Source organism: Tetrao urogallus (genome assembly GCF_951394365.1).
Source record: "Tetrao urogallus genome assembly, chromosome: 5".
Classification (NCBI taxonomy): domain Eukaryota; kingdom Metazoa; phylum Chordata; class Aves; order Galliformes; family Phasianidae; genus Tetrao; species Tetrao urogallus.
The window spans coordinates 29,479,382-29,623,560 of record NC_136818.1 but is presented as its reverse complement, the minus strand read 5'-3'; the positions used below and the strand labels follow the sequence as shown (position 1 = coordinate 29,623,560).

General features: G+C 42.6%; 3 protein-coding genes across 3 annotated transcripts; 1 reads left to right on the top strand and 2 right to left on the bottom strand.

The window, feature by feature from the left end:
* Positions 1 to 64,951: 64,951 nt before the first annotated feature.
* TRMT1L (tRNA methyltransferase 1L) lies at positions 64,952 to 83,201 on the bottom strand (the record flags this gene model as incomplete). The annotated part of the gene is made up of 16 exons (XM_079535628.1): positions 64,952 to 65,267; positions 65,376 to 65,502; positions 65,856 to 65,915; positions 66,534 to 66,700; positions 67,461 to 67,539; positions 68,850 to 69,040; positions 70,392 to 70,604; positions 71,987 to 72,233; positions 73,190 to 73,269; positions 74,396 to 74,519; positions 76,341 to 76,470; positions 76,973 to 77,037; positions 77,689 to 77,802; positions 79,715 to 79,825; positions 80,875 to 81,024; positions 83,084 to 83,201. The coding sequence occupies 16 exons, from the start codon at positions 83,199 to 83,201 to the stop codon at positions 64,952 to 64,954; spliced, it is 2,292 nt and encodes a 763-aa protein (XP_079391754.1).
* A 1,226-nt stretch (positions 83,202 to 84,427) lies between these two features.
* On the top strand, positions 84,428 to 118,504 carry SWT1 (SWT1 RNA endoribonuclease homolog; the record flags this gene model as incomplete). Its single annotated transcript, XM_079536135.1, has 17 exons — positions 84,428 to 84,493; positions 86,841 to 86,899; positions 88,109 to 88,853; positions 89,279 to 89,353; positions 89,995 to 90,124; positions 90,252 to 90,350; positions 95,628 to 95,816; positions 96,373 to 96,466; positions 98,006 to 98,142; positions 98,950 to 99,137; positions 100,303 to 100,441; positions 101,184 to 101,336; positions 102,731 to 102,932; positions 104,661 to 104,783; positions 115,340 to 115,406; positions 116,280 to 116,344; positions 118,399 to 118,504. 17 exons carry the CDS (start codon positions 84,428 to 84,430, stop codon positions 118,502 to 118,504), a joined length of 2,637 nt encoding a protein of 878 aa, XP_079392261.1.
* Positions 118,505 to 121,783: 3,279 nt separating this feature from the next.
* On the bottom strand, positions 121,784 to 136,454 carry IVNS1ABP (influenza virus NS1A binding protein; the record flags this gene model as incomplete). The annotated part of the gene is made up of 14 exons (XM_079535225.1): positions 121,784 to 122,037; positions 122,456 to 122,629; positions 122,943 to 123,074; positions 123,161 to 123,287; positions 123,460 to 123,581; positions 123,720 to 123,944; positions 124,424 to 124,550; positions 126,100 to 126,207; positions 127,601 to 127,726; positions 128,130 to 128,303; positions 128,993 to 129,068; positions 129,148 to 129,317; positions 130,109 to 130,231; positions 136,422 to 136,454. 14 exons carry the CDS (start codon positions 136,452 to 136,454, stop codon positions 121,784 to 121,786), a joined length of 1,971 nt encoding a protein of 656 aa, XP_079391351.1.
* Between the last annotated feature and the right edge of the window lie 7,725 nt (positions 136,455 to 144,179).

Below are 144,179 nucleotides of genomic sequence, written 5' to 3'. Positions count from 1 at the left end.
CTTATATCCCATTAGAAAGCACTGTCATTACATTCTTTTGCCATGTGACTTTGTTTAAAATATTTTCTTAAGGTGACAGCCTCTTCTCAGTTCTGTTGCTTTATTTGTCAATGCTGCTCTGCAAACCTTGCTGTGACTCTGGGCTGGGCCTGGCCACTCCTCAGGGTAGAGCTGCTGCCATGATAGATACAGCTGTAGGGGGTGCAAGTTGAGTTGGGATACATGTAGCATGTGGGTTACAGGTTGTGTATGCCTGAGTATCTAATTCACACTGAAATGTCTTGGCTGTATGCATGGGGTGGCTGGAATCCCTTTGCACTGTAGAAGTGAAGTTCAGAGCCAACCTCCAAAGTAAGGGAACGCAAAATTATGAAAAAAAGAAGAAATGATCTATGGAAAATTAATTGTTATAGATGTTATTTGATCCTTGAAAATCATAAAAATAGTCTTGGGGAAAAAAAGAGAAAAGCAGGTAACTGTCAAAATGTTAGCTAAATACACTAAACACTAATACACTAATATTCTTCTGATATTAACTGTTATTTATGATGATATTTGTGTATTTGAAAATTTCTGGAAGCTAATGGACAAAGAATTAAAAAAGATTAGTTCTCTTAGAAGTTTATATTTTGTTGATCGCAATGGATATTGTTTTGCTTCAAAAGATTAAATATAAATGGTAAGCCTGTGGGTAAGTTATAATCTATTATTCCAATACAATATAGACTAAAGCATGAGTCATTCTTCTCCAAATCCTTGCTAGGTAAGGACTGAACAGTTTGACATTTAACCCTTCAACTTCCAGTGTCTTTAGGGTAATACACCTGAGTGCTACTTAGTGTTTTGATTTTTTTTGTGGGTTTTTTGTTGTTTTTTTAGAGTAAACACTTAATCAATTTGGTCATGATGGCAAAGTGGAATAACATCTGTAACTGTGAAGTGATGAACTGCATCTTACAAGCCTCCAGTGTTCTGGGTGCAGCAATGTCAAGCAGGATGGATAAACAATGGATAAGTATAGACACCTAGCATGTATGTTTGCAAAGCCAATCTGAATTATCCTCCCAGATTCAGAAATAGGAAAGATCTGAGAATACTCACATAAATTTTAATCTGGTGTTACAAACAAACAAACAAAAAAGCACAAAGTACAGTAAGTAAAAGTACTAAAATAACAATCTCTCAAAGAATACAGTACATATTTTATTTTGCATAATAAATAGGTGTGCAAGGAAATATATATACAAATGTAGAGTACATGTCCAACAAGTTCTGTATGCAGCAGATGCCTTGTCTGCATGTTGTGCGTAAATTACATTAGGATTTTTGAGTGGGTAACAGCATGTAGATGCACTCCTGGATGTTTGAGCCAATGCTTCATATTAAGGAGTTTTAACAAGGAGAAGGACATCATCTTCTCCAATTTTTACATAGGAGAAGGGAAGCCCTGAAGCCACGTTAGCCTTACTTCTCAGTAAATACAAGCCTAATTATTCGTTATGTGATTGAAAAACTTTGCACAAACTTTTCAACACTAGACTTTATTGATTCAGCTTCCTGTGATATCTACAAAACTTAGCTAGTAGCAGTATCCGAATATTCAAGAAGGCCTGTTAAGGCCTGTCTATGCTGGTCCAACATTGCTGCCTGGTTATAATGTTGAAATTATTCTTCTGAAGCCCTACTTTAGGAGTATTGACAGTAGTCTCCAAGCTGTGTTCTGGACAATGTAGTCTGATAATTTTGTTTTTGTAGGTCACTACGTACGTATGGCAATCTTCAGAGTTCCTTTTTCTGACCAAGCAAACATTGTCATCTTTGTAGAAAGACAAATTGGTTCAAAAATCTTTTTCAGAGTTAGGAATTCTAGTGGTTAACAGTTCAGGAAAGCTTCTCTTATGAGAAGCTGCGGAGGGGACAAAGGTTTTGTTGTGGGTTGTTTTTTCTTTTTTTTTTTTTTTTTTAATTTGGAGAAAATGAAGTTCAGGGGAGACCTTATAGCTCAATACAACAAAGGAGGTTGTGGTGAGGTAGGTGCTGGCCTCCTCTCCCAGGTAACTCTCAATAGCATGAGAGGAAATGACCACAATGACAGGGGAGGTTCAGACTGTATATTAGGAAAAACTTCTCGAAAAGAGTGGTCAGGCACTGGAGCAGGCTGTCGAGGAAGGAGGTAGAGTCATCTGGAGTCATCCCTGGAAGCGTTCAAGAAATACGTAGCTGTGGTACTAAGGAACGTGGTTCTGAAGGCAATATTGATGGTAGGTGCACATTTGGACTAGATGATCTTGGAGGTCTTTTCCAACCCTGAAGGTTCTGTGATTTTATCTGAACTCCTTAAATTATGTAAATCTCATCTTCACAATCAATTTTTAAAAAAACTTATATGGAAGTAAGAAAATACCTTGAAATTCTTTACTGCTAATCTGTCGAGCATCTACTCAATGTGTGCTGTAAATCTTAAGTACAGCCACTTCTAATTATCCCTGCAAAAAACAATGTGTTGGGAAGGAAGTACTGAATTTTTAACACAAATCTGAATGTCTGGATTTGTCTAGACTCGCAGTGTGATAACTCTCACTGTCGAGGTCAATTTGTTGGGAGCGTCAGTGAAACAGTAGGATTTTTTTGCTTTTATACACAGTTTCAACTGCACAGTTATTCAACGCCAATTTCCTGTCTCAACCCTTGCCTGCCAGAACATGATATACACCTAGAGCTAATCCCATCTTTTTTTTTCTTCAGCGTAAATAAAAATAAAAGGGGGGGAGGAGGGAAGACAAAAAAAAAAAAAAAAAAAAAAGAATTCTTTCGCTATGGAAACGTTGTTATTGTGGGAGTGATGGCTTGTCACAGCAGACAGAAAGATCTTTCATACATGTATGACATTCTTATCCAAACAGTTGTGCACATCCTATGGTTTATCTCTGTGAATGCTGAGAGACTGATATTTAAAAACCACAAGCTTTTCTTCCTATCGTAACCCTTGCTTGGGTGCAGTCCTATGAAGAGTTAAATCAGTTTGTGATACTGTGTCTTATCACAGTAGTTAATTGCTTCATTTTGGTGAAGTCAGAATAATGTTTATCATATGAAAGCTTGGAAAGCTTGTCTTCAGAAACCTCTTAATACTGACAAAATTTTTGCATGAAGTATAACCAACTAGCAAGAGATATTTTGATATTTTTAATTCTTAATTTGTTTTTCCTTTAATCCTTTAATTTGTTCAGCACAGCTTTCTGGTAGCTGCTGATACTATTACATGGTTTTGTATGAGAGAATATAAGCAAAATGTTTCCTTTTAAATTGATTTAGTCCCTTCTCTCCTAAAGATAAGAACTTGGCACTGAGGTGTGCATTTCTTCTAGATCTCAGAACAGCACCTGTAAGGACTGCATTAGCCTGAAATGGGTTAATGCTACCTTTGAAACACCTTGGTTGCAGAAATATCTGCCTTTAATCTGCACAGTACAGAGACTTTCTCACATAACTGTCCTATTCTGGGGTCAAGACTGTTGAAAACTGAAATGTCATCTAATTGCCTTGCTAGTTCATCAGACGGCTCATCCTATGTTTTCAGTAATGTTTTTTCATTACTCCTATGTCTAGATCTAGGCAGTGTCAATCACATAAATCATGATTTCTAGACTTTCACTTAATATGTACATAGTCTGAATAATTTGATGTACTACAGGTTAAAAGTTTTTTTCTTCCTGTATTAGTTATTTTATGCACTGTGTGTACCAAGATTGATAGTGGAACCCACTTTAATCTTAGATCCCCAAAGAAGCTGCTTCTTGACATAAAATACTTTCTTTTTAATTTAATAGATTGCATCTTAGAAAATTCAGTGGAAGTGGAACAAGGATGATTACAGATCACTTCTCAATCTAGTTACTAAAACATGTCTAAGACAAAGCATTCACTGCTGTTAGAGAAAATAGATTTATTGTTCACAAAGAGCTACTGCTGAGGAATGTTAAAGTCACCTTTAAATCAGTAGTATTAGAGAAATGTAAATTAAAATCTTGTGGCAAAAGTTATTCCAGGTAATCATAATAAAATAAATTAGCTATCAATTCCAAATAATGTGTTCTATCTTTTCACTAGTAAAACACTTCTGATTGTTTACACACTGAATAGAAATGAAATATCATCCTTTAAAAACAAACAAAACAAAACAAACAAACAAAAAAACAACACCAACAATCTTTCCAATAATGACCTAGTTCAAGGAAAAGGAAAAAGCTGGACACTGCTCTGAAACGTGGACCCTCACAACTCCTTGGTGCCAGATGGATTGCATCCTGGAGTGCTAAGGGAGTTGGTGGGTGTGGTTGCCAAACCACACTCCATCATCCTTCAACAGTCCTGGCTAACTGGGAATGTCCGGGTGGACTGGAGACTGGCAGATATGAAGACCATCTTCAGAAAGGGCCAGGAAGATGATTCTGGTAGCTACAGACCTATCAGTCTCACCTTGGTGCCACGGAAGGTCGTGAAGCGGATAATCTTGGGAGCCACCATGGATCAATTAAAGGTCAGCCATGGGATCAGGCCCAGACAGTATGGGTCTATGAATGGAAGATCCTGTCTGACAAACCTGATTTCGTTCTATGACAGGGTGACCTGCTTAGTGGATGAAGGTGAGGCTGGTCCTCAGTGATGTGGTCTTCAGTAAAGTCTTTGACACTGAAAGAAAAGAATACTGCAGTAAAACATCTGTTTGTCTTTTAAAGAATGTACAACGGTCACATTAAAATCTTCCACACTGAAAAAGATGGCATGGCTAAAGACTGAATCCTTCAAAGATGTATTCATGTGAACAATACCACTTTAATACATGGAAACACTTATGTGAGTAAAACTCTCAGCAAATGTTTTAGGAGAACTTTGTGTCTTCTAACTTCACATTTTCTCTTACATCTCTTCATTTACCTCCATCAGCATTAGCAGCAGTACTAATACTGGTTGGTGTGCTGTAGTATCATTCACTCACAATTTTCATGTACTTCTATGGATAGCAGAGGAGTTACTGAACTCACGTAGTCCCTACAGCGAATGCTCAGATCTTTCAGGAAGACCTGGCTGTGGATGCCCCATCCCCTGGAGGTGTCCAAGGTTGTCCAGGTTGGATGGGGCCCTGGGCAGCCTGGGCTGCTATGAAATGTGGAGGTTGGTGGCCCTGCCTGTGGTGGGGGGTTGGAGCTTCGTGATCCTTGAGGCCCCCTTCCAACCCGGGCCATTCTATGATTCCATGATTCTGTGACTCCGGGCCATGGTAGCACAAGCTGCTTTTAGGGACAACTGGAAGGCCATATTCTCTCTTTTTGAGATCTCCTTTGAATTTCAGAATCGCATGCCTTGTGTGCATTTTATCCTTCACAAAGGTCTGCTGTCTGTTTGAGCTGTGTTCACCTGTCACTGACCTGGTAGGAAGTTCCTACATGTGAAGCCTGAAAAACGCTGAAAAATAGATCTTGGGGAATACCACTATCACTCACTTTTCAAATAGAAATATGTTATTGCTACAACTGGATCATTATCATCTTCAATAAATAAAAAAAATAACATTTTAAAAACTCTTTCCTCTCTGCCAAATTTGACTGAAAGGGGCCTAGAATTTCAAGGAGATATGATGCAAAGTGGACAATGAGGGTCATTGCAAAAATTGCCCTTCTTTAGGGAATAAAACTTGCCTCCTTTTGAGTTTAATGACAGTCCTGCTATTGATTTGTGCGTGCCCTCTCTATGCATTTTTCTGCTCCCCTGATTTTTTTTTTTTCCACTTCTGCTCAGATTAATGACTTGCTTCATTCCTTAACTTTATCCTCTCTTCCCAAAAAGTGTTGTCACTTAAAAATGGCTTAGCATATCTACTCTATTTATTCTATAACACCCTTGAGTTTTACATTTTAGTTGAAAAATTCACTATCACTATAGTCACCAGGAAGAAGAAATAGTTGCTTTAAACTTCTAAAGAAGTAAGATCTCAATCCTATCAGTCCTACAACTGAGAGCATGACGAATGGATGTCACAAAAGGAGAAAAAACACAATCATCTAGCAAATGTAAGGGTTAATGAAAGGTAACATGTCGCTTCATGGCAACAGTAACACTTTTCTGATCATACAAAACAGGGCATGACAGTCAGCAGTATGCTAGGGTTGCATGTAAATTGGAGAAGTATGAAAAGGCAACTGCAAATTGCACTATTTGTTACTAAAAGTTGTAAGGAGCAAGATTATCTGTTTTGTACCTTCCTCAAGGCAGTCTAATTTTTCTATAGAGGAAGGTAGGGAAGGAGGAGGTTTCTTTCACTATTTCTGCTATTTTAATGTCCTTATCTGATTGAACCTTATCTCCTTCTTTTCCTGTTCACAGTATGTTGTGCATTTCTGTATCACAAGGCTTTTAACTTTTTATAACCACCATAAACATAATATAACAAGTTGTTTTTTTCTTTTGTTCGTTTTGGTTTGGTTTGGTTTTTATTGGGTACGGCTAAAAACCAATTCTACTAAGATTCTAGGCTTGTCCTACCTGAAACCCACAGGACACACGCAGCCCAGCTCAGCTCACACTTCCACCTGCTCACCCTGCCACATCATCTGCCTCCTGGAGCAGCCCAGCCTGGCCAAGGGGCACAAGGAGGGTGTAGTGCAGTGCAGACAAATAGCATGGCCTCATGCTGAATGCTTTGCAAGAAAATGGTGTCAGCTTTCAAAGATCACAATCTGAAAATATATGAATTTGGAAAGGGTCGAGAGGCCCAACAGGAGAATGATCCTGGGATGGAACAAAGTATTCTGACAGTTTTAAAGGCAGTAGATGCAAATATATGTTCCTTTCATCTTATTTTATTCATTAGGGAGAAACCTTGCTAACGTATCTTGTTTTGCAAGCATTTGTTTTGCAAGCAGGTGTTCCACTTGGGCTCTGGATCATGTGTTGGCCGCACGGATACAGCATGCAGGTGGAAAAAAATGCTGCAGACTTGGAAGAGAGTAAAAGCAGGAGGGAGGCTCAGTGGAGGAGAGAGGAAAGATGCACTTGGAAGCAGGGAATGCCCTGCTGATATGCTTTGAAAGCACTGCAGGCAGACTCCTTCCCAGAATTCCATCCCTCTCTCAAGGTCAGGAAGTAATATTGTGCTTGCTTAGAGAGATTCTGGCTTCGCTTACTAGTGCTCCTATTGCACTTGCTTAGGGAGTTTCTGCTTGCCATCTTCTGGGGCTATCAAAAATGGATACCTGTGTGTGTGCATATGCCAAATAAAACTCATAACTCTGTGCTGCTCTGACTGTGTAGTTCGCTCGCCCCTGCTCCTGAGACACCCCGTCTCTCCGATGCAAACATATCCTGAAACAATATTATAGGCAGAAACACACTGCAAAATGTGCTGCACATCAAGAAATGCTTTGTAAGAACAAAACAGCAGAACTGGAAATAGCCTGTCACCTTAACAAATTGTTTTCAACCAAGTTAAAACTCAAAGGGAATCCTTAATTAAACTTGATAATGTGGCAGCAAATCTGATTGCAAAAAAGTCAAAACCATTTTCCGATTGTGAGTTTGTCTCACAAGACTGTAGCCAGCTGAACACAGAAAATAGGCAGTTATAGAAATTCAAACAACAAAATGTTCCCTCGTGTTACATAAGAAGACTGGAGAAACCAGCAGACCATCTAGCAAAAATAAAAGTGTACTCACTGTACTGAATGTGAACTTGTGGAGGCTTTTTTCTTAGCGTAAAACCAGCCAGCATTCCTTCACCCATCAACTATTTTGAACATGCACTGGAAATCAAGGGTTGGCAATGAAGATAAACACGTCCTTTTTCTACAAGGGAGGCATTACAAAGAAGTTGTTCTTACATGGTAAATAATAGAAACTCACTGAAGAGTGGGATGAAATAATGCAGTTCTTCCAGTACTTTGCTGCGTGGGTGAATATGGACATGAATCTGCCAATCTTATTTCTAACTTCTGAAGAAAACACAATGGCTCAGCTGTGAAAAATTTCCTGGACTGTCAAGTAACTGGAAGGAAAGAAAAAAAAAGAACAACAATGAAGACTGATAATGCTCTGCTTTACCTAACATTGTAATTATAACCTCATGTGCTGTTTTATCCCCTCACAATTACTTGACCCTGTGCAATTGTTTCAATATATTGATATTACAATGAAAAACAAGTAGGTAAAACCACGCTTTTGTCAACATGCCTCTTTCAGAAGCCCTATTTATTAGGATGCCAGTTTCAAATTTAGCGTTAACATATATTAAGCTAGGAAGAGAGCCACTATCACGTTAATATCTATTAGTCATTGTAATTATGAAAAAACAATTAGATATGAGTTGCATCACCTTGATTGAATATCCCTGTGATGCATCTCTAGTTTACATCTACTGACCTCCTGATCCTCCAGGAGATTAGCAAAAATGAACCAAATAAAATAAGACTTCTCACCTGTGGTTTGGTTTCCAAATGAGATTCAACACCCAGCGTGTACATCTTCTGTTATCCTGGTCTATATTTGTGCTGTCTATTTTCATGTCACATCACCAAAATCTTTTCTCCTTAGGCTTGTTTTGAAGTGTTCAAGATGACGCCTCAGCCAGATGGAGAGCCAGCTCCAGGTACAAGAGGTGTACCAGCAGAACCAGGAGTTACTAGGGTAGGAAAGTACAGCATGGCATCCCTTTTTGGTGCTGTCTGCCACACTGCGGTGTCAGCTTACAGCTCCCCAGGGAGAAATGCACGACATCTCCTCGCACAGCAATTAAAGACCGCTGTGACATTATTTTAGGATTTGGCGTCCTCAGTGGGTGAACCCAGCACCTGCCTGTATGGCACCATGAGGCCTTTTGGCTCAAACATCAATCCCAAATCCCACAGAAACAGGGAGGCTGCAGCGTGTGTCCTTCGTGCAGCCCCTGTGCTTGAGTCAGAGATCGCTGACGTACAGCAGTGCCCCATTTCTGCTGCGGTACGACACGGGATTGCTGAAGTCGCTGCAGATTTGGAGAAAAGACAGATCATCTCCAGAAAGCACTCCCCATACAACTTGCCCACATGCGTGGGGCACAAGCCCCATTTTGGGGACAATGACTCACACCCCCCCGTCACAGCCATGCGCCGAGGGCACCATCACCCCCCTGTGCACAGCCATCAACTTGTCCCGGGACTCCACGCACCCCACAGGCATCCCTGCCCCCATCCTCAATCCCATGGTGACATCAGCGTGGACTGAATTGGGGCAGGGGATGTGGGGGGACACAGGGACATGTGAGGACATGGGGGGATACGAGGTGGAGGTGTGGGGTCAGAACTGCAGAGGTGAGATGAGGTGACACGTAGAGGTGACACCGGGAGGTGGCAGGCCGTGCCAGGAGGTGCCGGTGCCATTTGAGCAGCACTGCAGGGCAGATGAGCAGCACCAGCCCAACCTGGGGGTGATGGTGACACTCCACGATGTGGAGATGCTATTGGTTTTCAAGCAGGAGTTTGTTATCTATACATAATACTGTACTTTTTTTTTTTTTTTTTTTTTTTTTTATGTCAGTGATAGCATGCAGCCTGATCCCATGTCTTTGGAAAGTGCAGTTTAAGGATCGTCAGCTGAGAACAGCAGCAGAACATGGGGTCGTCACAGGCGGAAGGCACAGGGAAGGAAGTGAGGAAAGAAAGGAGAAAGCCTGAAAAAGGAATGGGGAAGGCACAGGGCGAAGGAAAGGGCAAGACATAGGGGAATGAGGGGGAAAAGGACAGAATAGCTGTAGAGCAGCCTAAAAAGCAGCAAGAAGCTCTGGGAGGACTGTCAAGTGCCAGATTCTGTATCAGGTGTGTACCTGTGTGCATATGTTGCCATTACCTGCTTTGGTCAGGGTTCTTGTCAGTTCTGAGCTCCTGCAGTGGGAAGAGCTCGAGCAACTGGTGCAGTCACTGCAGACCTGTGGGATGGGGGAGTGCTTGATAAGGACAGCCCTGCAGCCCTCAGCTGGACAAACTTGCTCCTTGTGCCCAGGCTGTGAGCTGTACAGTGCCCGGCCGCACTGCTTCAGCTCAGAGCCCGCTGCCTGCAGCTGCATCTTTGCTTCCTTCCCTCCTGCCCAGAGCCTTGAGGGTGCTCCCACAGTCCCCTGCCCACCCCCAAAATGTCAGAGAAGACAGCTGGCAGCGAGCTGCAGGAATCCCAGCACCCTGTTTTCCTTCTGCCTGCAGCTCTCTCTTCCTCTGCCACACAGGGCTCCAGCCTGCGGAATGGGAATGGTCGGGGGGAAAGGGAGTGCTGGCAGGAGCAACTGCTGCAGCTGGCCGGGGAGGGTTTGCGTACCCCGTGCCCTTCTGGGCTATCTGTCCAGCTGCAGGAAGACCAGGGTAGGGCAGCTGAGAAGCTGCCCCCATCAGAGGGGGGAACAAGCTGTCCTTCCATAGAGACATTCCTCTCACAGCCAGATGCACCCACACAACTCTCGGGCCATCTTGCCAACGGCAGCTGTGACACATCAATTCTTTCTAGGCAGGTGAATTAATTTTTTCCATCTGTAAACTGAGGGGGAGAACTGCAGCTTTTGTTAATCTTTGTAGGAACACTGTAATGGTCTACACAGAACTCAAAACTGCAGCTTTGTGCTAGATCTGGCTGCTTAGACTTGCTAGGACCTAAAACTTCCCATTTTATGGCATGAAAAGAACAGAAAGCCAAAAATGAAACCCGCAGTGAAAAAAAGGCTTTTGAAGAAAAATACGTGGAAGTATAAACAAGACAGAGGCTGAGTGAACATTAATATGGCCCTGCACTTTCTGCCAATGGGCTCTAATCCCATTATCATTAGATTTGCTGGGCAGTTGCATTTTGGTATTTGAACATTTAGAAACAATGCAAGAGACGTTGGCAAAAAGAAAGAAGAAAAAAAGAAAAAAAAACTCTTTTTTTTTTTTTTTTTTTAAAGCTATTTATATGCACTTGGCACAGCCCTCCTGGGTTTGGAGTAGGTTCCCTCTTTCTTCTTCGTCTTTCCCCCCACAACCCCTCCTCTTCTAACTTCGTGCCCCTCTCCCGTCCTCACAGCACACAGACCGGATCGCCAGGCGCTGCGCCGCTGCTCCCCGCCAATCCCGTCGGAAAAGTTCTTTCCGCGGTCTCTGCTGCCACCTCCTGGCCAATGCGCGGAACGGCCGCTGCGTCCCGCAAGCAGCACAACGCATGCGCGTACGAAATGCGGAAGTGCCGTTCTAACCGCTCTACTCAGCTAATCCGCCGCCTCTCTATGGTCATCAGTCCTCCAGGTAATAGCAAACATAGCGGTGAACAGCCCCGGCCCGGCCCGGCCCAGCAGCGCGGCGTGCGCCAGCCCCGGCCCGGCAGGTTATTTCCCATGACTAGTTTCGAGTACCCACCTACGCGTGCGTTGTTTTCGACTCCTCATTACGCGTGCGAGGGGTGCAGGGGCCGCTGGGAGCCAGAATAGGCTGTTCCCGAGGCAGGCTCGAGTGTCAAACCGTCCGAGGAAATGGACAAGGAGCACGGCAGATTGGAAGAGCCAGTGCTCCAGGAATCGACTGCTCGCCTGCGCCTCGAGGCTTTGTAGATTTGAATGCTAGTTATGAGTGTCCTGGCGCATGCGCTCTGTTGCCTCGAGGACTAACCATAACAAAGCTCGGCGGATTTGCTGCGCAGAACGAGGAATGCACCGTGAGTACATCACCGCCGCGTGCCTGTGCGCATGCGCCCTGCTGCCTGCGGCGCCAAACACGGCCGCAATTCCACCTATTGGCCACGAGGGGGCACCGGAGACCGCGGAAACAACAACGACTGGCTCGACGCGCAGCCGCGCCGCAGCTTCTGGCGCTCTTCTCCCTGCCGTGATGGCAGAGGAAAAAATGGGGGTTGAGGGACGAGAAAATTACGTCAATTGGAAAAAGACGAAGAAAACCAAGGAAAACTTCTCTACACCCAGCAAACCTCTGCTAAGCACGTAAGAATATCTGTAAATCAATAAATAAATAATCAAATTGATTTTGTCATGCTTTTTTTTTTTTTTTTTGCAAGCCTCTGAGGTGATGAAAAAGCTGGTATCAATTGGACAGGTGTGCGCAGCAAAGCCAAGGATAGCTAGGAGTGATTAACAATCGTTAACGTTGCAAAACAATTGCAATGCAAAACAGACATTTAACTTCAAGAATTAAAGCATAGTAGTTTTCTATTTCTAACTTCCGTACCTGGCCACGCGACTCTGGGGATCCCATTGTGAGAATCAAGTGTTGTTTCTGCATTAGAATTGTATAATATCATTTTTATTTTATGATTTCCGCTATCATAGTTCTTTCTGGGAGTCCCAGTAGATTAACTTGGGGAAGATCTCTGATAAGTTTACATCACTTATCATGTAGACGAACCTTCCCAGGAACGCATACTCTGTATATAGGTGTATATATGTATATTTTGTCATACACACTGCAAGAATATCCTGCTCGAGAGCAAACCAGAGAACAAGCCATGGCATGCCCGAGGAAGCGCCTGAAGAGACATTGGGAAGGCCTGACATCATCCCCCAGTGCTCTTTGTTTAACGATAAGGACTTTAAAGAAAATCACCATATCAATAGGACAAGGAGAGCACCGAGACATCTTGGAAACAACAGGATGACTACTGACTGGCACCAGATAACAAATAAATGAACAAGTAAATAGTAAATGTAAACCTTCTGATAAGATTGTGAACCTGGAGTACCCAGCCAGTGGGGAAACAGGGGAGGGGGAGGCAAGGGGGAGAAAACAGGGTATAAAGGCTGTCATGTTGTGTCCATAGGCGCGCTCCTACTTGCGGGACGCCCGCCATTGCAATCGCGAATAAATTCTGCTTTTATCAGAGATACCGTCCTGACAAAAATTACTTGGATTATTTCCAACAATTTGGGGGCTCGTCCGGGATTATTGTCGCCCCTTTGAGAGTTTCCCTACTGCCCTGCACAGGATAGGTGCACCCCGCTGATTTCAGCGGTCCTGTCTGGGTGGTGAGGTGACTCCTTGGTACGGCCGATAAAAAACCGAGACTGTTACAAAAAGGACGGGCTCTGTGAAAGCCAAGGGGCAGGTAGGCACGGGTGTTGGCCATGGCGACCCGGTAACTTCGTGCACGGACCAAGGTAAGGGGATTTAACTCTTTCCTTGGGGGTTGATTGAGACTCTTGAGTGTGTGTGACTGAGACGCGCTGTCAGTGCGAAGCGAGTGCTGAGTCCCGACCTGCGGTTCCGCCCTCCCGCGAGGGGCACGGCCAGGGACGGACAAAGCGGCTGTGTTGGTGAAAGGAAGAGTCTCGGGAGGGAACTGTTGGTGTGCGGTACCCTGTGCACTTGACAAAGTGCCAGCAGTACACCCCTATTAATCCGAGATAGGAGTATAGTACTCCTGAGGGATTGGGCCCAAAATCCGAGAATCAGAGTGTGGTAACCTGTGAGCTGGGGAGTTCACAGTAGCATTCTGGAGGGATGGGTAATAGGAGTTCCCGAGAGCAGGGGAAAAAGGTCCCCGGAATGGTGCCTAGAGAGAGCCAGCCCCTTGGGAGAAGTGCTTCAAAATTGGAAAATAATCCCAAAACTAGGAAAAGAACAGGGAAAAGATATTTAAATACTGTATACAGTAGGGAGCCACTACAGGGAAAATCATTATTTTGACCGAAATAGGAGTCTGACGAAAATTGGGCCTATCAGACTTTGTATTTATATGTAAACAGTAAGACTCCTTTTCTGAAACAGAATTGGCTTAGGTCGCTTAATGAATGCAAGAAGTAAAGAAATGTGCCTCGTGAGGAGTCCAAGTTCAAAGGAAATAGGAAAGAGAAGCAGAAAGATCATAAATGGGATCTCTTAGATAACTTCCCCCCCTTTAATTTCTAAAGCAGTGCAATTTCTAAAGCGGTGGTGACCTCTCCAGAGGAGGAAAGTGGGTGCTGCTGATCTGTGCAGGGTCCTGGAGAGAGGATGCGCTCTCAATTACTGAGGGAGTTGGAGTCATGCGAATGGAACCTGGATAGTTTTCCTTTCTCTAATACTAACCTTACTAATACTTCACTTTATCCTCTTAAGGCAGTCTTAGGTCAAAGGGAAAAAAAGGTGCGGTAATGCCTGCTGTTTTTTTTTTACTAGAAGAGAAGTTAGGAGTTTCAAGAAGAATTCCTTAACTGAGGATCCTATAAATGTAGCAGAACAATTAGATCATTTCTAGGGCCTAATTTGTACTCATGGATGGAAATTATATTTATCATTGATATGTTGCTTATTGGAGAAGGAGGTTGGCAGCTATGCAAGTGTGGGAAATGAACACAGAGGGAAGGTTGGGCTTTGGAGGAAGGCAGAGAGAGAAGGATCCTGAGGATAAATTGTACTGATTATTGTCACTTGTCTATGTGATTGTTAAATGTTTATGTCCTGAAAGTGTTATGTCGTGTACGAGGCTGTTATGGAACAAGGGTTGTCTAAAGTGATACGAGAAGACCCCTTGGGTTGTATTTTGGCTCACTGGAGAAACATTGGTGAGCCAGGGGAATATTGAATAAGAAGCCAGGAACGTAAATGGAGTAATGGGACTAGTTTTATAATTGAGTATCCTAATCATGAGACCAAGTGTTGGGTGTTTGTGGAAGTTGAGGAATTGTGTTGTTTGATTTGTGGATTTTGAAGGCACTGGGAGAAACTGTCTTAATGGTATGTGGAAATTATGTGGAAATGCAGTTTTAATGGTATACGGAAATGCAGAAATGCAATTTTAATGGTATGTGGAAATTATGTGGAAATGCAAATTTTAATGGTATGTGGAAATGCAGAAATGCAATTTTAATGGTATGTGGAAATTGTGTGGAAATGCAATTTTTAATGGTATGGGGAAATGCAGTTGTTAACGGTATGTGGAAATGCAGTTGTTAATGGTATGTGGAAATTATGTGGAAATGCAGTTTTTAACGGGATGTGGAAATTATGTGGAAATGCAGTTTTTAACGGGATGTGGAAATTATGTGGAAATGCAGTTTTTAATGGTATGTGGAATTGCAGTTGAGGGTACAAATAGTGGAATTGTGGAAAAACAAACAAACAAACAAAAAAAAAAAATGGCAAAAAGGTTAAGGAAAACAGTGAGTTTGGGATATTAGAGTTGGGCCGGCACAAGAACACATCCCCGCACACCCCGCACTGCGGCTTGTAAGAACAACTTGGAGTGGGAGCAAGAGCTGGGGGCCGGAGCCTCCCACTGTGATGTGAAGGGTGCAGTGCTTGTGAATGGGGATGGGACGAGACATTGGAAGTGAGAATAGCTAGCATCTACAGAGCTGGGGAAACCCGATATCCAGTGTGAGCACTGGAAGCCTGGGGAGAGAAGGGGGTGAAATTGAAATATAATGTTAGTAATGTCTGTGATGATGAGAGTTTGGAAAGTGAAAAGGGTTTGGGAAAAACAAACTGAGGAAGGCAAAGTTGAGCAAGGTTAACAGGGATGTCCTTACCTAGAAGAAGAGGTAAGGGGAGCCTGGAAGGGCTCAGGGAGAGTTCCACCCTGCCAGGACCGAAAGCAGCAGGGGAAGCAGGGTGAAGAGGTTTATTTTCTGGTACCTCTTGGTGCCTCTTATCTGTGCTACATCAAGAATTATTACCCATAGATGATTTTCGTAATAGTTGTAGCAGCTACTGGAAAGAGAAGTTTACTTTTTTTGGACCAATTAAATACAGGCTAGGAGAACAAGTAGGAATATATAAATTCTTGTACATGCCAGGTTCTCCAAAACCATTATTTGGGCATGACATGTTAGAATAGTTGAATGTAGAGATTAAATTCAGTAGAGACAATTGGAGCTACTTGTCAAGCAAGACCAGTGGACTGCAAATTTTAAGTCTGGCTTTAACACGAACTGGGAAAAGCAATGTCGTACTCCCAGATGGTACGTAAATCCTAAATTGGGTATACACAGGATTGCAGGCATCAGGGATGCCTGGCAGAATCTAAAATGCAGCCCAATGCAAGTTAAGTTAAAGATGGGAGCCAGCCCAACCAGGATAAAGCAATGCCCTTTAAGGATACAAGATTGTAGGAGGATAAAAGAAATAAAAACAACTTTTTGGATTTTGGATTACTAATTGGATAAAAATCCAAATACAACACCCGATCTTGCAAACAAAAAAAAATTTGGATGGCAAGAGCTATAGTTTGGTACAAGGTTTGAGGGCAATTAATAGAAAAGTTGAATATACACAACTCATGGTGTATATCTTTATTAACCAAGTTAAGGAATAAGTAGGTGGGGTTTACCGTTCTGGATTTGAAGTGCACCTTTTTCTGCCTGGTTTTGCCAAAGAAAGTCCAAAATTATTTGCCTTTGAATAGGAAAACTCAAATATGGAGAGAAGAAAAAAAAATATATATATATATAATTAAAAGTAATAATAATAATAATTCAGTTAACCTGCACAGTGATACCCAGGGTTGTGAGAACAGCCCAGTGATTTTTGAGAACTGGTCAACTCGTGAGCCTGAGGTTTGGGTTCACCATCTCACAGTGGAACTTTACTGCAGTACATGGATGCTACCGTAACAAAGGACTGTGTGCAATGGACTGTGAGCTTGCTGAATTTCTTGATGGCTATCAAGTTTCTCAACAGAAAGCACAACTGATCAAAGAGAAGGAAGCAACTTGCTGAACACCCAGAACACAGAGCTGCCTCCAAGCCAGCAGTGTGCGACTGCATGGAGACGGTCTGTGCCAACTGGTCAGACCTACAGGAGGAACCGTTGGGAGATGCTGAGGAGTCCTGGATTCATCGATGGAAGCAGTTTTGTGAAGACAAGGAAACCGTAAAGCAGGACATGCAGTAACTGCTACTGACAAGGTAATTGAAGCAAAACCATTACCTGTGGGGACTTCCACTCAGAAGGCTGAAATAACTGCCTTGACAAGAACCTTAAATATATGGATGGATGCTAAATATGCTTTTGGGGTGGTACCCACTCGTGGTACCATCTGGAAAGAGCAAGGATTGCTTACACACAAGGAAAATAAATTCAGCATGATGTAAATTTACCGAAGAACATCATGGCTGTTATACATTGTAAAGGACATCAGAAGAGTGACACTGTACAGGAAACTGGGAATATGATGATGGATCAGGTGGCAAAACAGGCAGCTGAAGGAAAAGAAATTGGAGAACGGCTATAATTCCAGATGGCAAACTTGAAATACCTGAACCTTAGTCAGAACCTATAAGGTAATCTAGAAAGGATAGGAATCTAATTAATGAAGGGAAGAGAGCAAGCTTGACAGATACTGTTGTGCCCATTAGTATTTTATAGAATTTGGTTCTAAGGGAACATAATAAAACATGGGGGGTACAGGAACCAGAAAGTAACTGTACAATCCTAGTACCAGGAACAGGGTACAAGTGGGGCATGTTGGAAAGGGAACCTTCCAGGACAGCAATTGCAAATTGATTTTTTTAACTGCCAGGAAAAATGAGGGTTTTGATATATGCTAGTTCTAACCAATGCCCTTTCAGGGTGACCAGAAGCATTCCCTTGCAGGACCAATAGAGCCAAGAAAGTAACCAAGGTACTTTTGCAGGAGATTATTCCAAAGTTTGGGTGTCCTGCAACAATACCCTTCAACCAGGGAACTCATTTTATTGCAGAGATTGTCTAACAGGTCAGCAAGCATTGGGAATAAATTGGCAATTGCACACAGCACACAGACCACAGGCGAGTGGTCAGGGGGAAAAGATGAACTGTCTAATTAAATCACAGGTTGTAAAACTGGGACAGGAAGCTGGACTATCCTGATCACAGTTGTTGCCTTTGGCTCTCCTTAGTACCAGAACAAAACCTAGAGCCAAAGAGGGGTTAAGTCCTTTCACAATACTGTACAGAAGGCCTTATGTTGTACAAAAGGGAATTTCTACCCAAGTAGGGAGCAAAATACTAACTGAGCATGTGATAAGTCTACAGGAATAGCTCTGAGGAAAAAGAGAAACTGGTTCTAGGAACTAGAGCCTAAGGCCTTGATACGGCTCGATAATATGTATGTAACAAATCTCTTTAAGATTTGCCCCTGGAACCAAGGTGGGTAGGTCTGTTCCAGGTGCTGCTAACATCCCACACAAGAGCATTGTGGATACATCATACTAGAGTTAAGAAGGTCCATCGAACACAATGAGAACTGAAATCAGCTGGACCCTTAAAATTGTGAATCTAAGGACAGAAATGTGGGCTCTTGTAACTGTTAGAAATGTTGATTTGATGAGTGCAGCATTTGATGTAAATACTTATGTATCTCTTGTGAAAAACATTATTACATATCAATATTGTTTGGTATGCGGGCAAGCTAAGGATTTAAACTTTTCTCTTCTTGTTGTTCCTGATGATTTTAAGGCAAGAAATCAAACTGTTGCAGGGTTTGAGTCACTGTCCTGGTGGGTGATGATCAACAAGAATGTAGATTGGGTTAACTACATCTGTTATAATCAATGGAGATTTACAAATTATACAAAGAGTGCAATAAAGAGAATTGCAGGACAGTTATATGCCACAAGTAGGGTGGCCTGAGAAAATAGGATCTGCTAAGATATGATAAAGGAATGTATATGTAACACTGGGTACCCGTTGTTGCACCTTCATCCCAATAATGCTCCACAGCTCCACAGCTCTGGACAACATAATAATGAAGGCATTGCAAGGGCTTGGTGCCACCCTTGTCAATGAAGTGGCAGAAAAAAAAATCAGGAATAGATACTTCTGTCACTGGATGGTTGGAGTTCTGGTTTGGTAAATGGAAAGGGGTGACTGTATCCACATTTACTTCGTTGATAGTAGCAGCAGGAGCCTTGATGGCCACTGGTTGCTGTGTTATCTATCCCCTTTGTGAGGGGACTAGTAGAGTGATTGATAGAGAAAGCACTATTGAAGCAAGCACTAATGGAGCCATTACATTTGGATAAAATTATGGTATTAGAGGAGATGGGAGATAAAGAAAGTGAAGACGAGGGCGATGTCTATAAAAGTGAACCTTAAAAAAGAATTGCAGAAATCAACAGTGTATAAAAAAAGAAAAAGGGGGGAATTGTGAGAATCAAGTGTTGTTTCTGCATTAGAATTGTATAATATTATTTTTATTTTATGATCTCCGCTATCATAGTTCTTTCTGGGAGTCCCAGTAGATTAACTTGGGGAAGATCTCTGATAAGTTTACATCACTTATCATGTAGACGAACCTTCCCAGGAACGCATACTCTGTATATAGGTGTATATATGTATATTTTGTCATACACACTGCAAGAATATCCTGCTCGAGAGCAAACCAGAGAACAAGCCATGGCATGCCCGAGGAAGCGCCTGAAGAGACATTGGGAAGGCCTGACATCATCCCCCAGTGCTCTTTGTTTAACGATAAGGACTTTAAAGAAAATCACCATATCAATAGGACAAGGAGAGCACCGAGACATCTTGGAAACAACAGGATGACTACTGACTGGCACCAGATAACAAATAAATGAACAAGTAAATAGTATTTACTTACACACATAACAGATACTGCTCTAATCCAGTTCAGGATATGCAAAAAATGGCAGAGCTCACAGCCCTGAAATTAAGAAGAAATCACTTACCCCTTCCTGAGGACCAATACTCACCCACACTCCCTGGAAGGCATTCTGCAGGTAGAGATGGCTGCCAGCCCTTAAACGTGGCCAGGAAATGCCCCCCCCCCCCCCCCAAAAAAAAAAAAGAGAGTTCACAGCCCTGAAATAAAGAAGGGACCACTCATTCCATTTCAAAGACAAACACTCACCCCACACAATAAAGAAAATAACCACCAGGTACAGATGCTGCCCTTATGGTTGCCAGACCTTAAATGTGGTCACAACCCCCCCTCCCCCCCAAAAAATGTGATCTCACAGCTGTGAAATAAAGAAGGAATCAATTACCCCCATTCCAAGGGCCAGAGCTTACTGTGTACACCACAGGAATCAGGTTCTGAGAAGAAACACTGCCCTTACAGCTGCTAGACCTTAAAACCTTAAATGTGGTCAGAATCCCTCCCAAAAAGAAGAGAGATCACAGCCCCAAAATAAAATAAAAAAATCACTCACCCCAATTCCAAGGACTAGAGCTCATCCCACACTCCTAAGGAAGCAGTCTTCAAGTAAAGATGTTGCCCTTACAACTGCCAGCCCTTCAACATGGACAGGATACCCCCCCCAAAAAAAGAGTGCATTGCTGCCCTGAGATAAAGAAGTAATCCCTCACCCCATTCCAAGGACCAACACTCACTCATGCTCCAAAGAAAACAGCCTCCAGGTAGACATGCTGCCCTTCAACATGGTCAGGAATCTCCCCCTCCTCAAAAAACAAACAAACACGCACGCACGCACGCACGCACGCACGCACGCACGCCACAAACAGGGAGAAGCTCACAGCCCTAACATAAAGAAAGGATCCCCCACCCCAAAAGAGACAGTCTCCAAGAAGAGATGCTGCCACAATGCTTTCCAGCCCTTAAATGTGGTCAGGGAGGGGTGGAGCCAGGCTGAGCCCCATCCCATCCTAGGTGAACTGCTCCCACCAGTGCTTGCAGGGCTACACCCCTCACCAAGTGCTCAATCACTGTTTTAGGTTGTGACTTCGCAGTTCCCATACAGCCATGAAACAACAGAAAAAAGAATACATCACCCCATGGTCACTGTGCATCACCCCATGTTGCATTGCGGGTGCTTTCAATGTCCCCCCACCCACCCCAATGTCCCAGTGCTCCATCTCCACTCCCACCCCCACGTCCCCATGCCCACCTCTGTGCCCCCAGTGTCCCCATTCCCTTCATGCCATCCCCAGTGCCCCCACAGTCACCTCCCCAGTGTCCCCAAACCCACACCATGACCTCATGCCCTCCTCCCAGTGCCTCCCAGTGTTCATCCACCCACCCCCCACATCCCCATGGTCCTTTCTGTGCCCCCAATGTCGCCACGCCTTCCTCGCCATCCCTAGTGCTCCCCACGTCCACACTATCCCCACGTCCACTCCCAATATCCCCATGGTCCTCTTTGTGTTCCTAGTGTCCCCACACCCACCTCTACACTCTTCCTGTCCCCATTGCCCCCTGCCCACCCCTACCCTTCAAGGGCAGGGGGGTCTGGCAGGGAGTACATCTTCAGGGCAGAGAATGATTCCCATCCTGAGACACGCTGCATCCTCATCATCGTCACTGACTGCAATGCCACCCACAGCAGCACTGTGCGCACAGTCAAGGAGTGTGGCATCGTGCGCTACATCATTGGGGTACAGCCCACACTGCACCATGGGGCCATGCAGGGACCATCGTGTCCCTGACCCCCATCTCCACCCCACAGGTGGGGAACAACTTCCGCAATACACACAACCAGAACCTCTGTCACCTTTGTCACCATCCTTGACAGCTTCTGGCACCTGTGTGGGACATTATTTAGGGCCTTTGGGGCCATTTGGGGCCATTATATGGAGCTGTTTGAGGATATTTGGGCCCTTTGGGGCCTTTATTTGGGTACATTTAGGACATTTGGGGATGTTATTTGGGGACTTTTGAGGCATTTGGGGACATTACTTGGGGACAGTGGTGTAATTTGGGGCCATTTGGGGCCCTGTGTGGGGTAGGAGGGTGTATGGGGATGTGTGTGGCAGGAAGGGATGTGGGAACGTGGGATTTGGGAAGGGATTGGGATTAGAGATAGGAATTGGACATGAGATTGGGATTGGGATTGGGGTTGGGATGGAAGGGGATTGGTGATCATCTGAGGTGAGCAATGAGTCAGCCACAGGAACCGTGGTGAAGGCACAGGTGAAGGCAATTCAGCTGTGCTGCCGGAAGGGATGGAGCCTGGCTCCACCTCTCCTAGGCCCATTTAAGAGCTGACTGCCAGTGGGGAAAGATCTCTTTTGGAGATCCATTCTACTGGAGTTTCATAAGCAAGCCCAGGATATAGGTAAGACTTCTATCTTTTCTGCTTTGGTGTAATAACTGCATAGCCAAGCTCTTTGGTACATTTCATAGCTATAACACCTGTACTTTCATTGATTGTACATACATAAATTTGTGAAAAATTATTGTCAAAGGTGAGGCACAGGAAGAGTAATATTTCATCAAAAATTGCTGATGAACACCTTGAGAACTCACTAGGAGTGGCAGCTGCTGCTATTGAACAAACCTGATGTATCAATTTCACAAAAGCAAGGTCTAACATCCCACTAGTTTTTGTTGCTCCCTATTTTTCATGTTTTTACAAAAATACGTAAAACATGCATTTTATTATTTATATATATTAAGTTTATTATAGATTTTATATGCAGTCTATGGCAATTCCTGTTACTCTGTGCAGCCCAGGTCTAGATTAATAAAGGACAATGAGAAAAACCCTGATCTTAGAATGATCAAATATTGTTGTAAACTATGGAAACTGTACATGCATATTCTTTTTTTAACATGGACGTGGGAGCTCATCTAAAACATGAAAAGAACTTCCCAGAGAATAAACTAGTGAAGAAAAAAAAAATTATCTTTTGCAAAGGAAAAAAGCATGAGAAGTCTCTGTCCTACATATAGTAAATGCGCTGTCTACCTATGTCACCGTTTTTGCACATAAGGTAACCTCTAGCTTTAACTTTGAATCCTGTGTATTCTGAACTACAGTCAAAGTCTCAACCAGTTGTAGAGCAAACGAAAGTAATGACAGAGCCTTTATTTGAGAAATAGGTGCCCTAGGAAAAGATATCCAAGAGGAATTAACTCACCCCTCCTGGTAACAGTTTAGAGAAAAGGATGAGCAGAGGAATGTGACCCTATCTCGTTCGTACCATCAGGCTGCAGCAGAGAATGGCAGGGGGAACAGGGACCTGTGCAGACTCAGATGGGACCTGAAATATCATGGAGACAGAGGGGTGGCTCTAACCCCCCCTGCTCACTCCAGGCACTCATGTGAAGCTCACCCATTGGTTCAGGCTGAGACCTTGAAATTCCACTGCAACAGTTAAATATGAAAACACTGGCAGTGTTCTTGAACAGAAAAATTACAAAGATTTCTTTATTTAATTTCAGTACAGGAACTGTTCTTATAGTTCAAAGGCATGATCCTTTGTCATTTGCTTGTGGCAAAACAGAACTTCTTAAAGAGATGGTAGGCTTGTTGGATTCAGAATATGAGAATATAACCCCCAGAGCCTAGCCCTGTCTGCACTCCCATAGATATGGGCACTCTTCATGCATATTTGTGATGAGCCAGAACTCACCTTCTCTCCTGCACTGCTGAGCTAATTGTAATCTTAATTGAGTGATGTATGTTGCAAAACACTAGGCAAATGTAACGTACCAAGCACCAGAAGAGAGCTAGACGAGTTTCTGTCCCCTTCAAAACTCCTTCGGCATGAACATATTGTCATAACATATAACATGTGTTATAACATATGGTATGGAATATTGCTTTGGCCAGTTTAATTATGATTACACGCTGCACTGAATTTGTGATTTCAACTCTGTTATATTGGTATCTCCAGAGCCCTTTTCTTGTGGTGTCTTTTTAATTTTCTTCAAGAATCATTGTTTGTGTATATATGCTGTAGTGAACTAGGGCATCAACTAGGATCAGCAGCACTAGATATTGAAATTCGTTGTCGAAATTTCCTTGCATTGTAACTTCAAATACTCAGGTAATTGTAATGCTATCTCGGTAAGTGTTGGAAATATCCAAATAATTTTCTGGGACAGTATCTCTGATAAAGCAGATTTTATTTGCAATTGCAATGGTGGGCCTCCAGCAGGCAGGGGAGTTGCTAAGTTGGGATAAAACGCTAAGAAGATGTTATGATTTGCCAAATGAAATGAAATCATTGATGGAATCAAAAAGAAATATTGTTCCAACCAGGCTGAACCTTGCGCTGTATATAATGCATGCCTCTGGGGCCAGGACCACGTCCATCAGCCCAGGAAACAGAGCTGCTCTCCTCACCAGTAATAGCAGCTGGAGGAATCACAGAATCACAGAATGGCCAGGGTTGGAAGGGACCTCAAGCTTCATGAATCTCCAAACCCCCTGCCACATGCAGGGCCACTAACCACCACATTTAATACCAGACCAGGCTGCCCAGGGCCCCATCCAACCTGGCCTTGAACACCTCCAGGGACGGGGCATCCACAGCCTCTCTGGAAGAAAGTGGCTTATTATTCTACATTTATGCACACTTAGTAGATAAGATGAAATACTTAATAAGTACTAAAATTGTATCTTTTGTGTTATAGACTATTCTGTTTTGCCAAGAGGCCCTCAGCAAAAGAACAACTTAAGGGGCCTCTGACATGAGGTCAAACTGTCCCTCTTTTGGATTTGGAGGAATGCAAGTGATGCTCCCCTGCATTTTTCCTTCCAACTTACCTCTATCCCAGGACAGCAGGTGTCCAGGAATAATGGCCTAGTGCTGAATGAGCAAATGTGAGAAGTTAATTAGCAGTATACGCTTAGCTAGCAACACCCTTCCCACAATGTAATCTGCCAGTTAGTGGTGGTTTTTAGAGGTTGTAGCTCAGATACGATCAGTAAGAAACTTTATTTTCAGATTGGCAGGCTTTTCAGGAGCTCCTACCTCCTTAGTTCACTTGACAACTGGTGTCTTTAAATAACTGGAAACAGCACTTATGTACTATACTGTTGCAGGGACTTCAGAAGCTCGCTTCCTGTGACAAACCTAACTGCAGCTTTTCCATATTTGATTATGTACTGGGGATTATTCCAAGCCTTGTAGGGGTATGAGAGAACAACAAAGGAATAAATGTTCCAAGAATTGTTATGGGCTGTGGATATACCCAATTCTGCTTACTAATTAAAAAAAAAAAAAAAAAAAATCTATGCTTTGTGGAAAGCAGCATTTTCTCTTGCAATCTTATCTGTCTTAGGAAAAAACACCTTTGTTTTTCAGCTTTGGTGCTGTCTTGTTCTTGATATGCTTTGTGAATTCACATGACAATTTTCTAATGACAGTTCTTTCCCACGATCGCTGCAGTACACATCTCCTGCATGCAACACAGGAATCTTCCTGAATTTCATTTCTGTATGTGCAGATTTCCAGAAGAGTGCAATGGAACCAGCAACAGGTTTTGCAAGAATGGGACTTATTTATTTCTTTGATCCATATTCCAATAATATTATTGTGTAAATAAGTATGAAGCTTGAATTTTGCCAAGTTTTGAACTTTGAATGGACTTTGGCCTGTGTAAAGAAAGAATGTTCCTGAGCCTTTTCAGCATCACCAATCATCCGGCTTGCCTGGGTGGCATTAGCTGAAGAGTCATTGTCTTGGGCTGAAGATAACATGTATAACGTCCTTACTATATATGAGTAACAAAGCTTCTTTGTAATATATGACTAACACATAAAATGAGAAAGCATAACACTAGTGGGAATGTGGACCTTGCTTTTGTGAAACGAATGCCTCGGTGTCTGATTCCAGGGAAGCGGTTGTAATTTTGAAGGAGTTCTCAAGGTGTCTGTGGTTCATCTTTGAAAACAGGTTGTTCACATATGTACCTACTGCCAAAAAGGTAATGAGGCTAACTAGGTAAGCCATGTCTCATCGGAACAGCACTGCTTCGCTCTCAGCGGCACTTGCGGCAAACCGCTCTGGAGCGTTTGCCGTTGCTGCCCGAGAAATCGCGCTTCTCCCCGGATGCTGCTTTCAGCCTCCAGCTGCGGTCTCGTGTTCTCTATAGCTGAGGAAGGGCGACTGTTAGCCGGCAGACTTTTCCCCGAGTTGCAGGCTCTTCTCCACACATCGGAAAGCAGCGGTTTGGACTTCACCGTGTGTACGAAGCTATATGTGTACGATTCTATATGATGAACGTGATTTACTTTTCTGAAGGAAGGTGGCTAAGTTGGGATAAAATGCTAAGAAGATGTTATGATTTGCGAAATGAAATCAAGTCATTTATGGAATCAAAAAGAAATATTGTTCCTAAAGGTGAAGATGAGACATGGCTTTCATAGCTAGTTTTATTGGTGGATTTGACAGCTCATTTAAATGATTTAAACATGCATCTTCAAGATGAGAAATCACCTGATCTGTGCTATGCTTTAAAACATAACAAAATGAAAAAACAAAGGTAATGAAACTCAAATTATGGCAAACTCAACTTATGGAAAATGATTTCATGTGTTTTGCTGGCTAAATAAAGTCTTTTAAGCAGTGAAAAATATAAACCCTTGCTTTCATTACTGATAAACAAATTTGAGAATGGTCTTCAATGATGGAGACCAGCTCAAGACGCCTGGAACAAATGGAACAAATGAAAAATAAACCACCACCACCCCTGGCCTAATAAAATAGAAAAGGGTGGAATGAGGAAGACTGTTAAGCAAAACAGACCTGGCTGGCCTGAAAGGGTCAAACAGGGAACATGCGGCCCCTCCTGAAAGGGAAGGGCAAGCATAAGTTACAGCTTCTTCGTTCCGTGACCAAGAGCAGAACATGTTCTGTGAAGAGAACGCCTTTTGATCACAACACACAAAAGAGTTAATTAAATAATGATGTATTGCTGTCAGCTGCATGAATGTTATCTGATTTAGGTATTGTATACTCCTGTAGCAAAAAGATATAAAATGCTTGTAACAACAATAAACTTTGCTTATGTGCCACCAGAGCCTAAGCCCGTCTGTCCCAGGCGTCTTGAGCTGGTCTCCGTCATTTGGTGCCGAAACCCGGGAACTCTCCGTCTCCAAACGACAAAGGCGTCGCTTCCTCCCATAAGCCACGGTTGGTAAGTTGATTTAGGGAGGTAAGGACTAGGGAATCGGACAGATTGATAAATCATAGCATTATGGGGCAAGCTGCAAGTACAGAAAGAGGTATTTTTGCTGCAATGTTAAAATCGTTATTAGTTGCCTGAGAAATAAAAGTGACTCGGAGTCAGATAAGTTGTTTTTTAGATTTTATAGAGGAAGTATGCCCCTGGTTTCCCAGGGATGGAACTAGTAATATTGAAACTTAAAACAAAGTAGGTGAAAGACTCCAGGGCTATTATGCTGTGCATGGTCCTGAGAAGGTACCTATTGATACCTTTACGCTTTGGACTCTAATAAAAGAATGTCTCAGAGGAGACACAGGAGATGAGAAGTGGCAGCGGACCACTCAACAGAAGTTATATCCTGCCTTGTCGCGATCAAAATCTCTTGATCATATCCCTTCGTCTATGCCATCGGCACCCCCATCCTCCCCAGTATGAGCAACCTTTGATTTGTAAATTAGCAAACGACTTGCTGCCTTGTAAACCTCCTGGCACTAACATAACAAAGGATATTTTACCCCCTGATGATTGGGGAGAATTAGAAAAAGAGGCTGCTGAATATCACCATAAGGACTTAGCGGCTGTATTCCCAGCGTTACAGGCTGCTGATGCCACTGTGCAGACACAACAGATAGTCGATCAGGCTCAATCAGATCCCCTTGCTGTTTTACCTGCCTTTCGAGCAGGGCGAATGCCTCCCCCGCCTGGAGTAGATGCTTTGCTTATGCAACAATCTCCTATGCAATTGGCTTTGAAAGAAGCTAGGAAAGCTGGGGAAACAATTGATGAATTTTCTGGGCAACTTTTCCCATCTCAAGTTTTCCCTGTCATACAGCGTCAACTTGCAAACGGTGGCATTCTGAATGATTATGAGCCTATTCCCTTTAAACAATTAAAAAAACTTAAAACTGCTAGTTCCCAATATGGGCCGACAGCTCCATTTACCATGGCGATATTAGAAACGGTGGCTTCCAATCCACTCCCTCCTGCTGACTGGCGTAGCTTAGCTAAAGCAGTTTTAACAGGAGGTGAATATCTTTTGTGGACGGCTGAATACTCTGATCAATGTGGCCAGTATGCTCAGACTCAACAGTGTATGCAACTTGGTATTACTTATGATCAATTGGCAGGGGCTGGTAACTTTGCACAAGTGTTTAATCAGTTGAACTTTTGGCCAGAAGTATACGATTACATCAGACAAATTGGTCTTTCCTCCTGGAAAAAATTGCCAAAATCAGGAGTAAAGAAGGAGGAATTGACAAAGTCTGGCAAGGACCTGATGAGCCGTATGAGGAGTTTGTCTCTCGATTACTCCAAGTGTCTGCAAGGCTTATCGAGGATTCTGACGCTGCTCTTATTTTAGTAAAAGAATTAGCTTTTGAGAATGCAAATTCCATTTGTCAGGCCACGTTGCGACCTTGGAAGGGGAAAGCAACCCTTAACGATTATGTTCGTTTATGTGCAGAAATAGGACCGGGCTATGTGCAGGGAGTTACCTTGGCGGCCGCCCTTAAAGGGCAATCAATTGAACAAGCAATGGCCATTTTGAAAATGGGAAACAAGCGGTGAATACCTGGTCCTCCAGGTAGTTGTTATACATGTGGAAAAATGGGACATGTGGCGAGAGAGTGCAGAGAGAAATCGGCCCCTTTTAAACAGCCCGGCAGTAAAGATCCAGGTCTTTGTCCTAAATGTAAACGGGGAAAACATTGGGCAAATGAATGTCACTTGCGCCGTGATAAAGATGGCATTTATTATTATATTTTTATATTATTTATATTTATTTATATATTTATATTATATATATATTATTTATATTTATATTATTATATTTATTATAATTTATTAACCACTACCTCTGGACTGCAGGGAAATGCGAAAATGGGCCAGCCCCGGGCCCAGAAAATAAAAGGGAATTTATCCGGTCAGTGAAATGGAAAGCAGCACAAATCCGTTTCAGACCTCATTAGTGCAACCTCCAACAGTGCCGGACTGGACCTCTGTACCACCTCCCACTTTGTACTAACTCCAGAAATGGGAGTTCAAGCATACAATTTATTGGGTTACTGGATACTGGTGCTGACGTTTCTGTAATGGCACAGAGCCAATGGCCGATTAACTGGGCTCTTACTGACTCTATTACTCATTTAAAAGTTATTGGAGCTGCAGACACTTCAAAGCAAAGTGCAAAGATATTAACATGGACAGACGCTGAGGGACATACTGGCACAATTCAACCATATGTCTTGCCAGATTTGCCTTTAAATTTATGGGGCTGGGATGTATTGACTCAAATGGGAGCTTACCTGTATAGTCCCAGTCCCGCAGTAACAAACATGATGTGTCAATAGAATTACTATCCAGGGCAAGGCATGGGAAAGAATTCCAAAGGAATTGTTGAACCACTTCAGTCTAAAAAGAACCCTATGCGAAGAGGGTTGGGTTTTTCCTTGCAGTGACTGATACTCCTGTCCCCCATGCTGATAAAATCGTCTGGAAATCCAATGAACCGGTATGGGTGGATCAATGGCCACTGACTAAAGAAAAGTTGATGGCAGCTAGGGAATTGGTACAGGAGCAATTATCCCTGGGACATATAGAACCATCAACTTCCCCATGGAATTCCCCCATTTTTGTAATAAAAAAGAAATCAGGAAAATGGCGATTGCTACAGGATTTGCGAGCTGTTAATAAAACAATGTATCCTATGGGAGCTCTTCAACCAGGTCTACCAAATCCCATGACAATCCCATCTGAATATGTAAAAATTTTAATTGATTTGAAAGATTGTTTCTATACCATACAGCTGCATCCTGCAGATTGCCCTAGATTTGCTTTCAGTGTGCCATCCATCAATTTCAGTGAACCAATGGATCGATATCAATGGAAAGTTTTACCACAAGGTATGGCAAATAGCCCTACTCTTTGCCAGAAATTTGTGCATAATAGCATTAAGGACATGAGGAATCTGTATCCAACTGTCATTTGTATACACTACATGGATGATATTTTGCTCGCTGCAGAAATGTCTTCCTTACTAGAGGAAGCTTTTGGACACATGCAGATCCAGCTAGCAAAGAATGGTTTGAAAATAGCTGTGGAAAAGATTCAGCGAGACTATCCTTTTAGATATTTAGGATTTCAACTGTATCCCAAGCATTTCCTACCACAAAAGGTAGCAATTTCAACAAATAAACTAAAAACATTGAATGATTTTCAGAAACTATTAGGAGATATTAATTGGATGCGACCCAGTTTGAAGTTAACTACTCATGATTTGAGCCCATTGTTTCAGACGCTGGAAGGGAACACAGACCCTAATTCTCCACGTCAATTGACTCCATCAGCAAGAGATGCTTTAAGGAAAGTCGAACAAGCTATTGAAACAGCTCAGGTTACTTATGCCTCTCTTGATGACCCCTGGAAATTAATAATACTTCCCACATCACTGACTCCTACAGGGGTCCTGTACCAAAATGGGGTATTGTATTGGATTCATGGCCGACACAGCCAACCTGGCACGCTGCACTCATATCCCTTATTGGTAGCTGAGCGAATTCGAAATGGCCGTCAACTTAGTGTTATGTATTTGGGAAGAGAGCCCCACGTAATTGTATTGCCATATAAACCTGATCAAATTACCTGGCTTCTTAATGTACTTGATGATTTTGCCTTAGCCTTAGCAGGTTATACAGGAGAAGTTTCTAATGAATATCCAAAAGATAAAATTCTTTGCATTGTTAGCTTTGCACATGTTAGCTTTGCAACCTATCATTTAATCACTTTCCCAACGGTTGTTAAGCAACAGCCAATTCCAGCATGTCGCCTTTGTTTCGGCGACCCTGATTGAAGTCTCCTTGTGAAAGTGTTCCGACAGCCCCGGTCAGTTTCGCACGCTTCTCATGACACCAATATGGTGAGCAGCAAAATGGCCTTAATTGCAAGGAGCACACCCTTCTTAAAACTTTCCCCATGCCTTAGGGCTACTACCCTTGTCTCTGACCAATGGACATGTGGCATGTCCTGTTTCCTCCTTATTTGGTCTATCCTGTTCTTCTCTCTTATCTACAGGTCATTTGTTGCCATGGTTTCCCAGGGGCCAAGGGGCCCCTGTCGACCCTGGCGACTGCCCCAGACCATTCAGTTAACTACACCAGCAGCAATTACAATTTTCACTGACGGCTCCTCTAATGGTCGTGCTGTATTAGTAACATCAGACAATACTTATACTTGGAATCTATCAAATGTATCAGCACAAATGGCAGAACTTTATGCTGTATATCAAGCCCTTTTGAAGTTCCCACAAAAACTCAGTATCATTACTGACAGTGTATATGTAGTAAATGCCTTGCAGATGCTCGAGACTGTTCCGCGACTTAATTCTAAAGTAACTTTTATTCAACAACATCTTAGTTTGATCCAGTCCCTCTTGTCTGCGCGGAACTACCCTATGTTGGTCACATACGCAGCCACACTGGCCTTCCAGGGCCTCTAGCTGAAGGTAATAGCAAAGCCGACCATTATACTTGAATTTACATGGCTAATCTTCAAAAAGCTGAGCAATTGCATAAGCTACACCATGTTTCTGCTCGCACCCTTCAACACTTGTGTCACCTTACAAGAGATCAAGCTCGACAGATAGTAAAAAATTGCTCTGCCTTTGCGCCTCTGTTACCTGTCCCACATTTGGGAGTAAATCCGCGTGGTCTACGACCTAATGATTTATGGCAGATGGACGTCACGCATATACCATCATTTGGGAAACTATCTTATGTACATGTCACCATTGACACCTATTCACACTTCGTAGTGGCCACCCCATTGTCGGGAGAGCGCGCATCTCAGGTCTGTACATATTTGTTTCACTGCTTTTCGACACTCGGCATTCCTAAAACCATCAAAACTGATAATGGCCCTGCGTATACTAGTTCCACTTTTAAACGTTTTTGTGCACAATTTTCTATACATCACAAAATGGGCATTCCATACAACCTGCAAGGTCAAGGAATCATTGAGAAATGTAATCATTTGCTTAAACAACAATTACAAAAAATAGAAAGGGGGATATGGGGATTTAAGGACACACCTACCTCCCTGTTAAATCATGCTCTATTTATCTTAAATTTTTTGCAAGTTGACAATGATGGAATGTCTGCAGCTGACAGGCATTGGAACCCCACAGACAAACCCAAACTGTTAGTATACTGGCGGGATCCGTTAGATGGGAAATTACGTGGGCCAGACCCAGTACTAATGTGGGGACGAGGGTATGCTTGTGTCTTCCCTACAGATGAGCTATCGCCATGGTGGATCCCTGAACGACTCGTTCGACATGCCGAAAACCAAAATGGGAAAACTGCGAAGGAAGATGCAGAGACTGACTCTAGCCCAGAAGTGGGAAAGAAAGATGCAAGAGAGAATACGACTTGTGGCCTTGATCCTTAGTACCTTGTGGATTCTACAGCACAGCTGTAAAGCAGAAGCATATTGGGCATTTGTACCCAATCCTCCTATCATTCATCCAGTAACATGGGATGAACCTGTGGACATTCTGGTTTACAACAATCAAACAGTGTTTATGGGGCAATATTCAGATGGACACATAATAGAGTTCTCTGCACGCTTTAATTATTCTGGAAAGGTTGATGGTATGCCTGTATGTTTTCAGATGAATCAAACACAATCCCTGTGTGAGAAAGTGGTAGTGCAGCAAGATTGGGATACCAATGTTTCAACAGGAATTCAATGGGCTCTGAATTTTCTCTATATAGATTTAGCTAATGGGACAAGAGGTTCTGGAATGCCTCCCTTAAATTTTCCTTTATGTCAAAGCACAATCACTCCAAAAACAGAATTTGCACCTTTATGGAGAGCATGTCGAGCTAACGAAATGGTGTGTATTAATTCCACTATATGTGATTGGAATATGATAGGAAATCAAGGGCGACCAATTAATTTGGTCTCAGGAATTTGGACAAAAAACAATCATACGTTCTATTCTAATTTATGGAAAGCAGTCGCAGCCATGGAAAAAAATCAAAGCAAAATGATTAAACTTGACATGGATTCAGATAAACAATAAATGGGCAATGACTGCAGAGAGTTATACAACTGAATTTTATATGCAAGCTTGTGTTCCAGAACCTTATGCCTTTTTAAGCGGACCGCTAAATATTGTAAATAACATAGTAAACTGTACTGATTGTATAATCTCTAATTGTCTTAATAGTAGCAGTAGTTCCTTCTTGTTAATAAAGCAACCTGATTACGTCTATCTTCCTGTAAATTTGACACATTATTGGTATGCTGACAAGGGAATGGAAATTCTCCAAGAAACTTCTTTGCAATTAATACAGAGATCTAAGCGAATGGTCGGATTAATAATTGCCGGAATAGCTGCGCTCATTGCTGCCATAGCAGTAACTACAGTTGCTTCTATTTCTTTAACAACTAGTATTCAGACAGCAGCTTATGTTAATGAATTATCAATTAATGTATCTAAAGCGTTACAAAATCAAGCTACTTTTGGGATGAAAAGATTGAACTGCGTCTCAATTCCTTAAAGGATACAGTAGACATCCTGGGAAGACAGTTACAAATTATAGCTTCTCGTGAATCTCTCTTGTGTCATGCAGAATACGGAGCTATCTGTGTGACTCCTGTTGAATACAGTAATACCAAATTCTCTTGGAACAAAATACAAGATCATCTTCAAGGCATATAGAATAATGCGAACACGTCATTAGATCTTAGGGAATTGAGACAGCACATTCACGATATGATACAGTCGCACCATATAGATCTTTAGTAGCAACTCAAATTACTACATTTATAAGCACTCTAAAATCTGCATTTCCGTCCTTCAAATCATTTAGAAATGGAATTTATGGGCTGATAGTCATTGCCATAATGATAATAATAGGAATTCTTACTTGTCCATGCTTGATGAAAATGATAACAAATAGATTCCAAAATTTGCGTATAAATCTTAAAAAATTGGAAATGAAAAACACAAAAAACAAACCACCACCACCCCTGGCCTAATAAAATAGAAAAGGGTGGAATGAGGAAGACTGTTAAGCAAAACAGACCTGGCTGGCCTGAAAGGGTCAAACAGGGAACATGCGGCCCCTCCTGAAAGGGAAGGGCAAGCATAAGTTACAGCTTCTTCGTTCCGTGACCAAGAGCAGAACATGTTCTGTGAAGAGAACGCCTTTTGATCACAACACACAAAAGAGTTAATTAAATAATGATGTATTGCTGTCAGCTGCATGAATGTTATCTGATTTAGGTATTGTATACTCCTGTAGCAAAAAGATATAAAATGCTTGTAACAACAATAAACTTTGCTTATGTGCCACCAGAGCCTAAGCCCGTCTGTCCCAGGCGTCTTGAGCTGGTCTCCGTCACTTCAAGACTTAAAACACTTAAAAAGAGTCTCGCTTTTATTTTAAGTCAACATGAGTACATTAAGTGCAAATTTTCAAATTGAATATATAGCGTCACAATTAGACATTCAACAAAAATAAATATTCAATTATGTCTCCTTACCAGACTTATATCACACCAGTGTTATAATAGAAAAATATCCCTTGCTTCACAGTCATTATTGCCATTATTGCTTTATTGCTGTCATTACTTTTAGTCAGTAGAAGAATATGTGAACACTGTTTGCAAAGATGAATCACAGAAAGAGCAATATTTCATCAAAAACCTCTGACAAACACCTTGAGAACTCCTTCAAAATTGCAGCTGCTTCCCTGGAATCAGACACTGAGGCATTCGTTTCACAAAAGCTTGATAGCAATACTGCCACTTAGATTCAGTTCACAAACTTTTTTTAAATCATAGAATTTTGTTCTTTTTCTTCTAATCTTTACAGCTGTCTGTTTACAAGAAAACTGCTCCAAGAGGTTGCAGTGGCTTCTTTGAGCTATTAGACCCAACTGGGTGGTGCAGGGATTTCTCTATGGGCTAGGCTCAGTAACAATTCCTCCTCAGGTCATAAGCATGATTTGTCTTTTTTTCATGTAGCAGGGGTTGACTGCAGGCCATCTTCTGTTCTCTGTCATACTGGTGTTAAGCCCAGGGCACCTCTCCCTAAACTGTGTCTACCATATATATGTCTATAGAGATGATTCCTAGGGTTATAGTGTGAACTGCTCTTCCTTCTGTAAGGGTAGCAGTGCAGATTTTGTATTAGACTTCTGAGGTCAGTGTAACATGGGCTTCTCTTGTTGCAACTGGCTTCAGCCATTGCTCCCTTGCAGCTCCGTGAGAGCACAGCACACTAGAATATTATCAAAGCAGCAGCTGCTTTGCTTTAATGGAGAAGTAAGTTCTGTCACATAGCCTCCTCCAGTGTCATTGGTGTCCCAGCTGACTTTGCTTTGTCTCTTCATAGTGACTTGGGAAGAAAAATTTTGACCAATTTGCTGCAAAAAAAATTGGAAGTGGTGCTCAAAGTGTCACGTACAGGTATTAAGCAGCATTTCTCGATGCCCAGAACTGTTCTGATAGGAGCAGATAAAATCAATATCAAGGTCGAACCTATCTGTGTCTTTTTAAATGTCTTTTTATTGTTTTTTCTTCAGAATGCTCCCAATGTGGAGTTTTGTCAAATGTTTATGCAGCTTCTTCCAAAAAGCAGAGTGCGTTCTTTCCTCTTCATGATGGTGTGAGTTTGGTATGAGCCCAGAAAAGGTGGGAGGAAGGGTTCTGCAAGATAAGGTGTCTAGCATCTAACCTGCAAGGAAGAGCAGAGTGAGCTCCTGCTCTGCTACTGGAGAGATGCTCCCAAAGAGAATGGATACACAAAATCTCACTTGGTCTGTGATAAAGTGCAATGGGACAACCTCCAGTTCCAAAGCTGAAAATGTCTGGTGCTGCTGGGGGCTTGATAGCTCTGTGAAATAGATGTCATTACTATAAATGAGTGCCTGTAATAGTTCTTCCACAGGACAGATGATATTTAGGGATTCAAGACTGAAATAAATGAGGGATTGAACAAGACAGCTAGACAATATTTGAGAATTGACTTATGTTCTATTATTCCACTATATATGGAACTACCTGGTAACACTCCGCTCAATGTTTTTTTTTCCTTTTTCTGTCTCAAACAAGTTCAGTCCATGTTGTCTCAGAAATTCAAAATGTGACCAGTCTCGCTGTAAATTTTCCTAACCGATAATGAATAATGTAAAACTTTTAAGATATGAAGTTATTCTCATTTAAAAGTTAGATGCATCCTGAGAAATTTACACTGATGAACTATACACTATAGAAGAGCTTGAAGAAAAGGTTAATATCTACGGTAAGATGTGATGGCAATCCTAACAGAGCCTTTTACCCTCAGAGCTGCCAGTGCATACTGTGTCCCTATGTTTTACAAGATGAAGTGTGTGAAGTTAGCCTGAACAGAGAGAAATACATTCCAAGAACTGAATTCTGTGGTTCTCGGAAGCTGTAATGACACCAGAGGGGAAATACAAAGCTTAATTGTCCTTCCCTGATGTTCCTGAACCATCCAGAAGCCACTTTGGATACTGGCGTGAGATGCAGCAACTTGGGACTAGTTTAGTTATGCCTGCAGATACGGCCTCTGCAGGCATTTCAGTTGAGTTAGCCACTGTGAAGCATTAAGTGCATTTCTTCTCTCCAAACACTGCTATCCAGGTGAGAGATTGTTCCTCTCTGCTCAGCATTAGTGCAGCCTCACCTCAAGCACTGTGGGAGCCACAAAATAAGAAAGACAAAAAGCTATTGGACAGGATCCAAAAATGGTGAAGTATCTGTAAGGCAAGACGTATGAGGAGCAGATGAGATCCCTTGGTTTGTTCAGCCTAATGAAGAGGAGAACAAAGGGAGGCATCATGGCAGCCACAGCCCATGTGGGAGGAGAGCAGAGGGTCAGGTGCTGATCTCTTCTCTGTGATGACAGTGTCAGGACCTGAAGGAACAGTATGTAGCTGCATTGCGAAGGTAGGCAAGATTGGGTATTAGGGAAAGATTCTTCACTGAGAGAGTGATTGGGCACTGGAATAGTCTCCCCACAGCAGTGGTCATGACCCCAAGCCTGTCAGATTTCCAGAAGCATTTGGACAACTCTCAGACACAGTTTGAATTTTGAATTCTGTGTGGAACCAGAGTTTAACTTGATCTTTGTAGGACTCTTCCAACTCAAGATATTCTATGATTTTAACACATTTCCTCTGCTGTAGAATGAGTAACTAATGGCTTAAAGAGAAGTAGGTCAGTGTCCTGCAAAGGCAAGCGACTATACAACTCATGAGAAAAGGACACTGCTTCCTTCTTGTTCGTTTCCATCAAGGAAACTTTTACTGATTTAATGTGCCAATCCTGATGTCTTTTCTGTGGGTGGAGAACTGTAGAGAGCATTTGCTCTTCTGCTGGTCATCAGATTTCAGAACCCACGTGGGGATAAATACTATATACTATATGCTATACTCTTCTGTATGGGAGAAAGGGAGGCCACATTCCTCCCTGTAAATGAGACTTTACAGTTTTATTTTTCTCATGCAACTTTAAAAATATTGAACAAAAATGTATATTAAAGTGTTGGACTGACAATCTGGGAACTTGCTGAGGCTTAGTCATAGAATCATGGAATGGTTTGGGTTTGAAGGGACCCTTAAGATCATTTAGTTTCAACCCCTCTGCTATAGGCAGAGACACCTCCCTCCAAACCAGGTTGCTCAAAGTCCCATCCAGCCTGGCTTTGAATGCTTCCCAAGAGGGGGCATTCACAACCTCGCTGGGTAACCTGTTGAAACGTCGTACCACCCTCACAGTAACAAATTTATTCCTAGTATCTAGTATAAATCTACTGTTTTCCAGTTTAAAACCACTTCCCCTTGCTGTACTCTGCTGGGTTTTATTGAGACATACTGGAAAATCTCTGTTGGGTTTAATGGTGATACAGCTCTGCCTGGTTTAACGGTGAAAGAGCTCTGCTGGGTTCAACGGTGGCATACTTGCACAGCTCTGCTGGGTTTAGTAGTGGCACATAGCACAGCTATTTCTCCCAGAAATACCAAAAATGTCATACAATTTGGAGAAAATCTCTTATATTTGGGAGAAAAGTGGTATTCCTGTGAGAAAATGTCCTATTCTTGGTTGCAAGTGTCATATTTGGTATTGTCATCTAGTACTTTTGAGAGAAAACGTGTGGCAGTTCTAAGAAACTGGGTATTTCTGGGAGAAAATATCAGATTTTTGGAAGAAAAGGTCAGGTTTCCAACTGAAATGTGGTATTTCTGGGAAAAAATGACATACTTGTGGGAGAAAACAGGGAAATTCTGGGAAAGAATGTCTTCTATTGGAGAGCAACTGTCGTATTTTTTGTGTGAAAACTGGACCTTTGTGGAGAAAATGTCCTATTGGGGAGTGTAAAGTAGTATTTTTGAGAGATTGTGAAGGTTTTGAGTTTTCTTTGGTGTATAAGTTGCTCAACTGTGCATCTATCCTTCTCACTGTCAGCAACCCTAGCACTGAGTTATGAGATGTTTTTATGTAGCGAGATAAGTGGCCGGAAACATTTCCTTAAATTCCTCATAGCTTTGCTTGGAAATAAAGTAATTAAGAAACAGACATCTGTAACATGAAACCTGAGCAGGATTGGTGCTATCTGGCATGACTTGGAAGAAGAATTCCACCAGCAGTGCATCTGGCAAGCAGCTGTTTTGAGATGCTGGATGCCTCAGTTTGGAAGGATTAACGTTAGGAAAGGGTCACGTTTTGCCATGTTGCTTCTCGTACAGGATCCTCCTTGGGGATGGAGGAGCAATGCCTAATTGAATGGACATAGGACTGGGAATTGATTTCTCAGTAGCTGGAGATAAGGCTTTCTGCAGTGCTTTTCTCTTTGGTAGAATCAATTGCCCACACACAAGTCACTGTCTGCTTCTGTTCTGTAGCACTAATTGACCAAAGCATTGGACTGCTCTGACAAAACATACCTCTAATGCTGGACACAAGCTGGACTGTAAACCTACGATATGCTTTCTGTCACTTTGATTTGGCTCTTTAATTGCTGACTATATCTCTGGGGACTTACTGACAGGCAGGAATGTGTTCAGGATGGCTTTTGGTACGCACCCTGCAGGCCACTTCTGCACTGAAGGCATTCGCTGTTGGGTCAGTTTGTGCATCTGACAGTACCAGCTAGGAATTGCCCACAATACTGTTGCCTTCCGTGTATGGTGTCATGCTTGGTGAGATGCACTCCACATCAGAAGGATGGTACTAGGTCCTTTGTAGGTGCAGCCAATGCCACACCATTCCTAGTTCCACCTGAGTTGTGCACCATGTGCCCAGAACCAACACAGTTATTCCATTGTTCTCATGGTTGCATATGAAGCCCTCAGAAGCCACAAGTTACCAGTCTACTTTGTTCCGCCCCAACTTATGTGGAGCCATTTCAATGCCCTTTGCTTTTGCAGGTCCCTTACGGCCCTTCCTGGCAGCCTGCAGTAACCAGTTCTTTCTCCATCATTGCTCTGCCTCACTTCACAACTCCAGGCTGGACACTCCAAACATGGAGAAGCTCCTGGGTGTATAGCAGCACCTCTCTGCTATAAGGTAATCCCTTCTTGCCATTATTCTGTTGGTTACTGTAGAGATCAGTACACGTGGGAACCTTTCTCTTTCTCCTTCTTCAAAACCTCTGCTTTGCTGTTTGCTTGCTCCAGTGTGCGGACAATGCTGGATGTTCTTTGTTAGCAGTTACGTGTCTGTGACAAACATTTTACTTGATAAAAACCTCTGGGCTTTTGCTCTTGCATATTGTGACAGTGGAGATGGACAATACTGACATTTTCCAGATAAAACACAATTTGCAGCCACGAGGCAGTTCAGGCTTTTGGGGGATTGTTAAACCTTAGAACAGAGGTTTTCATTGCTTATTGGTAATTGGTTGATTTTAACAGAGATCTTTATTACGTCCGTGGAAACGTGCTGCTGGGTTTCAGGAGCACGTTATCTAATGGGATTGTTTTGTTTCCCAAAGCAGGTACATGAGCTCAGCTGTTGTTTCCCTGTATAATCAATAGATATCAAGATGTTATAATCACAATATAATCAAGAGAGTTAGGCAAAGTAGACAACGATAACAAAAAGACAATAAGTGGAAGAGCTTACCCTTCGGCTGGGCTCACCACAAAACACCAAGAGAGGTGATCTCCAGAAGAGATCCTTCCCCTCTGGTAGCCAGCTCTTAAATAGGTCTAGGAGGGGTGGAGCCTGGCTCCACCCCTTCTGGCAGCACAGGTGAATTGCCTTCACCTATGCTCCTCTGGCTGACTCATGGCTCGCCTCAGGTGATCAATCGGAGGTTCAGGCTGTGACTCAGCAGTTCCCATACACTCCACCCCTTCACGGCGTGAACCAATGATCAGGTTAACTAAAGGGTAAGCTTTCCCTAATACAGAGATCTGGTATATCGCGATGCTTATACAATTTTATCACAGCGTGTGTTGGTACAATTCAAGACGAGTGATGACTAGTGGATGTCTATATTCTTCTATGGGCCAGTGCTCGATGATGTGACTGGAGGCATGAGGTCCTGAGGTGCAGGTCCGTTCTATGTTCCATCAGTCCCATGCAGACCATCACCGGGTGTTGTACGTGATCTGACAGCAACACTGGAACACTTGATGGCATTTTGTTCCTTCCGGTGGTCCTGAAGGCTCACAGACTCACGGGGAGTAATACAGATGTTTCAGAGGTACCAGGAGGAGAAGGTCTGCCCTCCAGGGCAAGATACAGGCCGTATTTCTATCCTGGGTCAACACTTCCGCTTATACTGGGGCACGTCCTGGCCGCCTGTACCACACCCTTTGGCCAGATATCTGCGGCTGCATAACGATATCAGGCACCAAAGGAGGTATCCTGATCTGCCACAGGGACACGATGGGGGTCCCTTTAGCAATAAAGATCGGAGTGTTGACCACAATATTAGTAGGCCATGTACCTATTACTGGAGGGACTACTGAGCCTCCCACTTCCAATAGTCTCCCCCAAGGTGCAAGTAGGCCACACCACTTGGGTCCTACCTGCACCTTCCAGGGCCATTTTAGTTTATAAGTACCCGGCTCTAAATTCTCAGGGGCAGGGAGCAGAAGATTATTTTCGTTACCAATCTGGGGTCTTACCTGATGATCAGTGCCCGTAATTTGGATCCTAAGCGGGGTGGCCCATGTCGTCTGCAACATTCTCAGGGCACTGGGTCTGCCGTCTCGAGGTTTTTCATTCAGGCCCCGCAGGGTTTCATACAGTCTTTTCGTCCGCCCCTGCAAGGACTGGGAGTCTGTCTTCAGGGCAGCCTTAAGAATACCGTTATAACGTTCGATGAGGCCTGCCCCCGTTGGATTATATGGCAGGTGGAATCACCATTCGATGTTATTTTCTTCTGCCCAGCGCTGTATCGTTGCACCAGTAAAATGAGTCCCTTGGTCGCTCTCAATGACTTGAGGTGTCCCGTAGGCAGACATCAGTTTAGTGAGTGCCTTGATGGTGTATGCCTGGTTTGCTTTCGGTACTGGATAGGCCTGCAGTAGCCCACTTGCAGTGTCGACACAGGTCAGGGCGTATCTTGCCCCTTCAGAACGAGCCCAATGTAATCGACCTGCCATCACTGGAGAGGATTGTATCCCCTAGCAAGATGGGCTGTTGTTTTGGGCAATGATCTCGGTCTCATCTTGGACCAAGCGTCGCAATCCTGGCATGCCTGGACGATATCAGATAGTTGTATGGGCAGTCCCCATGCTTTAGCAGCTGCCCACATTGTCTTTTGTCCAGCATGCCGTAGCTTCTGATGTAACCAGCGGGCGATGTTCTCAGATGGTGAATTCTCAATCCATCAAACTCGGGCCAGTGTGTCGGCTTCATCGTTTCCCGGTGACTGTAGGGGCTGATGACCAAAAACATGGTAGACACGTACAGTCCTGTGTTTGACCGTATTCCATATATCTAACCACATGTCTTTGCCCCAGATCGGTCGGGCGCGGATAGTCCATTCCTGGGTGGCCCACTGTGCAATCCAAAGAGTGAGCCCCCGATACACAGCCCAACTTTCTGTGCAGATATTCAGAATACCATCACCGGGTTCCTTGGTTATAACCATCCACACGGCTCGCAGTTCTGCCCATTGGCTGCTCTGACCATCCCCCTCATCGAACCAGATTGTCTCAGTGGAAGGATGGTATGCCATTGCTCTCCACTTGCTCGGGTTGCCCTTGCTGGACCCATGTGTGTACCAGGCATCTTCAGGGATAGGATATTTTCCCTCCTGAACGGGACTCTTCTCTGGTGGAGCAACCAGTATTTCTTTTGGTGCATCACTGTGATACGTTACTGGGCCTAGGATCTTCTGGAGTTCTTTCAAGGGTGATGAAGACAGACTGCTCCTTTGGCTGAGATAGGCGATCCATCGTGCCACTGTTTGTGCTTGGGCCACCCCTGTCTTAGGAAGGTGGGTCAGATCTTTCATCCACCCCTGAATTAGCAGAGTGGTCTTGACTATAACTGCAGCTGTTTGAGTTATTGGCTCTACTCCCTGTAATGCCGAATAGGCAGCCAATAACGGTTTTTCAATCATACTGTATCTTTCTTCTGCTCCGTGCCAAACCTGAGACCAGAATTCAATGGGGGTCCGAACAGAGCTCTGGAGTTGCCACAGGCCCCAACCAAAGCCGTCTTGAGTAACATGAACGTCCAACTCGGCTGGGAGGGTAGGATGGAATATACTCAATGCCTGAGCTTGTTTAACTGCCAGTTTTGCTTGTTGGAAAGCATCCTGTTCAGTTTTCCCCCAGTCCCATAGCTGCCCCTTTTTTGTGAGTCTGTATAGTGGCCTTAGCAGCTGCGCTAGGTGAGGTATAAAGGAACGCCAATAACCCAATATACCTAGAAACTCTTGCAGCTGCTTTGATGTTGTAGGGACTGGGAATGCCTGAACCTTATCTATAACAGCACTGGGTAGCACTTTGGTCTTTCCTGACCAAACCACCCCCAGGAATTTTACGGACAGGCCTGGACCTTGCACCTTTTGGGGATTTATAGCCCATCCCCTCTGTTGTAAATAGGCGGTTAATGAATCTGCTGCCTGTCCTACTGCCTCCAGTGAGTCGGACGTCAACAGGAGATCATCAATATAATGATATAGGTTAACATCATCAAGTTTTCTCCAATCAGCCAGGTCACGCGCCACTAGATTGTGACAATACATTGGTGAATGCACGTACCCCTGTGGCAGGACCTGAAAGGTCTACTGCCTGCCTCCCCACGTAAACGCAAACTGATCTTGTGATTCCTCAGCAACTGGAATACTGAAGAATGCATTTACTAGATCTAGGACACAATGATAGGTTTTTATCTCCCTACTCAATGTGTCCATTAGGGAGGCAATATTGGGTACGGCCGCATGAATAGGCGGCATGACCTTATTTAATTCTCTGTAATCTACTGTCATCCTCCATGTGCCATCCGACTTTCGCACTGGCCATATGGGGGAGTTATATGGGCTGTGTGCAGGTCTTATAATACCCACTTTTTCTAATTCCTGCACCGTTCTCGATATTTCATCTTGCCCACCCGGGAGTCTATACTGTCTAATGTTAGTAATCTGGTGCGGTTTCGGCAGGCAAACAGGCCCATGTTTCGCATGGCCTCTTAATATTGCCTGCACCGCCCGGATACTGATACATCTTTGTCGAAGTCTGAACTCTCCCACAGTTGTTTGGAGAGCCAGACCCCATAGAATATCTATGCCCAGGATGTATTCTTGGACTGGGGCAATAGACACCTTGTACTCCTGGGGTGGGAGATGCCCAACCCCCAATTTTAACCATGTTTGTGTGACAGGAATAGTCTGTCCCCCAAAACCACCAATCATCACTCTGTCGCCATCAAATTTTCCCGGATCTCCATAGATAATTGATGTTTCTGCTCCTGTGTCTACCAATGCCATAACTCTCTGAATATTTTTTTGGGACCAATAAATCGTTAATTCTACATAGGGCCTCCGGTCCCGTCTGGAGGCCCTACTAACATCCCTTGTCACTCCATGAATTGTGCTAGTGCCAATTCTTTTGCTTCCGACGGCTCAGGCATTGTGGCCTGAGACACCTGAGGTGGCTTTTTTTTCCTATTTGAAACAATAAAATCTTCTAGGTTCCATGTTGTTGTTGGAACCCTCTCTATAGCTCTTACCCTTGATTTCTTAGGGTAGCTCTGGAATTTTTGATTGTCCTTTAGTTGTCTCCAGAGCTGAAGGACATGGTTGGGCTAGTGGTCGATCTTAGCAAATTGGACCCCAGCCCAAATTAAATCATTAAACATTTGTTTTCGGGATACCCTTATGGGTCCTGATGGAGGAGCTCGAGTAGCCAGCATTTTGGTTTTATTTACCGGCAGGACCTCTGCTTCCTCCAAAAACCAAATACTGCGCCTAGTCCACAGGCGTTCTGTTTCTCCCAAGTTGGCAACTAACTGGGCAGCCTGCTGGACTACGGCTTCTGACGCTACAAGGGGATTTAATATGGAGACTAGGGTGCCGTACAGATGGGAGGGAGCTTGCTGTAAAATTAAATCTCTCATCCCTGCTGAAAATGTAACCATATCAGGGCCATCAAATGTATCTTCATAGATAGCCTCTCTTACACCCAGTTTGCGGATATAATTTTGAAGGTCCTCCATGGAGGACCACATGTATGTAAAGGTATGTCCGATTTATTCGGCCATACCATACGGCAGGCCGCCATTAACCATTCTAGTATAGAATGGTTTTCATCACGATATTGATTACCCACGTATAACCTCTGTCTGAGAGCAGGATGGACAGTCAGGGTGGCCAACTTAGCTATTTCTGGGCCATTCACCAAGACACTTTCTGCCCCAGAATCCCATAGTCTCAATAACCAAGCCAGCACACTTTCTCTAGGCTTCTGCCGAAATCGCTGTACCAAGTCCATCAATTCTGTTGCCATGTATGGCCGAGCCGTTAGGTGTAAATGAGTCTGGGCAGGGGGCCATTGATCAGGCGGCACCCCTGCTGGTCTGTCCTGTACTTTTTTTGTTTTCTGGGTTATGACAGGACAGACTTCCAGTGGATCGGTCAGAATTGGACATTCAAGGTCTGATTTGGATTTCTTGTTCTCCTGATCAACGAAGTCTGTTGATTCAGGAGTCTGGTCATCATTTATTGAAACGTTACGAATTTGGCCTATGGGAAGATGTAGAATTGGCTTCTTCCCTGTTAAAACGCCAATTTCATGCTCCAGCTTTTCAATGCGGTCTTTCAAAAGCTGATTTTCCGTTTCTAAAGTATTATTTCTTATATCCGCATGATTTAAGGCACTTAATAATGGCCATGCCACCATGGAGGCAGCCAGTTGTCTTTCTTTAGTAATGAGGACATCCTTGCCAAGTCCTTGAAAATAGTCCGCCATGCGATATGGGGAGATATTGCCATTGTTGTACACCATTTTCTGTATTATTCTGCTAAAACTAATCACTGAATGAAATAGCTGCAGATGCTGCCACGGACAAATGACACAACTGTACACAAGGTGTACAGCATACAAAAACTAAAAGAACTTTTCTAATAGCTGCTGACTGACTGATTTTAAGCAGAAGGGATCCAATTTCTGCCAAGTTCTGCGTGGAGAAGAAAAAAAGAATCAGCAGTTTTCTTCACTCTCAGCTTAGCCCTTACCTTCTTTTGAGAAGAAATGCATTTCCTTCTTAGCCTCAAAGCAGCAACAAGGACATGAATAATGAATATAGTAGAACTTATATTAAGATTCCACTTCAGCATAACATAACTTGAAGAGAAGTGAGCTTCCAAACAGGGGTTGCAGGGAAGGAAACAGTGACAGCACAGTGTTACCCGATGTGAAATACTGTCTCTTTCCAATTCATGTTCTAAACTAGGTATTGACTTTTGCACAGTTAAAATACTGAGCTCTTACTTTATGGAAAAAGTAAATCAGACCATGTAATGAAAGCCTGCAGCTGTGCATCAATACTTAAAGGGCATCATATCCACTGGAACACTTGAGAATCTGAAAGAATTCTGGATCTCTGACTTACAAAATAAGCTGTTTTCCAACCAGTAAGAAGATGAGTTCATACGGACCAATTTCAGCTTCCTTTAAAATGCCCTCCTTAGTATACACTGACTTATGAAGTTCAAAATAAAAGCTTAGTAAATAAAATAAAAGATTAAAAAAAAAAAGTCTAAGGACCCTGTGTTCCTGTTAGTGCTTCATGCCTGCAGCTACCACGAGAGGTCAGGAAGCAAAGTAGTCACAGGATGAAGGTCTCTTCTCTACAGAAAAATCAGACAAGCAAAGCACATGTGATAACAAGGGAACTTCAGAAGCACATTTCACTTTTAAGAAGGAAAACAGACATACTTTCATCCATTTGCCATGAAATGTCCCTTCATTGCATATCTATAAAGCAAAAAGTAAACAGAAGTCAGTATCTGTTGATATACAAAGTAGTAGCGCATGCACATAAATAAATATTTCACCATCGTTACTGAACTTTTTCATCAGCCCTCCAGGGAAATAATCTGTATGAAAATTCAAGGTGCTTATTTCTCTCATCCTTCTGCCTGCAGCCTGCAGCCTTTTTTAAAAAGAGACTATGCTTTCTTTTTTTGCAGCAGAATGTGATTAGCTATTGGACATTTTCTGTTCCTCGATACAATAATGCTAAAACCTGTATTTATGAGTACCTTCATCTCAGCAACCACTGAGAAATTCACAGTGTTAGGATCATAAGAAAAATAATCACCGTTGAAAGTACAATTAGCAGATAATGTGCACATGGTGACGTATGGGGGAAAAGAGAGTAAGGGGAAAAAAAAAAAAAAAGCAGCATGAATTGAAATCCAGTTCCTTCTCAGACTTTTGCATTTCTACATCAATCAGGAGAGGGGGAGGGGAGGAGGGGGAAAGAGAGGAGAGCACCGTCTTCGGAATGCAAGTGTAAATTTCTTTCACGAATCTGCAGACACCAACCATGATATCTTACGTGCAGCCTCAGCACAGCCACAGAGCACACACAGCACATCTCAGCGAAGGGAGCACGGAGGACACGCTGCTGCAGCATCAGTGGCACAAGAACCCCGCACAGCCCCCAGCCGCCGGCTGCCCATCAGCTCCAACCTCCCCCTGGAGGACGCGTAACGTGGCACGGAATTCGGCCAGGGAAAGGAGAGAGAAATCAGGCTGAGGACAAGAACTGCGAAACAGAACGCCGTTCGGAGGATGCTCGCTCCCCCCTCCCACTCCCAGCTCTCGCCACTCCCACCCCCGAGAGCTCTCCCTCCCCGCCCATGCCCACCGGCCCCGCTCACCCCGCTGCTGCCGATCCTGGCCCTCCGTCACTATCCCGTACGTAAGCTGCACCGACCCCGGGAGGCCCCGGACCCCACGAACACATGACACGGCCAGGAGGGGCGGACAAACCCGGCACCGCGCCGCCCTCGCGGCCCGCCGCCGATCACGTGACCGCGCGACCCGCACTGTGCAGGCTTTATGCCTATTGCCCAGTTCTCTGCCTGCGCTGCTGATTTGTGGCTCTGGGATGAAGAATTAGGTGCAACATGTTTGTGCCCAGCTCTGGAAGCTACAGCTTTTCTTGAGTAACTGCTAAGACCGTGAGTGTACCTGATTTAGTGGAAACAAACAGAGTTGCAACAGGAAGAAAGTTTCCTCTGCTTGCTAGGTGAATAAGTGTGAAGACCACAAGCAATTATTATTCCACTATTTGCACTAAATTTGTTCCATCTGCTTTGATACCCCAACCTTCCAATGAGATTTGCAGTCACTGCAGTTATTGCCACTGGTGGAGTATAGATAGCTGCTTTTCCAGAATATTTGCTGCTTCCCATTTTATACAACCATTGCTCTTCTTTGGATAGCACAGTTGTAAGTGCAGCTTTTGTTCCTACTGAAAGGCAGTTTTTATGTCAGCAGGATGCAGGGGTTAGCTTGGCTGAACAGGAGCAGCCCACAGCAGGCTGAGCTCTGCCAGGCATAGATCAACATGCAAAGCGCCTGGGCCAAACGATGATCCAGGCTGTAGAATGGAGCATATCACCTTGGCTAGCTGTTTAATGATTCAGACGTTCACATCGTCTGCTTCCCCTCAAGCAGGAGGGTCAGGGAATGTCACAGAGAATCAGCTAAGCGTGGCAATACTGCTCTGGCAAGGCAGCCCCTCTGACCACACAAAGGACAAATAGGGACAGTTCTTAGAGCAGACTCCTCGTGCTCACCTGCACTGCTCTACACTGAGAGGCTTCAGAGATCCTAGCAGCTGGCACCGTCAGCTACTTTGGTAGAAATCTAAATGTTTGTCTCCAAAAACAAGCACAGGCTGAAAGCAGGCTGAGAGCAAGACACAGCTAGATTCAGTTCTCTGTGTCCACCTGCACGCTGGGTTGTAGCTGCTGCAGTCATGTGCAGTGTTTCCTGTTGCTGAATCCTGGGAGTGACCAAACCCAGACCTCTTAAGAAGAAAGCTCTCACTACCATCACAATACCGTGCATGAAGATGAAGCTTGATACAAGTATGGCAGTGAAGGTTTCTGACTGACCTGTCTCCACTAGTTAGGAGTTTTATTTACTTGCTTAAATACAGTAAGCTGCTCTCACTTATGAGTATGTCTGTCCTTTGCCATAAACATACCTGTGACAAAACGGTTGTTTTGACATCATCTTCCAGTGGCTAGGATAGCCAAAACTTAGAAAAATAGAGCACCTCCCTCAGATCTGTGATGACTGTGTACTGCTTGCTAATCGTCCCTCTTATCTGTGCTTTTCCTTTACAGGATGCAGTTCTTTATTATGGTCCAAGACCCTGTGGGTGTCTTCTCCTCCCACAAAGCTACTCACCCTGGAGGAGGCACAGGCATGGACACGAGGCCACAGCAGCTCTCCCGTTGTGTCAGACAGCAGAGACATTGAAGTGGAAGAAGGCCCCACACTTTTACAGGAGAAATTGCACACAGTCATTGACTTTCCATCTGAAAAGTGAAGAGGAGTTTCTATTGCAGCACCTGTCATAATTGTTTGGGTGTTGTTTTTTTTTTCCATTATTACTAATTAAAAACTTGCTGAAATTAAGTTACCCTAATTGTGCCTGAAGTGTTGTAGCGAATTCCCACTCGCTTTGGACTCTGAGGACTCAAATAACATACATTTCCCCGATGGACTCAGTTTAGCCACACAACCATGCTGTTCCTTCCCAGGTAGGCAGGCAGACACGAGGTGTATAAAGCCATCTGACATCTATCCTTGCCTGTACTGCCTGCACTTGGAAACATCAGGGATTTCCAGATTTCAGGACACGTGTCTGAAACAAATTTTGGTTCTCCTCTAAGCAGAGCTGCTGGACAGACCTGTTGGCTCTAGAAATTAAACATAGCAGTGAGATGAGGCCAGTGATGTGTTAATGTAAAGTAAGAGATGGTTTGGAATGCCTTTGATGGCTTTACAGTTCCTCAGGAAGCAGTTACACTTGCCAGCTAAATAAAAGCTGTCCCTTAGATGCAGTGCTGTACAGATGTGGAGTGTTTGCTCACCTGCACTGCATCTTGCTTTGCATAGTTTAGAGGAAATTAACCAGCAAGACTTCAGGGCTGAGCTATAAGAATGGAAACATCCTCAGCTGTTTGAAAGAGACCGAGTTTCTAAGGTTTGTGTCAGCCAGGGAAATCCATCCTCGGTGGCCAAATGCAAATTGCAGCACAATCCCAGGAGCCCTCAGAAATGGAAGTCATAGCCCTGGCAGCTTTCGAAACACTGTTTTTCAGCAGCATAGAGTTCATGCTTTCAGTGTGCTTGTACCTCCTTCTAGCGTTCAAGCCTGTACGCAACATCTTCAGTTCACCCCTGTGTTTCCTAAACAGGTCTCGTGTTAACTCAGGATCCGGAGCTGGCAGAGCACACCTCTCTCGTGTCTTTCTCCTGAGTCCTTTCTCCTGAGAGACAGCACATGGGCACCCCTACAAGAAGTCTCAGAATGTTTCCTTCTGATGCTGCTATTATGGAAGTAAGAATACATTCCTGGCTCCATTTTGCTTTTGTGCCAGAAGGCAGATATTTAAGCTACTCAAGTCACTTTTCCACAAAATGCCCACAGAAAGAAGGCATCCAACATCTTTCTGTAGCTACAGAGACTCTGACTTCTTAACCCTTTCCATGTATGTTTTACTGTCTATTTCCAAATTTAAAAACAGCAACTGTGAATTTTTGCAGAAAAACATACCACAAATCCTGAAGTGTGGGCCAGTCAGGAGTTTTATCTATCTTCTCCCTGATGCCTTTAGTCTTCAGTATAACAACCACATTCTGTGACTGTGCTTTAAGACAGACTCCCTTGAGCATTTTAGTTGTGCTTGTTTAGTGCTCATAAAACCAGCTGTGCAGGTGCTGCTTTCCTCCCCATTGTGAGGGGATTGCTGTCAGGAGCCAAGCAGTTATCCCAGGCACATCCAGCAAGGAGCTGCTGTGGCACGATGGGCATGTGGAGCAGCTGTCTTCCAACCTGTCCTCTGCAGCAGTTAGCATTCTGTGAGCTATTCTTCCCCAGCTTGCAGAACAAGTATCAAAAATTGATACTCTTTTGTGAAAGAGTAAATGGGTCTTTAAAAAAAGGCAGCGTGACGTTCCTGACTGCAGACAAACAACAGCACAGATGCCTGCCACCTCTGCAGTAAAAGCTGGACTTAATGAAGGAGCTTATCCATCTGTGTTGGGCAGCAGAATCAGGGCAATGCTCTTCAGGTCTTTGTTTTCCTGCTAAGAATTTTGTACAGCTGACTTCACCTGCCTTTCATTCCTTGCCATCTCTCCCTTTTTCTTCTAAGGTGAAAAAGGCAGCCTTGGAAGGAAAATGATTTCTGAGAAAGACTTAGAACCATAGCACGCATAAACTAGTTTTGCTTTTGCAAACAGCTTTCAGACTAAATTGGACATGATAACAGCTTTAAAAACAGTTTGAGCACAGACTAAATTGGACATGATAACAGCTTTAAAGAGTTTGAGCACACTTAATTAACAGCTATTGCTAACTCCATACAGTGAGCATCTAGCATACTGCTTGAAGCCTGCTTGAAAAACAAAACCGTAATGTACAGTAAACACAACAGGCATGATGTGTCCTGATTAAAAAACAAAAACAAAACAGCAACAAAAAAAGGGCAGGTGCCTGTATCAGATGTCTGTGGCTGCAGAGGATCTTCCAAAAGGAGAATAAGGCAGTAGAACCTTATGCTCACACTGCGTACAAATGCTACAGGAGCAGAAACAAACCGGGAAGCTTTGGGTTCCTCCTGGAAGGCAAAACTGCACAGAGAAGCACCAGCTGTGTTTGGCAGTGCCCTCCACCCTCAGATTTCCGGCTCCCCTGCTCCTCATCCGATCCCACTGCTGAGCCAGGAACGAGCTGCCCAGTGCTGCAGAGCATTGTGCAAAGCCACACCGGGACTTCCTCCCCTTCCTCTCCTGCAGCTCAGCGTGCAGCCTCACCTCCTCCTCTGGCAGAGCTGCTGATCCCACATGTGGCATCAGGATGCTCCTCTAACCCAGAACTCCTTCCCACCCTGCCAAGAAAAAGCAAACCAACCCCCCACCACCAGCACGGCCCTGCAGTAGGGAATGCACACAGCTTCATGCCGCTCCCCTTCCCCTTGTCCTACCTAAGAGACCAAAGGAGCACTGATTGGTACAAAATACAGTAGTGTCACTTTAAAATGCAAGTTGTGTTTTCATGGTCAGAGTCAGGTTCATTACAGCCCAAAGGTTGTAATAAAGTTCATATAAAGGAGGATAAAATACAGGTGTTCCATACACAAAAGCAAAGAGGAAAGGTTGTGAGGGGGTTTCCCAATGAGAAGTACAATTTCGGAAAGGGACAGACACATACAGAGAACCCAGAGGGATGTCGAGGCAAAGCTAACAGTGACTGCTGCAAAACCAATGTTACAGAGAGAGAATTCACTGCCAGGAGTATCTCACAGTCCAGTGATAAAGATTCACAGCACTGGCTGCAAGGTTGTGTTTTAATTAAAAATGCTAATTGAAAACAATCTGGATTTCTGAGCTAATTGTACTTTTAGTAGGGGGGATCACTAAATGGTACTGCAAAAGAGGGGTGCAACAAGGGGCACAGTAATGGGGGCTTGTGTACAAAGGAAGCGATGCAAAGCCTCGTGCAAACCGGAGGGCTGCAAGGGATGGCAGGCTTTTGGGGTAAAAGCAACAAAGGGGGAGAGGGAGGCACAGGAAGGGGAAGCAGGAATGGGAACTGGTTAGGGGAGGAGGAGGAAAGCAGTGTGGCTGAAGTGTTCAAGATGCGATGGTGTGTGTTTGCATGGCAGGTGGAAGGGTGGTGGGCTGTAAATGTGTGTGTGGCACAGGAAGTGGAGCGGAGTGCAGCGGTCAGGTCCTCCCTGGGCAACGTCAGGTGTCAGCAACAGCAGGAGCACTTGGAGCACTGCCTTCAACAAAAACAGTGCCAGGATGGCAGCTTGGTGGTCCGAAGCTGCATAGTTTCTACTCTGGACCGGTAGTAGTGCAGTAGCTCATGGAATGCCACTGGACAAATCAGGCCATGTGCTCTTTGTCAGTCTCTAATTGCGACTATTTTTTATTGACCACAACCAAATTTGGAGTGCCAAGTAGGGCGGCATTCGGAACACTGCCCTGTAACACCATGCACTGCAGCTGCTGCCTTCTGCTGCTCTTCCTCTCAGTCCTTCAGCTGCAGCTTCTGCATAATCTCCACAAGGCTGTTCATTGCGGATCACTGGAAAGAAAGAAAACAAGTATAGAAATAGGACAGAAACAATCTAGGGAGATCTCATTAAGAAAGTCTGATGAGTAAACCTTCCAGAACGGCCCCATGTGGAACGGCATGTTCCTGACATTCAGGTCGCTGACATTACTTCCCAGAACAGCTGCCTATGGTAAGATTCATGCTCTGCTGGGGGAACGAGGTTTCTAAAGTCACAGTGCCTGACATGGCAAGGCTCTTTATCACAGCAAAACCCTTCAGCCGTTACCAATAGTGTCCTTCTCAAGCCGGAGGAAGGCATCCAAGCTCTCCTGGGCAGCTTTCACTGACAGCTGATTTCCTCAAACACACAGCTGGGTGTTTTTCTATTACATTGCTTGCCCTGGGACTCTGCAATAACTTTCATGTCTGACAGACGGAGGCACTGAGCACAGCAAGAGCTGTGTCTTGCACTCACCAAGGACTCACCTGTGCATGTGCAGCGGCAGCTCTCAGAGAAATCTTCTTCAGTTCCACGCTCCTCTCTTTTTGTCGTTGTCTTCTCAGCCAATCGGAGCAGGAGGCGATACTGCTGACCAATAAGAGACTGGAGGCGGGCCGGAACTGCTGCTGACCAGTGAGAGGCACGAACTGACCGGAAGTTCCTCTAACCAATGAGAGGCCGGGGGCGGGGCGGAGCGGCTATTGGGGACGGGCAGCCTCGGGATGCTCTCTGTTGCCGTAGGGGATGGGATTGGGATCGAGAATATGGGAATGCAATTGAGATGAGGGATTGAGATTGACAGGTGGGTGATGGGCTTGGGATGAGGGACTGGGAATGAGATTTGGAATTGGGATTGGGATGTGGGATATAGGATGTGGGATTGGGGTGTGGAATGTGTGATTGGGATGTGGGCTGTGGGGGTATGGATATGGGATGGGATATCAGGAATTGGAATATATATGAGATGGACTTTGGATATGGGATGGACTTGAAATGGGTACGGGATCATAGAACCATGGAATCACTCAGGTTGGAAAAGAGCTTCAAGATCATTAAATCCAACCACAACCCAACCATACAATCTATCTGGTCTGTGCAGGTCCCTCTGCAGCCTTTCCCTTTGGCAGGTCAGCTCTCCCTCCCAGCCTTGTGCCAACTGTGAATGCACTGAGGGTGCCCTTAATCCCCTCATCAAGATCTTTGATAAATATGTTCAATAGAAGTGGCCCCAGCACCGAGCCCTATGGGGCAGCACTGGTGATCAGCCGCCAGATGGCAAATGATGGCAAATCCTGCTGTGCTGTGTTGGTTGGGTCCCTGTCTGAAGACAAAACTGGCAGGAGCCAAACAGTGTGGGGGCAGGAAGGCTGTGGTGTGGGAGCCTATCTGCACAGCAGGCCCAGCCGCCCCTGCTTCACCTCTCCATGGGAACTGCCCCTGCTGGAGTCTCTTCTGGCCACAGTGAGCCAGGATGATTCCCCTCCATCTGCCCATGCCTGCTGCCCATCCCCACAGCAGTTCATGGGCAGCGCAGGAGAGCTGTGTGAAACGCCCTCTGCATCCCGCTGCACAAAGGACTGCAGGGAAAGAGGAGGGCTAGGGCTGCTGGAGGCAGCTAAGGGAGACCATGGGCCATCTCTGGTGCCCCATCCTGCCCCGGAGGGCATGGGGAGCTGGGGGCTGAGATACAGCACAAATGACTGCAGGCAGAGATGTGGCAAAGGGAACACAAAGCTTTTAATAATGTATCATGGAAAACAATGAGTAACAGCAATGACAATAATCCTAAAATTCCCATCCACAATGGTTGATGGCCCAGATGACGTCTCATCCCACTGCCATGATGACTCCAGAGGATGGCTCTGTTCTGGAGGGGAGGGATGGGGCCACTGGCATTTCCCCTGGAACACTGCCTTATGCTGCGAGGCTGGCGAAGAGCGCAGGGTTACAGGTAGCCATACTGGTCGGCTATGGTCATGTCTATCTCCCGCTGCACCAGGAACTGCATGGGGCCAATCTTCATCTACCGGGCCGCCCGCTGCCGCTGCTGTGGCTTTCCTGCTGAGGAGCTCCTTGTGTTCTTCTGCAAGTGCCCCCCAGCATCACTGCTGCCTCCACTGGTCCGTTAGCCTGCACTTCCTTCCTTCCATCAGCAGCTGCTCCTACTCTGACCTTCATCCACACTGGATGCCGTCCACTTCTAGCACCAGCTGACCTGCGAGACAGAGAAAGGAAATGTGGCATTAGCACAAATGCAGAAGCCCGAGGCTGTGCCATCACCACATACTGCAGCCTTGGGAAGTCAGCTGCAACTGCAACCTTTGTCAGAATTAAAGCAGGCACCATAAATTAAGTGTGGCTTCTGAACTGACGTAATTGCCACAATCAGAAATAAATACTGAAGTTGCTTACTTAACTGTACGTGGTTACTTCTGAATTCTTTTGCTTTTGGGAAAATGCGTACTTGGATTTGAAAGGTGCAAGAAAAATGAGGAGCACTTGCAACTCAGGCAAACTGAGCAGTGCAGGGAAGATTGTTGCATTTCTTCTTCTCCTGGCCCAGAAATGAATTTTCCTACTTTAAAATGAAAGGAGAAGAGCCTGGCGTAGAGTAGACACATTACAGTCTCACATCACGGGGAGAAACTGGAGAGTTCTTGTGGCACAAAGCACAGGGCTGTAGAAATTAAGGTTGCCTGTAAGCTTTAAAACAAGATGAACGATAAGGTTAAATACAGAACATCAGCACTTCCTGCAGAGCAATCACACAGCTGTAGGCACCGCCTGAGAGGTAACAGATCAGAAAGGGCAACCTGTCATGGTTTTATGATTTTTGGTCATCAGTATTCCACACCATAACATCATGTAATGCACTGGGGGGGGTTTGACTTCTGCCGAATGTTCGTCCAAAAAGAACTGCATTTCCCCAGGAGGCTTTGCGGTCAGCAAGGAGATATAACTCTGTGCAAGGTCACCTGACCTTCTTCTTCTTTGCCTGCTCTTCGCTGTCTGCTCTTTGCCGTCTGCGCTTCGCCATCTGCACTTCGCAGTCTGCTTTTCTTCAGTCACTCAACTGGACTGCACTTCTCACCTCAGCATTGTGGTGAGGTCTATCTACCATCCAGACAGACTCTCTCTCTCTCATTGTATTTTGCTAATACTATATTTAGTAAATCATTTGTTCCACCTCAGGTTATTGCTGTTGTTCTCAAGTATTTTTGGGTCCCCTGTTTCTCTTTTCTGGTGGCGCGGATCCGCAGATCCTTCCGCCCTGCTGGTCATGGAACCGGGCCGAACCAGCCCGTAAACCGTTGACACAACCTTACTTTGTGAACCCAGGGACAAGCTGCTCTCTTTTTCTGGTCCTTTGTTCACGGTGAGGATTTCCCTCAAGAGTGCTGCTCAAGCTGCTGCTGTGTCCAGCTATGGTCACTTCCACCTGGTGGACTCTGTGCCCACAGGTCATTCTGCTTTGGGCAAAGCCTGCTGGGTGAACTCCAAACTAAGGCCTTTTCTCCAAGAATACCTGTTTTCGGACCAAAAAGACTACACTTTCACTCAAAAATACCAGGTTTTTTCCCCTATTTATGACATTTTCTCCCAGAAATACCCACTTTTCTTCAAATATATGACATTTTCTCAAAGAAATATCAGTTTTCTCACAAAAAGAAGGCATTTTCTCCAGGAAATCCCAGTTTTCTCCCAAATATCCCTAAAAAGAAACACCGGATTTCTCTCAAGTATGAGACATTTTCTCAAAGAAATGCCAGGTTTCTCACAAAAATAAGACATATTCTCCAAGAAATACCAGTTTTCTCACAAGAATAGCACATGTTCTCCAAGCAATATCAGTTTTCCTTCAAAAAGACAGCATTTTCTCCAAACAATACCAGTTTTCTCCCAAATATCCCTAAAATGAAATACCAGATTTCTCACAAAAATGAGACATTGTCTCCCAGAAATACCAGGTTTCTCTCAAATACACAACATTTTCTCCAAGAAATATCAGTTTTCTCATGAAACGAAGACATTTTCTCTAAGAATACCAGTTTTCGGTCCGAAAAGAAGGTACTTTCTCCAAACAATACCATTTTTTCCCCCAAATAGATGGCATTTTCTCTCAGAAATACTACTTTTCAATCCTAAATATCACATTTTTTCCCAATATTGTGTCATTTTCTCCCACAAATACCTGTTTTTTTGCAAAATATATTATATTTTCTCCCAGAAATACCCATTTTCTCCAAGAAATATGTCATTTTCTTACAGAAATATGTCATTTTCTGCAAGAAATACCTGATTTCTCCCAAATACATGACTTTTCCACCAAAAGATACCAGTTTCACATAAGAAGTATGACATTTTCTTGCAGAAAAACATGCTTTTCCAAAACATTTGTCATTTTCTTCCAGAAATACAAGCTTTCTCCTAAAAATATATGAAACTCTCTCCCAGAAATGTTTTTTCTCCCAAATTTGTAACTTTTTCACCCAGTTTTCTCCCAAATATATGACATTTTCTCTCAAAAATAACTGTTTTCTCCCAAATATATGTCATTCTCTCCTGGAAATACCTGTTTGATCCCAAATATGTGATATTTTCTCCAAGAAATACCAGAATAGGAGCAGTTATTTGGTGCTGAGATTTGAGGATGGGATATGGATTGGGGGCTGGGATGTGGGGCATTTACAGGTATTGGGGCAGAGATTGGGTCAGGAATGTGAATCTGGGATTTGCGGATTTTATGGGGCTGGGATGTGAGGATAGGATGAATGGTGGGGATGCGGTGCAGGGATGTGGGGCAGAGATTTCAGAATGGGATGTTGAGCTTGGATGTGGGGCAGGGATGTTGGGCACAGATATGGGGCTGGGATTTGGGGCTGGGATGTTTTGCAGGGATGTGGGGCTGGGATGTGGGTCAGGAATGCAGGGCAGGGATTTGTTGTTATGAGGCGGGAATGTGGGGCAATGATGTGGGGCTGGGATGTGGGGCACTTATGGGGCAGGGATTTGGGGCTGGGATGTGGGGCAGAGATGTGAGGCAACAATCTGAAGCTGGAATGTCCAGCACAGGGCCTGGACGGACCAGTGCACTGCCGGAATACAAGAAATACTGCTCAGAGCTACAGCCATGGAGCAAGGCATGAGAACCAAAGAGACCTCCGGAAGAAGAAAGAACGTCTGATGGCTCTGATTGGATAAGTGCCCACATGAGCGGCTAAGGAGTGTTTGTAGAATGCTCTGCTGGAATGGAAAGGTGGGTGGGAAAGTTGTAGGCATGGGTGGGAAAGCTAGAGAAAGAAAACTTGTGAAGGAATATAAGTGATGTGAGAACTTGTAATAAATGATTTGGATTGTTCACATCTGAGTCTGTGCATCAGATGCTGCATGCTGTGTTCCCAGCATATGTCAGGAAGTTGAAGTCCCCTGTGAGGACAAGGGCTGGCAATCACACAGCTGGCACACAGCTCCTGCCAGCTGCTCACAGAACTCCTCATCTTTCTTCATCCTGGTTTGGCGATCTGCAACAGACACCCACCAGGATGTCTGCCCTGTCAGCCCTTCCCCTGATCTTTTCCCATAGGGATTCCACCTCATCATCCCCAGCCACAAGTTCAGCCACCTCTCCTTCCTTGCCTATCCTTCCTAAGAGTTTGTAGCCAACCATTGCAGCACTCCAGTCGTGGGACCGGTCCCACCACGTTTCCGTAATGGCAGCTTGGTCACAGTTACCCTGCCACACGACTCTTCTTTTTGTTGCCCATGCTGTGTGCATTGGTGCAGATGCACTACAGCTGAGCCCCTTGCCTCACCCCTAATCCCATTACCGCTCCCCCAGGCTCATTTCTGGCTGGCCTGGTTTTATCCCCTTCCCCTTCATATCTACTTTAAAGCCCTCACTACAAGTCCTGCCAGCTCCTGGGCAAGGATCCGTTTCCCTTTGGGACAGGTGATATCATCAGCAGCCCTCCTGCCAGGTGCCGAGCAGACCGCCATAATCAAAGAACCCAAAATTCCTGTGTTTGCACCAGCCTATCAGTCACGTCTTTATATGGTTGATTTTCCTGCTCCTCTCAGGTCCTTCCCTGCCCTGTAGGAATACAGGCAAATGCTGCCTGTATGCCTGCTCCATCAACTAACCTCCCCAGTCCCCTAAAATCATTTTTCACAGTCCTCAGGCTTCTGTTGGTGACCTCATCACTGCCAGCCTGGACTATCAATGGAGGATTATAATCAGAGGCGTGGATCAGACTAGGCAGTTTTTTAGAGATATCCCTGACATCAGAAAATATCAGAGATATCCCTGATCCGGGCCCCAGGGAAGCAGCACAGCTCCCTGCAGGTAGGGGCAGGCCGACATATTGTGCCCTCAGCTCCTCTCAGCAGGGAGCCACCTGTGGCTATCACCCTCCTCTCTTTTCTGGAGGAGGCAGGTGGTCTTGAAGTGTGGAGCCAGCCGCCTGTCCTCAGACAAAGCTTGGAGGCAGTCCTCCCTCCTCATCCTCACTGCCACGAGTGAGTGACATTGCTGTGGTGTGCTGCAACTGCAGGGTACCTCCGTGTGCCACCACTGCAATGAGAATGTCCAGTGGCACTCCAGAGGGAAAACCTGCACTGGATCATGAGAGCATCACAAAGGCAGGGGTTAAAGCTTTCCATCTTGGGACAGTTCACTTTCACATAGATGCTGTGTTCAAAGCAGGGCTGTCTGGCTGTGGGCGGGTTTAGTAGAATCAAAGTAGCTGACGATTGGGAATATCTTCCATAGCAAGGCTGAAGGTATGCCACTTTAAGCAACATTCAGAAGGGTATCTTGAAGACAAGTGTAAGGATTTGCTAGCAGTGCAGTAGTTTGTGCTCACCAGCACTCCCCACCAAAGGGCTTATCGCGTTTCAGCAGTATGCCACGCTTGTTTATGTATGCATTGAAAATAATTTAATGTGTGTTAGAAAAGATCAGCTTTGCTGTAATCCAGATCATTTTCTGGGATTCATAAGACACATAATAGCTAAGTAATTTATTTTTCAGAACTTCAAAAAGATAGTGGCTTTATTTGAGACTTGTAGGCAAAAATAAGTGGGAAGGAAAAAACTATGGGGTATTAACTACTCAGAAAAGTAATGTGTGCATAAATGGGAAATGCAGCAGAGTCCACACTACTCAGGATCAAAATGAACAAATTAGGCATTCTATTAAAAAAAAAAAAAAAAAAAAAAAAAAGTTGCACAAGGAATTTCAGGATCTACAGGGAGAGCTGCAGGCGCAGCAGGGTGCAGCCTTCTATTGATGGTAATAACCCAGCACAACAGCCAGACTGACAGGGCACCACAACCTTTCTGGGCTGATGCGTGCTCCCAGAGCCAGGTGTCCCAAAGAGTGACAGAGCTGCCCAGATCCTTGGTTGTAGAGCCCAGGAAGTGGAAGGCAAGCCAGGGCATGAGGACAGAGGGATGTGTCACAGGTACAGGTGTTCAAGCAGCCAGACATGTTTGGAGAGGAAATTACCAGACAGAGAAGTGTCCAGGAATCTGAGAGAAAAACATCGTGATGTCACATGAAGATGGTATCATGCGGTGACATGGGCAGAACAACAGCACTGCCTCAAGTCCCTGCAAAGGACAGAAGGTAAAGCAAGCTTCCAACCTTGAGGAGGCAGATGGCAAGATGGCAGATGGTAACACTCAGGATGGCGAGACTGAACCCTGGACTTTGGTTGAAGCAGAGGAGCCTCCCCACAGCCCCTAAAATGACCCAACAACAAATAGGAGACTGGGAGCAAAGAGTAGACGGCATGGGTTGGAGTGCAAATGCAGGAAGACACACTGAACTGGTCCAACCAAGTACCTTTATTAGATCCAGTGTCACCAAAAAAAGGCAAAGGGTGTTAATAATTGGAGACTCCTCGCTCAGAGACATTGAGGTACGCATTTGCCACCTGGACAATCTCTCCAGATAGGTTTGCTGTCTGCCAGAGACCTGCATTCATGACAGCAAGAAGAAGCTAAAAAAGAAGAAGCTAGAAGGGCTAATAAAGCCAGAGCATATTACCCATTGCTGCTCTTTCAAGCTGGGTAACATGAGGCTACAATGAGAACTACAAAATATCAAGAAACTTTATTTCCCTCAGGTGGATGTCAAAGGGATTGGGACTGCAGGTTGCGTTCTCCATTATCATCCCAGCTTGAGACTGGGACCCAGGAAAAAGGAGATGCACAGGTGAGGGGCACAATTGCTGTGTGGATGCTGTCACACTTGGCGTTTCATTACTTTAGAAATACCACCAGACACTGGGTATGTAGACAAAGAGGGGCAAGAATATTCTGTACAGAAAGCTGGCTGGGCTGACGACCAGAACTTTAAACTACACTTGATAGGGAAAATGGATGTACTTCTCAGTGATAGAGAAGGGCCAGCGAACACCATCACTATCACTCTATGGAGCAGCAGAGGAAAGGCTCTGAACTGTCATGAAGGAACTATGCTCCTCCAAGAAGGTAACAAGGCTGATTGACAGCCCCACTGAAGTGCCGCCACAGCAACACAAAGAGTGGGGAATAAACAGGAGGAGCTGTAAGCCGTGGTGCAATTAAAAAGCTATGACCTAATTGCTGTCATGGAGACGTGGTAGGATGAAATGCTCAAGTGAGACACTATAACCAAGGGCTACAAGTATTTCAGAAGAGAATAACAGGGAAGGAGGGGTGTGGAAGCATCCTCCATGTTAAGGAAACAGCCACGGTCAGGTTAAGAGTTGGTGGGTAAAAATGAAGGATCAGACCAATGAAAAACTTCTGGTGATCAGATCTAGTACAGGCCACCAGCTGAAGGCAGCCTGCGGATCAGGCCTTCTTGCTTCAACTACAAGAAGCATCATGCTCACAGGCTCTCATCCTGATAGGAGTCTTCAACCACAGGGAGGTCTGCTGAGAAAGCAACGCAGGAGGCTGTAAGCAATCCAGGGGACTGGAATAATTGAGGATAACTTCCTGGTCCAGGTATTGGGCAGTCCAAATAGATGTGAAGCATTTCTGGACCTCGCTCACCAATGCAGAGTTCATTAAAGAGGTTAAAAATGGAGGCAGTCTGAGCCATAGGGATCATGCTTGGCTGATTTCATGTTCTCAGGAACATGGGCCTAGCAAGGAGATAAGTTGGGATCCTGAACTTGAGGAGAAGTTCTGACAAATTTCTGACTGTTGAAGGAATTATTGGATGAGATTTCACCCCTGGGAAGAATCCAGGGGTGTCATCTAGATGTGTAGAGATAGGATTAGGAAAGCCAAGACATACATGGAACAAAACTTGGTGAGGGACATGAAAAAATTACGAGATTCTACAGGTATGCTGGTCAGAAGGGACAGGCAAAGGAGAGCATACCCTCTGAGATACACTCTCCTTGACAACAAGAAGGAACAGCAGACACGGACAAGGCTGAGGTACGCAGAAAGTTCTTTGCCTCGGTCTTCACTGGTGGTCAGGCTTCCCATGTTTCTCACATCCTTAAACATGTAGCTTGGAGCTGAGGGAGCCAAATCCCTCCCACTGGGAAAAATAAGTCCAATGCTGTCTTGTAAGAGTGAACATTACAAATCTATGCAGCCAGATGACATATATCCCAGGTCTGGAAGGAGCAGTTGATGTGGTTGCCAAATCACTCTCCATATTTGAAAATTCATGGCTGTCAAGCAAAGTCTCTGGTGATTGGGAAAAATGAATCATCACTCTCATTTTTAAGTGAGAAAGGAAAACCTGGGTTTTCACACACTGATGAGCCTTATCTTTATTCCTAGGAAGACTGTGGAACAGAATACTCTGGGAACTACAAGAAGGCATGTGCAAGGCAAGGAGCTGATCTGAGACAGCCAACCAAGGACACGGTGTGCCTGACAAACTGGCAGCCTTCTACGATGGAGTAATGCCATCAGCGGACAAAGAATGAGCAACTGATGTCGTCTACCTTCTGCAAGGCCTTAGACATGGTACCACATCACATCCTTACCTTTAAATTGGAGAGAAACTGTGGAGAGCATTGCTGAGAGCTGGCTTGCAGAAAAGGGTCATGTTGACACAATCCCGCTGATAAGACTGAAATAACTAGGCATAAACACTAGCCTGCTGACCTATCATCATCAAGGACAGCATTCCCTTGCAGGATTATGAGGAACCAACACGAAGCAGTAACAGGATGCAGAACTGGGGGTGCTGACCGTGGGAATGCTGCTGCGGTTGAATCAGCTACCCGCGTGCCGACCTATCAGGAGCTCGCCTTTTGCAATATGTATTAGCCTCATTATACGCTGTAATAAATAACGCTGCCTTCTGATTAAAGTTTGAGAAAGCTTGATCGAGCCCCTTGGTCGTATCTTTTCTCCCACCGGTTCCAACAAGAAACTAAGTGTGGACTATTTGGTCAATGAGGAATAGGTTGGATGGTCACATCCAGAGGGTTTCGGTCAATGGCATTATGGAGGTGAGAACAGGGGGCAGACATCCTTCAGGACTCCATTCTAGGATCAGTACTCTTATCAATGAGCTAGAGAGCAAAGGCAAGTACCCCTGCAGCAAGTTTTCAGATGACACCATGCCAAGTGCTTCAGCTGACATGATAAAGGAAGGGGTGCCATCCAAAGGACAAGCTCTGAAAAATGGATGCATATGAAGCTAATGAGTTTCAAGAAGGCAAAGTGTAATATGATGCACCTGGGTCAGGAGAATGCCAGACATTTATTCAGAGCAGACCTGGGAGACTTAGGGTCCAGGTGGATGAAAAGTTTGTATTTACAGCCCACAAGGCTGACTGTGTCCTGGGCTGCATCAGGAGTGGCCAGCAGGGAGAAGGAAGCAATTGTCCAGCTCAAGCCCACCCTTGTGAGACCTCATCTGGAATACTGCACCATAAGAAAGATGTGGAGGTGTTGGAGCAGGTCCAGAAGACCATTAAGACAATCAGAGAGCTGGAGCACCTTTCCTATGAAGGATGGCTGAGAGAGCTAAAGTGGTTCAGCTTGGAGAAGGCAGATCTGGGGAGATCTCGTTGTGACCTTCCAATACTTAAAGGGAGATCGACTTCTTATGCAGGCAAATACAGAACAACAGGGAACAGTTCTAACCTAAATCTCCCCTATTTTAGTTTAAAGTTAGGAGGGGATTCTTTTCTCAGAGCGTAGAGATGCCTGTCACAGGCCACCGAGAGAAGCTGTGGGATCCCCATGGGCATCGAGGCCAGCCTAGATAGAGCCCCAGGCAACCTGATCTGATAGGTGGCAACCAGCCCACTCCAGGGTGCTGGAAACAGACGATCTTTATGGTCCCTTCCAACCTAAGCCATTCTGTGACTCTAAGTAAAATGGTTTTTTTTGTTTTTTTTTTGTTTTTTTTTCCCCAAGTAAAATGATTTTTTTTGGGGGGGGGAGGGGGGGGGGAAATAAAAATGAAGGCAGGTTTGTTTGATTGGAATGTTGCCATGTATTTCAAGAAACCCAAAATGACTACCAACAAATAGCGTCTCAGACACTGAAGAGATCTTTTAACAGCAAACTGTACTATTAACAAATTAATAGTCTGGAACTTCAGATTGTGATGTCTGCTCACTATACCTTTTTTTTTTTTTTTTTTTTTTTTTTTTTTTTTAAAGTGTACAACCAAATTAAATCTCAGAGCAAACAAACTACCTGGAGTGAGTACAGACAAATCACTAAAGCTTAGTTAGGAACTGAAGTTTATGTACAGCTCTGTATGGGTTCCTTTCTGCTCTCACTTGTGTTAGGATTTTGCCTGTAGGTAGATCTACAGAAACAAAATGGAAGGCCAAATTACATGAGCAGTGTGCAAGTGCACCAAGTTGCACCTTCTGGCTTCATGTCACATTTTGTCCTGCAGTATTTTATCACCTTAATGTGACCTCCCTTTGAGTTCTAACAGGTCAGGTTTTAGGAACGATCATCTGATTCAAACTAAATTTATGTTCAGAAATGCTTCAGACTTCTGGCCCCATCCACTCTCCTATATTCTGTTCCAGCAGCTTGAATAAGGCCATACAAAGACTTGGTGCTAGCTACAATGCTCAGTGTGAAAGTGGATGCAAGTGTGAAAGAACCAACCATCTAATAATTTTCCCACAGGAAAATCATCTCGACCATACACACTGCTGCTTTCAGTGCTAAGGTCTAGAATTCTAAAACATCCTCTCCAATGGAAATTGCAGGGATTTCAAACTGTCAAATTCCAGGTCTGCAAGGAGTACTGGTGTGCTTGAACAGAGCGTAGGTGCAAGTTCTCATGTAAATCCAAAAGGATTGGACTAATCAGCTGCACAGTGAGTAGGGCAGTCTTCTGCGAAGATAGCGGCAGTGTCTCCAGATTTTTTCTCTTCCAGAAGCTCATCATCCTTTGCCTTGCTGTCTGCAGCAGCTTGAAGCTGGTCTCCCACCTGGACATCTTCTGTCAGTTGGAGAGGGCCTTCTGTTTGCCCCCCAGCATACGTGGGAGTGCTGTGCTTCATGAGAACAGTCTTGAACTGTGCCAAGGGAGCGTTGGTGCGAACACCCATAGGATCAAAGTGGGTTCTGCTGACTCTGTATCCAGCTTCAGAGAGGTAGTTTAAGAACTTATTTAACCTGAAAAAGCCATGTAAGAAGGCATTAACAGTGGCGAGGCTGGTTCAGTACAAATTATATGTTAGTCATCATAGCACTGTAAAACTGGAATGTAGATATAAGCCTTACTTGGGCATGTTCATTCCTTTAATACTGTGTCTGTGGATATTGTAGTAAAATGCAGGGTGCTCCGCACTGTTGTCAGTTTTTTGTCGTTTGGTTGCATTTCGCATCACTTCATTATTTTTTCTTTTTCCTGAATTACAAAAAAGGCCAGTGAAACCTATAAATATTCACTAAGTCCACTAAAAAAAAAAAAAAAAAGCCAGTAAAGCCAAAGATAGTACATACAGAAAACTCACACAGCAACCGCGCCTTTATGGATGTATTCATGCTTAATTAAAAGCACGATGCTAATTACTTACCAGGAAACATGACAATTATCACTCTAGATGAAGTAAAATAATTATGCAATGGGAAAATAATTCTTACTCAAGTATGATTAAATACAAAGAAGTTACAGCTGAATACTCATTTGGCTTGGCCATCACTTCAAGTATAAAATCATACTCTGAAGTTGCTGAGGTTGAACAAAACCAATCAACTTACCAGGCACGACATCAGACTCTGCCAGCATATCTGGTGTTTTAATATATACGCCACACTCTTCTAGAACATAATTAAAGGTCAAAATTAAGTCTGCTGTAAAACAATGGAATGGCAAAATGCCCGAGTTCAACAGAAAAACCCACCATCAGCTCCCAGCCTGAGGTCAAAAGTACAGTGAGAGGCATGCACATAGTTCATCTGCTTACCAGCTCAGTAATTGAATTTAGAGGAAATACTAAAAACACAACTTTGTTTAATGGTAAAAGAGCATGCAAGTGCAGAAAGTTGTTCCTTCTGGTGGAATGATTTACTATTCCAGCAGAGAATACAGAGCAGCAACTGCAGTCCTCAGTGGTGAGGAGCAGAATACAAGAGAGAACTGAGAGACACGCACCACCTCCGGCTCCTTCAGGGAACATGCTGCATTTCACAGTGGTCAGCCTGCCCACGTTATGCTTATCTGTTTCAGGATCTCCCATAGTGGTTACATAGGTATAAATCCAGCACTCAATAGATCCTACTTTTTTTGCAGCAAACCAAGCCTCACACTTCAAAGTAACAGTTATTTCCTTGACCTTGTGGCACGTACTCTGCTGTTAGCATTATGTTACCCAAGAGCAATCTCTCCAAAACCACCAAGCCAGTCTCTTCATGAAGAGGTCACAGTTTTTTTCTTACCTTGTTTGTTCTCATCAGAAGGACTATGGGTAGAAAAATTCTTGGAAGTTGTACACTCAGCTTCACAGACCACTGTTTTCAGAAGTGGCTGAACATCATCTAAGCCATACTGGACAGCTTCAAACAGCATTCTTCTGAGGAAACCAGTATTAAAGAGAGCTCCTGACCTAGGAAATGTAGGAGAAGTGAGAAGACTTTACTAATGAAAGCAAAAAAAGTTCCCTTGAAAAAAATCACTCGGAGTGATTTGCAGTTAAATTACACCAAGGAGCTGCACTGTACTGCTGCCTAACATAGCAGTATAGAGAGGCTTGGTTTCCAAGGACAGCAGCATTGATCTTGCACAAAAAACAAAGATCTCAGGACTATTATTCCTACTACTGACTTTCTGTACTAGGTAGAGAAAGTCTTTCAGTCCCACTTTTATCAGGAAGAAAGCTACTGCTTTTAATGCTGCTTTGAAACCATTAGAAGACTTAAAGAATTTATTTTTGTTTTTCATAAGAGGCAATTTAAAAATCATCAAGTAGTGTACTTCCATCAGCACGTGTTAGGATTTATTATGTACACTCTGTAAGTATCCAGTAATAAACAACTTCATGACATTAGCAATCAGAGGAACACAGAGCCAGGTTCTTCAGTGCAGGACATACTAAAATAGCTGCACTAAATGTGAAGTTTAAAGTGAATTTGTTATTTATTTACTGGTTTGAACGCTATGAACAAAACAAAAACCTGAACACCTTCTTAAATTCAGAGAACAGAATCAGTCAACTGTTTCCTAAATTAGTCCTGACTGCTAGTTTCATTTTACAGCGACGGATGATCCAGCAGACCTGCATTTCTATGCAGTGACTGAGCAGTCGACCTCTGCAGGTCCTCCCAGCCCCAGTTACCCTGCAATTCCATGCTGTTCTCTGAACTTACCAGAGAGGACCAAGAACTACTGCTGTCCTCCCAGGCATACTGCCATGACAATCACAAGGCAGCTGCTGATAAGGATTTTCTGCAACAGGAAAACAGGATTTCAGTGAATTTGGAAGTCATCAGTGTTTACTGAGATGATACAGACATGAAGTAAGTTTACTGAAGTAATTAGAAGGGTAAACAACAGCACAAGTGCAACAGCACTCTCACTTCTGTCAAACACTGCGGCAGTGCTTAAGAAAGTTCAGTAAGTGACGATTTTGAGCTGTAATCATTGTTAAAATGATGCTGTAAAAATGACTACCTAACCTGCTCCATTTCTTAGCAGATTTCAAATGATGAGGAAATTACTCGTTTTCCTACAGTTATATGTACAGCTGCCCAGGCTAGCAGTAAACATCAATAACAAAAATGTGAACATCCATCAGTCACATACATAAAATACACCTTGCCTACAAGATCTCTAGACTGTGAGACTGCTTGCAGTTAGAGTATCAAATAAACCACTAATTTATTAAGATCTCCACCATAACACTGCACTTATCAGTTACTCACTTATGTCTATAAAAACAGGACTGAATCTCTTTAATGAAAAAATCACTGCACATTCTTGCACCTGACTTGAAGCAGGGTGTTCAAAGACCACTAGCTAAACAGCAAAACATCCAGGAACATGCAACTTTGAAATAAATGAGTTTTTCCTTTTACATCCATTTCAATTATTACCTGGCTAGTCCACCCTCCAGCTTGAATTTTGTACAGAGATAGCTCACAAGCTCAAGCTCAGCTTTTGACAGAAAGGCTGCCTCCATTTATTCCCAAGTGTTAGATGAACTGAAGGGATGCTGTGAACTTTTTTTTACCACACCTACTAAAATTATTTCCAGCTGGCATTTACAGATAAGGCCCAAGCAGGCAAAACATACCCTCATCTGGGGGAAAGTGATAGTATTGATTTTGTTGGACTTTCAGGTAACTGAACACGATGCTCTGCAGAAAGCAATCTGATACTAAATCCATCAAGCCGCTCCTGCATGGAGGGAGCAGAATGGCAGCCAGCTCCTCAAGCCCTTCACCAGAAGGCTGGGCTGAACAGCATATCAGTTATCCCTCAGCAGCTACAGTGAGCCTGAGTGCGTGCTGTCTAGCAGTAAATCCAAAACATTTACAGCAAAATTCATGAACATAACCAATCTAAGCAGCTACCATAAAACAGACAGCTTGTATTAGAAGTAGCTTCATACACTGTATGCATCTTTACATTAAATAGAAATAATACTTAAGGAGATGTAAACATAAACAAGACCTTAACAAACAGAAGAAAAGAACAAATCAAAACCCACAAAGGAAATCATACGTTCAAGAAAGTGACAAGAAATACTCACTTACCTTCTACCATATTGCCTTCTTTCTGAAAAATTCTCTCCTCACACCACTGACAGTGGATGAGATATCTTATTTTCTTCGCTGAATCATCTGCAGGAGATGGTCCCCTTAAAACTCTGACGACTACAAGAACAAAGTGTTCTAGGGCTACTGCAAGCAAGACTTCAATGCCTTTATTACAGCGAGCTGCAGATCTACAGAGGAAAAACAAACACACCAAATGATGCTGAATGTAGTAGAGTAACATTTCTACAGACACCCGAAGCTCCTGAAAGACTTCTGAGCTCACCTGCTTTCTAGAAACTGACACTGAAACTTTAGGAAAGCAATCTGGAGAGAGTCGCTTCTTAAACGCTTAGTGTAGTCTACTTCCCATAGCGCTGAGAACGTCACACTCCAGTTTTCATTAACTAACAAATACTGGTCTGTTCTTCCATCATCCTTCTATCCCAATACCCACCTACTGCCAGGATAACGTAACTAAAAATCTGAACAAACTGGATGAGAAGCCAAGAAAACTGAGATTTAGAATGACACACACAATGGTAAACCATCAAACACTAATTAAATAAGGACTGCAGGAAGACAAAGCAGCAGTTCCTGAGCAGATAAGTGCTGATAAGAAGAAAATTTTCGGAGAGTTGGAACTCATAAACCAGAACTGATCAAACTTCATCTGAACAGCTAAGAAGTTCAACCTCATCCCCCTCTCCAAATCTCAGTTCATAACGTAGTTTCAAAGTAAGGTTATGTTTAATCAGATGTTTAAGAATGTTCTGCAACCTACCACAGGAAGGAAGATGAAAAAATTAAAGTCTAAATGCATTCCCATCAGTTTTTTAGCTCTGCCATTCCAAAGACCTCTGCATGTATTTTCTTCTTTTTTTCTTCCCAAGCAGTTTGGCCAGTCCTTTTCTTCCTTAATTAGAGACTAGATTTTCAGTCTTCATTTGTTTAACCGGCCAAAGTTATTACAAATATCTAGAGCAGGCAGGACCAACCCAGGCTCCAGGGGGTAGCAGGTGGCCTATTCCAAATTGGACACCAGTTTCCCTTAACACTAGTTATCATTAAAAAAAAAAAAAAAAAAAAACAACCTGAAATTCTTAGCTAGAAGCCACTGAAGTTCTTTAGTTAATATTCATAAAGCTGTGTGCAGTACTGAAATGGCAACAAAGTTGAGAAAAGAACCAACAAACTCACATATCTCAAAGTCCAGCTAGTCATTCTCTACTCTAGGATAACACCCCCCACCAAAACCAAAACCCACCACCCTTTCAACATCCTAAACCCCTACCCTATTTATGTACTTCCATCTTTCCTGAGCCTTTAGTTTAAAATGTACTATGCGAAGTTTACTAATGTAAAGTACATTAGTTAAGTTTACATAGTAGCAGAGATAAAATACGAAGCATAGATTCTGTATCAAGAAGTCTGGCTTGTAGAGTCCAAGAATTCTGGAAATTCAGCATGCGTAACCTACAGCGGGAGTTTGAAATTCTGCATCAAAATAATTTGCTCTGAGCTGATCTGTTCTAGCAATACCTTGCCACAGCAGCAATGACTGTCCTGGCTGCCAGCTCCCTGTAGTACTCTGTTCGCACAATGTTACATCCATAGTGACGCAGGGTGACGTGTTGAGCCTTTGCATACAGAGAACTGATGTCTGTGGATGTCAACGACACAATTCCAAGATTCCTCACGTTTCTGAAGGCAGAATCCAGGTAATTCACAGAAGTTCCAAATGGGTCCAAATGTCTAAAAAGAAAGCAGGTTGCACTCTGCATTAACCATTTATCCTTCCTTTTAAAAACAAAAATCAACTCCCTTGAATTACTCCACAACACTGTAGGATTCAGTGCCAAAATTACAAGAGCCAGCACTTGAATGTGCTGGAAAATACACAGCACTACAAGGTCAGAAAGTTTTTTTTTTTTTGCATCCTGATTCCTTGACTAGCTCAAGTGACAAGAATATTGGCCTGACAATTACCTTTGTCCTTAAAAAAAAAACCAAACTGCTAGAAACATTTTATATATATATATATATATATATATATATATATATATATATAAAAAATATAATAATAATAAATATATATAATATATATATATATTTATATATTAATAAATATATATATATTTATTAAGCATGCACACCAGTTTATGTACTAAGTAGCTAACCATCAGCCTGAATACCTGCTGCTTAATTAGCTCAGATCTGGAGGCTGAACAGTACAAAAACATCCAAGCACTTATTTTGATGTCTGTAGGGTTTTCAATCTCACCTCCACTGAAAACAAATGTGCTGCAAAATGCATTACAGGAAATCAAGTCATGCAATAAGAATTCAGGCCTGTCCAGTAGCATGGAAATGCATGCATTTAAAGTCCATTAGATGCTCTAAGGAAAGAAAAAAACAAAACAAACAAAAACCTGACAAATTTGAGGAGAGAGACTCCTAATCAAGGAATGTATTGGACTCGATCTCTGGAGATCCCTTCCAACCCAAGGTATGAGTTATTGATCACAATTCTGTGATTCTGTGACATGGGATAACTAAAAAATCTTTTCAGATCAAATAAAGGAAGCAGACCTTAGACATAAGAAAGACATTTCTCAATGAGATTGTGAAGCCCTGATGCAGGCTGAGCACAGAAGATGCCTCACCCCTGGAGCTGCTCTAGGCCAAGCTGGATGGACCCTGGGAGGTCAGATCTGGTGGGAAGTTCCCTCACCACAGCACAGTGCTGGAACTGGGTGGGCTTCAAGGCTCCTTCCATTCAAACCATCCCATGAGCCTATGATAATGCTTCCCAAAAGACCTTAATGTGCACAGTGAAAACTAGGTTTCATTCTGTGACATTTCTCTTTATCACATAGGCAATGATATTGTACCAAAAAATGTTCGGCTTAAAATGTTCATGCACATTCATATTTCATTCTGGATGTCAAAAGTCTTTAATATTTTTCCAACAATTTCTAAAATATTAAAAATAATTTTTAATTTTCAGTTTTCATGTGTCTTGCAACTGCATGTTGGTTGCTTCTTTAATTCCAACTTACGCTGGGGCATGAAGTAGGACAAGGAGTATCAAGATCAAAACAGAGAACTTAGTAAGAGAAGTATCTAATACTTACATAAAATCAAATGATCTCAAATGCATTATAACATTGGCGTCCATTTTTGTCACCTCAATGGTATCAGTATTTTCTTCTCCATCTTCTAGAGCTTCGTAATTGTCTTCTTCCTTAGTGCTCACTTTCACCTTCATTTTGTTTAAATGGCAGTTTTCCTGAATCATTGTCACAGAATTCTCATTGCAATCATTAATTGTAACTTTGACAGAACTTCGGAGATGTTTTGCCCACTGTAATCCCATTATACCTATGGAAAGACAGAAACGTAACTCCATGACGGAACAAGAGAGCTAGCTTCTGGTTCACCTAACTCAAAACAAACCCACATCCCTTTAAATGCTTATAACACAACAGCATGCTGCAAAGCTTTGATGTGCTCCTGCAACAATTATCTTGGTGACCTTCCGCACCACTACAGTCACACTGAAGTTTGTGAGAGGATGAAAAGCAGTCTGTCACCTTCTTATACAAGAATTGGGAGTTACAGACCAAAATATGAGTGATGGAGTTAAAAACTGTGCTGAAGACCCTTGGCTTGCTCAGAGCTCCAATACAGCAAAATGCAACTCGCAAATATTCTTGCTGACTTTCAGCCAACTACAGGATTATCCTGTAGAAATGCAGGAGGGGCTGCAGCTCTGAAATTTCACCTGGTTCGGAACAGTGACTAAGTTTATGCAAAATGCTGAGTGGCTACTGTTGTTCTCATCTGTAAATTTAGGTTTATAAAAGCAGAGTGATCATAGTGCAGTAGTGCAGCAGCTCAGTTTTTCATTTTTGTTCCAGAATGCTAGTGGACTCCAGCAGAACAACTTTACAGTTAGTTCAAGTTCAGAATTTGTTATCAATCAGAGAGGATTCGGGAGAGAAACCTGGATACACTACCACTGTTTAACCAAAGGTTGGTTTTACAGCCACCAAGGCTCAGAAGACTCAAGATCTTGATTGCACACTTCTGAAGACAGAATTTCATGAACATTAAGACAACTGTTTTCAAGCACACCACTCAACTTCAATTTAATATTATTTGCAATCTTTTTCAAAGGACCTAATCTAAGCTCTTGAAGGTTGTATGTAAGCCAATGACTGTCTGCCTAAGCAAGAGAACAGCATACTCAAACACAACATGACAAGACTGTTACTACTCATTTCTGCAGTTTCATACTATCGGATGTTAACTGAAGATAAAGAGCTTGATTTTACCAGTAGCACCAAATGCATCCAAACATTCTATTGGTTTACGTTCCTCAGCTAAAACAGCCAGTGCACAGAATATCAGTTGCCTGGAAAATTTAAAAAATGTAAAAAGCCATTAGAAGGTGATAAAATTTTTTCTTCCTCTTTCCTGTTTCCCTTGAGTACCTTCCCAGAACAATGAAGGCAGATCACCTTCTGAACAAAAGAATTGTAAATCAGAAACCTTAGCTAACACTGAAAGATTAATTTCAGTAGTTAGGTTTACTTTTAACCTCCTTAATGGATACCATGGTGTTTCACATTCAATTTAGTGACTCAGCTAAGCAGAAAATTTCTAAGGTAAGATCCCGAGTCATTTTCCAAGTATCTCAAGTAGAGTTTTTCCTCCTTTCCCAGCATGATCTGAGGTTGCCCTATTAATTGCTCTGTATTTGAAAGGAAATGAGGTATTGACTACAAACTTAGCTGGCTTCCTTCAGAAGCACGTCTCAGTTTTCATAAATGTATCTGAACTAACTTTAAGCCTGGAAGCTGGGACATTTACAGCAGTGAGACATGGGGTCAGCCAGGGTGAAGTCTGGCCCACTGCCTTGGTGGTAATGCTTGCATATTTTACTTGTGAGACACAAATCATTTATGATTTTCCTAAAAAAGGCTTTCCTTCCTTCATCTTTTCTAGAGCAAACACAGGAAGAAACCTGTGAGAATTTGACATCCAAGAGAAGAAAAAAAAAAAAAAGAAAAAAAAAAGCCCTAAATAAAGAAGGCCTAGGTACACTGCCCTTCAGTTAAAGAAGAATGATCAGTGAGCAGCGGTGGGAATTCACAGAAAAAGATCTCACGTGTACACATGGAAATCAGTTTTCAAGCCTGCTCTTCTTTTAAAATCCTGCTCTTTTGCATATATTTTTTGCAAAGTCTTAGCCACTTTAGAAATAACAAGACTTCTGAAATAGCATTTCTGTATTTTAACAGTATTTGTCAAGAGCTTACTGATGGAAAACTTTCCAAAATTAACAGAAATTATCCTAGCAGACAAGTTAAAAGCACATCTAAAGGGAATTCTTATTCCAGAAACTTTCTTGTTACTCACAAAAGCTATTTCTCCTCCAAATCAAGCACCCACAGAGTATATTCTTCATAACTCATCGACATTTCACTCTGCAAAGTCACCTACCCTCATTCCTATCTTCCCACTCCCAGTTCTCTCACCTGTTGAGCTTCATTTTGGGATTAAAATAGGAGTCTGTTTTTTGAGGTGTGAAATAGTTGGGAAGAACCTGCACATCTGTGTCTGCCTCTTTCAGCACTTCACAAGATGACCTGGGAGCAGGAGCTGAAAAAATAATTGCAGAGCAAGGAAAAAGTGAGAACAGAAATTCAGATTAGGATATTTGATACATGACATTGAGTTTTTGCTCCCAGGTAACAAACAATACAATCATCCAGCTGGCACACATGGACCAGTTAGTCACAAGAAGGAAGGAAGGAAAAAATAATATATCTTACAGTCTGGAAAGCAGCAGACAAGGCTCAAGCTCTACCATGATTTTCTTGCCATAAAATACAGGATTTGTTTCTTACTTCAGTTCTTCTATATCCACCTAGATTTTAGAAAGTAAGCCCAGAGCCTGAGGCTTATCACATTTGCTCTGTATGTACAAGTAGTATTTGCTAGGTAACTAAAACACTTTTAATACGGCCACGAATGTGAACCATTCAACTCCTTGATCCAATCTCTTTTAAAGAGTTTTCAGAAAGCTTCATGAAACTGATTGACAATTTCAGTGTTTAAGTTTTGTACAGACTGTGGCAAAACAGGTGTTCTTCATTTAACAGCTGTAACACTGTCACTCCTTTGAGCAGTTATTCCCCAGTCTAACAGCAGCAAAATTTACCCAGAGATAACCAGGAAAAATGTGGAAGCTTTCAGCCAGAGACCTCTCTCAGCACACAGCCTGCCCATCTCACGGTGCTTCAAGCACGCAGGCAGCACATCTGAGCTGCTCTGCCATGCTGCTCCATGTTCATAGCCCTCAGCATTTGCTGGTGCCTCCTAAGCACCAAACGTCCTCCAAGAGCTTCTCATCTACCCAGCAGGAAAACTATCCACATGCATTTTAAAAGTACAACATTTTTACTAACTGCTCTGAAGGGAATCAAACAGAGATATGATGCAACAGGCAAGAGAAGCCTGAAGTTTCTCATGTCATGAAGCTTCCATGGAAACATGTTCTACTTCACAGACATAAAAACTGACACCAGGCATTAAGCTGCTATTCCTAAACTGTAGACTGACAACAAAACTAAGTGTGATCCTCACGTCCTGCTCTTACTAAAACCAGGTAAAATCTATACATCTACAGACAGAAACATCCATACATCTGCACACAGACAGAAACATCCATATGTCTACAGACAAAATAGACGAACAAACAAAAAGAACAAGTTTCAATAGTGAACTGTCTGGGCCATAATGAAAAATTCTTAGTTTTTACACAAAAGCAAAACAATGTACTTTCTGCAAATAAAAGAAAATCTGTGAAAATAAAGGAAATTAAATTAATTAGAGACATCTGGTGTTCCAATTACCTAGAATGCTTTCAGTCTCATTTTTATTCAAGCTTAAAAACAAAAAGTCTAATTCTTGAGAAGGTTAGACAAAATTAAAATCCGAAGAACTTGTAACACCACGATCACAGCTCTCCAGGACTGAATAATAGAGCAGCTCAATTTGTAAACTCCTGCTGATGCCATTTGGTAAAAAACAACAACCACCACCACACATGTATGCTGTAGAAAGATTTACTGAAGACTGATTTAATAACAAACACAGCCAAGAGAAGGAATTAAATTCTCAGTGCAGGTTTTGCTTTAAGGACACCAGGTTCTCCATTGTATTGGAAAGGTAGAAACCTACATTTACAGCACTGATCTGTTTGTGAAGAACACGTTATCCATCTCTACAAACAGAGTAACTGGTTAACAGAGACAAAAATCACAGAATTCCCAAATCTTTCAGGAAAAAACACATTCTGAAAAATTAAGAGCAGAATTCTCATTAGTAAACCCAAGTAATTCTGTTTATGAATTTTTCTCATGTCTGTCATCATAGATAACCCACGCTGCAAAGTATCAAATGTTTTTCAGAATTTACCTGTAATAAATCTTGATTCAGTTTCTCCTTTATTGACATGGCGATTAATATGTCCTATCATATCAGTTCTTCGTGTGATAGTTGCTGAGCAGATGATACAGTGGTAGTGTGCTCCCATCTTTGAAAACGCCTATAACACAAAATGTACTTTCAGAACACATAAATGTGGTTCAATTTGGACTCCCACTAAACACAGGCTGATGAAGAAGTCATCTGTCTTAACTCTACTAGGCATAAAACATTGTGAATCTGCAGCCTGGAGACTGTAAATAACCAGACCCTCACAGCACACTGTCCTATTGCAGCAACACAGCCCATCCAGCTGCACGACACAGCACACAGGGACAGAGCAGAGAAGCACCCACTGCTTGCTGCCATGACTCTTCATCTCTCCCACAGAGAGCTGCTCTTGCAAGACGTAGGCAGCTGTTCACCAAAACGCCAGAGATGTGACATTCAGCTCCCCACAGGCTTATATCAAGACTTTATTCTGGACTGATGCACACCTGGTGTAGTGCAATGGAAAGAAGTCATACTTTTCAGATTAAGGATAGTCTGTAGAAGTTGCTCAAAATCACCCATCTCCCCCATCGCATAGGCTAAGAAACACTTCTATGATTCACCACTTTTACCTGATCTGCAACGAAGTTTGGTTTTGCTACACGACAAGGCAAGTGGCAGATACACATTCTGTACCCTATAAAACAAAAGCACGCTACAGTCTGAAAATTGTTTCATTTAATTCAACTTCAGTTTTGCCATACTCTGGATGGTTATATTATTTCCTGCAAACTCGTACATCTTGTTCATTAAGAAACATATGATGCTCACTCTTTTTCTTAAAACTCCTTGTAAGGATTTTAATGTATCTTGTAAACAGATCAGAGTTTGGTAGCGTGAAAGATAAGGCTATAGAATACTTATACTGAATCAATACTTGGAGCAGTTATCTGAACCCAAAGAAATGTTATGACAACGCAAAAAGGACAGCAGGGTGAGGTGGGAGCGATGGTGGAAATTGCTCTAATATAACCAAAACATTTATTAAAGTAGTTTGCATCAAATAAATGTATTGTATTATCATGACACGTCAAGCACTTTTTTTTTTTTAAACAAGAAAATGCACAATTTGAACTATTTTGGCATGTAAAAAAATGGAGAGCTATTTTACATTTCTATTTTATATCTCATGGCAAAGTAAATGGTCAAGATAGGGTTCTGGTATAGAGCTGATAAGGTGCATGAAGCTCACACTTAAGTCAAGAGGAGCTAAAAAAGACCACAGACCAATGTCCTCCACATCTGCCCTCTCTTTTGCTATTTACTGTTGAAAGATGGCTTATTTTACCTTCAAATTCCACAGAAATTTTCCAGTGCAAATTCTGGAGGTGACGATGAAGTTTATGGCCATAGCAGGCTTTAAATTTCTCTTCAGGACACAAGGGACAAGGCTTCTTTTCAGCTGAAAATACCAACAAGGATTATGAAGAGAAACGTGTAAAAAGCAGTTACGATGCCTTTTAAGAGAGATGCACATCAAAAAGAGAAGGCAAGTCCAACCAACGGAACTGAAGATTAGTTTCTCGGGATATATATGGATATATATGCAATATATGGATTCTCTTTGCTTTCTACTTAAAGGAATACAAACAAAAAATATGATTTCTTTCAAGATCATCCTCTTCTACAACGGTCAGTTCCATGTTTTTGACTTTATTTTTTTTTTAATTTCAGAGCCATTTGATCATAATCTAACTTCTTAACAGCGTTGCATAGTGAGGGAATTTTACAGACATCCAGAGGCTTACAGTGTTTCAAGAAAACCCAACCAGTGAGAGAACAAGAACCTGTCTTTTATGCTCCTGAGCCTCTGAACATGGCTTTAGGTAAAGCAAGCACCTGGTATCTTTTCAAACTGCAAAAATACTGTACTCAGTGCTAATAATAATCTTCGGGAAATCTTGTTTTTAGAACACTAAAGCAAGTGCAAAGTTGTCTGGCAACAAAGGTGTTGAAGCAATCCAAATACATCCTAAGTAAAAGCTGAAGCAATCAAAATACATCCTAAGTAAAAGCTGGCTCCTGGGACACACAGGCTGTGCACTTAGTCTGTGGGAATTACAGACCAGGGCACGCATACAGCTGCCTCTGGGTCTCCTACTGCTGAAAAATCAACTTCTCATGTAGAATTTAGCAGAAAGGTTTGTAGTGCCATAGTACAGGATGAATACTGGAACTTTCTACACAGTGTGGGTGTTGATATAATAATTCCTTAGTCTCACAAACAACAGAATTCGTCTGATATGGCCTTCTTACAAGCAACCTACCACACCCCTGCAGTATCCCATGCCTCTGACACCAGGAGAAGCGGCTAACAGTTGAAATCAAGCATTGCTTCTCCCTAAGGTTGATAAGGCTCTGCTACTGCCACACGTTACTGAATCTCAAACACGAGGTAATGACAATAAACACAAGTCAGTTCATTCACACACAGCAGAAGAATGGTAATTCCATGGTAGAAAGAAAAAACTGACTATTGAGAAAAGGCAAGGGAATAGAGTTGCTTTCGTTGTTTTTTATTTTCTAATCGGCGCCATGGATTAATGCAGAATTTGGTCTGATAGCAGTTAAAACCCATGAACATCAGACCTAAGAAGAATCTATTACTCATCTCTTCATTAAATACAGAACAACCTAACTTTCTATAGAAACTATTCTCTCGGTATATTTGTTGGTCAAAATAAGCAGCTACAGAAGCAAGCTATTATCAGTGAACACCCTAGAAGATTATTAAGGCGCAAGAGCTGTATGATGTAGTTTACACACTGATGTTTTTCTTGATCTGTGAATAAAAACGAGTTTCAGGTGCAAGGACTGGCACTATTTATATTAAAGACAGACAGGCGATCTGAGAAAAAACAGGAGTTGCTAAGAGTTGTAATAAAAATGCTTAACACTCCTAAGCAGTCCTCTACTAAAAAAATGGATCAGAAAAAATGATAAAGTAAGTAAGGAAACAACTGAAACAGAAGATTAAACGCTGTAAAGACAACAATTAGCTTCCCTGATATTGTGGCTACAGTGAGACTAATGAGCCTAAGTGAGACTGAGCTGCTGATGTAAGTATAGCTAGAGTAAACATTCTGCTAATCCATGCATGCTACCAATATTAAAAAAAATGTAGAAGAAAAAAAATGCTTAAGGGTATTGATTTACTGAAAGAAGTACAGCAGTTGATAAAAAAAAAAAAAAAAAGAATAAATATTATAAAGTTATTCAGTAATGAATCCCTTGGTCTCTGAGCATCACAAACAAATGAAGAGCAAAACAGATGCAGTGTTTGAAAAATAGCTATTGAGGAAAAACGTAAATACTCGAAACGTGAAGATTTGTGGCCTGGGGTACTGCTAAGGTAGACTCACCTTCATTCAGGTCAGCCAGTTTCTCCAGATCAGCAAGTTGTCTTTGAATGGAAAGATGTTTCTCTAAAACAGGAGAGATTAAAAAATTAAATATACTCTTAAAAATGTGTTTTTTATTACTATTTTATTACTTAGTCCATCACTTCAAGCCTACTACTGGAAAAGGTCAGTAACACCAAATGGAATACTTGTTTCTGTCCTTTAGTTTCCAGAAGAAAGAGTAACTCGCAAAATTAATCCCCAAACTGGTTTTTTAGTAGGATGAAGATATTCTACTTGCTTTTCAATGCTGACACACATCAGAATTCTCCACTTGAAGTAATCTTCATTTGAAAAACTCAAGCTGAAAAGAGCAAGTCACATACTATTTGTCTCTGACTTTTCTACATGCCATTGTTGCTGAATACACAAAGCAGTATCATCCTATGAATGGCCTGGCAAAACTAAACTGGCAGCCAGAGGTGGATAGATTTTAAGTAGTAATTATTTAATATAAAACCAGGACACTTTCAATTCTACCTTTTTTTTTTTTTTTTCTTAGAATGTTTGAGAACATCTAAAACTACCTTCCCAGTTTTTAAATTATCAATGGAAATAGCATAGAATTTGCTAAGCCCAGTAGGATCAGCTTATCCAGTAAGTTCTGTTGGTTGCAGCACGCAGAACATCTCAGTCTATAAGACCAGTTCTGCAAGGACTTTAAAACTTTTCAATGCTTGTACAACATTAGTCTTTCAGATTTTCTTACATGAAATGAAAAGAGCAACTGATCGATACGCAAAGATATGACAGGGAGCATTAAAGCTAAGGTTAAAATCAACTCCTGCTTCCCCATTTGCGTGGATATTCTCTTGCACTGCTGTCACATGCACTAATTTTGGAAGTGGCTTCCAGAAATCATAGAGAGGATGAAATGGCATCTCACTTGAAAGAAGTTTTCAATACTGTAGGAAAATATTTCATACAGCCACATGGGAAAAAGTATCACTAGCCACCAGATGCATAGAAACTCAATTGCACACATTCCACTTGACTTTCTTACCCACCATTTCTACCTTTTCCTTCTCCCTTGCTCAAACACACTACAGAAATACTCATATTTATGAGCAAACCTCTTGGATAATCAGATGAAACATCCAAAATGTTACTATCAGGCTCCCTTATGGATTCATGCTCTGTTCTTTCTTCTTTGGTTTCTACTTCTGACCCAGCTTTAACAGACAGGTTGTTGTTTTCCACTTTTGTACAGCCAACTTCGCCATCTTAGGAAAATCAAACAAATTAAAGTAAAAATGTTATTGATACATCGAAATTGTAATGCTATGTTCATTCGCTTTCAGCCATATTTGCTACTGTAAAAGAGAAAAGTTGTAAAACCAGAGTATTGGAGAAGAATATTTGAAAGACTATTGCTCACCCTTGGAAACCAGGGTGAGAGGACACCATCCTGGACAGAAGAAACCATTCATTCATCTGTACTATCAGATGTTTGAAGCTAACAGGAAAACGTTGGCACGTTATTGTCTTGCAAAACACAGTGTGAGCAATACAAAGCAGCAAGCAGGAGGTCCAAATACACTTAACTATCATACAGGACTGACAAAAAAAAGTTTGAAAACAGTAGTTAACTGTGGCTAGTTCAACAGTCTAGAAAAAGGAGGCCTAGCAATTGGGGAATTAAACAAAGAAAAAGCAGTAAAGTGCTGGGCCTCAGGGTAAAAGGTAATCTTAACTTCCCATATGAATGGAATGAATGGGTGTGCTGTCTCCTCAGCAATACCAGTCAAGATTACTATCTTCAGGTTTTAATACACAGTTTTGACTAAAGGAACAGGTATAAAACCTACTCAAAAAAAAACAAAACAAACAAACAAACAAAAAAAACAAAAAAAACACAACAGCTTAGGAGCTGAAAGAAAAAAGTGTGGAGAACCTGCACATGGAGCAGTACTGCCCCATATCCCTCCACTAAAAACGTGCATAGTCCTAGGAAAGTTTCAGAAAAGGGCGACAAGAAACAATTTTAAGGCATTAGCCTCCTAGCCACTGAGAACCAACAGGACAGGTTAGATGGCTTCTCAGCCCATTTATTTGGTGTAGGGAACCTACTTTGGCAGGGGGGTTGGACTCGATGATCTCTGGAGGTCCCTTCCAATCCCTATAATTCTGTGATTATGACAGACACCTGTAGAAAAGGTGCAGCTCTCTGTCACTCCCAGCATAACCCAGGATGGATCAAATCGCTGGAATAATCACACCAGAAGATTTCTGCATAAGCTAGTGCTATGCTGCAGAGCTCCCTGCCACTGCCTTCTTCAAGTCTGCAGGTCCCAAAGCAAAAACGTTATGGGAGAGAAATGGCCAGTGAGCTTTTAAACCCAAAGCCATCAGCTCAAGGAAACGATGAGCTGCCTGCTGTTCTGTAATAGAAGGCATTTCTGGAGGGTTCATTCAGTCTGTTCATCCTCAGACAACTATTCCCAGTCACGGCTGGTGGCAGAACAAGGGCTGGATGGATCTCATAGCAGTTACTAAGATGGTTTCGCTTCTAAAAATTGCAATTCGTTGCAATATTTCCATCCCAAAGAACTAGAAAGAAGAAATTGCAGGAACGCCTAAAGACACAGGTCAGGTAAGTTGTTCAGAAAAGGAGAAACGCCCACTAAAGTTGCCTTAAGGAAAACAAACCGGGATCAGCACAGCTCTCAGCATCACTGCAGCGCTGCTGTATTTCTCGCAGACCTATTTGCAAAGATGGAAGCTCACCCGATTCTCGCATTTACTTCCCGCCTGCTCATCTATTTAAAAGTCACAAAGCTTTTTCGACACAATTTATTTTTAAATAGAAAGAGCCAAAATCAAATCGCGGGTTTATGTGCGTGTTTTTAAAAGGCGGAACTGAGCGCACGTGCACAACTGGGGTCAGGCAGTGAGGTGGAAGGGCGCGCAGCGCAGCGCCGCACAGCCGGTCTCCCAGCACGTCCCGAGCACGTGCGGGGCCAAGATGGTCGGGGCGGGCTGCACCCGCGTGAGAACGAGCGCGCTCGCTCCTTCTAGCCGGCCTGCTGACAAACGCACGCGTTACTGAAGCGGGATTCCAGTTGCTGGCGGGCCAGAGCCGCCGGCCCGCGGCCGAAATCGGGCTACGAAGCGGACGGGACCGCTAGCGCCGGGCCCACGTGAGACTGCACAGCCCCGGCCCCGCGCGCGGACACACCACCCTCCCCGCCCCCCCGCGTCGAAGTGGGCCGTGGGCTACCGTCTCCGCTTCACGACCGCCGCGGCTCCCCCCCCCCAACCTGGCGTCCTAACGGCCCTTACTGAGCGCAGCGGCCTCACCACCTCCCGCGGAGCTCGCCCCATTCTCTGCTGCCTCCTCCTCGGCCTCCTGCAGCCGCTCCGCAGACAGCCCAGCCTCCACAGCCTCCTCTGCTGCCATCTTCTGCGCTGAGAACAGGACACCGGGCCAACCGCCTCACCCGCACGCCTTTCTTTCCCCGGCCGGGCGGGAGGCGGGGCGCACCGCCTACATTTCCCAGAGCACCTAGGTGGAAGGAGGGGAGAAGTGCTTTCTGGGTTGGAACGGTAGGCTGCTGTTGGAGGTCTGCCCCGGAGGTGTTCGTTTCGGCCTGGCGGGCGGGGGCGGCTCTGCGCTGCAGCGAGGGGGAGAGAAGGGACGCGATGTGGCGGGGGGATGCCGCGCTCCGGGGGCCCGGCACATCGCCCGGTGCTCCCCTCAAACGAGAACGGGGCTCGTCGTCCCGGAATGGGCTGCGTTCCGGGAAGCGGCGCGTTGAGTTCTCAGGGCCTGAAGTAACCGGGTGACGAAACTCGCAGCGAACGGAAAGGCTTTCCGGCCTCGCGTGCCGTCCGCGCGGTTTGAGCTGGTGCTGATCGTCATCCCCGGCGGCCGGTCCGAGGGGTGCCCAGCGTCGTGGCGGGAAGGAGCCGGGCGGGGTGGGGCGGTCCGCCTGGGCGCCGCGCATCGCAGTAGGCCGAGCCTGGTAGCTGACTGCCTCAGCTCTTCGCTTCTGTCTCGTTCTGCTCTTTGCTTATCGCTAGTAAAAAACCGTCCTTTAGTTAGCCTGGAAGTGCTTCGGTTATTGCTTCAGTGCTTCGTATCCGAGAAACGTTCTGTCGTACAGCAGTGGGATGACGCGTGGAGGTGTTAACTAAAAATAGTTGGAACTGCTGTAGAAGTCTGGGGCCTTGTTGAAGTCACGCACGGTGTTTGCCTCTGTTAGCTTGTTGTGTCTGCTGTGGTGGCAAGGCTCGAGCAGGTGGCAGAGCAGGGAGCTGCCAGCCTTTCTTTTGGGAAGTTCCCCGAGTGAGATGTGGATCCCTGGTGCCCTGCTCAGACTGGCTGTGGCTGTGTAATGTGAAGAGGAAACTAAAGAGAATTTTTTTCTCAGTGCAGTTGCAGTATTTTTTTTATTATCAGCAGGAAATAAAAATGTGAAGTCATAACAGGAATGCTGTTTCTTTTCTTCATAGGTTTGAAAGATGTCCAAACAGAAACTGAAGAAAATAAAGGAGGACAGTTTGAATGGCCAGGATGACAAAGTAGGATTATCTTCATCATTGTATTTTTAATCGGATCCCCACATGAAAGAGAAGAGTGAATTATTTAGCAGTTTTATGATGGAAGAATGAATCAATGTTAAAATGAAATGCTCTTCACCAAGAGCTGCAGGAGGGTTGAATGTTCAGATAGCTGCAAGTTCCAGCTGGGTAACTGATCTCTTTTCCTCCAGAGCCCACGGGTAGGATAGGTATCAGAAATTAAGGGATTTTATTTTAAATTATACTATATCTGTCTGGTGAGGGCTGTTGAGCATGAAACTTACCAAAATTATTCTCCTCTTTGGTTATTCTTTATCTTGTATTGATATATGTTGATTTTCTGATTATTTACAAATTGCACTTTTTAGCATCTTAAAAAGCAACTTTCAGATACTTCTTCATAACAACTGAGATACAAATCAATTACTAAAATTAGATCTAGATTATTAGTACATGATATATATCTGTATACAAACGCATCCGCTACCAGTCTGATGCTTTCCTGTGGCTTTGCTTCTTTTTTGTTATTGCTTGTATATGCTTCTAGAAAGTTGTTTTCTGCAAATAATATATAACCAGTAAATCAGTAGTTTAATAAGTCCAGTTTGCTAACTCTTTCTAATTTTGCGAAGCATATATGAGATGAGAGAGCTTTTAATTATCTTAATATGAATGTTTCTAAAAAACGTTTGCAGGCATTTGTAGATGAATGTGATATGGTAGATTTAATAACCTGAGTTACACACATTTTCTACTCATGTAGAAAATACAGCCAAATGTTCGTACCTCCTTTTCTTCCTGAATTCCTCATTATTATTTACAGAATCACAGAATTCGGCCAGGCTTGGAAGGGGCCTCAAGAATAATGAACCCCCAACCCCCTGCCTCATGCAGGGCCGCCACCTTTCCATTTAATACCAGCCCAGGCTGCCCAGGGCCCCATCCAACCTGGTCTTGAACACCCCCAGGGATGGATGGGGTATCCACAGCCTTTCTGGGCAGCTGTTCCAGCACCTTACCACTCTCTCTGTAAAGAACTTCCCCCTGACATCCAACCTAAATCTTCCCTCCCTCAACTTAAAACCATTTCCCCTAGTCCTGCAGTTATCTACCCTGTCAAAGAGTTGACTCCCCTTCTGTTTGTAGGCTCCCTTTAGGTACTGAAGGCTGCAATGAGGTCACCCCACAGCCTTCTCTTCTCCAGGCTGAACAAGCCCAGCTCCCTCAGCCTGTCTTTGTAGGGAAGGTGCTGCTGATCATCTTTGTGGCTCTCCTCTGGACCCTCTCCAACAGCTCCCTATCTTTCTTGTACTAGGGTCTCCAGACCTGGACACAGTATTGCAGGTTGGGCCTTACAAGAGCAGAGCAAAGAGGGACAATCACCTCCTTGTTCCTGCTGGCCACCCCTCTGCTGAAGGAGCCCAGGATTCCATTTGCTTTCTGAGCTGCAAGAGCACACTGCTGGGTCATGTTAAGCTTTTCATCCACCAGGTCTCACCCCATAAGAAGGGGACAGCCCAGAGCCCCTTCAGCTCTCCCACATGGCAGAGGGCCCCACACCAGGATTTCCCCTTGAGCAGGGGCGCTTGTCAAAGTAGTGATTATTTAATCCTAGAGATTAAAAAAAACAATTCTTACCCACAACAAATACTTGATGAGTGACTAATGGCTGGCTTACTGTGTAGTCTTAGCTAAGTAATAAAAAGGATTGATGGTGCATACAATCCTTTAGAGATAACTGTTGACCAAGTCTTGGAGTGAGCTGCTCCCGTACTCCTCTGGGAAGGTGTCAGGAAGGCAAGGTGTTTGACTCTGAGTCTTGTGACTCATAGCAAGGTCTTCCTGATGATTTTCATCTGATTCAATCCTCTGCGCAATACATAATCAAGCATGCCATGCAATTGAACCTTGATAAAGCACTGCCATTTTTACCATTGAGCTCCGTTAAGTCACTGTCTCATGTCAATAAAGCGCATTACTACTTCCTTCGTATGAGTGAAGGGCATAGAATGATAGAATGGCTTAGGTTGGAGGGAGCCTTAAAAATCATCTAGTTCCAACCCCTCTGCCATGGGCAGAGCTGCCAGCTGCTAGATAAGACTGCCCAGAATCTCATCCAAGCTGGCCCTGAACGTCTGCAGGGATGGAGTATCCACAGGCCTCTCTAGGCAGCCTGTGCCAGCGTACCACTTGTCTCTGGTAGGTGCTGCCACCATATGTGGAGACTATTCACGTACAGTATGTTCCAGGGCTGATTCCTAAGGACTGCTCAGTGGTTCCCATACTGGGCAAGCTGAAGGGTGGAAAATTAAAAACAGGAGTTTGGGAAAAAGGATTATGGGAAAAACTACATTTAGTAACACTTCTCCCCTTTGGGCCTTGAGGCATGTAGCTGTCTTTTTTAAGGTCAGCTTATTCAAAATCACTGTGATTCTAATGTGAAATAATAGCTTGTTCTGTCTTGTAAAGAGTTTGTTACAGCAATTTTCTCTTGGGCTTTTTTTCTTTCTTTCAGAACTCTGAAGTCACAGAGTCGTATAGTCAAACTGTGGACAGACAGACAGAATTTCAAAGGTAAATTCTGTGGCATTAAATATAACTACCATTGGATTGTTTTGAATACTGAATTTAAGTATTAATTTATTGTTTTCTACTTTTGTTTTCAGTAAATAAAATATGGCAATTTAACTGAAGTGTTGGCATTGCACTAATGAGTAGATTTATGGGTGGATTCTGCCTGAACTAGTCAGTTTGAGGTTGTTGAGAAAACAGGATTCAAACAATTTTAAACTATAAAGTATACCATTACACTTCAAATAAAGTAGGAATAGTATCCTTCCAATACTACTGTTATAAAAAGCCTTTTTTTTTTTTCCTGCCTTGAGCAGTACCTTGTTGGTCTGTACCACATATTTCATGTTCTGTTAGCAAAATGTAGGCTACTTGAGACAAATAAAGCAACCTTTCACCTTAAGCATAGCAAGTGTAAAAAGTATTTGAAAAGTAATATAGAGTATGAATGTTCTTATGAATCCTGAGATGGTAAAGCTTTGGTCTGTTTCTTAATCATGGCAAAATCTTGTTGCATATTTGTCAGGACATTCAAGTTATCTGTTCTACAGGCATTTCTTAAATGGCCTTTACCTCTTCAGCACTTCCATAGTATTGTTATAGGGCATGGGAGTAAGTGTCAGGGGTATTTTACACCTAGTGTCTGATAAATTTAATGAATATTTTCTCTGGTTTTATAAGAAGTAATTTCTTATTCAGTTTTCATATCATGATTCCTGTAGAAAGTTTATGTATTTCCCTCAGTTGTTCCTTTTCCAAGTTACTCAGTCTGTTTATTCTGCCCTATTTAAGGGCCATTAAGTGCTTGGCAGTGTGTGACCAAGCCTAACTGCTGCATGCTTGATCTTTAGGGTGATACACCCTACATATAATTAAAATGCTGTTAAAATTCATCTGTGTGTTAAGATGAGAATAAACTGTATAAGGACATCTCTCCAGGTAGTAAAATACAAAAAAAGCTTTTTCTTATTTTGGTACTTTGAAATGGCTCTACAGCCAAAGATGTAAATAATGAAAGCCCTACAGCAAGCTTCATAGAGGACAGATGTTGCAAGTTCTTGTTTAAATATACATCAAAGTGGTACCCATAAATATGCAGTTATTACTGCCTAAATCGAAGGCAGTGTTTCTTGCTGTTTTTTTCTTGTATTATGTTAACTGAGCTAGATTACATGACTTTTTTTTTTTTTTTTTTTGGTAAAATTTCTGTAGATTCAAAACAGAGAAAGGCAGACAAGAGAAGAAACAATACCGAAGTTCTAATACTTGTGCTGATGGACAATCCCAAGGAGAATCTCCAAATGGAAGCAAAACCACAGCTAATTCTTTAATCAAATCTGAAAAGCGAAAGAGAATAGTTATACAATTTAAATCCAAAGAAGCTAAACATGGAAAAAGTACAGGCACTGCTGATGTAGTGACAACTAGCAGGGAAGATCATAACAAAGGTCCTTTTGATGGTAAAGAAAGAAAAAGACACTGTCATAGCTTTGTGGTTCAGAGAGACAAGGTGGTGAAGAAAAACAAAGTTGAACTCTGTAAGCCAAAGGTAAAAGTTGAACAAACTGTGTTGGGACAACTGAAGTCATCTGTGTATAATTTATATGTACCTCATAAAAAGGCAGACAGATCTAGAAAAACGAGTGAAGATGTCAGAATTCAAAAAATTCAAAAAAAGCTACCTAGCACAGTCTCTACAGAGATTGCGTGTCATGATAGACCTGTCAGTAAGAAGTCAAATATGTTATCTAGGACTTGTGAAGAAAAGTATGAAGAAGAATATAAGGAGTTTTCTAAGAAAAATCAACATGCTGACAAGCATACATCACACTGCTCAACTGAAACACTGCAGCAATGGGACTGTTGTAAATGGAAAAAACAGGATGCTGATCGAGTTAGTTGTAATTCAGGGACTGAAAAAGGGGACTTTGAAGCCACCGCATTTTGTTTTAAGCAGGTAATGAGAACTCAGTTATTTCTGTATTACGCAAATGTCTGTTCTAGGCTGGTTTCTGAATGGCAGGCAGTTTGTATGTAAGTAGACTTGCCTTCTTGCAAGGTTCAGGATCCCATAGCCTGCTAGATGGATTTTTCTGGTCACACTATAAATCATGTTAAAATGCTTATCTGCTCTACTAAATGCTTAGTCAAGCTAGTTCTGTTTCTATTATTATTTGTTTCTTTTGAGTTTTCAATCGCATCTGACTCCTACCAAGTAAGAGATAATATAAAATCTACCCAAAAGTTAAGTAAGTGTACTTGTATAATATTAAAGCGCTATATTCTGACTCTTGACAGGAGTAAAAAACTTGATGCTTTTTCCTCAGTCTTAATTGATACTCTGTGATGTTGGTATGTTGTTGTTTTTAATTTTTCCTGCAGGGCTTTCCATCCCCTCAAAGCAGTGCAACCTTTCCATTGCCTCAAGGCTGTGAATACCCAGAAGGCGACCAAGAGGTTAGTAATGCTTTCATTTAACACTTGTTAGATGGAATTTACAATTCATGGCATTGATGTTGTGCAGTTAGAAGTTCCATGGCCTTTCCTAATATTTTGCATTGCTGGTCTAAGATCTATATGATCTAAATACTTGGAACCTTTTTTTCAAATACTAAACAAACTTGCTCAAATAGTAATCAGGAACTCTTTGAGATAGGAAGATTGCCTTCTTCTTACTCTTTGTAACACCAGGGACCTTCATACTTGCTTGCATACTCAGCTGTCTCATTTTCCAACCTCTTGCGTTCCAGTAGGGGGAGAGACTTTTTTTTTTTTTTTTTTGAGAAACATCTGACAGGTTACTTGCAGGTTATTTAACAAAAAATGGAAGAAAAGTTTTGGATACTAGGCCGAAAGATTTCTCAGAACAAAGATTTCTTGGCTGCATTTTTGATGTCTTTTTGTGGACTTCTTATACTGGAGATTAGGCAAAAGATACTCACAGCTTTACACTTTCTGTATCAACTCAATTTTTTTTGTCTTTCAGTTTTAGTCAGCTGAACAAAGTAATTAACGCAAAAGTAAATTTTTTTGAAACAATTCAAAAGTGATTTCTTACCCATAATTGATTTCAGAAGTGCACATATTTTTTATTGTAGATGCAGATAGTTGAGGATTTGCATGTTGCTCGTATTGAAAAGAGGATGGCCCAATCTGTAGTACAGACCTGTGGAGAACTGACAAGTATGGAAATAGATCTTCCAGAACAGGATTTAAATATTTATGCTGGTATGTCATAATCTTGTGTTTCTTGGTGGTACAAGCATTTGGTTATTAAAATCAGTTAGTGCCCTGTGTAGTGAGCAGACAACTGATTTGCTAAGAATAATAACTGTGCTATTATTCTTTTTGCCAGAGACTTCTTCCGGTCTGAACATACTAGTGGTGATTGACACAAATATAATGATTAGTCACCTTGAGTTTGTCAAGTCCCTGAAATCTGAGGATATACCAGGTATGTGAATACATGGTGATCAACCAGAATTTTTGGGAGAAACAGATATAAGAATTTCAGGCTGCATGAAACAAACAAACAGCAACAACAGAAAACATCTAAGCTTAAAAAGACAGTAGGTTTCGTATGAGCCAGGAGGCTCTCACTTACAGTGCTGGTTCTCTGAACCCAGATAGGCTTCTTAAGAAAAGTTCAGATATTAAGTAAAGCCTACTATGCTTATACCTATGCACTTAAATTCTCAGTAAATATGTCTTCAAAGAATCACAGAGTGACTTGGAAAAAAACAGTAAAGCCCATCCAGTTCCACTCCCCCTGCTGTGGGCTTGTTGCCATCTACCAGATCAGGCTGCTGAGGGACCCTTCCAACTTGGTCTTGAATGCCTCCAGGAAGGGGGCAACCACAGCTTCTCTGGGCAGCCTGTGACGGGCCTCACTGCCCTCTGAGTAAAGAATTTTGCCTTAACATCTAACCAAAATCTCCTCTCGCTTAGTTTAAAACCATTCCCCCTTGTCCTGACACTGTCTGCCCACATAAAAAGTTGATCTCCCTCCTGTAGCTCCCCTCAAGTACTGGATGGTCACAGTGAGGGGTTATAGAGTCACAGAATGGCCTGGGTTGAAAAGGACCTCAATGATCATCCAGTTCCAACCCCCTGCTATGTGCAGGGTCACCAACTAGCAGACCAGGCTGCCCAGAGCCACATCCAGCCTGCCCTTGAATGCCTCCAGGGATGGGGCATCCACAACCTCCTTGGGCAACCTGCTCCAGAGTGTCTCTATGAAAAACTTCCTCCTATCTACTTCCTCCTAGTATGTAACCTAAACCTCTCATGTCTCAGTTTAAAGCCATTCCCCCTTCTCCTATCACCATCCACCCTTGTAAACAGCCATTCCTCTTCCTGTTTATACACTCCCTTCAAGTACTGGAAGGCCACAATGAGGTCTCCCCGCAGCCTTCTCTTCTCCAAGCTAAACAAGCCCAGTTCCCTCAACCTTTCCTCATAGGAGATCTGTTCCAGCCCTCTGATCATCTTAGTGCCCTCCTCTGGAGCCGCTCCAAGAGCTCCACGTCCTTCCTGTACTGTGGGCCTGGACACAGTACTGCAGATGGGGCCTCACAAGAGCTGAGTAGAGGGAGACAATCGCCTCCGTCACCCCTTTTTTAATGCAGCCCAGAACACAGTTGGCCTGGGCTGCAAGCGCACACTGCTGGCTCATGTCCAGCTTCTTGTCCAGGACCCCCAAGTCCTTCTCTGCAGGGCTGCTCTCAAGATCTTCCCTCAGTCTGTATAAATACCTGATTGCCCTGACCCAATGCAGCACCCTGCATTTGGCCTTATCGAACCTCATTAGGTTTTCACTTCTCCAGCCTGTCCAGGTCCCTCTGGATGGCTTCCCTTCCCTCCAGTGTATTGACTGCACCGCTCAGATTGGTGTCATCTGCAAACTTGCTGAGGGTGCACTCAGTGCCATCGTCTGTCATTGATGAAGATGTTGAAGAACACCGGTCCCAAGACCGACCCCTGAGGGACACCGCTTGTGACCGGCCTGCACCCTGATACAGAACCACTGATCACAGCCCTTTAGCTGTGATCAGCCAATTCCTAATCCATTGAGCAATCCATCCTTTAAATCCACACCTCTTCAATTTAGAGAGAAGGATGTGGTGAGGGACCATGTCAAAGGCCTTGAAGAAGTCCAGGTAGATGACATCCACCGCCATTCCCCCATCCACCAATGCTGTCACTCCATCATAGAAGACCACCGGTTTGGTCAGGCACGATCTGCACTTGGTGCAGCCATGCTGGCTATCTCCAAACACCTCTTTGCCTCATGTGTACCTTAACATAGCTTCTAGGAGGATCTGCTCCGTGATGTTCCCAGGCAGAGAGGTGAGGCTTACTGACCTGTAGTTCCCCGGGACTTCCTTTCTCCTTTTCTTAAAGATGGGAGTAACATTTCCCTTTTTCCAGTCACTGGGGACTTGACCAGACAGCCATGATTTTTAAATATGATGGAGAGCGGCTCGGCAACCACATCAGCCATCTCTCAGAACCCTAGGCTGGATATCATCCAGCCCCATGGACTTATACATGTTCAGTTTCATAAGGGGGACTTGGACTTTTCCACTGTGACAGTGGGACAGATCCTACTCCCCACACCTTCCCCTACAGGCTCTGGGTCCTAGCAGTGGGAAGCCTGATCACCTGTGAAGGCTGAGGCAAAGCACTTATTGAGTACCTCAGCTTTTTCTATGTCTGAGGAAGGCAGCTCCCCATTACCTTTTGTCAGAGGGCGCTCTCTCTCCTTGGCCTATTTCCTCCTGTCCGTGTACCTGTAGAACCCCTTCTTGTTATCTTTCACATCCCTTGCCAAGTTCAGCTCCATCTGTGCCTTATCTTTCCTAATCCTATCTCTACACACATGGACAACAGCCCTGTATTTCTCCCAGACTACACAACCCTGCTTCCACTTTCTGTACATTTCCCTCTTTTCTCTCAATTTAAGCTGCAGGTCTTCGCACAGCCACAGTGTTGCTTGCCTCCCCTGCTCTACTTCTTTTGTTGAGGATAGAGAGCCATTGTGCTCTCAGAAGAGTATCCTTAAAGAGCTGCCAGCTTTGCTCTGTGCCCATACCTTAAGGACAGTTTCCCAGGGGATTCCACTCAGCAGTTCCTTGAGCAGCTGGAAGTTTGCTCTCCTGAAGCACATCACCTCTGCTTTTTGCCAGGCCTGTATTCTTCAAGATCACAAACTCCACTGAGGCATGGTCACTGTAGCCCAGGCTGCCTCCAGTTAACCTCTCTAATGCTCTTCTCTGCATTGGAGCACCAGGTCCAGTAAGGCTTCACCTTGGGTTGGTCTAGTCTTGTCTATTATCTGGACCAGGAAATTGTTCTTGACACTGCAGGAATTGTCTGCCCCCCTCTGTGCTGCTATCCCAGCAGGTATCCGGGTGGTTCAAATCCCCCATCAGGACAGGAGTCCATGAGTGTGGCACGTTCTGCAGCTGAAGCAAGAAGGCCTTGTCAACAGGTTCCTCCTGATCAGGTGGGCTGCAGCAGACCCCAACTACTAAATGCCCCTTACTGGAACAATCCTTGGTTTTTACTCACAAGCTCTCAACCTGATCTGGCTGTTCCTCAGACACAGCTCTTGGCAGTCGATCCACTTCCTAACAGAGAGGGCAGTTCTGCCACCCCTCCTATCCTGTCTGTCCCTTCTGAAAAGCCTGTGGTCCTCAATTGGTATTGCAATCGTGAGATTCATCCCATCATGTTTCTGTGATAGCAGTTAGGTCATACTTTCCCAACTGTGCCACGGTTTCTAGCTCCTCCTGTTTATTTCCCATGCTGCATACAGAGCCCCATAGCTGTTCTGTAAAGGCACCTGGGAAAGGTGGGACAGGCTGGTGGGCTGTCTGCTTGTTGCCCCCAACAGGGGCATGTTTGCATCCCTTGCTGTCTTTGAGGTTGCCCCTTCCCTCTTGGTCCCTGGAGTCTCTCTTCTCCAGGCTGAACAAGCCCAGCAACTCCCCTATCCTGTCACAGGAGGGGTATTCCATCCCCCTAAACATCTTTGTGCTCTTCTTCTGGTCTCACACTGTGGTAACAAGGCACCTGGTACTCAATATGAATGATCAACGAGTCTTGTTTATTGATTACCAAAGATTCTCTTTTACACATGTCTTAATAATACTCATATGTAGTGCAAAAGCGAGCTCATCATTGGTGCTTAAAGCTGAATGCCAATCCCTCCCATCTTCGTTCCTTTGGTTACTGCTTCTGTCTATTTGTATCCACCATGTCCTGTGTCCTTGCCACTTAACAATTCAGACAAGCTGGGTTCTGTAATTCTCAAACTCGTGATCAGCGAGCTGTATCATGTTTACGTGCCCTTTGTCACGTAGCCATTCCTCCACATCACACCAACAGCTCTGTGTTTTTCCTGAGCCAGGGATCATGGGCCTGTATGCAGTACTCCAGTCGGGCCTCTGAAGAGTAGGGTAGGGGGGTTTCAATCACTTTCTGTTGCCCTCCTGGCCACCCCTCTTTTGATACAGCTCAGGAAATGGTTGTATGATGTAATAATGATGTAATGATAATGTAATTCACCATGTGAGCTGCAGCTCAAGGTCATTGATAAAAATATTTGAGAGAAACATTGAAACATCTAGTCCATTACTAGTGGTAACAATGATTTACTGTTAGCAGAATTAGGATTGTGCTTATTAGTTCTTGTTAGACATATTTCGAAACTGTAAGAATAATTGTGGTGGTTTATTCATTTAGATAACGAATGCAGGTAGTCCAGCCGTGTAGAAAATAATGTTAGTAAGACTCCAAGTAATTTCCAAGAGTGTGTCAGATTGTCTATTTGTCAAGATAGGAATTGTGTTGTGTAAACTGGGAACTGCTACCTTAAATGTATTGTTTTTTAATTTTGCAATTAAACACCAGACCAATTATGAAAATGTTTAGAAGATTGCAGACTACTACCTATTTACTACAAAGCAGGTGGATGCTAGTGGATATCTTAAAAATTGCATTCTTAGCACGTGAATGAGAAGGCATATAATTAAGTATTTGTCCTGGGTGGACCAAGAAAGCAGTTATGAAATCTCTGAATTACCATTATTCCATTTATAATATTTATAATGTATTCCATTTATCATGCATTTGTAATAGTTTTGAAGCTGAAAAAAGTACTTAGATGCAAGTAAAAGTATGGTCCAGTAGCCATTCTTCCTGTTGTTTGCTTAAGAATGTTGGTTGAGAATTAGCACAACCCACTGCTCTTTTATTTACTGATTGGTTTTGCACAGTGACTGCTGTGGTTCCTCCAGTGTTTTTAGCCTGTTCTTTTCAGCTGCTGTTACCTTGCTCTAAAGTATTACAGTGAGTATGTAACAGGACGTTGATCACTGTGTTTTATAATACTGCTACCCACTGCTGTCAGTATACTTCCTTGATTAAAATTTTTTATTCCTCTTGTTCGTTTGGTAGTTGTTTTTTTTTTTTTGTTTGTTTGTTTTTTAACCTGTAACCAACTTTTAGTTTGAGGTTTAATGAAAGAGGGAGCTTGGTTGATTTCACTGGCTCGTTTTTAATGCTAGGTATTTCTTGAGCACTAAATATGAAAACTATTAGTTAAAAACAAAAACAAAAAAAAAAGCATGAGCTTATATAAATAAAGTGTTAGAAATAAAATTTAACTGTGGGACTTCAGTTGGCCTTACAAAATGTCTGTTTTTTGGCCTTTTTTTCATTGTAGGCATTGGCAAACTTGCCTTGATAATTCCCTGGGTTGTTTTACAAGAGTTGGACAACTTGAAGAAGGGGAAGATGTTAGTGCATGTTCGACAAAAGGCTGTTCCTGCAGTCCAGTTCATCTATGCGTGTCTCAAAAATCAGGATCCAAAACTGTGGGGGCAATCCATGCAACTTGCTTCACAAAAAATATGTAAGACATGCAGACAGTTTGGCTTGGAGCACTTAATCCTCATGTGAACTTCTGCTCTAAATTTGTAATTTAATATGGTCTTTGCTCTGACTTTGCAGTTTGCTAATTAAAACTTCCTAATTGCTTACAGGAGTTTTCAGAGCATATCCTATGGCTATAGTATGCAGATGTTCACTGTCATTTTATCGATTATTTCTCACTTTAAATTGCATCTATTAAGTTGCTATGTGGGTAATTACTTAATGAAAATTCATCTTTTTTCTTTTTTTTTAATCTACAAGCTAAGGGTCTGTTTTACGCTTTTCATTCATTGTCATAGAATCTAACATGCTGAGAAGTTTGTGCAGGGCTCACTGGAAGTTTTCTGCCCCACCGGTAGTGTTCTTTGAGAGGAGCAGAACCTTGGAATTCAAAGCTCAGATCTGTGCTTTGAATTCACTACTCTGTCCTTGTCTAGGGAGTGCTGCATTTAAAAATAGTACCGTGACTGCAATGAAGTGTTTCTTCTGCTTAGTTGTTTCTATACCTGTCAGCACTGCTTTAACTAAATTTGCAGATGGCCTGTGTGATGAGAACAACGATGATCGTGTGTTACAGTGTTGTCTGCAGTACCAGAGCCTCTTTCCTCAAGCTGTTGTTATACTGTGCACGTGAGTTCCTGGGTGTTTCTTGAGCTGTTACGAAATTTAAGGTAGTCTTATGCCAGATACAGCATTTTCAAATCGTATCTTAAAACGAAGAGCTGCTTCTGGAATAAGCTTCTGAGGAGCAGTTGCTCTCTTAGAAGCTGCTGTACAGTAAAACATGAAGATTGTAGCTGTAGTTGCCTTCAAGTGCACAAAGCCTGAAGTAAAGTTTATCCAACTTGAAAATTTTTGAAAGAATAACTCAAATTTTCAAAATCTTACTCAAATTTGTAACAAATTATGGAATTATGAGATTAAAAAATGTATTTTTATTAATGGCTGAGATCCAGTTAGCTGCCCACGTGGGTTTGCCTCTGGGTTGGGGGAGGGTGATAAACAGCATGATAACTGCTGAGTTTCTGGAATTGATTCTTGGTTTGGATACACTTGGATACAAGTGATGTGAAGCTATTTTTTTAAAAGACTAGTATTCCTAGACCATAAACAGGTTGGTATGTTTCAGGAAATAAAGTTGATTATCTATGTATCAGTTGGTTTGTGTAAGTTGATGTGTGAGACTGGGTTGTTGCTGAAAACACTATTTCATAGAGTGTTAGAATGGTTTGTATTGGAAAGGACCTTTAAGACCATCTTGTTCCAACCCCCTGCTATAAACAGGGATGCCTCCCATAGCCCGGGTTGCTCACAGCCCCATCCAGCCTGGCCTTGAATGCCTCCAGGGAGAGGGCATCCACAAGCTCTCTGAGCAACCTGTTCCAGTGTCTCACCACCCTCACAGTAAAGACTTTATTCCTAGTATCTAGTCTAAATCTACTTTCTTCCAGTTTAAAGCTATTTCCCCTCATTCTGTTGCTACGAAAGTCTGTTGTAAAAAGTTCCTTCCCAGCTTTCCTGCAGGCCCCTTCAAGTACTGGAAGGGCACTATAATGTGGCCTCAGAGCCTTCTCTTCTCTAGGCTGAAGAGCCCCAGCTCTCTCACCCTTTAGATTTTTCTGTGTAAAGAACAGAACGTGTTGCTGGTGACCTTTAAAGTGCTTTTCATCTGAAAATGCCTTTATCAGTGTAAGCAATGGGAATTTGCGAGAGAGTACCAGAGCACAAGTTTGTAACAGTTGTGCTACAGTATATGTGCCTCAGGGTGGTATCTGTGAATATAACTCAGCCAGCACTTTATGGAAAATGGGGCTGTATTATATCAGTGTAATAAGGTATGAGTGTCTTCAAATCATACCCTTGTCTGCATTCTAAGATCATAGCAGCTAAGCATCACTACTGCAGTACTTGTGGTTTTGTTTTTCTTAAAGCAAGCTCAGAGCCTGACAAATACTCTTTCAAAGTAGCTAGTTCAGTTCATTTTCTGTTTGGGTTTTTTTTTTTTTTTTCTGAACTGATTCTAATCTCGTAAGAAGGTGTACTTTCTTATATACAGAAGATCACAAAATAAGCTTACAGGATTCAAATCTTTCAGTGCTTTATTCATAACTTATTACGTAATGTTAAGTACTGTCAGTTTTATGTCAAAAATTAATTATCTTTTCCTAGAGATGACAAAAATTTATGCAATAAAGCCATTGTATGTGAGGTCAAGGCACTCTGTAAAGTGGATTTGGTTACTGCTCTGCTGAACCTGAATGTTAACAAGCATCTGAACTGCCTGGAACTGCAGCAGTCGAAATGTGGTAAGTTTGCTTAATGCGTGCATAAACATACACTGGCTTTTGAGACCTACTGATCAACGTAGGAGAGGGAAAATAGTTATATAGTCTCAATTTTTATACAGTTTGAATCCTCAGTGTTTGTTTTGGATAGGTTTTCTGTTTTCAAAGGTAAGCAGTTTCTTGAAAGTTTGAGACCTTTATTAAAAAATTTGTCTCTTACAATGTGAGGAAATTCACATGGCATCTTTTCATTTTACAGAATAACAAAACGAAATACAGCATGAATTACCTTTGTTTACAGTCCTTTAAACTGTGTCCTACATTACAGGACTGAAAACTGATGTTTCCAGTTGAAGAGTTTGGGTTCTATTCTTGCTTAGTTGTAAAGCCTTTATACTGAGCTCATCCTTTACTTTTTCTGGCATCCCAATCAGTAGAGCTAGATTCTTGTGTTACTTGCTAATGTTTCAAAAGATGCAAATACAGCTTGCAGTGGTAAGCAGTGATCTTCTCATGCTTGCTGATAGCTCCACTGCCTGTATATAATCTGAGGTATTTAAGAACGAATAAGTGATAGCACAAATGAATAATACCTTGGGGAAATTAGATTGTCTTGTTTAGTTGCTCATAAATAAAAAGATCCACAGTACAAATGAGTATAACTGGAAATGCTTGAAATCTGATTAGGTGTACCTTATCTGCTTTGTACCACAGTGTAAAGTACAGTCTGTCTTTTATTTACGGGAACAAGTGATTTGTATCCTATCAGCCTATATCAGCTATAGAAGCTGTTGCAATTAGTATCTTTTATTGCTGTTGGCTTTACAGATAGAGAATTCCAGAAAACAAAAGAAAGTGATGCTCATCTTACTTTCCAGAAAACAGAAAGAAGTGATACTCATCTTACTTCTCAATTTCCGAATATAATTCCAGATCTTGAAAAGAACTTAGGAGAAGCTTTATCTTGTATTTTGGAGACTGAAATGAAAATTGTATTTGGAAACCTATGGATGGAGGTAGTTTCATATGTCATCTTTCTTGGTATTTCAAATATTAAGAGGTTTAATATTTCAATGATTTCTTTACCTGTGTTAAACTGGCGGCTAAGTCTTGTAATTTATTAATGTAACAGTCTGCTTAACATGAGTGTTTAATTTTACAATTTCATTTTATGACAAGATGATTCTATCTGACCAGTAATTCCTGCAGTGATAATAATATGGTAATAGAAATTCTGGCTATGTGGCTGTGCAGTATGAATTTTCCAAACTTTTTGTATTAATTTCACTGCACTTTGACTTTTCTGTGTGTTTAAATCGTTGAATTGTAAATATATCCTTCAATAAAATATTCTATCACATTTTATGTGATTTATATAATATATATAATATTTTATACAACGTTACACTTGTTGAAAGCATTTGTTTCCCATCAGAGTGCTTTTATATACCACATGAGTATAATTATTCACACACTACATTGCAGATACAGAATTACAGGGATGTTAACCTCTAAGCACTTGCTTTTTCAAAAGTACTGTTCGTATAAAATATATACGCAGTTACAATACATTTTTAAATTATACACTGCTTTTACTGTGCATATACCTCTGTGATCTTAAAAGAGTTGTTTGCATGGGATGCTTACTATTTCACAGGATGGAGTTTTGATTAGTTGCTAAGTAATTAGGCATTTACAATTAGCTTAACTGGTTCCTGTCAACATCTTTCCAAATTCTGGTTTTACTTCATAGCAATAAATTACAATTTAATTGTAATATGCACATAATAGACACAGCTATGAAAAGTGTGCATATTCTTACTAAAAAGAAGTTGAAGGATAATTGTAGAAAATCAAAGGCATATTTACTTTTGTTCTGGCTTTTGTACATAGGTAATGCATTAAGAGATTACTAAAGGGTGTTTTGAATATTTGAGAAAAGGAGAATGAAAAATTATGCAAATGTTGAAAGGTTATTATTGTGCACTGGGTGCTTCTTCATGGACATCCAATGATATTGCTGAATCAAAATTTCTAAATAGATAACTTTGGTTTGTTAAATCTAAATATAACTTTATTTCTGAGGAATCGTTGGAGTTCTGCTTCAGCAAGTGCGAGTAATGTTATTGAAGAACAGAACTGGACATGTCTGTTTGACTTTTGAAATGTGTTATCTTTCAGATACTATATTTAAAGCCACCATGGACGTTAGCAAACTTACTGCAGTGCTACAAAAAGCACTGGATGGCTGTTTTTGGTTATGTTGTGCCAAGGAGCTTACTTGCAACTATTGAATTTCTCTATAAACACTTTTGTACAGGTAAGAATTTCTAAGAATGTTGATTTTCAGTTACAGAAGTAGTCTTAGCTGAGCATGTACTCTATATGGTTAAATTACAGAATCCCCAAGGTTGGAAAAGACCCACAAGATCACCCAGCTCTACCATCTAGTAATGTAGAACCAAAATCAATGTAAAAACATTTTAAAGAATGTTTACAGTGTTGGTCACTGAAGTCTCTCAACTATTTTTAGGAAGGAAATAATCTTCCCTTCATTTCCTTCTGTGTTTTATATTGCCAAGCGATCTGCATTTGATAAATAATTTGTAGAGGAGTAAAGTGAACTTAATGTGGTAAATGAGGATGAGGACAGGGTGGCTTGTTCTTAAAAAAAAAAAAAAAAAAAAGTGAAAAATAAAAGAACCCTTCCATTTATTTAGTGTGTTGTTTAAGGACTGGATTTTAGCAGATGCAGCTCCTCTGGGATATTGCTGTTCCATATCTATTATGTTAGATATGCCACTAGAGCCTCTTGCCAGGTTGTGGATAAGTTTGGAGGACTTGGTTAAGATGGAGAAATGTTAGCTGTACGCCCTGTTACTAATATTTCTCTTGAGGTTTCTTTATCTGATGTTTCTGAGACATTTTTCAAGGCCTTATATCCACCTTAGTTAATTCAGATATTTGAGTATTAAAATTGTCTCCTAACAATGCAGTGCTAACAATGCTTAGCATCTAATTATTATACTTTTTTATTTCCCATGTTAACATGTAAATGTCAGGTAAAACACTGGACACCTCAACAGCTGTTGTCTTGCTCCAGGAAACCAAGAAATTACTGCATGCTTTCAGTTTGAGGTCTGATTATGATGGAGTGCTGCCCCGGGCTTATGAGAAAGTGAATAAGCTATACCAAACATGTACAGAGGTGAGAGGTGTTTCAATATTCGTTCACCTAATTGGTTCTTGAAATTGCTCTGTGTTTGTATTGTAAACCAGGCTTCGATATTTAAATTATTCACAGAATTTTAAAAAACTATGGCAGAAAATATTGCAATACATTGGTTGTTTTATAATAAACCCCCAAATTTAACTTCTATTTTCCTGTAGCAAACATCTATCTCTACATGTATGCTTGGTAGGCTTTTTTCTAATATAAATGTGTTAGTATTTGGAATGTGACTGAAAAACTTTACCTTCAGTTGCCTTCAGGAAAAACATCTTGGTTTTATATTGCATTTGTAACTGTTAAAGATGATCTTAGGGATTAAAATTAAGGATTTATTTTTTTGTATCAATCCTGTATTATTATTCCTGGCCACGTTATTTCATCTTTCTTTATCTCAGTAGCTGTATTCCTATATTAATACATACACAGGAGGGACTTCTTTTATACCGTATGCTTTGTGGTAGTTAGTAAAGAGTGTTCTGATAACTTTTGTGCTCTGAGAAGCATGGCCTTACGTGCAATTCACCTATGAGTTATCATGGAAGAAATGTCAGTGTCTTGGTTTGCAATGATTGTTAGTTCTGAGTGTAGTGGCATACGAAGGGAATAGTGACCCTGGGTGACTTGAAATCTTTCTTCATGTGGAAAAAAAAGAGTGCGGGTCAGAATACCTGTAAAAACTTATTTTAACTTTTGGAAAATGCTGAAAGGGAAAGGAAGAAGAGGAAGATCAAGGAAGGGAAGGACGATCTAGTATCTTGTGTTCATGAGTCTTGGTTCTCTGCTGCAGTCCTAAGTTCTGCGTGCATTGCAGTCAGCCACTATTCTGTGATCAGTGCCACACTGAGAAGGAAGCTTTCTGAAAGCTTGTTTCCTCCTGTGCTTATCTGACTTTTGACCTCATAAGGAAATGTCATTTAACAGACTTGTTTGTGTCACATCAGTTTAACCTGGATACATCTCCTGTGTTGGTTCGCCACTGATGTATGAATACTTCTGCTATTGCAGAGGAGTGTGCCATCACTCATGAGAGAGAGAGCAGTGTTGTCTTTCCATGTGCAAGTAAGAGTGTTGTAGTTGATTTTACCTGTGAAAGCTTTGATGAAACTTACCTGTGAAGCTTTGATGTAGGGTTTTAACCTTTGCTTCTGTTTCCTGATCTACAATTATAGAGGAAAATCTTGGTAAAAGGCTGAGAGGTGCATTAGATACAGAGACTGTCATAAGGATGATTAAAGTTGGAAAGATATGCCTTGCTTTTTTGAGCGCTACCTTAACAACAGCAAAAGCAACCTGAAGCAATTAAAAGTTTTCAAATTTCCTTAAGATAGGAAATTAAATACATTCAATATTTGCTTCTAAAATTTTTTAAGGCGAGAGCAGGCAGTGAGCAGAATTCATCTGAAGACAGCACGATTCTTTCAAAAAGTTCTCTGTGCGAAAGAATGGAAGAAACAATACCAAATCTCCAAAACTGTGGAGAAAAAGGGCTGCCTGCAAGCATGCACGTTGCTCAAGAAGACAGGCACCAGGAGATCTGGTCAGTCCTTGAAGGTGTATGGAATACAATGAATTTGTACAGGTATGATGTACTACAGAAATGTCAAAGTTAAACATAACTTTACGTCATTTCCATTCAAAAATACCATACGAACTGCTTGTTTTTGCTCATTTTAGAGAAGAAGCTATTAGTAATTAATTGAAATTAATGAAAGCATAAAAAAAAACCAAACAAACATTTCATACAAAGAAGTGAGGAGCATAAGAACTGTTATATAGATGCAGTCACTGATCTGTATAGCCTGCTGTTCTTTTTCCTGGCAGCATATGAGTAACTTAATTGAATGAGTTACTTAAGACTACAGTGTTGAAGAGCTCATAAGGTGCACAAATGGGAGACTTCAATGAAAATTTAATCTTTTTCCATAGAAAGAGGCATTCAAGCTCTGTGTTTTCCTTTGGTGACTTCCTTCTCAAACCCTGTGGAACTGCACTACCCTATGCAGAAGCACTTTTTAGATTATTTTTTAAACCTTAATTTATTGGAAATAGTTTTCCAATAGTTTCTAAGCAAATTTCTTCACCTTAAAGGTGAAGTATCCAAATGCAGAGTCTGCTCATTCATTTCATTTCTCACATAAGCTCAAAATTGCATGTAAAAAAAGTCCCTCCATATAGAAGTCTTAAATCTGTTTTTTTTTTTATTTTTGAAGACGCTGCTTGAAAATCATTTCAACACTGCTTTTTTTTGCATGTTATTTTAAAAAAGCATGAATAAATACTGTGAGGTTTCTGTAGTCTTAATCTAAAATCTTTTTTGAGACGTGGGCTCTGAGTTCTGTCAAGCATAAAGGAACGTTTTTTTTTTTTTATTATCTGTTAAGAACTCATATAACAAACAGTGATAATAACCCTACCCATGCCACTTCTAAACTAACCTTTCAGTATGCTGTGGAGCTGCACCAGTGTAATTCTTTTGGGCTTACACCAATGCAGATTAATCTGAATTGAAGCTGGCTGGAAGATGACTTCATGTGCTGTTCTGGCCAAATGAGGATCTGCATCAGAAAGCAGTGTAAAACAATTCCACCTCCAGAGCGGGGATAGTTGGTTCTCTGGCTGGGATATTTCTCAATTTCGTGGTTGCAAATAGACATTGTTTCACGAGGAAAATCTATTTCAAAAATACCTCTTGAAATAAAAATGGAGCCGAGTTGTTGGATCTCGCTGCCTGTTAAAGACTGTGGTGTGAAGAAAATACAACATTCTAGAATTGTAGGTCATTTCACACTCATCTTACATCAAAAAAATCCTGCTTGTCTCCCACCAGTGGAGCTTATTCTTTGTGAATGCAATGCAGCTTCTGGTCCCACTGCTGCAACTACTGAAGGAAAGGTGTCAGCCCTGATCCACTAAATACGGAAAATGAAAAAGCTTGGAAAAGTACATAGAAAACAGTTTTCTTTGCTTCTTCAGCCTAAACACCCTCTTCCGGGGGGTTTGCAGAGGCTTGCTCAAGTTACATATGAACAGATGTTTTTATTTCAAGTAAAATTTAATGATGAATCTGTTTAGGTAATGGTTAGAGGTAAAATACTGTTAGAGAGTTGACAAGGAAAATTTTAAGCAGAGAATAACAATTGTAGGGCATAGGCTTCCTAGACTTCTTTAGACTATGTGGTTATAATATAGATTGATGTTTGACCTTGCCTTATTAATAGTCAGAATGCAGTGCATACAAACAACAATGAATTCAAAGGATTTTTATTTACTGCTTTTCTTTGTTTCATATTTGTTTTTGTAATATTAGGCTTGAAATTTTCCAGAAGTTAGAGTCCAACACAGTAATTGCGAAGTCTTCATTCGAAGAAGCTTTTTCGGGACTGCAGAAACTGTTAGCAGCTGTGAATTATATCCTTGAAGGAATTCATAGGTGAGCATTTCAGCTAGTTGTAAGTCGTAAGAACAGCAGTCACGGAGTCCTAAAAGTCACTTAACTATTGGTGCCAAACTAGAGGTTACATGTGCATGCTTAGTTTCATAATTTTCAGTAATATCTCAGTATTATATCTAGTACGATTTATTGGTAATGAAAGAATAATTAATCAATAATCAATAAGAAATGACTAGCTGACTGGTAGACCACCAGATTTCTTGTAGTGAATTTTCTTTTATGACTTAGAACTTGTTTTGATGTGATGACAAGCCACTGGCACTGCTTGTAGTGTTACAGCAGCTGTGACGTGGTTAAATGCTGCATTAGCTCTGGTGGCAAGAGCTGACAATCATTTAGAACACTTATTTTTTCAAATGTGAGGCCTGCTGGAGTTGGGTATATTTCTAATGTTTAAATGGAATTTTGAGATTTCATTGTTACTTAATTATGGAGTATTCTTTATGAGTCAAAACCTGTGCTGCTGCAATGGTAACAAGCTGAACTCTGCTGTGGCAGAATAGTGTTCCCTCTGTTCCTTCTTCCTCCTTTTTTTTTATTTTGTGTGTGTGCTGAACAATAAATATGGACTGCAGAAAGATGAAGGTATTTCTTGTGCAGTCTTTACATGGTCCTTGTTTTGTAACAGTGAAGTTTAACCAGCAGCAGGAACAGCTACAGAAGAATGCTTCAAGTTCTCTTGACTGTGCAGCTCTCTCCATTTCCTGCTCATGTCCTGTAAAGGGTACTTATGGGAACTGCTTTGCAATTGTGATTGAAGTTACAGATACTGCTGTAAGCATCCTTAACGGAGGTGTTTCTGACACTTTTTCTTTTCTCTTACTGGAAGAAACCTACCTTCTATATTTCCCCTTGTGGAAGAACTCTAAAATAACAAGGTCTGCCATTATGTCAGAGAAATCTGTTTTTCAGAAATTTGCCTTTTGATTAGAAGAGTGCTTGAGGCAAACAGGACTCAGGTCCTTTGTTGAAATGAGGAATCTATTTTCTGTTTCACGTGATTATGCTGAAACTCAGTAACATTTATGAAATAATTCTGAAATACTCTTAAATTTTTCTACTACTAAACTACAGTATTATTACTATACTACTATTTTTAGTTCTGTAAATAAAAGTGGTTTTCTTAAAATATTTCAATTTGAAAAGCTTGCTGTGAATTTGTCCCTGGAGTTGCAGTAGGGGGCATCGTGGGTCAGGAAATTCAGGAGCAGTAAAACGTGTCTGTTTTCATCTTAGTGTGAGGTTTCTGAGTAGGTTTTCCAGCTGGAGTCAGCAGCTGTGCTTTTAGGTCACCGCAGTTACATGTGTAACATACAGAACACATACATGGTATATATTTATAACAGGATATCAAAACAGAAAATTGAAGTTTGTGAAAGTGAGGAGGCTCATTTTACCAGAGTATCTCAATGCTTCTGAGGCTGAATTTAATGTGTATATATTTTCTTTTTTTATTTAGTTTTTTGTTTTGTTTTGTTTTGTTTTTTGAAATAGTACCTTACAGCAATTGGTGTGATTACAGAAAATGAAGCATCTGGAGAAAAAGTAGTGAAAAAGTTTTAACTTGAAAATTTGGAGACAGTAAAGGTTTAGTGACAAATCATGGTAGCTTCTGTTCCTTGCTATCTAAAACAAATAAGAAAAAAACTCTTGTGAAAGTTTGGAATATTTAAAAATAAGTTGTGTTGAAAGTGCAGCTGCATTAGAAGTTCAGGCTTTGTGGTTGTTAAAAACAGTTAGAAAAACACAGTTGCTCTTCTTGAGATAAGTGTGTGATTGTGCACTTCCTCATAAACAAACAGATTCTGCAACACTGCTGTGTCTGTTCAGACCTGACCTGAACATGCTTGTGACAAATACAGATATTATGAAAAACAGGCTGCTTCTTGGGAGAATTCTCACCAACAGCTCTGTGCATCTTACCCTGCCCTCGAGACTTCCGTCATGCAGTACAGACTTTTATCGTTGTTTCTTCCTACAGTGACATTGATAGCAGAACAGAAATGACATGGCAATGTGCTGCATGCCATAGATGTTAGGCAGTGTTACAGTAAAGGCAATAACTAGTACAGCTAGCATCTGTATGTAACCTGCCTGTTGGCAGCAGGGCTCCGTGCAAACAAAACATTACTTCATAGTTGTCTCAGATGTGGCTGATCATGGGAGCTCCTGTTCTATCACTGTCTTCTTGAAATTTACTGATGAAGAAGTGAGCACAAATGGCTCCTTTCCCCTTTACATAGAGAAGAGCATGGTACGTGCTCGTGTGCATAACATGGATTCACAACAGAGAAAGATGATTAAATCTCCAAAGTTTGTACGTCTACTTGTGAAGCCATGAAATGTTTCTCAGGTGTGCAGTATTACCGAAACTCAGCACCTCATCCATTGCTCTCAGCGTTTTGGAGATTACCCGAGTGCTTCTCTGGATGCTTTAAAGCAAGTGTACTACGTTATTTATAAAATGCCAAAGGTGGGAAGAGTAGGAAGAAAAATCTGTTGGCAGTCTTCACTTTATTCCAAAGCAGTGATATTGGTCTGCAAGTCGTTTTCTATAACTGAAGTATATAAATTGTTTTTAATTGCTTTGAGTAGTATTTCTGCATCTTTTCAGCGATGGCTTACGCTAGTATTGTATTGAGTATTGTTAGTTGTGTTAGATATTATTTTGAACTAGTTTACAAAGGGCCCATTGTGGGTCCTGATCCTTGAAATATTTTTTGGTTTTCAAGTAGCTCTTTGAGCAACAGAAGAATTTATGCAACTCATGGTTTCCAAGTTTGTGCCAATTTTTTCATCACTTTAAAAGTTCTTCCACTGATCCCACTGAAAAGTATTTGGGCCTTTCACGTTTGGAGAGAAGAAAAGTTTAACTATTTATCACAGATGATTAGTTCTTCAGAAATTCTGTTTGAAGAAATGCAGAATGCATCACAAGAAATGGCTGCTGGGGTGTACGTACTGGACTTCCCTCCTCTCTACGCATTGAGGATGTGTTTAACTTTTCACCTGTTGAAGTTGAGGTGTGTGCCAATAGAGGACTGGAAGTGCTTGTAGCCTTTTATGGCTAGTCTTCTGAAATATCTTCTTATGTCTTGTTGGTCTTGCTTTAACATAGTGATTGGAATGCTAGAAACAGACAGCTTTCTTAACCTTTTGAAAGCTTTATTGGCAGCATTTAAGTGTGTCTGAAAGTGTTTGTGTAAACCAAGTGTCATTCGACAGAGGGTAAATTCTGATTCAAGGGTCTGCATGCCCCACTGGGGAGTTTGACATGGAACCTTACTGTGTTGTGGTTCCCGACCAAGTTCATTTAGATGTGAAATCCTTTTCAAAATCAGAAGTGTGTTTTGTCTTCGGTGAATCTATGTAGTTCTTTCTAGTTGGTGTTTTTTTAAGCTGTACACTAAGAAAAAAAAATACTTTGTTCAAAATTGCTCACAAAAAATGGCTTATAAGCCATTTTTTTAAGTACTGTTAGCTACAGAACTCAGACATTTGTACCAATGCAGTGCAAGATATGCAGTGCAAGATATGCAGGTATCTGTTACCTACTGCAGGAAGTAACCTGAATTCTGTGGTAGAGTGGAATTTATAATATGTTTACAATTCAAATCCAAAAGGGAGACGGATACTTGCCCAGGAGCTGGCGGGACTTCTAGAGAGGGCTTTAAACTAGATAGGAAGGGGGAGGGGGAATAAAGCCAGGCCTGCTAGAGAGCAGCCTGGGGAAGTGGTAGTGGGATTAGGTGAGAGGCGAGGGGCTCAGCTGAGGTGCGTCTACACTAATGCACGCAACATGGGCAACAAACAAGAAGAGTTGGAAGCCATTGTGCAGCAGGCAAACTATGACCTAGTAGCCATAACGGAAACGTGGTGGGATTGCTCCCACGATTGGAGTGCTGCAATGGATGGCTATAAACTCTTCAGGAAAGATAGGCAAGGAAGGCGGGGTGGAGGTGTAGCTCTCTATGTTAGGGAATGCTTTTACGCTACTGAGATTATGACTGGGGACGATAATGTTGAATCCCTATGGGTAAAGATCAGAGGAAGGGCTGACAAGACAGGCACCCTGGTGGGCGTCTGTTATAGACCCCCAAATCAAGATGAAGAAACAGACGAGGTATTCTATAAGCAGCTGGCACGAGCTGCACAGTCGCCTGCCCTTGTCCTCATGGGGGACTTTAACTTCCCTGACGTATGCTGGGAGTACAGCACAGCACAAAGGAAGCAGTCTAGGAGGTTTCTGGAATGCGTAGAGGACAACTTCCTGATACAGCTGGTCGGAGAGCCCACGAGAGGAACTGCCCCACTAGACCTGCTGTTCACAAACAGGGAAGGTTTGGTGGGAGATGTGGAGGTTGGAGGCTGTCTTGGACAGAGTGATCATGAAATGATAGACTTCGTGATTCACGGTGGAGCCTGGAGGGGGAATAGTAATACTGCTACCTTGGACTTCAGGAGGGCGGACTTTGAATTGTTCAGGGGACTAATAGGGGGAGTCCCCTGGCATTCAGTCCTAGCAAGCAAAGGGGTCCAAGAGAGCTGGTTGCTCTTCAAAAAGGAAGTCTTAAGGGCGCAGGAGCAGGCAGTCCCCCTGAGCTGCAAAATGAGCCGGCGGGGAAGAAGACCGGCGTGGATGAATAGGGAGCTATTCCTGAGGCTCCGGGAGAAAAAGAGAATCTACCGCCTGTGGAAAGAGGGACAGGCCACTCAAAATGAATACAGGGAAGTTGTTAGGATGTGTAGAGGTGAAATCAGAAAGGCAAAAGCCCAGCTTGAATTTAACCTAGCTGCTGGTGTGAAAAGGAATAAGAAACTCTTTTATAAATACATTAACAGTAAGAGGAGGACAAAGGAGAATATCCACTCTTTGCTGGATGAGGCTGGGAATGTGACCACTGAGGATAAGGAAAAGGCGGAGGTTCTGAATGCCTTCTTTACGTCTGTCTTTAAAAGTCAGACCAGTTATCCTCAGGATACCCCTCTCTCTGACCTGGTAAGCTCGGCCGGGGAGCACACTAACCCCCCTGCGATTCTGAAAGAAACAGTCAGAGACCTACTGCTCCAGCTGGACTGTCACAAGTCGATGGGGCCAGATGAGATCCACCCAAGAGTGCTGAGGGAACTGGCGGAGGTGATAGCCGAGCCGCTTTCCATCATCTGTCAGCGCTCCTTGTTGACTGGTGAGGTCCCAGATGACTGGAGGCTTGCCAATGTGACTCCCATTTATAAGAAAGGTCGTAAGGAGGATCCGGGGAACTACAGGCCTGTCAGCCTGACCTCGGTGCCAGGGAAGGTTATGGAGCAGATCGTCTTGAGGGAGATCATGCGGCATGTGCAGGGTGACCGGGGGATCAGGCCTAGCCAGCATGGGTTCATGAAGGGCAGGTCCTGTTTGACCAACCTGATCTCCTTCTATGATCTAGTGACCCATCTGGTGGATGAAGGAAAGGCTGTTGATGTGGTCTACCTAGACTTCAGCAAAGCCTTTGACACTGTCTCCCACAGCATTCTCCTGCAGAAGCTGGCAGTCAGAGGCTTGGATGGGTACACTCTTGGCTGGGTAAGGAGCTGGCTGGAGGGCCGGGCGCAGAGAGTGGTGGTGAATGGAGTCAAATCCAGCTGGCGACCGGTCGTGAGTGGTGTTCCGCAGGGGTCGGTGCTGGGGCCTGTCCTCTTCAATATCTTTATAGATGACCTCGATGAGGGCATCGAGTGCACCCTCAGTAAATTCGCAGATGACACCAAATTGGCTGGAAGCGTGGATCTGCCTGGGGGTAGCGACGCCCTCCAGAGGGATCTGGACAGGCTGGAGAGCTGGGCTGGAGCCAATGGGATGAGTTTCAACAAGGCCAAATGCCGGGTCCTGCACTTTGGCCACAACAACCCCAGGCGACGCTACAGGCTTGGGGCGGTGTGGCTGGAGGACTGCGTAGAGGAAATGGACCTGGGGGTATTGATTGATGCTCGGCTGAACATGAGCCGACAGTGTGCCCAGGTGGCCAAGAAGGCCAATGGCATCCTGGCTTGCATCAGAAACAGTGTTGCAAGCAGGAGCAGAGAGGTGATTGTTCCCCTATATTCAGCACTCGTCAGGCCGCACCTCGAGTACTGTGTCCAGTTTTGGGCCCCTCACTGCAAGAAAGATATTGAGGCCCTGGAGCGTGTTCAAAGAAGGGCAACGAAGCTGGTGAGGGGTCTGGAGCACAGGCCATATGAGGAGAGGCTGAAGGAGCTGGGAATGTTCAGCCTGGAGAAGAGGAGGCTCAGGGGAGACCTTATTGCTCTCTATAACTTCCTGAAGGGAGGTTGTAGTGAGCTGGGGGTCGGCCTCTTCTCTCGTGTCATTAGTGATAGGACCAGGGGGAATGGTTTCAAGCTACGCCAGGGGAAATTCAGGCTGGACATGAGGAAGTATTACTTTTCAGAAAGGGTGGTCAGGCACTGGAATGGACTGCCCAGGGAGGTGGTGGAATCACCGACCCTGGGGGTGTTCAAGGAAAGACTGGATGTTGCGTTGAGGGACATGGTTTAGTAGGAGCTATTGGGAATAGGTGAACGGTTGGACTGGGTGATCTTCTAGGTCTTTTCCAACCTTAGTGATTCTATGATTCTATGATTCTATGAATTCGGAAAGCACTGGTTTATTAATTTCTCATCTAAACTTTTTAAATTTTAAAGTATAATTTTTTAGAGGTCTTTTCAGAAAGGCAGTGCAGTGTTACCGTATCCGATGTTATCTTTGAGTTGGATGTTTTGCAGTTAACTAACTTAAAAACAGTCCTATTGATTTGAAAACAGTTCAGCAGATGCAGAGAAACTGGTTCGTTGGCCTTTCTTAGGGAATTGAGATGTCTTTTTCTTGACGCATAGTTAGTAAATTCTTTCTTCCCTGAGACTGCTAAGATATTTAGTTATTTTCATCGGAAGTCTCTACATTCAGAGCTTTACTTTCAGTCTTTCTCTTTATGCCATCTCCTTCTGGAAGTAAAACAGAGAGAAAATCCCATTTGAAAATACACTAGCACTACTCATTTGTTGGTTTTGTTATTATTATTAATTTATGTGAAACCCAAGACATTCTTGACGACAGAAGAGAAGCTGTTAAATTGCTTGTTGTTCCTTACTACAGCAGTGTAATGAGGAATTGCTGAGTTACCAAGATTTTGGGTGGCACAGAAGTTTTGTGTTTCCATTTGTCATTCCTTGTTGCCTTTCTGATCTTCTGACATGGAAGTTAACCAGAGCCTCACAGGGTTAATCCAGGCATGTCCCGGCGTTCAACTGCATGCGGTTTAGCCCAGCCCATACGTGGCACCACTGCCGTGCAAGGTGCAACATCATGGCAGCAGCTCATCGTCTGCAGTTTCCACTGTCTGAACCGGAACCAGGGCACAGGGAGGGTGGAGTGGAGTGCTGACCCAAGTTGTGGCAAACAATTTCATGCATTTTGATACACTAGCTAGAGATGGTCCTGTGAACAGTGAAAAATATGCAGCCTTGCTTTGTGTTTTGATAAAGGAATTTGAGATTTCAAGAGCGCTGAAAAAATCATCAATTTTTTTATACATTTGTGAGTCCATTTTTAGTTGGCATAAAAACATTGCTTGCCAGTTTTTGAATGCAGTGTATAGAGTAGCAGTCAGATATTCGAATCTGATGGTATCTCCGTACCAGACTGCTGTGGTTTGACCTGGAGGTTGCTGAACACCATACAGTCATTCCGTCCCTCCTCCTCTTTCCAGAGGGATGGAGGAGAGAACTCGGGGAAAAACAAAAATAGAACTCATGGATTGAGATAAAAGTAAGAGAAAAGAAAAAGGATAATAGTTGTGAATGTATACAAGGAGCTAAGCAGTAGCAATTGCTCACCACCCACCAACCAGTGCCCAGCTAGCCCCCAGCCACTGGAATAGAGCAAGAAGAACTCCCAACCCCCTCAAAACTCTCCTTCCATGTCTTTCATATGACACGGGATGTCCCTCTGGCCAGTTTAAGTCAGTTGTCCTAATTTGTCCCCTCCCAGCACTTTGTTAGCATGAGATGGGAAACTGGAATGATCTTGGCTCTGTGCGACACTGCTTAGCAGTAACTGCAGACACCAGTGTTCTCAACACTGTTTTTTTTCCTAAAACCAAAATCATACCAAGCAGCATACCAGGCACTCTGAAGAAAACAATTCTGTCCCAGCTGAAACTAAGACAGAGACTTTTATAACACCTCTCTTACCAGAGCACAGAGCAAACAAAGGCAATGGCAGAGTCCTTATTTGAGAAATAGGTGCTATAGGAAAAGATACCAAATTGAAATTAATGAACTCCTCTCAGTAGCAGTTTGGAGACAGGGGCAAGCTGAGGAATGCGGCCTTCCCTGTTCCTATTACAGACATGGGAGGAAAGGGCTGGGGAAGGGGGGAGGGGGATGTGTGCAGGCTCAGGCTGTGCTCCCGGAAGCATCGCTGAGATAGAAGGGTGTCTGCAGCCCCCCCCAGCCACATCCTCACCTATTGCTTGGGGGCTGTGACCTTGGAATTCCACTGCACCAGAGAATAATACCCCACACTTCACTATCTGGTATGATTTGTGTCATCACTTTTTGCTGTAATGTCTGCTTGCAAACAGTTATTGTCAAGGATGAAATACAGGAGGAATAAAAGTTAATCAAAAATTTCAGACGAACACCTTGAGAACTTACTGATGATGGCAATGCCTTCCATTCAACCAGACTGATGCGTTGCTTTCACAAAAACAATGTCAAATATCCCACACGTTCTGTGGGGTTTTTCTCTTTTTTTTTTTTTTTTATATATTTCTGTTAAAACATAGGAATGCATTCTGTTAGTTGTAAACATTAACTGTCCTACATATCTTACATGCTGCCCAAGGCAATTCCTCTTCACTCACTATACCCTAGATAAGGCAGAAGATCGGATCCCTGTGTCCAGAAGCTTACTTTTCTGCAGTGAAGTCGCTTAGCCTCGTGGCTGAGCCCTGTGTCCATCAGGCTGCTGCCATCAGATGGCTCCATTAGCTGAACAGCGCCAGCCTCTGTGCAGCTCAGGGAGGAGGAACACTGAGAGTGAACACAGGCTGAATTCTGAGAGCAGCTGCTGCACATTCTACTTTGGCTTTGAGTCTGTATGCCTTCTGTCTCATTGTCTGTGAGCTCAGTGTCTGTTAGTGGCTGGCAGGCTGACCTGCTTTCCCTGCCAGATTGTGTTTTTCTTCTACTCCCTGAGTAAATTTTCTGATCCTTTCCAGATAGACTTTGCATTTTTCCCAGCCAGGTATGGGATCCTGTTGTGAGCTGTTTCCTGTCCATTCTTGATATCATATCTGTCTGTGCATTTGTCCTGCCAGCTGTCTGATGCTGGTAGGGAAACAAACATCCCAAATGGGGTGGGAAGCCCAGTTGCTTTTGAGGTATAAATTGTTAAGTCTGGTTCTCTCCTTCCTCCCCTCTGCTCCAGAAGTAATAGTTAGCTCCTGCTTTGTAGCTGACACCCATACTGGCGTTCTGTATCTCTGTGTAACATGCCTTTCTGTAACTTGAATTCAGAAAGCTGCACAGACCCACACTACAGCCAGGACAAATTGCATTTTCATGGCATTCCAGCCTTGCCAGCAGTTGCTCAGAGCAGAGTTTTTGAAGTAATCAGAAGTTGCAGTGTGTGACAGAGGGCCATTCATAGTTTGGTTTTGCACAGCTGAACTAATTGGAAAGGCAAAGGGTGTCCATGGGTTTGCTTTTGAAGTACTTTTGATGTAATGTTAGGAAAGAAGCAGCAGCAGTGGTTAAATAGGTGCAGAGTAAAAATGTATGAAAACATGTATAGCTTTTCAAATGTACATCTCTTATGAAGTCTCTGCTTTCCATAGAACAGAATGGTAGCTACTGGAGATGGAAGGAATGTGAAGGAATTTTAAAATAGCTTGGAATTTTAAGGATGTGAAGGAATTTTAAAATGGCTGCGGTGTAAAATCCCTGCCCATGTGCTCCAGGCCTGGAGCTTGTAGTCCAACTGCTGCTTAGTTGGAAACAGCAGTAGGAGGATGAATGTTGACCTGTTAAGGATTTGTGGGGGAAGTTAATGTGTAGGCTCTTCTCTTACCAATTTTTTTTTCTGAATTCCATGTACTGCAGTGTTTGATCCTTAAACAATTGTCTTTCATTTGAAGATATTGTAGTGCTTTGAGCCAAATGTTAAGCCTCTTCTTATGTTATAAACCCAGGAGGAATTATTGTGACTCTCCAGACTACCTCTATAAAGTTCACTGAGGATTTAACATTATTTATTTGCTTATTAACACATTTTACTTGGGTTTCTTCAGAAAACTACGAACACGTCTGGCTTGGGAAATGGAAAGGGATGAGTGGGAGGAAAAAATCTTCAAAAATTAAGAGTTTATTTTTTGTTTAAAGAAACTGATTTTTTTTTTTTTTTTTAATGAAGCGTATCTGATTGCTGGTTTTTAATTATTTCATGGATTCCTTTGGCATACTTAAAAAAAACAAAACCTTTTCTTTTTCAGAGTTCTGACTCCAAACAGTAGTTTCCAAGATATTTGGACACTCTATAACTTCCTCATAAGCTTCGAGGTATAAAGTTTTCTTTAACATCTTGTCAGGTGCACTCCTATTTCAGTTCATTTTGATTTAAAGTACTTAGGGGGTTAGCTGTCTTAGCAGTTCCTTGCCATTAAGCTAGAATTTTGAAGATTAGCTTTTATTTACTTTACTGGATATTAGACCTAAGATGTATGCTTGGGCAAAACATACAAAAATTATTAGAATCTATACCAGTACTAGAGTTGCTTCTGTGAGTTTTGAAGCACTCACTTGTTATGAATGTTTCGTAAGAAAAGCCTCGAAGCTGAAGACACCAAAACAGCCTGAGCTAATAAGCATTTTTAGAAGATGGAGCGTTCGACTGTGGAGAATACTGGCTACAGTTGGCAGAAAAATTTAAAAAAGGATAAACAGAAATTACCAGCTCTTCTTGAATTTTTCAGTGCTGAAGGATTTTAAGAAGAGGAAATGAGTAAGTGCTTACAATAGGATATCTGTGTTTTTCCTGTGAACACAAAGATATTTCAGATTTTCGGTCCTCTTCCATAGAAGAAATTACTGTTTTCCAGCCCTGCACATATAGAATGACTGTATGCATGGAATTAAAGTGAGTCAGAACTTCTTTTGGTTGCTTTAGGATTACAGAAGGAAGGAAGATGTGCGTTTTTGCAGGAATTGTGAGAAAATGGGGCCGGAGTGGTATTTGTCAGTCACACTGTATGCACTCATAATAGTTAGTGATAATTGATTTTATGCTGCATGTGATTTTTTTCTTTTATGTACAGTCTCAGCTTGAGAGCCTGTTAAGTAATACAGTAACGGTATGTCATACTAGCTGCATAATTTAATTGGTGTGCAATACTTGGTAAATTACTGCAAGTAATTCTTTGTTATTTGTTTTAGATAAATAGCAGCATTGTATTTTCTGCCGAGGAGCTCTATGATTGTGTCTCACAGGAGTTGTATCGGTAAGCCACTTATCGATCAATCAGGTGGGTTCTGGGCAGGGTTTCATGCACTGTGTGGGCCTGAGTGCAGTAAGAGAACTTATTCTGTTAGGTAAAATAATTGCTTCTGTAGGAAAGGGATAGAGAAGACAAACGGGGAGAATTTTGTTATAGGCTTTTAGACTAGAGTGGGTGAGGGAAGGATGTGCTTAGAGATGAGGCAGCAGCACTGGCACAGAGCTGTCCAGGTGTCTGACACGAGGGGAGGTGTTGGGCCTGCCTTGCTGTACTGGTTTTGCACTGCTGGTTTTGCAGTGGGCAGGGCCAGTGTAGTCAGCATCCATTCAAGGGGGCTTAGAACATAGAAGAGCATTTAAATTAATTTCAGTGTACCTGCAGTTCTCTTTGCAACTGAGCTCGTAATCACTGTAAAAACTTTGCTGAAGTCCACAGAGGAAAAAAGCCTGTGGTTTTCAAACCCTGTGGCACTGGAAACCGCGCATGTGTGCAGCTGTGTGCTGCATTGTGGCCGTTGTTCTTAAGGCTATAAATTACACTGTTGTGTGTTACTCTGTGGTTAGTAATTACTGTGGAAAAAAATGGAGAAGCCAACTTAAGATTTTGATTACTGTATCTATTTTAGGAGGGTTTTTATGGTTCAGTTGCAGGAAAATAAATGTTCTGTTGCACAGCTGATGTTTTTCAAGGCCTTAAAAACATTAGTCTGAAATAAATGTGCAAGTCTTAGTTCTTCGCTGGAAAGTTTCTGGTTCATAAGTTTTTCCTGAGTTTGTGTAGTCAGGGGCTTGTAAATCCCAGTTCAGTGGAGTTCTTAAAAAGCCAAAAAATATTTACTTATAATAAACCAAAAGTGGTTATTAAAAGGTGGGTAAATATTTTCTTCAGAGTTCCCCTTACGTGCTATCTGTGGTATAGATAAGATTTAGCTGTGACCTGCCAGGATTTGGATTGGGGTGGTCCTGTGTGGAGCCCAGATCTGGACTCCACGATCCTCGTGGGTCCTTCCAACCGGGAGTGTCCTATGCTTCTGTAACAGAACAGAACTGCAGGATGGCTGAGGTAGAAGAGGCCTCTGGGGATGACCCAGCCTGACCTCCTTGCTCAGCAGGGCCCATGAACACGTCACCCAGCGTCACACCCAAGTGGGCAGCCTGAGGGGGTGGCTACCCAGCCTCCATGCAGCCTTTGCCAGGGCACTATGCTCAGCCACATCTCTGTTTCAGTTCTTGTCCTGTCAGGCCTGGCCACACACCTGCTCCCATGGGCTCCTCCCCCGGCAGTGCTGTGCAGAACCCCCTGCACCGTGCTTGTGCTGCTGCTCAGGCATCAGAGTAGCCGGCAGCTGCCTGTAAGGGCCTCATCCACTTTCTCCACCCATCAGGCAGGCTGTGGCAAAGCCATCCCAGTCACAGCATCAGTCTGCTGCCATCTGTACCCGTGAGCCCCTGTTCTGCCAATTGCCCAGCAGAGGCAAAGCTCCACATGCTGCACATCCTCCCACATAAGGGACAACTCCACCACCTCGTCCTGCTGGCCTGCTTCCTATACGGTCAGGTTTGCGTTCATTATTGGAAACGGCAGTGTAGGTGATGAGTGCACTGCGAAGCTGGTCAGATTTCTCACATGCCCGCGTCAGTCTGATGCAGCGTGCCTGGGACGGACCCATTCACCCTGTGGGACAGAAATGTACAGAGCTGACTTGCAGCTCTTTCACCCCGTGAGAAACAGCAGTGTTTTGTATGAGCTGAAGACAGTTTCGTGTTGAGAAGAATGAAGTCGTGCTTGCTGTGTACCCTCAAGGCTGTTCCTTTTTAAACATTTCATTGCAGAGTACAGCTGAAAGTACATAATGATTAGCTATCTGTGGAATAAATTTAGTCTTTTGCTTTAAAGTAACATTCAGATTTCCAGAGATACTAAGTATTCTCTGCTTTTGACAGTATTAAAGTGCAACAGTAGAATTTATTCCTTTGAATTTTTAAGCAGTATACTGAAATGTTCCTGTCTACAAAATGATGTCTCTCGTGTCCTAATAACCATCTTTTCTTCTCTAGAGGAAGATTAGAGGTGGGCTGTTGCCAGCTGGCTGAGCTGCATCACAGCATCAAGCAGCATCATGCATCTGCACACATGGAAGCAAAGACCAGGGGGTGGCTGTGACATCACAAGGTCTGAAACCACAGTGTTCACCCCTCGATTTTGGTCCAAATGAAGACAGGAGAGCAGTGAGAGGGAATGTTCAGGAAGCCAAAACTGCCTTCTTTTTTTCCTCAACGATGCTTTTTATAATTGAGTTGAAGGAAGAAAAAAAGATCTTTTGACTCTTAACTATTAGCATTTCCTGTTTCAAGTGAAGATCTCGGGTCTGATAAAAGTTTTGTGATATTTTGTGAGTTGGAAGTTAGAACTATTACTAATGATTACATGGTTATATAGAAAAATCAGTAAGTTTGGGGTTTTTTTGCTGATTTTTTTGGAAGTGCTGGGGAAAATAGAAAATATGATATTCAAAGCTCTTGAAAGGAGTGGAATGAGCACAGTTGAATGCAAAGCCTTAGAGGCACGATGCTTGCCATTCTTACAGCTAGAAGGGATTTAAACACAAATGCAATGCGAGCCTTCTGCATACTGCACTACCTAAGGCTGGACAGAGAAGGTAAGGAAAGAAGTGGACTGATGTTCACTGTCGTGTAGATGTTTGTCCTGGGCCTCTCTTTAAGTGCTTTTGTCAGAAGATCCTGAATACCTTTTCCATCGAAAACTCAAATCTGTTAAAAGCATTGAAACCTGAACGGTCTCTAATTAGGCATGCGAATTATACTTCAAAAAAAAAAGAAAAAAGCAAACCCTTAAAATGTTATCAAATTGAAAGTGGTGTTTTTCTTTTTAAAATATCCACTTAATCTTCGTACATTAGAAACTTGCTAGAGAAACTCTTTTGGTGAATTCCTCATTCTTCTCATCCTCTTTTCTTACAAAGTCATCTCTTTCCCTGTGTGTTGTACCTGTGGTTTGCCTGCTTTCAGGTGACAACTCTATTCAAATCTATTGTTTGTTGCTCTCCAAAACTGCTTTAATTAAGTCAACAAAACTTTCTAAAAGCCATTTCCAAAGCTGCTGTGGTCTTTAAACCTACCTCTTTTATGTATTTGTACAGAGACAGATGACTGGTAAAGTTCAGCAAGTGTTTATTTTGATATTAACTTTTGGATTGTAAAATGTTTACTATAAAAATTTAATATATTGTTATAATAAATGTCAGTTAATTCTCAATGACAGCATTGCTTTCATCAACTCCGTTCTCACTCTGCCTAACTCCCTGGAGAGCAATCTACTGCAGTTCTCCTCCTTAACTGAAGTGAAGCTTATGGCCTCTAAAAGTTATTCATTTTGGGGGATATTTTCACTGAAATTGTTGTCCCATAGCTGTCTAAGTTGCTTTCCTGATAGTTTGTACCACACAAGTAGGAAACTAGAGCCACTTAAGCACACTGTATTTGCTTTGCTTAACCAAGGAGGAGGGCTCACAGCTCTGATAAACTTTGGAGGAAGACTGATCACCACAACTACTTTGGATTTCTCATGCAGACTCTCCTTGTTAGAATACACTCCATTTTAGAGCTTGGGATAACAATAATTCTCTTCAGTTTCTCTGCTTCACTAAATAGCCTTAGCATTCTACTAACATGTTCTGGGGTGTGAAACAGAAGGATTGTAGCTGAAGCCTGTTCCTAGTAGTACTTGTAGCCTTGTAGAGATGCGAGTCAAAGCAGTAAATTCAGAATGCAGTGCCACCATAAGCATCCATGCATCCAAAGCACCACAGGCTTTATTTCCCACAGCTACTTGACTGATACTTTGGAACACGCCTAAAGTGCAGAATTTCTTACAACGCTGCAGTTGTGTGGCTGATTTCTCACCTCAGCTCCTGTTACATCACCTCACTTCCATTTACACAGAACACAAAGAAGCAGTTTTCTTGAGTTGAGCAGCAGCTGGACGTAGCAAGGAGGCAGCTGGCAGCTGCTGCAGCTCCCTGGGACAAGCACAGTGGTTCTCCTCAAGCCAGGTGCGAGTACCATCAGCATGGTGGGAGGCACGTGGAGGCCCTCACCCTTCTGGTTCCCTCAGTCCATGGCTCAGTTACAGGTGCTACACACAGGGACACCTGAACTTCTGCTTTAATTAGGGACAGTTTACAGCACTAAAGAACAGAACACAAAGACACCACACACAACCCTGTGGTGCAAGGATTTCCCAAAAGGTACCTTTAATGTGTTTGTATCATCAGCAAGCCATAAGTGATGCTTTTGGCACCTGGAGTTAGATGTGCAGCAACTACACATTTAGACACATTTAATCATCCAAGCCAACGCATTATCTGTATGAATAGAAGAAATGAACTAAACACAGTACTATGAGCACATAACTTGATGTGTCCTACCAGAGTTTAAATTTGTAATATTAGAAAAAAAAAAGACAGTTACTAAACAGATCAGATGAATACATTTTCATTGCCAACTCAGAAATAGTTTAAAAACCATGAGAAAAACCCCACACTTAAAGTTTGTTTTACAAATGTTAGGTCAATCATAGTAACAAAACTGCTGTACAGAAATCACCCTCTGCATTTTTGTCAAAGTATTTGGAGCCAAAATAAGCTTCTGGAAAGTCAGAGCTACATCACGTTCAGAAACTCCATTCCCATCTCACCAAAGTTCTGCATGCTAAGTTGCAATGCTGTAGCAGAGGCAAAAGCTCAGAAGCTCACGTACACAGGTAAATCAGTTGTTGCACTTATTCACCGTGAAGTCCAAGGCTGCCTCCTTGCTTCAATAACTTTATCTGCCATTTTTATTTCAACAGATAAAACGCTCTGCTGAGTATATAAAAACTGTTATAAAAAGACAATCATAAAAGATAAGGTAGTAGCAGGCATATATTTTTTTAATTTAAAAAAAAAAAAAAAACACCAAAAAAAAAAAAAAAACCACATTGTATCTGTTTAAATAAGGCTTGTTACAGATTGTTTCAGTTACTGAAGAGAAACAAGGCCCGATGAGAAAACTATTCCCCAGTCCTTGCACTTCCTGCCTCAGGAACACGCTGCGAGAAAAGAAAGTTGCTTCATGTGCAAAGTGACAAAAACAAACGCTGGAGGAAGCTCCTGAAATGATAGGCCCAGTCTGGGTTCTCTTGCAGTATCTTCAAAGTCTTTTAAAAAAAACTAAAATGAAGTTCTAAAATATACCAGAAACCCCTTCATCTCAATATTCTTCCCAAAACAAATATGTACAGCACATTAATATGCAATATGCAAAAGCTCTTTGTTGCTGTTGGCAACATCTACGCCCTCCCCAGCCCTATTCACATGTGTACCTCTACTAAAACACAATTACATCACTAAGCCTGTTAGTTTGAAATGGGAATTTAATTCACTTAAAACTTGTAAATTTTTGTGTAGGGGCTCCATTCATTTGATTCTGGGTTGTAGACTTCAACTGTGTTCAGGAATTCATTGCCATCAAATCCTCCAACTGCATAAATAGTGTTTGCAACTGTTGTAATCCCAGCATTGCTTCTTGGAGTGGTCATATTTCCCATCATCTTCCACTCATTTTTAGCAGGGTCATACATCTCCATGCAGCTCACTGCATGAGAGCCATCAAATCCTCCTCCAACAAAAAGTTTTCCTGTCCAAAGGAGACAAAAACGGGAGTTTTAAGCATCCTCTACATTTCCAACCACAGCCTCCCCTTTTCAAGGGAGATCACACCACAATGAAAGAGCTTGAGGTTTCCTGTCAGAAACCTTCACTTGTTCGAGCTCTGAAGTCACGGCACTGGTCAGCCAGGTTATCCTGTTCGTTAGAGCTGATTTCTCTGAAATAATTTCCAGTGCCTAATTTCAAACAGTCACAGTCTGGAAGCTGCAGTGTGATAACTTGAAAGGAAAGGGCAGAGCTGATGCTCCTAAAATAAATATATAAATATTTATTTTTCTGGTCACAGTTTTTAATTCATTAAAGGCACAGCCAAGTTCTTTCTATCATGTTTCCTCAAAGGCAAATTCAGGAAGCAAATGAGGTTGCTTAAGCCCATGTGCGCTTACCGTCATGCACAGCCACTCCAGCTCCCCTCCGAGCCACGTTCATGGGTGCCATCAGGGTCCAGGTGTTGTTCTCAGGATTGTAGCGCTCCACACTGCTTAAGCAGTTCCACGACTCCGCCCCACCAATGATGTACAGGTGGCCCCCCAGCTCACACACCGCAGACTGATGTCTCCCTGCAAGCAAATGCCAGAAGGTAAAGCTCAGCACAGAGGCCCTGCACTAACAGCACACCATAACAAAAAAAACTGTAAATTTCAGCTGCTTTGAATCTACAATCTCCTTCCCCTCCCTCCCCAGGGAGGTGTTAAACACATCCAGGCCTGGTGACTCAACCATCTGGATGTGGTGCTCAGGGCTGCAATTTAGCGGAGGGCTGTTAGAGTTGGGGTAGTGTGGTCAGGTGGTTAGACTTGATGATCTTCAAGGCCTTTTCCAACCTGAGGAATTCCATGATTCTACGATTCTCAGCTTGCACGGTAAACTTACGGATATTGAGGGGAGCACAGCTTGTCCAGGATTTTGTTATGGGATCAAACACATCACAGTTCTTAAGTCCCTTTTGGCCATAAGGATCTGAACCACCAACAATGTACAATTTTCCATTCAGGGCACACACTCCTATTGGTAACAGGAAATAACAGTAAGCAAGCTATTAAATTAATAAAGAAAAAACAAAAGCTGTTGATCAGTTGCAGATCGATTACCTGCATTGCAGCGATTGGTTCTCAATTCTGGAACAGGAGTCCAGTCATCTATTTCTGGCTCATACATTTCCCCGCAGCTCAAGTCATCCGAGTGACCGTTTGACCCACCCACAACATACAGCTGCCCCTAAATGGAAAACATGAATTCCCATTTCACTTACAAGTAGGCAACAATTCAACTCATTATCTCTACTCATCTTGTGAACACAATCAACTTTTGTTACCATTTTATTGAAGCTTGCAATATTTGTCCCACCTACATTTACATAGTCTCAACATTTCACCTCATCTCCACACACCATTAAAACGGCCATCTGGAACCGAGCTCTGGGTGTTCTCATAGGCGCGATGAACGTCCATGCGTCCTTCTGTGGATCATAGCATTCCACTGTACGCAAACACTCCTCTCTGTTGTAGCCACCTAACAGAAAAGGCAAAACATCAAATGGTACCAAATTTCCAAAGATTAATTGCTTCACTTGTTTACTGAGCCCCCCCCAGATCAAGCAAGTTTATTATTGTTACTATTATATAAAAGAACGGTTAGTGTTTATTTTACCTGCAGCAATTAGCTTGCCATTAAGCTCAGCTGTGCCCAACCCTGACCGAGCATACTGCATGGGAGACATGGGCTTCTCTATTACATCGTCTGGCTGCAGCTCAAAACTCAGACTCTTCAGCAGGCGAGGCGTGCTTGTGGGAGAGCTGTGAGGGCTGCTACGGCCGTGCAGGAAGATCACACACAGAACACTGTCCAGAACTGCCAGACACAGGTACGTGTTGCCTACAGCAAAGAGAACAGAAAGGAAGACCAGACTGCCAGTTAGGTCCTTTTGGCCATGCCTCTCTCCTAAGTGTAAAGAGCCTTTCGTACTATTTTTTATGGTTATTAGTTTCAAGTGTTAGCCTGGTTACTGAAAAACACTGCGTGCTACTAACACATACGACAGTAATCTAAAGTAATGGCAGGAGTCTCCTCCAATGCACAGCAAATAGCTCTGCTAATTAACCAGACTGCCCACCTTCTCAGGACTTTCTGGGTCAAGTGTACACACTACAAGATTCCAGATGCCCCTTGATATGTAACCAAAATGCAGGCCCCAGTTATATTAGAAATAGCCCACACACTACTGGGGAGATTACTCGATTCAAATCATCGGCAAGAACGAACACCTTCACAGATGTGGAATCCCTGCAGACTGGAAGGGAGCCAGGTACATAATGCATCCCTTAGACAACCTCCCCACTTCCTCTGATACTCACTTGAAGTTTTTTCTGAAGCAATGATCTTCCATTCATGCTTAGGACTGTGCACAGTAGCATTTGGAGAAAGACTTCCGGAGGAGCTGCTACTTATCTGCTTGTGATCATTCTCACGCGGTGGCTTCTTCTGCAAAATCAAAAGGCAGCTACAGAAACCTAGCCAGAGACTGCACCTCCTTCTACCTTCTCCTCTCAGCTAATGCAGAACGATTCAAGAGGACACCTTGCTTGCACCTTTGTACTCCCACTGTGCAACCAGAAATCACTGCTAATTCCTAGACAATATGCATCACTAGCAAGAATTTCAAACCAAAAGGAAAATCCACTTCAATCTGAGACAAGTGACTTACAAACTCGAAAACCCTGTATCTGGAAATTAATTGTATAAAGCTATTTGGAAGAGATTATTAACTACCCTCTTCATTCCATGGAGACAAATTAACTTATTTCTGCTCTGTGTTCAGATTGGCTTTCTGGTTTTTAACCCCTTGATACTTCCCACCGAGAGATTTCTGCTTCCTTTTCTTCTTCAATAAATTTGTACTGTTATTTATCAAGAAAAGACAAACTTTCCCATTTCAGACTACGCCGCACAGTTAGCTGGACTGTTCAGACTTTTTCTAAATTGTGAAAACCAAACACATTAGTTAAAATTCTTGCCTGTTCTGTTTAGGAACAAAGATTATATAACCTCAGTATCTTAAGTTTCTGGTGCCCCTGCAGCTCCTTGCAGTCTTACTTCTATAGAAACTGTCACAAAATTTCCAGACTACACCACTCATGACAACCATGCAGTACAGTTTAACAGCTGTATTTGGCTCAACATGAAAAGCAATTTGCTTGTGGATTGTCTGCTTCTTCTGAATCTTCATTCAATTAAAACTTTGTTCTCTTTTCCTTAAGCTGCCTTAAGAGCCACAGAAGTTATAACACCTGTAACTCAAATCTTATCATCAGTTTTTCCCACACTCACTGCCTGTGGGTTTTTCACATTCTCTTGGCTGCCCACGTTTCTAAAAAGCTGGATTCCAGTTTCTGAAATACCGAGTTCTTGTTATAAAAAGGATTTTGTAAAAAGGATTCTTCTCAAAAAGCATGACACTGATTTGTACACAAAGCATCATCTCTCTCTTGATCAGAAACCATTTCCTGCTGCTTTTCAAAATTTCTCTTGCATGTTATCAGTACAGATGAACAGAAGACACAGATGCTGGCAGCTCAACTATTAGAATTTATGTCTGGAATATTTTTCGGTGCTGAGATTTTAAGATGCATCTCATTCTTGTGAGCAGGAAAACTGCATGTCATGCAGAGTTCTTTCAGTGTCCTGGAGATGATTTCCTAGACATCCCTACTAAGCTGCAACTAATCTGCTACAGATTTTTTTTCCCTACCATTTTTTCCTCCTAACAGCCTAAGGCCTATTTCAAAGTGAAACCATCAAACCTAAAGCACTCTTTTGCACAGGCTCACTTTGAGTCAGTCTGATGGAAACCGATGGATACCCAGCAACAGAGTCTAAATATTTGCTTCCAAGCCTTCTTGATCTAGATACACTTTCTTGTCCTGTATTTCACCACGACAGTTACTTCTTCTGCTATGGTACACAAGACTTCAGGCTGCTGTGAACTGTTCCAGTCTATCTGGCGTTACCTCAGTCTGTCTGCAATTTGTACCTGCACAAACTGAATGTGGTCATCATCACTGCCATACACCTCAGCCTGTCCATCTAGCAGATTTCCATCAAGCAGCTTGTGATCAGCTGAGTAGTACAGCGTTTGAACCTGCAAAAACAACAACAGATTACCCATTGGCTTCCGCTCCTGCTGCCACATGGCTAGAGGCAGATTAACAAAAGGCAGTCGCCAGCATACTTCTTGTCATCTCATCTCAGTCTAGCAGAATGACAAAACTAAAAGGAAGCAGATGTCATGGCAGCAATCATCAAACATTGGATGAAGGTTCCTTACTTTTTCAGCTTGAAAGAAATCTTCTGTCTCCAAGGACTTCTACTGAGTTTTCCAGCACAGAAACATTAGACAAGCGAGAAGTACATTGATTTGCAGATTTCAGATTTACATAAATTCACAATCTCATGCAAGTATCTGTTATCCCCACAAACAAGTTTTCTGCTTTGAAAAATACACATATTTATCTTGACCAAAAGAAATTAAGAAAAGAAACAATGGACTCTTAAAAGAAAGGAATGGGGATGAGGGGAGACAACACAAATTTAAGCAGAGGAGGAAACTGCTATCCACATCTAAACATCAGATGCAATTGTTTCAGTGAAACGCATCTGAATTTCAATACGAGCAAAGCTTAAAAAGAGTTATTCCCAGAGGAAATGTACACTGAGAATATGACAGCATCAACAGCATCTACTTTTGCCTATACAAACGTTTCTCAAGGTTTATTGTGCCTGTAGAACAAACTGGGAAAATTTTGATGTTTCATGGATATTTCTGAAGTCTTTTATTTTTTTTTCCAGCCAATTAGAAATTTGGATTCCCCACTAATTTTTACATTAACAACTGTCTGGGCTACATCTTCTATTAGTATTCATGAGCAAAGCCATTTAATAACACAAAACTTTTAAAATAATGTATCCTGTAAATGAGTAAGTAAACACCATTAAATCATCATCATCGTTCTCTGCCCACAGTGGATTTTCTTAGGAGAACTGGGGCAGGACTGCTGCTTCTGTACGTGTCAATACACTTGAGGGTTCTTCTTGATTCTTCAGCCTTGGTATCCTAGTTTTGTTAATAAACCTATGGGGAGATAAATCAATGGGGAGGAACAACCATTAGAAGCTTTTACCTACTTTTTATTTACAAGCAAAACCTGCAAAGGAAAGCATCAAGACCTACAGCACGTTTCAGTACCACCTCCCCAGCTCTAAAGCAAGATACTTGCAACTTATTTGGGTACTATACAGCACACAGCGAGCAAAAAACGAAAGCAGAAGACCAGACTGAACAGTTCATTCAGCTCACCTGAATACCCCCCCAGTTTCTCAGCTTAGGGGTACCTACAGTAAAATTTAAATTCTTGAGGGTCATAGTTTAAAAAAATGGAAAGAAAAAAAAAGAAAGAAAAAGGGTTCATCCTTTATAATAATTAAAAAAAAAAAAAAAAAAAAAAGTGTTTAGCCCCATTTTCTTAAAGACTAACCTCTTCCATCAAATCTTCCAGGCTGTCTCCATTTTCCCAGATGCTGCGCTGTACCCAGTTGATTACCTTTGTGTACAATTTGCCATTGCTGGGTAGGCCAACATTGTCTTCAAGCATTACTTCAAGCTTTAAATAGAAGAGGAAAGCATTACTGGATGATTCACTCTACAGATTTTATCCTAGCATACCATACTTTACATTGTGAGAGTAACTCTCACTGTACTGCAGAGCTATAAGACAGCTGGAGATCTCAGACTGTGCAGCAAAAACTCCGAAGTACATTTAAGTACAGCTGCAGTTATCACTTATGTTAAAGCAGGATGCATGTACTCTTTGCAGTTAAGCGTGAATATTAATACAGGCAGAATGCTTATGTTGTTGGTAAAACTCATCATGCTGTGGCCTCCTAACTAGAAGTAGAAAAATTAAATAATAGCTCCTTGGATAACTTTTTGGAAAGCTGATCTGAAAATTCCTTCCCATTGCCCAGAATCCCACAATATAACTATGTCTACAAACTTCAGCTAACCTTTAACCGTGGAAGCTTGAGGAATTCCTCCTGTTCTGAAATCTGCAGAAGATGTTCCTGAATGTAGCCATCAATCTTGCTCAACAAGCGCGAGTCTCCCATGCAGCTTACAAAGTTTCGGTAAGAGATGCAGCTCTGAACATCCATCTTGGAGAGCAAGTAGTCACCACAGACCTTTCAGAAACAATGCTACATCTTAGTTTGAGAGGTCTTGGTATGTATAAATTATCCACTCCTACATACAACAACTCACTTCTGATAGCAGAACAGTGACTGTCTGTTGCTATGACCCCTGCGCTGGTTGCTGTAAATGAAGTGTCCCCTTCCATTAAAGCATATATTTATTTAAAAAAAAAGTCATATACACACAAAAGTTACTGACATGATATTCTGATCCCATCTTTTTCTACTATTCAAAACTTCTCTATCTATTCAAAACTGCCTATCTGCAATTGAGTGTAGACGCAAATCCCAATTCTCTTGTTAAAATCCCCATTTGAAGCAAGAATGAGCATTTCTAAAGCCAAGCAGGAGCAACCTTAACGTTCAGCAACACCTTTTTTGCATACCAGAGACACTATGCCCCCCAAAACAACCACGCACTTCACTGCCTCCGACAAAGGGAGCCAGCTACAATTCATACACCATTTTACTTACACAAGCATACAAATAAAAACAGCTTCAGAGAGCCTTTGGCACAAAGATAAGAACACATGCTGACATCACTCAAACCAATACAAACAGAAGCTCATCCCCCCAGGCACTTTCTCCACAGTCCATTTTTCATCCCATTGACACCAAAAAGCCTAGCACTGCCTGCCTGAGAAACCATACAGGACATGTGGAACAGCTAGGAACTGTACCTGTTTTACTCTTTCCATCCTCAACTTCTTTGCTGCAGAATAAACGTCTTTCACTAGTTCTTTATCAGCTTTCAACCTATTGAAAGAAATATAACTTCACTACTTTGATTTTTCAAAATTCAAGTCTGTCCTCTCTAAATTCTCAGAATACTTACTGAGCAGTATAGGCATAATTCAGCAGAACTTCAACAGCATCTGGATTGAGATCATCAAATTTGACATGAGAAATTCCATGAGAATCACTATCACTATTGAAGATTTCAAACAGGTAGGGACTGCAGCACGCTAGCACAGCTCTGTGCGCCAGCATCTCATGCCCACACACCTTTAAAATACAAATAAGAACTGTAAGAGTTCTTCTAAACACATTCCTATTATAGCAGCATAAGGGCTTACCCAAATGAATAGCACAGTTCAATTACTTTGTATTTTACTTTAGAAACAATAGTTTTCAGTCTACATCACCTGAGAAGAACACATTAGCATGGCACATTGCTCCTCTCAAAGTAGTACCTGAACTCTACTTTTTTAACATGGATTTTTGAAGAAAAATTATTGCTGTGGTTTAACCCTCCCGGCCACCCAGCACTACCCAGCAGTTGGCTCACCATCCCTCCACCAGTGGGAGAGGAGAGAATCAGAAAAGGAAAGGAAGAACCTGTGGGTTAAGATATGAGCTATCTCATAGAGAGAAAGGAGAGAAATAACAGCAATAACATAAATACATTTACAAAACAAGCAAAGCACAAGTAATTGCTCAGCACCAGCCAAGCACACCCAGCAGTCCTCACTCCGCTCAACCAACTCCCTTCAGTTTCACAGTTTTCCAGGCAATGCCATGTGGTACAGAAGATCCCCATGGGCAGCTTAGAGCAGCTGGCCTGGTCCCACCCCGTCCCAGCCCCTCACTGGCAGTGCAGGACAAGCTGAAACATCCTTGGCTCTGCGCAGCACTGCTCAGCAACAACTCAACATCAGTGTGTTATCAACACTGCTCTTCTCCAAAAGCCAAAACAGAGCATCACAGCTGATACTACATCCCAGCACAAACATATGGCTTTACGTGCTGTAAAGAATAAAGAAACACAACCACCGTTCTGAAGAGAAAAGAATTACCTGGAGTCGGACATCACAGAACTGACCGCTCTTACGTAAGGCATTTAGTTTGGCAACAGATGACTCAATGAAATTTTCATCTTCAAACATCAGATATCCATTAGGAATCATTTTGGCGTTGGTCTGGCTGAAAACAGAATGTGTGTCATTTACAGATATAACATTTTGCTTTACTTACAGAAGTACAGACTGTTTTTGACACTGGACATTGGCCAGTTTTCACTGTTTCAACTGTTTCCACTGTTTCAAAGCTGCCTCTCCCTCAAAACACAAACTCTAAGAGTTCTACCGCTGCAGGGTGTGCTGACAACAATTTTCTGGACTGACCAGATCGATGATTTTTCAGAGTGAGACGAGCCATAACTTTTTAAAATAAAGTAGGATAAATAACCAAAAGGTAGTGCACATCACTTCAGCAGGTAACAGCTCCAAAACCAGGTGCTGTGAAAGACCTGTGGATCACAAAAACAGCTTTATGGCCCTCTGTAAAGACCAAATCATTGCCACTGGCACAAGACGTTGTATCAGCCAGCTTCACATTTGCACAGACCTGAAGAGCAGCTACAATGAAAACTAAGAACTGAGAATTTAAGTTAACAAGGGAAGCAGAACAGCTACAGAAAAAAACACGTCTCAAATTTTGTTTAAATTTTGAGAGTAACAACTTAAGTATTTAACCATAAGAGTAGCTGAAAATTATGAAAGAACATCAGCACCAATAAAACCACCATAAATCTAAGTCACTGTGAAGCCAAAATAACTTCCCAGAGCATCTCGCCCGTACACAAAGGTGCCACCACAAACACACAGAGTCAAAATTGGAAAAATAACTTCAGAAAACCAACTTTTGAATTTGAAAGCTGTTTCATTATCATTTAATTAATTTTCATTTTGTCAAGTACTTTAGGAAAAGTCCACTTTGCAAACAGGAAGCTAATTAAGAATACTTAAAAAAAAAAAGCCTGAGATGGCATGCTGAATTTGTCTCTCTCGAATCTGAGTTGCCAATGTTTGCAGAAGAAGGATTTCCTGAGCAGTTTTAGAGGAAAGAGTTCATGGGATGCTACTAACACTATCGGCAATGACCTGCATTTCCATCTGAAGTTTAAGAGAAGCCACCTCTGACAAAATGTAAGTGCCACAAATAGCAAGGCCTACACAAGTAACTGCAGCTTGAATCTACTTGTTTTCACCTTACTGACTACAGAAAGTATTTGACCCAATCTGACAACAGTCCCAGAAGTGTTTCAGTTTGCAGACATTTTCAACTGTCGTGCTTTGTTGAACACAAACAAAAATAAAAGTGACATCAAGTTTTTAGTCACAGAATTTCAGCAAAACTCTGAGGATCACAGCTAACAGTAGTAACTTACCTAGCAAATATATGACTGTAAATTTGCAACTGGGAAATCTTACAATATTTCACTGGTATCCCTGTGGTTAAACAGAGCACTTCAATATCTTCTAATAGGAAAGATGTTTATTTAAACGCAAAAGCAAACTTGTTGTTGCAGCTGCAATATGGATTCCAAAACTACCAGGCTTGAAGATGATGTAATCAAGTCCTTAAAAGCTATAGACATGAATTTCTTCTGTGATAATCGTGCATCGTAATCTGCAATAAAGGAAAAGTTATCAAGTAAGGACAAATTACAACACAGCTGTATACCGTCAGGTCAAACTTCAGGTCTCCTGAAGAATTTCCTCAGCCCCGCTCAACCCAGATTTCCATTACAAAGGTGAGACAACCTATAGAATCCATACCCACAGCATGTCTACCTGCCCAACGGGAGGTGAACTGTATTCTTCTGTGTATCCATAGAGAGAGACAAGCCTAACTTCAGTGCTTTCTGTACCTAGACATTAGTGCTTCCTTACACAAGTAGACAATCCCTATGTAACACAACAAGAACTATTACATTAAAAAAAAAAAAAAAAAAAAAAAAGCCACTCCGTACGCCTCCTATCTTTTTCTTTTCCCGTAACTCATCTACTTGTATCCTTCTCCTAAATGCCTAAAATGGGCTGAAGATGGACTACAGACATGTCTGAAGCAACAGGGAATGTCTCCAGTCCTGGGCACTTCCAAACAAAACATGGAAAAGTCAGAGCTGGACGCTCTTTCTGACAACCACTCGGCTAACAAGTCTCTTCACTGACCGAAGACAAGCAGCGGAGCCACAGGCGCTGCATCCTGGGCCAGGCTGCTGCGGTGCTGCATGTGGGCAAGTCGCTGCATGTGGGCAAGTCGTTTACACTGGGCTTTTCAGGGAGGGGAGGAGAGGAGGAGCAGCAGCGGGGAGGGAGCAGGCAGCAAATACCCACTCTGGAACTTTCCATGACCCCGCTGCTGCCTCAGGAAAGTATCAACCTCTCCAACCGCTTGCGTTCCAAAACCATCTTTGCAGCAACAGATTAAATGTGGCATTCGGAATCACGTTCCTGAAAACGGGCGCAGCTCTTTCCATCTCGGAAACAAGGCCGAGTCCCCCGCGCTGCCAGCAGCACAGCAGCGCACCGCCTGCTCCAGGGGGCGGCCGGGAGCCGCAGCCACGCAGCCGCCGAGCAGCTCGGCAGCGGCTCAGCTGCCAGCCGAGGCCGGCGGGGCCACCAGCAGCCCCGTGCACAAAAGTTACACCTGGCCGCTGGAGAAGGCAGAAGCGCACCGAGGAGAGCTGCTCTGGGACGACAGTGATACCACTAGTATAGTACCAACTATTATTCAACACCAACTGTTTGGAAGTCAGCACTTCTCCCTTGTTGGCAAAACAGGTACAGCTCAGTTCCTAAAGCAAAACATTTCATTTCCTAAAAACAAAGCCAACAGCCTGGCCTAGGTGCTTCCCTGGAAGATTCCCCTTATTTGAAACATAGTATTGGTAAAAAAAAAAAAAATGCAGTTAGAACACAAGAGTTACAATGAATTAGCTTAAGTGCAGACTTTCAGCTGCTCAGGACAGTCAGAGCAGAGATCCCTGACTTCCCAACTCCAGACGCCGTGCAGCTGCAGAAGCCTAGCAGTACTGCTAGGGCAGGGGGTACCTGGGGTACCAGCTGAACCCAGCCCCTGTCTCCCACAGCTCTCAGCCAGGGCTCTCAGTTGAGCTCAGCCACTCACTCACTCACCCGAGGTCTCCAGCTACCAACAGCAAATGACACATAGTGCTGCCACATCCAGACAAGCGTTCCCCTGCTCGACATTCATTGGAATTGCTGTTAATTACCTACCAAACCTTTGGGAAGATTTCAATCTGCAACTATACGAATAACTTCAATAAAATGCCTGCAACACCACTGTTCCATGCAGCAGTCTCAGGCCCACACTGGCCCAAAGGCAGGCTGGGCTCAGGACAGCCCTCTGCAAATAGCTCTGCAGTTCCAGACCCCACCGTCAATGCCAAGGAATCCCAACACCCCAGCTATCTCAGTACTACAAAACTTCAAGACTGTGGAGTGTGCAAACCGTGGCTAACATAATTACTCAAAACCCACAGTAACAAATATGCTTACCATAGGATGGCTTGGATTGGAAGGAAGCTCGAGGAGGAGCTCCACCCCTGGCTGCAGGTTTATGTTACTTGTGCTGTCTCAGCACACTACTGCTACAACAATGGTTTCAATGAGACGGAATTCAGCAAGGAGGCAGCATTTCCTGCCTTAAAGTAATGTGAATAAAATTTCTTCCAACAGTTATTTTAAAAAACTAAATAACTCTGTCACTCGCAACTTTTCTGATCACTGTTTACACTCTTTTCCAGCTCCCCATCCAGGACTGCCAGTAGAACTACCAGCAGCTTTGGATTCCTTTTTGTAATTTTCCAAGGCTTTATTTGTTAAATCAAGTGCAATAATCAGAGGTCACTGTAAACTATGCACACATGAAGCCTGACACCCCTGAAATGATTACTTTTTGAGCTCCACCAAAAAAACCCACAAAAATTAAAATATTTTAAAGCTACAGGATCAGCGTTCCAGAATGGGAACTTCCATTTGAGAAAAGGCCTCGTCTCCAGCAAATGTCTCCTGCACTTATTTTTAAACCAAAGCAAAGAGGAGCAATGCAAATGCTGGGTTGCTTCCTGCTGCAGTTCCAGCACCACAGAAGAGCCTAGCACCCACATACCTGCACCTTACTTGGCAGAGCTCCCTTGCAGCCCAATATTTGCTTCCAAACACTCCGCCTGTGCACTGTCTGAGGCTCTCACATCTGGGGTGAATCTTTTGGAGGATTCACAGTTCATAGATAAATTCTTCATGACAAATCCACTGCTCTAAACTAACTTTTAAACTCATCTTTATTAAAGCAGGTTCCCTAGAGCAGGTTGCACAGGAAAGCGTATGGGCAGGTGTTGAATATCTCCAGAGAAGGAGACTCCACCACCCCCAGGGCAGCCTGTTCCAGTGCTCTGTCACCTTCACAGGAAATCAGTTCTTTTTATCCTTCGCTGACCATGCTATCCTCTTACATGCATCCTGCAATGCAAATATATTGAAATATTATTAGCTCAGGTAGCTATAAGAGCAAACAGAAGTCAAAATTAAGAAAATTCACATTGTTAACTGCGCTGAAAACAAAGGATTCTCTCATCCAAGGTGAATTTTTTTGTTGTTTTGTTTTTAAACTGTTACATCACAGCAGAAGACATTTCAACATTAACATAAAAACTCAACCCACAAACCTGCTGCACTGTGACCGCTGTTGAATTTCTGCAAGGCCCTCCAAGGCCAGGACACTCCACCATACAGCCACTGGGGGAACAGAACAGTGCAGCACCAGGAGCACAGCCCCCAGCCCATTGCTTGGTGGTGGCTGTGCATGCCTTCTTCCCCCACTGAGCGCTCTGGTCTTTGCTACAACCCAGTGGGGCTTTCACTACTTCAGGTGAAAGGAAGGAGAAAAAAAAAAAAAAAAAAAAAAAAGAGTCAAAGCTATTGGTTTTTAACATTTGCCAATTAAGGCACTACCTCTCAACTTCACACCAAAACATTATTTTTTCAATTGATGCTTGGTGATAGAATGAGTGACAGCTTGGACACAGTGTAAGCACAATGGAACTCAGCACTGGGGCTGGTGTTCCTGAAAACTTCTTGCTCACCATGGCCCCTCTGGCTTTTCACAGCCTCATGCAGAAGAAACACGGGTCAGAGCTGCAGCATCTGCAGCTCACTCCTGTGTCAGAATGTAGATTCATGTGTGAGTCTGTATTTGGGTAAAATATTACAGACTAAGATGCATATTGACACCACTGAAGAGACTCAACTTCTTTACATCAGAGATGTCATTTAAGTTAGCGCTAGTGGATGTTGTGTCAATTTTCCTTTGCACATTCGCTTTTTGGTTGTTTTTCATTACAAATTTTGTATTGTCAGTAACTACAAGCTGTAACTGGAGATTCAGTTTGCTGCAAGTCAATCTAAGCAGTGTCCTCGTCACAGACCACCAACGGAGAGAGGCACAAGGCATCACCGGAAGTGGTGAAGGACCGAAGGAGGAGGTACATTCTCCGAAGCAGGTACGTGTGTTTCATGTACAGTACAAGGAAATTCTGTTTTTGGGCCGTCTTTACGAGCGAGCAGTTTAAGGAGCTCCAAGTGCAGAAGCGTACGTCGGGAAGGCCTGGAAGCAGCATTTCCCGCAGCAGAGCCCCGCCGCTCCAACGGCCGCGCAACGCCGCGCTCGCAGCCGGAGCCGCTCCCCGCTTCAGCCGCCAGTCCCGTGCTTCCAGCGCCGCAGCCACAGCCGGCCTCCAGTTCGAGGGACAGCCCTCCTACGTCAACCCCGCAGCCTCTTCAAACCCGATCTTTCCGTTCCCCAACGCCTCCCTTCGCGCGGATTTCTCTCTTCCCCTGGCTCCCCCTTACTCCCCGATCACTGGCACGCAACCGGAAATCTTTTCCATCCGTCCGGAAGAGCCGGGGAACGACGCGTGCAGCCGCAGGCGGCCAGCAGCCCCGCAGCCCCACCGACCGGCGCCGCCGCCTCGCCCCGCGGCCGGACCGTGCTCCGCGGCGCCCTCCGGCGCCCCTCTCCCACCCGCCAAGTTGCGGCCGCCGGTCGCAGTGCGATTCGCCCCGCTCCGCCTCGGCACGACCCTCAACTCCGGAACGTGAAAAAGGCGCGGAGAACGGCCCCAGAGAGCGGCGGGCAAGCGGGGGCGCGCGCTCCCTCGGCGACGGGAGGGGAGGGAAGAGGGGAAGAGGAGAAGAGGCCGCGCCACCGCCGCGCCCCGCGCCGGAACAAAGGGCCGCGCTCCCGGCCGCCGCGTGCCCGCCGCACGCTGGGCCTCCGCCACTCGCGGCCCACTGCCCCTACCTTCTGTCTCTCAGCGCGAACGATGCAGCTCATATTGGGAGCCTCCAGGCTGCAGGGGAAGCCGACGCTGAGAAGCAGCCCCAGTCCGCCGGGAACAGGCTGCTGGGGAGAGCGGGGCTGGGTGCCGGCGGGTGGGCGGGCGACTGAAGGGAGAGACGTCGTTGCGGGCGCGGCTCAGCCCGTAAACCGTAGCCCTCCGCCTGCGGCGCGGATGGGAGGCGGAGCTCCGCCGCGAAGCGAGGCGGGGCGGCGTGGGGCGGCGTGGGGCGGCGGGCCTGCTGGCGACAGGGCGGGAAGCTTCCACGCCGGAAACCTGCCCCCAAACTGCGCAGAGTCCGAGCGGACTGGGGGTGGGCCGGTCTGTAGCGATGAGCCCAGTCCTCCGCCGGTCTCGACTTTTAGTTGCGGTGGTGAAGAGATGTGCCCCTGTTCCTCTAGACGAATCCGGATTTTCCCGTTTAAAGCGGTTTTAAAACGTCACTATGATAAATGAGGGGTGTTTGAAGCCCCGTCTGTTTATTACGTGTTTGCGTGAGAGGTGGCGTGCTGGGTTTCTGATTCATGGCTGGAGCCACAGTGCTCTTGCGGTGTCACTGTAATCAAAACATGCAGGTGGATCTGGGTTGATCCTTGCTTATTTCCTGATTAAAAACGCCGTGGTCATCTGGAAGGCGGGTGACTGTTTTGGCTTCTTATATCCCTGATGTATTTCCACCCCCTGCTCTTTTCAGTTCTTGAATTACAACCGCAACTCAGTGCCTGCCTTCCTGTTCTTTGCTTTCTTTTTCAGTGAAGTATCTTATTAAGGACGTGCTAATCAAAGGCACTTGTGTAAAGCTGGGATAGAGAGGGAGGTGAAGACAAGATGTAAGTTCTATGATCAAATAACGCTGTCCTGGGGATGTTCCTTAGAATCTCACTATTAATCAAAATGCTGTTACAGTATTCTCAGGAAAGAATTTGTCTTTATAATCACAATTAATTACCAGCTATCACTAGTGATGTCAAAGAGCAAGTATGGCATCTTCTTTACAGCACAGAGTTAACAGATGGCTTTCTCCCCTTGGTTTCACAGGGGTCACTGTGACAAGGGATACACTTGGGCTTCTGAAGGTGTGTGGCTAAACTCTGAGCTCAGGCAGTGTCTTCTTGGGTCCACATGCAATTTGGTCACCAAAACTCATTGCCGAAAAGATTTCTAATTAACATGAAATAAATTTCACTTAAAACATAAGTTTTAACAAATAGGAAGCAAAAAAGTTCATGTAACGAGACTCCCACACCAAGTCTATAAATTACATCTCATCTAATCTCCATGAAATAAAGTTTTAATAAATAAGAAACAAATAAGTTTCATTAAAACACCATTATTACAGCTAAGATGTGGCTATATGTCCTGTGAAAACTTCTGTAACATGAAAATAAGTTTATTTCAATGTGTTTCCTTCCATATGAAGTTTGTGCTGAATGTTAAACAGTTATCATTCTTCCTACAAAAGAGAACAGTAAATTGAGAAACAAGCTCTCCTCAGCTGTCACTTTTGTTCAAGAGAACAAAATCCCCATTTCAGAAAGGCAAGGTATTACTCTTCTGGTTTTCTAAATTGTTTCTGCTTTCATATAAAGCCATCCAGTGGTAGAATTAACATTGCAGATACAAATATATTTTCTGCTTGAACTTTATCCAGGATCTTGGATATCAGGATCCAGGAGCTTGGCCGAAAGTGTGTCTAGAAATCATCAGCAATTTTACGTGAATATCATAATCCTTTAAATGACCAATCCAAGGTGGCAGCTGCCCCATTCCCTTTGCTGCTGAACACATTAAAAACTGGTTGAGTTAAAACTTGACTGCTGGCAAGTACTGAAGTGTGTGAGATCACTCTATCTAGACAAAGTGCCTGGTTGAGAAAATTTAGGTACAATATGAGGGAACGGTGTTAGTAGCTGTGTCCATGCCTTTTACAAGCCAGTTTTCTATCGAGTCTCTGCTCATCCTTCTTAAGTGATGTAAAGAACTTTCCTTCTAAATTTCGTGAGACACTATAGTGACTTTCTTTGATTAGAGATAGTACTGTGTTGGATGGAAAACCAGACTCCCACACCAAGACTATAAATTACATCTCATCTAATCTCCATGAAATAAACAGAAGTCTTTTTAATAAATTAAATTTGATTAGGTCCATAGGAAACATGCAGAGGATTCTATCAGAGCCACTAGTTAAAGTCTTAAAAAAGAAAACAAAACATTTTTCTAACTACCCGTTCTTGAAGGATCTAATCTCAAAAACACAGCCTTTAGGATGAAGTATCGTGGGAGTTCCAGGCTGAAAATGTAGCTTGCATTCAGAAGATAACTACAATTTTTGAAAAATTATAGCTCTTGCACCTCTTTCAAGACGATTTGCACCATGCGGCTGCCAGCATGTGCATTCAGTGCATAGAGATACTGCTCTAATTTATGCTAGAAGTTATCTTTACTTGCTTGTGACAGGTTTAACAGTGTTTAACCAACAAGTAATACCAATCTGAAAGAATGGATGTGCGCATGTAAACCGTGTAATAGCGTGCACAAAGCAGTATCTGCCATACTACTGCCCTCTGGGAAAGCAAATAAAAATTGATTTGTAAATCTGATTCCCCCACAGTGGTGATGGACGTGTAAAGGAAACTTGCTTAAAGCCTGGTTCTTTGAACTATGTGTGTTCAGAAGACTGGCCAGGAACCATCCTTCAAAAAGTCTTCAGTTTATGGCTTTCCTGTAGAACTTGGATATTTGTTACTGGTTAAAATGAAATAAACTCTTACCTACTTTCTAGTTGTATAATGGTTGCTAGGTGGTGAAATTTGCAAATATGTTCTACTTGTCCAATATAAAAATGATGACTCGTTCCATATACTTGCATTGTATGTCTTTCTTGGCTTCATAAGGGCAATATTTTCTTTGGCAGAAACATCCTGTTCGGAGTGTTGCACTAGAAGGCTGTAAAACTGTTTGCTTTTAAATTCTTTGTCTTCATGACCCTGCCAGCTTCTGGCTGTGAAGGCAAGTAAGATCTTTGTACTATTTATCATTAGTGTTGCTTTTACAAAATATGTTTGTGGACTTTACTGCAACATAGAATCATATCACAGAACAGCCTGGGTTGAAAAGGACCATGTGATCGTCTGGTTCCAACCCCCTGCTATGTGCAGGGTCACCAAATAGCAGACCAGGCTGCCCAGAGCCACATCCAGCCTGGCCTTGAATGCCTGCAGGGATGGGGCATCCACAACCTCCTTGGGCAACATGTTCCAGTGCCTCACTACCCTCTGAGTGAAAAACTTCCTCCTAATATCCAACCTAAACCTCCCCTGTCTCAGTTTAAGACTATTCCCCCTTGTCCTATCACCATCCACCCTCACAAATAGCCGTTCCCCCTCCTGTTTCTCCGTTCACTTCAGGTACTGGAAGCCCACATGAGGTCTCCCTGGAGACTTCTCTTGTCCAAGCTAAACAATCAAGCAACATGGTAGCTTCCAGTTAGCTTTTCCTTTTCCCTTTTCCCTTTCTTTCCCTTTTCCCTTTCTTTCCTTTTCCTTTCTTTTGCTTTTAATCGCTTTTCAGAAAATGATTTGTACTAGCAGGCTTTTTTTTTTTTTTTTTTTTTTTTTCAAGCAAAGCTTTTTTTTAGTGTTTCTGCATACTTGCAGAAAAACCTATTGCCCATATTTTTTTATTTTTGAAGTGATGCTAGCTTCTAAAAATAATGTGAATAAAATTGACTTAAAATCTGGACTCTGCATGTCTCCTTCAGAAGGAGAAGGCCAGCATTATTTCTGAGTTACTTTAACTCTGCTAATATGCATTAGCCACAATAATGCTATGAGAGACTTAATTTCAAAATAGCAGAAGAAATACACAGAATGTCCTTTATGTCCTGTGAAAGGAAAGCTATTCCCTTTTTAGATCATCCTGACAGGAAGGCAAAAGGTTAATGAGAGAAACTCTTTTCAGGCTTTTTTTTTCCCAAGTGGACAGGAACAAGCCAAAGATGAGTGATATTGTTTCTTGATCAATAACAATGAATTAATCTTAAAAACTCGTATAATCTGTTCCCTCCATGGGATACAAAGAACACATAGCCATGTCCTTGCTCTGTATTATGCTGCAGTTTGGCAGTGTCTGAATAAATAACATGCATGGACTTAGATCCTCTTTGATTTCATCCATATGAGTTATGGCTTTTTGTTTAACATTTGTCAAACGTTTCTTTTACAGATAGGATTTGTTTCCAAAAACACTGATGAGTGCTACAACTGGCCTGCACTTGATCTTAGATTTTGATAGGGCTCAGTAATGCTTTGATGGAAACAAACTGTCATTGAACCAAAGGTAGAGCTTAGTTGTCGGAGTATGTTTTATTTCTTTTGTGAGTCATGATACTTTGCAATTCTGTTGTATTGTACGACCTCAGAACCGTATAGAAACAAATTTGGCAGCATAGAAATGCATAAGAGGAGACAGCTATTTTACACTTACACTCTGCTTTCTTATTTGTTGTGTTTTGTTTTTTTTTTTTCACAGATGAATGGGCTGCTTGAAGAGAGCTCTAATTTGCATGAGATCTGTGCAAGAACCGGCAACGCTGACAAAAAGTGACTTCCCAACTCCTGAATCAGATGTTTTGTGTGACATCAGCAAGTGCAGCGTAGGGCTTATGTTGGATGCCTAGTACTCCCATTCTAGGGGTGATACAAAATGCCTGGCAGGGAGTCCTTATCTCCTCTGTTCTGTAGAGGCAGTAACTACCTGTGTCTTTAGCAGCTTTCTTCTCTCCCTGGAGCCTGGAAGAGGTCAGGACTCATGTTAGAGGACATGAGAGATGGGGATGTGTAAGGAATGCCATAAATCTTGGTGGTATAAGGATTTTATTATATTCTTTACTGCAGTAGCAACCTCTTCAGTGGTTGGGCTAAAAGGATAACTGAGGCAACTGAGATCCCTCTGCTCGCATACTTCCTTTGAAAGCTGTACAAGTGACTATTCCCACTTTTTGTTTGTTAGTCTGGTAGCTTCCAATTGCATTGTTAATATGAGCAAATCTCTCACAGTTTTAATAGGAGATGTTCATATTTAATGTCTGCAGTGTGAGCTGTTTATACATAAGGATGTCATCACCATGAAAATTAAAAGACATGAGTAGTTCCACGTTTCTCCTTATTTTAATTACCTTTTAATTTACTTGTATTTAAATTAAGGTTTCTCCTCAAAACTTAAAAAAAGGCGGTTCTCCTTAAACTTGAAAAAAAAGCAGTCTGATTATTAAGATGAAATACTTTGGCCTTCATGTTAAGTTGTTATCATACGTGAAACAAAGAGTTTGCAACGTGCTGGTAAAAAGTGTTTCTGGTGCCAAGAGAATTATTGATATGTGATATACATGTCTTGTTCCATCTCCAAAGTTCATCAGCCATCCCTATCAGGCAACATCAAGTTCCAACTCCTACTGTAGCTGAAAGCATGCTTACCTTTCAATTCTGGGGAAAAGAACTGGCCTCTTGGGTAATTGTATGAAATAATAGATTTCACACATCTCATCAGTCCTATGTGTTGTTTTTTACTATGTTACTCTAACAATTGCAGCATGATTTATTTATGGTTGTACATTTGTAATAATCTTGCACGTTCATAATATTAGAAAGATATTTATTTAGGAAAAAGAGAGAAAGTTGTTAGTGTTTTTCTATCAGAAGTCTTCAGATAGTGCCCTCAGACCAAATACAACCTCTCCTTTTATTACACACAGACTCCCCAGGGCAGTGGGCACAGCCCAAGCTGCCATAGCTCAAGGAGCATTTGGACACTGCTCTCGGCCATAGGGCTTGTGGTTGAGTGGTGCTGTGTGGAAGCAGGAGTTGGACTCAGTGATCCCTGTGGGTCCCTTCCAACTCAGGATGTTCTGCAATTCTAAGAAAAGATAGAGTGCGTAATCAGCTTATATGAACTCTGGTGGTTACCAGAGGAAACAAAGCAGATGCTCATTTTATATCTGTTCGTAGAAATATTTTCAATTTGTATAGCTGGGGCCTGAATTCCAAAGAGAAACTGATAATGTTTTCTTGCTTTTCTCCAAGGAAGTTAACAGATCATCTATCTTCATCTATTATATTTTGTCTCTTGTTCATTTCTCTTGTTTTGTCTTGTTCATTTACGGTCTGTCTTTTGAATGTTCTTCAGTGATTTTCATTGCCTGTTTTTATGTTTTATATGTTTATACTTGGCAAAAACCAAAGTGATAAATTCCAGACTCTTCTTTACAGAGAACCATCACCAGTGTCTTTACTGATGTGGCACTTTTATGGGATGTTTTGTCTTTTCCTTTCAGTTATGGATGACAGCCTGCGTGAGATTTGAAAATGAGATGGAAAAAGGAAAGCATCATAGGTATTTGTAAAGTTGTAGTTGCAATGTATAGAAGAAAGCACAATTAAAATCTTTAAATGAAAACTTGATCCTGTTCTGCAGTCATTTTGTTTTTATGAGCTGATAGGGATTATGTCCTGTCATCATTTGGAGTTCTAGTATAGTTACCTTTCCTTTTTTTTCCCACCGTAGTTTCTGATCCCATTGCCAAGATTAATGACTCTTGTCTTACAGCAGCACAGGTATTTATAGACTCGTTTTACAATTTAAGCAACTCAGGCTCAAAAAGGCTGAACTATGGATTTTAGGTATAAGGAGGTATGTAAGCAAAATCATTAGTTAGATTCAGATTACCCAATTCCTCTAACAACACTTTCAACATACAAATATTGTTCTGATATGATGCAAAGAATAAGAGGAATGATTCATTGATGTATGCTTCTTTTTCTCTTCTGTATAACTATTTAGAAAAGTACTGCCTTAAGGATATGAGTATCTCAGCATGATGTTGAGCAAGAAATATCCAGAAACAAGTTTGGCTAAAATTAAAAATTTGAGGTTTTTTAAATTCATCAGTGAAGGCTGCTGACCAAAAAAATCATTACCTGCAGGTATTGATATGGTATCCTTTTATACTTCCTAGCCCCTGCTTTGGAAATGAAACGTTGAGACTGGGAAACTGTATTCTTAGGGAAAGAATAGGTAACAGCAGGATCATAGCAAGAAGTCTGAGGAAGGAAATTAAAAAAGGAAACACTCTGAAACTTACCAGGATTTCTCAGATTCCAAATTGAAAAAGAGCAGACAAAGAAACAAACCAGAATGGAAGAAATAGTATTTGTAATTCTGTGATGTCTTTCCTTTTTCAGGTGTAGCCCATACAGCACTTCCCTTTACCGTTTTCAACCTACAGGCTCAATTCATTTTCATCCTCAAATTCTTGTAATGAAGACTATCTTAATGAATTTGACTTCACCAACCCTGACTCCTCCTTGACTTGGGACTTGCTTAGCTCATCTTTATCCAAAGTCGTTTTATCTGTTCTCTCTTCACATTTCCAGGCACACTTGTAGGTTTGCTGCCTGAAAACCTTTTGTTAATTACTAAGCCTTTCATCACCTCTCAGTTCTGAACTCTCTGCCTGTTTGCTCCCAAGCTCACTGCTCTCCCCCTTACTCAGAATTTAGGTCAGAGAAGCAGTTGGTGAAGTGAGATTCTTCCTCAAACCCACAGGCAGATGCTTGCTATCAGATCGCTCATACACTATGCATGCAGCTGCTGCCATAGCTAGAGGAACATACTTGGCAGCCAAAAAACTATCCCTTGTAGATATGGAAGAAATGTCCATAGTT